General features: G+C 43.4%; 7 protein-coding genes across 8 annotated transcripts in view; all 7 read right to left on the bottom strand.

The window, feature by feature from the left end:
- Positions 1–26,067: 26,067 nt before the first annotated feature.
- LOC139368727 (interferon-related developmental regulator 2-like) lies at positions 26,068–42,209 on the bottom strand. The gene is made up of 12 exons (XM_071108020.1): positions 41,738–42,209; positions 30,286–30,402; positions 30,044–30,131; positions 29,690–29,814; positions 28,985–29,142; positions 28,809–28,862; positions 28,497–28,675; positions 28,153–28,261; positions 27,790–27,918; positions 27,495–27,623; positions 27,183–27,275; positions 26,068–26,866 (listed from the first exon to the last, which is right to left on the bottom strand). The coding sequence occupies exons 1-12, from the start codon at positions 41,775–41,777 to the stop codon at positions 26,786–26,788; spliced, it is 1,302 nt and encodes a 433-aa protein (XP_070964121.1). The 5' UTR covers positions 41,778–42,209; the 3' UTR covers positions 26,068–26,785.
- A 2,407-nt stretch (positions 42,210–44,616) lies between these two features.
- LOC139368725 (aminomethyltransferase, mitochondrial-like) lies at positions 44,617–54,407 on the bottom strand. The gene is made up of 9 exons (XM_071108017.1): positions 54,169–54,407; positions 49,681–49,848; positions 49,511–49,591; positions 49,292–49,423; positions 49,085–49,163; positions 46,801–46,946; positions 46,441–46,621; positions 46,170–46,325; positions 44,617–45,941 (listed from the first exon to the last, which is right to left on the bottom strand). The coding sequence occupies exons 1-9, from the start codon at positions 54,334–54,336 to the stop codon at positions 45,763–45,765; spliced, it is 1,290 nt and encodes a 429-aa protein (XP_070964118.1). The 5' UTR covers positions 54,337–54,407; the 3' UTR covers positions 44,617–45,762.
- Positions 54,408–57,144: 2,737 nt separating this feature from the next.
- LOC139368724 (hyaluronidase 3) lies at positions 57,145–66,691 on the bottom strand. The gene is made up of 4 exons (XM_071108016.1): positions 66,615–66,691; positions 61,704–62,681; positions 59,689–59,778; positions 57,145–57,903 (listed from the first exon to the last, which is right to left on the bottom strand). Exons 2-4 carry the CDS (start codon positions 62,649–62,651, stop codon positions 57,610–57,612), a joined length of 1,332 nt encoding a protein of 443 aa, XP_070964117.1. The 5' UTR covers positions 62,652–62,681; positions 66,615–66,691; the 3' UTR covers positions 57,145–57,609.
- Positions 63,051–68,420, bottom strand: LOC139368726 (N-alpha-acetyltransferase 80). The gene is made up of 2 exons (XM_071108018.1): positions 68,354–68,420; positions 63,051–64,311 (listed from the first exon to the last, which is right to left on the bottom strand). Coding segments are annotated over exons 1-2 (840 nt in total). The 5' UTR covers positions 68,356–68,420; the 3' UTR covers positions 63,051–63,473.
- A 923-nt stretch (positions 68,421–69,343) lies between these two features.
- Positions 69,344–88,216, bottom strand: LOC139368717 (cAMP-dependent protein kinase type II-alpha regulatory subunit-like). Its single transcript, XM_071108005.1, has 10 exons — positions 86,869–88,216; positions 77,719–77,754; positions 75,136–75,272; positions 74,716–74,822; positions 73,780–73,933; positions 72,764–72,865; positions 72,552–72,626; positions 72,392–72,457; positions 71,011–71,149; positions 69,344–70,307 (listed from the first exon to the last, which is right to left on the bottom strand). Exons 1-10 carry the CDS (start codon positions 87,116–87,118, stop codon positions 70,186–70,188), a joined length of 1,188 nt encoding a protein of 395 aa, XP_070964106.1. The 5' UTR covers positions 87,119–88,216; the 3' UTR covers positions 69,344–70,185.
- Positions 88,217–99,812: 11,596 nt separating this feature from the next.
- LOC139368716 (monoglyceride lipase-like) lies at positions 99,813–122,878 on the bottom strand. 2 transcript variants are annotated; one of them, XM_071108004.1, is made up of 8 exons: positions 122,780–122,878; positions 121,516–121,660; positions 118,461–118,567; positions 116,508–116,644; positions 111,211–111,321; positions 110,850–110,939; positions 109,939–110,154; positions 99,813–100,734 (listed from the first exon to the last, which is right to left on the bottom strand). In XM_071108004.1, the coding sequence occupies exons 2-8, from the start codon at positions 121,638–121,640 to the stop codon at positions 100,612–100,614; spliced, it is 909 nt and encodes a 302-aa protein (XP_070964105.1). In that variant the 5' UTR covers positions 121,641–121,660; positions 122,780–122,878; the 3' UTR covers positions 99,813–100,611. The 2 variants fall into 2 exon arrangements, with proteins under 2 accessions (XP_070964105.1, XP_070964104.1); XM_071108003.1 differs by lacking the exon at positions 122,780–122,878 and having other exon boundaries at positions 121,516–121,804.
- A 9,003-nt stretch (positions 122,879–131,881) lies between these two features.
- Positions 131,882–144,179, bottom strand: part of LOC139368720 (solute carrier family 26 member 6) — a 15,979-nt gene continuing 3,681 nt past the window's right edge. Inside the window, exons 6-19 of the mRNA XM_071108008.1 lie at positions 143,989–144,141; positions 143,469–143,551; positions 137,080–137,227; positions 136,824–136,937; positions 136,490–136,567; positions 136,311–136,406; positions 135,501–135,607; positions 135,129–135,198; positions 134,291–134,383; positions 133,938–134,096; positions 133,653–133,808; positions 133,376–133,430; positions 132,927–133,060; positions 131,882–132,158 (exon numbers count right to left, since the gene is read on the bottom strand). Coding sequence (XP_070964109.1) covers positions 132,135–132,158; positions 132,927–133,060; positions 133,376–133,430; positions 133,653–133,808; positions 133,938–134,096; positions 134,291–134,383; positions 135,129–135,198; positions 135,501–135,607; positions 136,311–136,406; positions 136,490–136,567; positions 136,824–136,937; positions 137,080–137,227; positions 143,469–143,551; positions 143,989–144,141 — 1,470 coding nt within the window. The 3' untranslated portion in view covers positions 131,882–132,134. The remainder of the gene's footprint in view (positions 132,159–132,926; positions 133,061–133,375; positions 133,431–133,652; positions 133,809–133,937; positions 134,097–134,290; positions 134,384–135,128; positions 135,199–135,500; positions 135,608–136,310; positions 136,407–136,489; positions 136,568–136,823; positions 136,938–137,079; positions 137,228–143,468; positions 143,552–143,988; positions 144,142–144,179) is intronic.

The raw sequence follows: 144,179 nt of genomic DNA, 5'->3' as shown, positions 1-144,179 counted from the left end.
CTAAGATAATTAAGTCTTTGCTTATAGACCAAGAAAAAGATGATGCATGTAAAAATCTAGGACGTTTAAGCACTCCAAATGTACCTGACTAAAAGCTTCAGGTCAGTACTGCTGTTTACTGCTGTTCAGCAGAGGTGTGTTGGTGAGGTGTGTTGGTGAGGTGGGTTGGTGAGGTGTGTTGGTGAGGTGGGTTGGTGAGGTGGGTTGGTGAGGTGTGTTGGTCAGGTGTGTTGGTGAGCTGTGTTGGTGAGGTGTGTTGGTGAGGTGAGGTGTGTTGGTAAGGTCTCCTGTGACTTGCTGAGACAGTTTGTCCTTCCTCAGATGTCAGGGCATAGAGGAGACTTAACTCTCAGGCAGCTCTCTCTAAAACACAGCGCTCACCTCTACTGACAGACAAACCAGGGACAAGCTCAATTAGCAACATGTCAGCATGAGACAGGGTGGGAAAGAACAAAGAGACAGGAGGGAAAGAACGAAAGAGGGAGAAAGAGTGAACAAAGCTAGAAATGTGTATGCACACTATATGCAAAATGACAACAGCATTATAAGCACAATCTATTGTTGTGTCTCCCCCCCTGCTCACCTGGGAAGGAGTTTCTGTGGAAGTAAGGCTCTCAGACAGAAAACATTACAGGGATAAACAAGCGCAAGAGGCCTTTCTCTTGAGCTGCTCTCGTCTTGGCTGTGAAGGTCTGGCAGTCTGACAACACGCAGAACGGAATTTCACATGTTGAGTTTGAACACCACCACTGAATGGTAACTCTCAACCCTCCCGGTTCTCTTCCGTGTTCAAAGGCCTAGGACTAGGAGACGCATGCAAGTGTCTGTGCATGGGGCTGGGTGGGCAATGATGAAAACAACAGTGAATGAAAGATGGAGGGAAGGGTGGAGGGAAACGGACATGGTATTGAAAGGAGTTGATGAGGACAAAGTAGCAACCAGCAGAGTAACAGATGTTGAACTGATTGCTCAGTGTGTCAGCACACACACACTTGTGAGGACTGCTGCTGTTTGAGTATTCAAGAGAAAGCATGGCAGGCCTCTTTAGAATGAAGATGTTTTAGAAAGAAAATAACTGTCAATTTAACAATTAGCAGCTTGAAAATGCAGGCCTGAGGACCAAGCTTATCACAACCCTGGAGAGCTGCTATACACAAAGGAGCCCTTTTCTTCGTCCTTTTCTCCCTTCTTTTCTCCTTTCTCTCCTCTGTTTCTGGTGGCGCTTGCTAATTGAGAACACATTCAGAGATTCTATAGCTGTCCTATTTTCTACTCTCCACAGATGTATTTTCATTAGGAGTTTCTTGTCGGGGCATTAAGTGTATTGCCGGGTGTTTGTGAGAGTTTTCTGAATGGAGGGAACGAGGGGAACAGTGGGGTGATGATGGCTGATTTGTAATAGAGGCCTCTGAATCATTCCTCCACTGAACCCTCCTGTTGCCGCTCCATCCCACCCCACCAATACGGCACTCTCCCCTGGGTAGCAGTCCTCAACTCTCCCCCTCTCTCTGGTGGGGCCCAGCCATCCTGTGTGGTTCTGGTTTAACCAGATGACCTGAACTAGAACGTGTCCCAGCACCACAGAGAGGTTGGAATGTGTGTGCCCAGAGGGGACAGAGTCTGGGATGTAAAGGAGAGGGTCAAGCCTCACATAAATACACACACACCACAATCACACACACTCCAACAAACACCCTGGCCTTTCTGGTCAAGTCCCGCTGGTGGGTGAGTGCCGAGGAGGAGAGTGGCACACCCCGAGCTAAAAGCGCTCTGCGGGCTAATTGAGCGTTTAATCATGCTTAATACCTCGTCTGACATAAACAGGAGTTACAGGCCCCTCAGGCCTTATCCAGAACACCCCAGAGACACACACACTGCCCTTTCCCACCTGCACAAAAGGAACACCTATGTGACAATGCTGTTCATTGACTAAAGCTCAGCGTTCAACACCATAGTACCCACAAAGCTCATCACTAAGCTAAGGACCCTGGGACGAAACACCTCCCTCTGCAGCTGGAATCTGGACTTCCTGACGGGCCGCCCCCAGATGGTAAGGGTAGGCAACAACACATCTGCCACGCTGATCCTCAACACTGAGGCCCCTCAGGGGTGCGTGCTTAGTCCCTTCCTGTGCTCGCTGTTCACCCACGGCTGTGTGGCCAAGCACGACTCCAACATCATCATTAAGTTTTCTGATAACACAACAGTGGTAGGCCTGATCACCGACAATGATGAGACTATAGGGAGGTGGTCAGAGACCTGGCAGTGTGGTGCCAGGACAACAAACTCTACCTTAGCGTGAGCAAGACAAAGGAGTTGATCATGGACTACAGGAAAAGGAGGGCCGAAGAGACCGCCATTAACATCGACGGGGCTGATGTGGAGCGGATTGAGAGCTTCAAATTCTTTGGTGTCCACATCACCAACGAACTATCATGGTCCAAACACACCAAGACAGTTGAAGAGGGCATTGACAACACCTTTTACCCCTCAAGACACTGAAAAGATTTGGCATGGGTCCCCAGATCCTCAAAAAGTTATACAGCTGCACCATCGAGAGCATCCTGACCGGTTGCATCACTGCCTGGTATGGCAACTGCTCAGCATCTGACGGTAAGGCACTACAGGCAGGTAGTGCATACGGCCAAGTACATCACTGGGGCCAAGCTTCCTGACATCCAGAACCTATATACTAGGCAGTGTCAGAGGAAGACCCAAAGAATTGTCAAAGATCCCAGTCACCCAAGTCATACACTGTTCTCACTTCTAACGCACGGCAAGCAGTACCCGGAGCGCCAAGTCTAGGACCAAAAGGCTCCTTACCAGCTTCTACTCTCAAGCCATAAGACTGCTGAACAATTAATCAAATGGCCAACCGGACTATTTACATTGAACCCCCCTTTGTTTTTACACTGCTGCTACTCGCTGTTTATTATCTATGCCTAGTCACTTTACAAATTACCTCGACTCACCTGTAGTCCCGCATATTGACTTGGTACCGGTACACCCTGTATATAGCCTCATTATTGTTATGTAATTTTCTTGTTACTTTTTTATTAAAAAATAAAAGCACTTGTTTATCTTGCACATATTTTCTTAACTATTTCTTGAACTGCATTGTTGGTTATTAAGGGCTTGTAAGTAAGCATTTCAAGGTAAGGGCTACTCTTGTTGTATTCAGCGCATGTAACAAATAAAATTTGATATGATTTACTAAAGAAAAGTTACATCTCAATAGGTGATCCAGGTATGTTCCTCAAGCAAGGTGACATCACAGATTCCCACCAGACCAACTACTTGACTGCCATACTGTTTGAAGTTGTGTAAAAAAAACAACACTATTTTGCTCAAAATATTTATTTTTACCCTGAGCACAGAGCAACAGAGGAACATGTCACATCTGCTCCTGCCACGCCCTCTAATGCTCATCCGGTGTCTCCTTGACCTGCCACCACTCCCCCAGTGCTCTCTCCCTCTCCCTATGTGTGTGTGATTGTGTGGGCGGAGACAGGTGTGCTGGAGTCAGAGCAGATTCCCACCAGCTGCAACCTGTTCCATAATCAAGACCTCTACAAATACTCAGTCCTGCCACTTCCACCCTGCCAGATCGTAATCTCTGCCCAGTCAGTCCATGTTTCTAGCCGTTTGTTCTGCTGTGCCCGTTTTCTCTTGCCTGACGCTGTTTTCCTCTCCACTACAGTTCTGCCCACTCTGACTCTGGTCCCTGTCTCCAGTCCGATTTCTCGTCAGTCCTGCATCTCTGTCCTGGATTCCCCACGCTACGCTCCCTTGGACCTGCTTACCCTGTCCCCACACCTCCCGCTCCAGCCTCAGCCTCCCCACCTGGCTTCCAGCAATCCGCCCGAGCTTCCCCGGGCCTGCAATCAATCCCCCCCCCCCCCGTGTTTCAATAAATACATTGGTTACCTCATCCCAGTCTCCTCATCTGAGTCTGCTCTTGGGTTTCCCTGTTCTGCTCTGCGTGACAGTACGATCTGGCCAAAGACATGAACCCAGCAGACTCAGATCCTCTCCACCAAACCCTCAATGGCCAAGGCGCCGTGAGCAACATGACCAAGCCCTGAAAACCCTTCTGGAGCACATCAAGGAGTTTTCACGGAGCCTGTCTGACCTGCAGGGCCGAACCTTCGCCGGAGCTTGCAACCAGCTCCTAGTTCGCCTCCTCTGCTCCGTGAGCCGTTCGTTCTGGCACCTGAGCGGTATGACGGCAACCTCGGAGCTTGCAGAGCCTTTTTGTTACAATGTTTGCTGGTATACGAGCAACAGCCCCACTCTTATTCTAGCAAACAGGCCAAGATATCCTTCCTGATTGGCAGCCTCTGTGGAGCAGCGCTTTCTCGGGCCACGGCTGTGTGGGAGAAACAGTACCCTGTCTGCTCCTCCTACTCCAGCTTCACGGAGAAGACGAGGAGAGTCTTTGACCACCCTGTCTGCGATAAGGATGCTGCCAACGACTCCTGTCCCTCCTTCAAGGCTCCCATAGTGTCATTGAGATGGCGATCAAGTTTTGCACCCTCAACGCTGAGAGCGGCTGGAATGAGGCCCTTCAGGGAGCATTCCAGAATGCTCTCACCGAAACCATCAAGGATGAGTTGGTGTCCAGGGATGAGCCTGATGGACATGGAACTCATCTCTTTCTCCATACGCATTGAGAACCATCAGAGAGGGCAGAACCCGAACCCACATGGCTCGACTGGGCCCATCTCTCTCCTGGGGAGAGGCAGCGGCGAGTCTGCGCTAGGAGCTGCCTGTACTGTGGCCAGGTTGGTCACTTTGTCTCCACTTGTTCACTGCGGCCAGCTAAAGGGGATGGCTCGGCTGTAGTGGGGTATATACTGTTGAGTCAAAGCACCGGTCCATCTTTCCCCAAACCCTTGCTAGATGGCACTCTTGTATGGCAAAGCCAGGCTTTTTCTCTACCTGCCCTCAACGACTCGGGTGCCGACGAGAGTTTACTGGACCGAAGTGTTGTTACCCAGTTGGGTCTGGACACTGTTTCACTCGATTCACCCCTTGATGCCAACGCTCTCAATGGACAGCTCCTTGCCCGTGTCAGTGAGAGAACGGTGCCGGTCATCCTGCGTCTCTCTGGGAATCAGTAGGAAAGGATCAGTCTCCACATAATCGACTGCCCTCGCTCTCCCCTGGTTCCTCGGTTAAAGCTGCACAACCTACAGATCGACTGGACCCTGGAAGGGTCACCACTTGGAGTAAATTTTGTCACTCTAATTGTCTACATTCTGCCTTTCCCCCTCCCTTTTCTGTGCCCCAGTCCATTCCAGAACCCCCGGACCTGTCATCAGTTCCTCCAGAGTATCACGATCTAGCTCCTGCGTTCAGCAAGCACCACACCCTGTCTCGGCCGCCTCACTGGCCGTACGACTGCGCTATTGACCTCCAGCCTGGAGCTCTTCTCCCCTGTAGCCGGTTGTATAACCTCTCTCCCAGAGCAAGAGGCTATGGAGGGGTATATCCAGGATTCCCTAGCTGCAGAACATGTCAGGCCTTCTTCCTCTCTGGTAGGGGCTGTTTTTTCTTTGTCAAGAAAAAAGGTCACTGAGGCCGTGCATAGACTGCCATGGGAAGGAATAGTGTCACTGTTAGGAACAAGTATCCCTTGCCACTCATCAGTTCTGCTTTTGCCTCCCTCCATTGTGCCACAGTGTTCACTAAACTCGACCTCCGGAATGCCTACCACCTTGTCTACATCAGAGGGGGGCGAGTGGATTAACGGCATTCAACACACCACTTGGACACTGAGTATTTGGTTATGCTGTTTGGTCTCACTAACGCTCCTGCTGTTTTCCAGAGCCTGGTTAATGATGTTCTGAGGGGTGAAGCGTGATTTGACGCTTTGTTTTGTGAACATTTCCATTTTTTTCAAGGACCCTGAGGCTCACCAGCAACATGTTCTCCAATGGCTGCTGGAGAATAATCTTTTTGTTAACTTCATTGGGATAGTGGGCAGCATTTTCACTTTTGGATGAAAAGCGTGCCCAGAGTAAACTGCCTCATACTCAGTCTCAGATGCTAATATATGCAAGTATTAGTATTATTGGATAGAAAACACTCTGAAGTTTCTAAAACTGTTTGAAGGATGTCTGTGAGTATAACAGAACTCATATGGCAGGCAAAAACCTGAGAAAAAATTCAAACAGGAAGTTGGAAATCTGAGGTTAGTAGTTTTTCAACTCAGCCCCTGTTGAAGATGCAGTGGGATATTGGTTATGTTGCACTTCCTAATACTTCCACTAGATGTCAACCGTCTTTAGAACGTTGTTTGATGCTTCTACTATGAAGGGGGGCTGAATGAGAGGGGAATGAGTCAGAGGTCTGCCAGCAGTCACAAGCTCAGTCACGCGCATTCACATGAGAGGTAGCTCTCGTTCCATTGCTTTTCTACAGACAATGGAATTCTCCGGTTGGAACATTATTGAACATTTATGATAAAAACATCCTAAAGATTGATTCTATACTTAGTTTGACATGTTTCTACGAACTGTAATATAACTTTTTGTAATTTTCGTCCGAACTTTCCGCTGGACGTTGCACCGCGTTTCGATTTGTTTACCAAACGCCATAACAAAAGGAGGTATATGGACATAAATGATGAACTTTATCGAACAAAACAAACATTTATTGTGGAACTGGGATTCCTGGGAGTGCATTTTGATGAAGATCATAAGGTAAGTGAATATTTATAATAGTATTTCTGACTAATGTTGACTGCGCAACATGGCAGATATTTCTTTTGGCTGGTTTGGGCTCCATACTCAGATTATTGTATGGTATGCTTTTTCCATAAAGTTTTTTAAAAATCTGACACAGCGTTTGCATTAAGGCTGAGAGATGTGAGTTTTATGCTTCCTGTGTCCTTCCTGTGTTACATAATTGCACAAGGACAGTTACGGATGGACCCTGCCAAAGTCAGGGAAGTCACAGAGTGTTGTAACAACTTTAATGTGTTACAGAGTTAATGTTTAAGTTAATTCATTGAGAGGTATCTAAAGATATTTCTTTACAGTTATTTACATATGTAATTATATTGGTTAGTATTGAATTACGCTTTTGACTGCAAGTTCCAGAATGCCTTGCAACAGGAATGAGAGAGAGAACGCGCCAGTTATGTGCAGGTGCAAAGTGATTAAGCTGATTTTCCACTAACATCTTGTTTACATTGCTCTGTAGAATCTAAATTTGTTAATTGTAACGTGAACAAGTATTATTACTAAAAGAAGCTTTCATATCAAACCCGACGTCCCGAGTCATTACTTTGAAGACAGTTAATCTAACACAGAGTGGCCTGTGCCCTCGAATCAAAAAGCAGCGACAGCGTTTCCTGGGGTTTGCCAATTTTTACAAACATTTCATCCGTGACTACAGCCGTTTGGCAGCCCCTCTCATCTCCACCTCCACTCCATTCCACTGGTCCCCTGGGGCAGAGGCAGAATTCCAGGAACTCTAGCGCCGCTTCACTTCACTTCACTCTCCAATCCTCACCCAGCCAGACCCAGAACTCCAGTTCGTATTTGAGCTTGACGCCTCCGATACCGGGGTAAATGCTGTTCTGTCTCAACGTTCCCCCTTTGATCAGAAGCTTCACCCATGTGTTGTCTTGTCCCGCAAGCTCTCACCTGCAGAAAAAAATTGAGGTAACCGGGAACTTCTGGCTGTGAAGCTGGCACTTGAGGAGTGGCATCACTGGTTGGAGGGCTCGGTTTTCCCCTTCATTGTGTGGACAGACCACAAAAATCTATCCTACATCCAGACCGCCAAGCGTCTGAACTCCCAGCAGTCCAGGTGGGCATTAATCTTTGGAAGATTCAACTTCACACTCACTTATCGCCCCGGATCTAAGAATACCAAGCCTGACTCCTTCTCCCGTCAGTTCACCGCCAACAACACCAGTTCCGAGCCAAAGGCCATTATGCCATCCACCTGCATCCACCGCTGTCTCCTGGGAGATCGAGTCCCATATTAGCCAGGCTCAGCAGAACCAGCCTGACCCAGGTAACGGTCCTAGAAAGCCTGTTTGTTCTTCAGTGGGCCCATTCTTCTCACCTGTCACTCTGGCATGAACTGGACTGTTTCCTTCCTGCATCAGCGCTTTTGGTGGCCTACCATGGAGAGAGACATCCGGGAGTTCATCTCAGCCTGCTCGGTCTGTGCCCGGAACAAAACTCCACTAAACCCACTTCCGGTCTGCTTCACCCTCTTCCCATACCCAGTCGCCTCTGGTCACACATAGCTCTGGACTTCATCACTGGCCTTCTAACAGTAACTTAGTCATCCTCACCATTAGACAGATTTTCCAAAGCGGCTCACAGTCATTCCCCTCTCCAAGCTTCCATCCTCCAGGGAGACTGCGGACCTGCTGGTATCCCATGTGTTTCGGCTGCATGGCATTCCCACTGACATTGTTTCCGACAGGGGACCCCAGTTTACATCCCATGAATGGAGATCCTTTCTTCTGTTCAGCACTAGCATCTAGTCTTTCATCTGGATATCACCCCCAGACCGACCGGGCCAACCAGGAGCTGGAGACTGCCCTACGCTTTGTGCGTTCGGCTAACCCTTCCTCCTCGAGTGCTCAGCTACCCTGGGTGGAATATGCCCACAACACCTTCCTCAATGCCTCGTCAGGTATGTCACCCTTTGAGTGTGCTCCTTTCTAAAATGTAGTTGCCCTCAGAACAGCCTCAATTCGTAGGGGCATGGACTCTACAAGGTGTCGAAAGCATCCCAAAGGGACGCTGGACCATATTGACTACAATGCTTCCCGAAGTTGTGTCAAGTTGGCTGGATGTCCTTTGAGTGGTGGACCATTCTTGATACACATTGGAAACTGTTGAGCAGCGTTGCAGTTCTTGACACAAACCGGTGCACCTGGCACCTACTACCATACCCCATTCAAAGGACACTTAAATCCTTTGTCTTGCCCATTCCCCCTCTGAATAACACACATACACAATCAATGCCTCAATTGTCAAGGCTTAAAAATCCTTCTTTAATCTGTCTCCTCCCCTTCATCTACACTGATTGAAGTGGATTTACCAAGTGACATCAATAAGGGATCATTGGATTCACCTTGTTGTTTATGTCATGTTTTGTACACTCAGTGTATATGCACAGTATATGCACAGCTTCTATCTCAAGGCCATCAGACTGTTAAACAGCCACCACTAACATTGAGTGGCTGCTGCCAACACACTGACACTGACACTGACTCAACTCCAGCCACTTTAATAATGGGAATTGATGGGAAATGATGTAAATATATCACTAGCCACTTTAAACAATGCTACCTTATATAATGTTACTTACCCTACATTATTCATCTCATATGCATACGTATATACTGTACTCTATATCATCGACTGCATCCTTATGTAATACATGTATCACTAGCCACTTTAACTATGCCACTTTGTTTACATACTCACCTCATGTATATACTGTACTCGATACCATCTACTGTATCCTGCCTATGCTGCTCTGTACCATCACTCATTCATATATCCTTATGTACATATTCTTTATCCCCTTACACTGTGTATAAGACAGTCGTTTTGGAATTGTTAGTTAGATTACTTGTTGGTTATTACTGCATTGTCGGAACTAGAAGCACAAGCATTTCGCTACACTCGCATTAACATCTGCTAACCATGTGTATGTGACAAATAAAATTTGATTTGATTTGAAATGAAACAGTTTAAACGGGTGAATGAAACATAATTTCAGCTCCTAATCGTCTCAAGCCTGACTGCCATCCTCCTCTCTCCAACCAAAACAACACATTAACTTCTATGAGCCAGCTCAAGACAGAACTCGGCTGCGTGTTTCCATTGACTCAGTGAGTATGACTCAGTGTGGTTACTCATCGATCCAGGTTTTTCTGATGCGGTGTGGCTGAATGGATGTGTTTATTATGAATCTCTACAACAGTGACTGATTCTTCATATTCTTCATAACCACTGAGGTATAAACTACCAATCACAGGATGGATGCTGCAACGTTACTGGGGGGGGTGCTTTCATTTATTTATCATATTGGGACCGAGGCGTTCTTAGACCCATAAACGTTCCCCATGATTCACGAGGAGATTCTGCTGATGATGACGCAATAATTTCCCAAAATGAACCCCTGACCGCTACAGTGGCAGGCAGTGTTTCAGTCTTCCTCAAGCAGAGTCACACCTCTGAGGCATGGTCCCATATAAACTCCTCTATCCTCTTCTTCTTGGTTCTGTTTCTTTTGATTTTTCTCCTTCATCTCTTACCTCACTCTCACCATCTTTAAACCCTTCACTCTCTCACTCTTCTTCCTAATATTTCCCTAATTTGTACGGTGATGGTACAGTAACAACCCTACCTTCTGTACAGACCCAATTCCTCCTGGCAATATACGTGCACAGGAAAATCCTCTCATCGCAAGCCAAACACATCTAATCCCAAATAACCATTAACAGCTGAAAAATGGTTAGGTACAGTAATTATGGAAAGAGAGAAAGTAATAAGACAGATTAAAAAGTGGAGGGCAAGTAAGACGAGTGAGAAGGAAGGAAAGAGAGAATTCTGGGCACCAGGCCATGGTTAAGGAGCCAGAGTAAAAACACAGCACATCTCACATCCAATCAAGCTGAGCCCTGCAGCCAGCCTGAATTAAGGTCCATTAATGACATCAATACAAATAATCCACTACTGCATATAATTAAACAGAGTCCTTTATTTTATAGTGCTGAACTGGCCTCCAACATAAAGAACAGTGGATCAGTGATCTAATTAAACATCCTCTGTTTGTTTTAACCCTGCGTGTGTTGGCTCATTAAGGCCTGATGCTGAGTGATGGCTAAGAGTTTGCTGTGTCAGTCAGACCCAGGATCACAAGGCTGCTCCTCAGATCTACTGACGGAAATCTGATAAGCAGCACAGGCATGACAGACTCATGGATGTGGTGAGGGAGCATCCTCAAGTGAGAGATGATCTACAGTGTGTGTGTTTGTGTGTGTGTGTATGCGTTCCAAATAACATTTTACTTGTCACATGCGCTGAATACAACTAGTGTAGACTTTACCATGAAATGCTTGCTTACGAGCCCTTCCCAACAATGCAGAGTTTAAAAAAAATCCTGGATGGCAGGGAGCTCAGCCACAGTGATGTATTGGGCTATCCGTAACGCCCTCTGTAGCACTTTGCGGTCAAGTGGATTTGTAATGCCAAGTGGTGATGCAGCTAGTCAAGATACTTTCGATGGTGCAGGTTTGATCATACACCTAACTTTGAGGATCCAAGGGGAAGAGGCGCTGCCGTGCACTCTTTACGACTGTGCGGGTGTACGTGGACCTTGTTAGGTCCTTAGTGATGTGGACGCCAAGGAACTTGAAGCTCTAGACCCTCTCTACAAGCGCCCCGTCAATGTGGATAGTGGCGTGCTCTCCCCTCTTTCTCCTATAGTCCACGATCAGCTCCTTGGTCTTACTGACGTTAAGGGAGAGGTTGTTGTCCTGGCACCACACTGCAACGACTCATCGCCGTCAGTGATCAGGCCTAACACCGTCGTATCATCAGCAAACTTGATGATGGTGTTGGAGTAGTGCGTGACCACGCAGTTGTGGTGAACAGGGAGTACAGGAGTGGCCTAAGTACACAGCCTTGAAGGGCACCCATGTTGAGGGTCGGCGTGGAAGAGTTGTTGTTGTCTACCCTCGCCACCTAGGGCCAGGCCGTTAAGAAGTCCAGGATCCAGTTACAGACGTAGGGGTTTAGTCCAAGGGGCACCTTGCTTGGTGATAAGCATGGTGGGGACTATTGTGTTAAATGCTCAGCATTCCCACATAGTTATTTCCCCTTTTGTCCAGGTGGGAAAGGGCAGTGTGAAATGCAATTGAGATTGCATCATCTGTGGATCTGTTGGGGTGGTATGTGAATTGGAGTGGGTCTAGGGGGCATGGGATGATGGTGTTGATATGTGTCATAGAGAACGCGCCCTGATATTCCGTCTGTTTGATTGGTAACCTGTTTAAACGTTTTGCTCACATTGGCCACAGAGAGCGAGATCACACAGTCAATCGGAAAATCAGTGAAAGGCATTTAGCTCGTTTGGGTGTTCTGCACCACTGGGAAACTTATAGCTGAGTTGTCCTTTGTATTCCGTTAACGTCTGCAAGCCGTGTCACAAATACCGAGTGTTGGCGCCGGTATAACAGGATTTCACCTTCCTCATATATTGTCCTTTTGCATGTTTGACGTCTCGCCGGAGGTCGTAGTGGGTTTTCTTGTATGCGTCCATGTCCTGCCCCTTGTAAGCAGTAGCACTAGCCTTTAGCCCAGCGTGGATATTGCCTGTAATCCATGGTTTTTGGTTTGGATAAGTTCTTATAGTCACTGTGGAGATGATATTGTCTATGCACTTGTTGATTAAGCCTGTGACTGTTGTGATAAACTCCTCAATACTAATCGGATGAATCCTGGAACATATCCCAATCTGTACTAGCAAAACAGTCTTGTAGCCTCGTGTCTGCTTCATCCGATCACTTCCGTACTGGTACTTCCCGTTTTGAGCTTTTGTTTGTAAACAGGAAGCAGGAGAATGGAGTCATGGTCATATTTGCCAAAGAGAGGCTGAGAGAGGGCCTTATATGCGTTTCTGTGGGTGTAATAAAAGTGGTCTAACGTTTTAGCGCCCCTAGGGGCGCGTGGGACTGGTTGATAGAAGTGAGGTAAGACTGTTTTAAGTCTCCACCCCCCAGAAATGCTACCTCTGGGTGAGTGGTTTCTTGTTTGTTTATGGCCGCATACAGTTCGAGTGCCAAAGTGGTGTTGGCTTGGTGCGGGACGTAGACAGCTGTGATACTTACAGATGAGAACTCTCTTGGTAGATAAAAGGGTCTCTAGATTACCATGAGGTATTCTATATCAGGCGAACAAAGCTCAAGATTTCCTTCACACTTCAAGCACCACCCCAGTTGTTATTTAAGAGAAAACACACTGCACCGACTTCTCCGAAGCCGCTGTACGATCCTGCCGTTAGATGGAAAATCCACGTGGTACTACATACATAGTTTCATCACCCAGCCACGTTTTAGTAAGACATAATATTGCAGTTTTTCAAGTCTCTCTGATAGGAGACTCTCGAACGAAGCTCATCCATCTTATTTTCGAGTGACCAGACATTTGCCAATAGAATGGAGGGGAGCAATGTTTAGTTTTCTCTTCACCTCAATTTCACCAGGACTCCACCTCGTCTTCAGCGTCTACACCTCTGCGTTTTGGTAGCACATGGAACAAAGGAATAAGGCCCGGTATGAACAGTGGAACAGCGGAATCGGAGTTTGAAGTCAAATTGGAGGTTGGTAGCTGTCTATCTGATGCCCAGGAGTGCTTGGCGGTCATATGTGATAATAATATGAATGTTCTGTACAAAAGACACACGATAAAAGTCATTATATAGCAAAGTTGGGTTGGAACTCGTAAGATTTCACCCTTCTCCGTCACGTTATATTTTCTCTCTCTCACACACACACAAAGAGCAGCTCCAAGTCTAAACTTGTCTGGGATACCTAGGGACCTGTCAATTTTTCAAACCTGATTCCCTAACCTGGAGAACTGGCGGTGGTGAGAGAGAACACACACAACAAACCAGACCTGCTTCACCCAGGGTTCTATTTAAGGTTCTGGCTCTGTACGGATGGGTGATCGCATTACCCAGGTTTGTTATTGTGGTTTCCTTTCAGCTTTCCAGACGGCACCACATGCCCAAGACCTGGCTCGCTCTCAGCACTACTTTTACCAACACTCCGCTGCTGAAAGGAAATGTGTGTTGACAAAATATGTCAGCTTATTTTCTTTATTTCTCTGGTAAGTACTTCCCTGAAAAGACAGAGAGAGAGAGATGGGTTGGGGGGTAGTGGGTCGCCTCGGCACATTCATCACGTGGAGTGATGATGCTCTTAGAGCCGTGGGGGGTGGGGGTCGGGAATCCCTCCTTACCTTGGGGTGGGTGTGAGCGATGGACTCCCCCACCTCGTACTGCTAATTGACTCATCCATTATGGTCCAGTGAAAACACTTCTCAAGTGGCGACACATTACCAATCAAAGAGCCTAGTCAAGTGCGTGTGAGTTTACTTGTGTGCGTGTTTTTGCATGTGTGTCTGGTGACCGACAGACACGTAAACGTTCCATGTGTAAGTAACGCAAATGTCCGCCACAGCATTTCAAACTAATAAGCACATCATCATAAACAAATTTGACAGGTCAAGGTTGAACCTCTGTTCTTATTTCCCCTCTTTTTCTACTTCCAAACATGTTGCTGCTCGTGGAGTACTCAGCCCTACCGCTGTACTGGTGGGACAAGTTTAATGTACATATAATTCGACAGGAAGAGAGAGTCAGGCAATATGTGCATTCCAGGTCAAAGTGTTGAACAGTTCCTTAAAGAACACTACTGACGTTACTGACATTAATCTGACAATCGTAGGTTGGCGGAGAACCAATGAGGTTAATGTACTGAGCATACATATGTGTGGTATGAGTGTTAGCGTGTGTGTGTGTTCATCACTGTAAGTTCACCTCCTCAGGAGGCCTGTCCTTTAAAATATTTATGTCTCAGCCTTGTTGATGTGGACCTGGAGAGGGTAAGACTGTGGACCTGGAGATGTGGACCTGGAGAGGGTAAGACTGTGGACCTGGAGATGTGGACCTGGAGAGGGTAAGACTGTGGACCTGGAGAGGGTAAGACTGTGGACCTGGAGATGTGGACCTGGAGAGGGTAAGACTGTGGAACTGGAGATGTGGACCTGGAGAGGGTAAGACTGTGGACCTGGAGATGTGGACCTGGAGAGGGTAAGACTGAAGAATACAGCTGGAGAGGAGGAGAGGGACTGCTCTCAAACTACAGCTGCAAGCAGCTCTCCCACACATTCTTAAAACCCCATCCATCTTGTATGTATCCATTCCCCTTGGCTACTAGTAGAGCCTTGGTTGACTCCCTCCATGAGCCATCCCTCCCAGTCACACAACCCAACACAGAGGGCTGAAGTGACCTAGCTGCTTGACCCCAGCTAGCACACACTCTAAATGGCCCCAGTGAGTGAGACAGAGATTGACAGAGACAGAGATAGACAGCAGTCTGTAGCCCATTACTTACCTATTGAACACAAAGCTGTGAATTTATCTTTTTCTCCTGGACCAAAGGCTGTGTGGGTTCACAGGCATCCTATTATGCATGACCTCTGACCTCACAGTGGGTTGGGCCTCAGATGTGTGGACGAGCTACAGGGAGCTGGTCAAAGGTCCAGTCTTCACAGAGCAGTAAACCTGAATCAGAGGAGGTAGCTGCTGTCCAGTTCCCACCACACTGATCTTCATGGTGAGAAGGGCCTTTGGAGTAGCCCACTCTCCCAGACACACTCCACAGACAGAGGCACACACAGAAGGAAGTGCAGAACATTCAGCAGACAATACCAACAGCGGATACAACCCTCACAAAACCCACCACAAAGAATACACAACCCTCAAACACCCACAGTCCACATCACATAACAAAAACACAGGGCCATATTTTTCCAGATCAGCCCACCTCTCTTGATCTGCGACACTGGGTCCACTCCTGTCCCCCTGCAGTGCTCGAGTTTCCTTCCGTCTGCCTCCTCTCTACTGGGTTCTGATCTTGTGTTTCAGCCACCAGAGTACTACTTCTGCCTCCCCTCTCTCAGCATTGGCACAACGTCAACAGCAGAGGTTCAGACATGATGATGACTTAGCCATGCTGCTGCCATGGTCAAAGACAGCATCGGCCGACAGCACCACCACTCACTAGTGGTCTCTGGTGGTGGATACCAGAACTGTACCACAGGATGGTAAATTGAACTCAAGTCGCCTAGCTCAGATGATTAACCAGAACCACATTTACAGACAACCATGAAAAATGGTTAAGCGATGGTGGCTCGGGTTCAACCCATCATAAATTATAAGAATCTGTAAGTATTGCTGTTTTACAGCTACAGTAACAGTAAATGTCATATTGAAATACAATTGTCATGAGAAAATTCTAACCAGGAGCACATTTTTTAAACTGAATTTTCCCCTCAGATTCTATCATACATTGTTTTGGGGTCTTTCAGTGTCCCAATAGGAGGGCTGAAGTATTGGATTCTACACCATCTGTAGCTGCCTGAAGCAGAGTGAGTGTCAGCTCTACCTTCGTACTGGGTGTGAATGGCATCGATGAAGGTCTACTGGCTGTGTCACCTGTGTATGTAGAGGTGCCCGTGTTCCCTTGTGGGAGTGAGTGTTGTCTGAACAACAGCAGGTATATTCTCCCTGCAGTTGTGGATCGACTGTATCAATGATATTACCTCAAGTTTCTTGAATGCTTTCCAGAATAGGACTTAATATCTGCAGTAAGTAAATCATCCACTCACTCTCTCCTAGAGCTCACAAAGGCTCCTAGTGCGTACGATTTATAATCAACACAAGAGGTCGTCATATATTCAGCAAAACATTTATTGCTAACATAACACGATGCAATCGCAGAAAAATTACACGCCAGAAGAACACTTATAATATAATAATGATAACGATAACTAATAAATCAGTAGAAAACAAGTCTACAAACAACTGAAATGCACAACTTGAGTTCAGTACACAAGTGTGCATGTCTTAATTCCACAGTTCACTTCTTTGTGTGCGTGTCTAGTCATACCAGTAGAGGCTCAGTGCAGGTGCTGTTGGAACCAGCACCACATTGAGTGTCAACATGGGCCAGAGAGTGACCGTCCCGTAACTTTTGCATTGGAAAACAAAAATGAGGTAGTCCCTCCTCCCTGTTTGTTAGTTTTGCATCCATTTAGTGCCAAATGAATACGGTCCAGAGTTAACACAAGTCCACGAACCATCTAAAAACATGGCTTTTGAATAGAAGTTAATTTCAGGATAGTAAAACATATGCCGTCTGTCTGTCTCTGTGTGTGTTAGGGATGAATAAGTTTTCAGGCCCCATGACTTTTTCAACATTTTGTTACGTTACAGCCTTATTCTAAAATGGATTAAAAATAAATAAATCCTCATGGATTAAAACTTGGAGTCCCCCTGTGATAAATTCAATTGATTGGACAAGGATTTAAATTTTAATACATTTGCAAAAATTTCAAAAAACCTGTTTTCTCTTTGTCATTATGGGGAATTGTGTGTAAATTGATGAGAATTAAAAAAATATTTAATACATTTTAGAATAAGGCTGTAACGTAACAAAATATAGAAAAAGTCAAGGGGTCTGAATACTTTCCGAAGGCAAGTACTAGTAAAACGTTTGGAGACACCAACTCATTCAAGAGTTTCTTTATTTTTACTATATTGTAGAATACTGAAGACATCAAAACTATGAAATAACATATGGAATCATGTAGTAACCAAAAAAGTGTTAAACAAATCAAAATATATTTTATATGTGAGATTCTTCAAAGTAGCCACCATTTGCCTTGACTGACAGCTTTGCACTCTCTTGGTACTCTCAACCAGCTTCATGAGGAAGTCACCTGGAATGCATTTCAATTAACAGGTTAAAAATGTTGTGGAATTTCTTTCCTTTTTAATGCGTTTGAGCCAATTAGTTGTGTTGTGACAAGGTAGTGGTGGTAAGAGACCAAGTCCATATCATGTCACGAACAGCTCAAATAAGCAAAGAGAAATGACAGTCCATCATTACTTTAAGACATTTTGCCACAAAAACCATCAAGCGCTATGATGAAACATGCTCTAATGAGGACAGCCACAGGAAAGGAAGACCCTCTGCTACAGAGGACAAGTTCATTAGATTTTTCTAATATATATTTTTTATTTTACCCCTTTTTCTCCCCAATTTCATGGTATCCAATTGTTGTAGTAGCTACTATCTTGTCTCATCACTACAACTCCCATACGGGCTCGGGAGAGACGAAGGTTGAAAGTCATGCGTCCTCCGATACACAACCCAACCAAGCCGCACTGCTTCTTAACACAGCGCGCAACCAACCCGGAAGCCAGCCGCACCAATGTGTCGGAGGAAACACTGTTCACCTGGCAACCTTGGTTAGCGTGCACTGCGCCCGGCCCGCCACAGGAGTCGCTGGTGCGCGATGAGACAAGGATCTCCCTACCGGCCAAACCCTCCCTAACCCGGACGACGCTAGGCCAATTGTGCGTCGCCCCACGGACCTCCCGGTCGTGGCCGGTTACGACAGAGCCTGGGCGCGAACCCAGGGTCTCTGGTGGCACACCCTTAACCACTGCGCCACCCGGGAGGCCCCTAGTTCATTAGATTTAACTGCAACTCAGATTGCAGCCCAAATAAATGCTTCAGAGTTCAAGTAGCAGACACATCTCAACATCAACTGTTCAGAGGAGACAGTGTGAATTAAGCCTTTATGGTCAAATTGCTGCAAAGAGAGAGAATTACAACAATGGAGCACAGAGAGAACAAAGAGGGAATGGGCCAGTCTTTCCAAATGTGTGAGTGTTCGTGTGTCTGTGCATTTACCCTCCAGTTCCTCCGGGCGCTACTGAAGACCAGCACTCCCCACTGTAGTCCAGACCATCCCGGCTACTTCTCCTTAATTGAGGGTCTGGGATAGGGGCTGGACAGGGGTCTGGAGGTCATGCTAAGGACTGGGGGCTTGACAGGGGTCTGGAGGGTCGAGGTGAGGAGGTGTATTATTTAAGATACTTTAAGACATAGGGTTTCAGGTGCTTCAGAAGATAAGAGACTCTGCTGACCTAGCCATCAGATTGTTAATCAGCCATCACTAGCACAGCGAGACGGCTGCCTACCTACAGACTTGATATCATTGGCCACTTTAATAAATGGAACACTCGTCACTTTAATAAATGTAACACTAGTCACTTTAATAAATGTAACACTAGTCACTTTAATAAATGTAACACTAGTCACTTTAATAAATGGAACACTAGTCACTTTAATAAATGGAACACTAGTCACTTTAATAAATGGAACACTAGTCACTTTAATAAATGGAACACTAGCCACTTTAATAAATGTAACACTAGTCACTTTAATAAATGGAACACTAGTCACTTTAATAAATGGAACACTAGTCACTTTAATAAATGGAACACTTGTCACTTTAATAAATGTAACACTAGACACTTTAATAAATGTAACACTAGTCACTTTAATAAATGGAACACTAGTCACTTTAATAAATGGAACACTAGTCACTTTAATAAATGTAACACTAGTCACTTTAATAAATGTAACACTAGTCACTTTAATAAATGTAACATTAGTCACTTTAATAAATGTAACACTAGTCACTTTAATAAATGTAACACTCGTCACTAATAAATGTAACACTAGTCACTTTAATAAATGTAACACTAGTCACTTTAATAAATGTAACACTAGTCACTTTAATAAATGTAACACTAGTCACTTTAATAAATGTAACACTCGTCACTTTAATAAATGTAACACTAGTTACTTTAATAAATGTAACACTAGTCACTTTAATAAATGTAACACTCGTCACTTTAATAAATGTAACACTAGTCACTTTAATAAATGTAACACTAGTCACTTTAATAAATGGAACACTAGTCACTTTAATAAATGGAACACTAGTCAATTTAATAAATGGAACACTCGTCACTAATAAATGTAACACTCGTCACTTTAATAAATGGAACACTAGTCACTTTAATAAATGTAACACTCGTCACTAATAAATGTAACACTAGTCACTTTAATAAATGTAACACTAGTCACTTTAATAAATGTAACACTAGTCACTTTAATAAATGTAACACTAGTCACTTTAATAAATGTAACACTCGTCACTTTAATAAATGTAACACTAGTTACTTTAATAAATGTAACACTAGTCACTTTAATAAATGTAACACTCGTCACTTTAATAAATGTAACACTAGTCACTTTAATAAATGTAACACTAGTCACTTTAATAAATGTAACACTAGTCACTTTAATAAATGGAACACTAGTCACTTTAATAAATGGAACACTAGTCAATTTAATAAATGGAACACTCGTCACTAATAAATGTAACACTCGTCACTTTAATACATGGAACACTAGTCACTTTAATAAATGTAACACTAGTCACTTTAATAAATGTAACACTCGTCACTTTAATAAATGTAACACTAGTTACTTTAATAAATGTAACACTAGTCACTTTAATAAATGTAACACTTGTCACTTTAATAAATGTAACACTAGTCACTTTAATAAATGTAACACTAGTCACTTTAATAAATGTAACACTAGTCACTTTAATAAATGGAACACTAGTCACTTTAATAAATGGAACACTAGTCAATTTAATAAATGGAACACTCGTCACTAATAAATGTAACACTCGTCACTTTAATAAATGTAACACTAGTCACTTTAATAAATGTAACACTCGTCACTAATAAATGTAACACTAGTCACTTTAATAAATGTAACACTAGTCACTTTAATAAATGTAACACTAGTCACTTTAATAAATGTAAAACTAGTCACTTTAATAAATGTAACACTCGTCACTTTAATAAATGTAACACTAGTTACTTTAATAAATGTAACACTAGTCACTTTAATAAATGTAACACTCGTCACTTTAATAAATGTAACACTAGTCACTTTAATAAATGTAACACTAGTCACTTTAATAAATGTAACACTAGTCACTTTAATAAATGGAACACTAGTCACTTTAATAAATGGAACACTAGTCAATTTAATAAATGGAACACTCGTCACTAATAAATGTAACACTCGTCACTTTAATAAATGGAACACTAGTCACTTTAATAAATGTAACACTAGTCACTTTAATAAATGTAACACTAGCCACTTTAATAAATGTAACACTAGCCACTTTAATAACTGGAACACTAGTCACTTTAATAAATGGAACACTAGTCACTTTAATAAATGTAACACTAGTTACTTTAATAAATGTAACACTAGTCACTTTAATAAATGTAACACTCGTCACTTTAATAAATGTAACACTAGTCACTTTAATAAATGTAACACTAGTCACTTTAATAAATGTAACACTAGTCACTTTAATAAATGTAACACTAGTGACTAGTCACTTTAATAAATGTAACACTAGTCACTTTAATAAATGTAACACTAGTCACTTTAATAAATGGAACACTAGTCACTTTAATAAATGTAACACTAGTCACTTTAATAAATGGAACACTAGTCACTTTAATAAATGGAACACTAGTCACTTTAATAAATGGAACACTAGTCACTTTAATAAATGTAACACTAGCCACTTTAATAAATGTAACACTAGCCACTTTAATAACTGGAACACTAGTCACTTTAATAAATGGAACACTAGTCACTTTAATAAATGGAACACTAGCCACTTTAATAAATGGAACACTAGTGACTAGTCACTTTAATAAATGTAACACTAGTCACTTTAATAAATGTAACACTAGTCACTTTAATAAATGGAACACTAGTCACTTTAATAAATGGAACACTAGTCACTTTAATAAATGGAACACTAGTCACTTTAATAAATGGAACACTAGTCACTTTAATAAATGGAACACTAGTCACTTTAATAAATGTAACACTAGTCACTTTAATAAATGGAACACTAGCCACTTTAATAAATGGAACACTAGTCACTTTAATAAATGGAACACTAGCCACTTTAATAAATGGAACACTAGCCACTTTAATAAATGGAACACTAGCCACTTTAATAAATGGAACACTAGCCACTTTAATAAATGGAACACTAGTCACTTTAATAAATGGAACACTCGTCACTTTAATAAATGGAACACTAGTCACTTTAATGAATGTAACACTAGTCACTTTAATAAATGGAACACTAGCCACTTTAATAAATGGAACACTCGTCACTTTAATAAATGGAACACTCGTCACTTTAATGATGCCACTGTAATAATGTTTACTCATCTCATATGTATCTACTGTATCCTACACTATCTATTCTATACTATCTACTGCATCTTAACCGCTCTGTCACTGCCCATCCATACATTTATATATTCTTATCCCATTCCTTTACTAGATTGTGTGTATTAGGTTTTGCTATGGAATTGTTAGATATTACCTTCAGTTGAAGTTGGAAGTTTACATACACGTTAGCCAAATAATTTAAATTTAAACTGTTTCACAATTCCTGACATTTAATAAAAATTCACTGTCTTTGATTAGTTAGGATCACCACTTTTATTTTAAATGCAATATCAGAATAATAGTAGAGAGTGATTTATTTCAGCTTTTATTTCTTTCATCACATTCCCAGTGGGTCAGAAGTTTACATACACTCAATTTGTATTTGGTAGCATTGCCTTTAAATTGGGTCAAACATTTCAGGTAGCATTCCACAAGCTTCCCACAATAACTTGGGTGAATTTTGTCCCATTCCTCCTGACAGAGCTGGTGTAACTGAGTCAGGTTTGTAGGCCTCCTTGCTCACACACGCCTTTTCAGTTCTGCCCACAAATGTTCAATAGGATTGAAATACATCCACAGGTACACCTCCAATTGACTCAAATTATGTCAATTACCCTATCCGAGCTTATAAAGCCATGACATCAACAGCGAGTTGCAGAAGTCCAGACAGGAGATGACAAGTTCCTGTATTAGGACCTGCACTGCTTCCTGTGTGAGGAAGGGTCGTAGTCTATGGATGTTGCAGAACACAAACCTGCAGGATCGAGTCACTGCTTTGATGTTTGCAGAGAACAACAGGGTGTTGTCCAGGATCACCCCAAGGTTCTTTGCACTCTGTGGGGTAGTCATTCAAATCACTCAAGGCCTTACCATCCTCATACGCTCTCCCATGTTTGTTGAGATCAGTGAGATTGATCATTTTTCTCATGCCATAGCTGCTCCATATCTGAAAACGAACAGACAATATAAAAGTAGAAGCAAACCTTTACGTATTGTATCAGGGTGGGTGAATGAAGTGAGACAAAAATGTGACTGACGCACCCAGGACACTCCAAGCCGCGTACGAACCATCCTGATCTCACGAGCTTACATTCTGTTTCGCTACACGGCTATCAGGATGGTTCGTACGAGGCTAGACCACTCCTTCCTTACCTAATTATTGTCCCACCCCGATTGCTGGAATTGCTCAAATGTACTTAAGTATCAAATGCCTTACATTATGCAAACCAGATAGCACAATGTATTTGTTATTTAATTTACAGATAGCCAGGGCCAGGCACACTACAACACTGACATTCATTTACAAATAAAATGTGTTTAGTGTGTCCGCCAGATCAGATGCAGTAGGGATGAACATGGATGTTGTCTTGATAACTGCGTGAAATGAACCATTTTCCTGTCAAAATGTACTTTTGGGTGTCAGGGAAAATGTATGGAGTAAAAAGTATATTATTTTCTTTAGGAATGTAGGTAAGTAAAAGTTGTCAAAAATATCAATAGTACACTAAAGTACGTATACCCCCAAAAAATACTTAAGTAGTACTTGAAAGGATTTTTACACACATACTATGTAACATCATCCAAAGGCATGACAGCACCAGGAAAGTGTGAGGTGGGGGCTTGTCTGTCCGCTACTTACTCATGGTGTAAGAGACTGCAGGGGTTTGGTGGTAAGATCTTTACTGTCCTCTTGAATCAGTGTCCACTGCTGGGTATTGTGCAGTCTGTTTCCATTGACTGTCTCACTTTGGCTCCACTCTGAGTGCAGTTTGTGGAGAAGTTTGAAAGTTGTATATTTTTTTTTTTTTAAGGTACATTTTAAAGCGAAGAGCATACACACAAAAAAAACTTTTTACGCACCAGCTTGTGCGCATATAACTTTTGTATGGTTTAAATCAGTGTGTGTGTGAGCTCACCTGTCGACAAATTAAAAACTAGTAATGCAGCATCCTTCTGGTTCGGTCGCAGTCACGAAGGCATAATAGGAATGGGATACCCACTATATTCCTTGTACAAAGTAATGACAGCATCGGGTCCCATTCGTGCCCATTCGTGCGGCTATCGACTGTATTTGGAAACACTTTACACTGCATGCACTAACCACATTTATCGATTCGTTTGAGCACAGGTGATATGAAACAACTCGTGCATGCAACGAACATGAATTATCTGCTTAAATGTATAACGTTTAGAGCTAACTTTAATATTAATGAAAATGGAACAAAATGGTCAAATTTTGTTTGAAATTATTACTTCTAAATCTGCAAAAAAATGCAATAATAATTTCTCATCTTTTACCAGGGGCTCCATGTTGACACGGCAGATGATACCATTTTGTGGAGAATGAGATTTAGCAGAACAGGGGTGATGGAGACCAAACGCAAGGGGGCAGCAGCAACACATGACCTTGCAGTCACTGATTTGTTGTCCAGTGTGGATTCACAAAATGAAAACGTTATCCTTCCCTATCAAATCCAACTAGATATAATAATACCGTGTCCGCAGCGATCCATAAATGGTTACTTTTCATCCCTTGCCTTTGATCTGTGCATTACAATGTCAACATTAAAACATTTAACATAAACACAGAGAAAATAATGAATGATTACATAGATACAACAGCCTTACTGCGTTATTACATTTATCCATAATCAATTTATTTGCCTCATCCTTTGGGTTACATAGCATTGTTCATCAAAATACGTGGCTATCTTGGAAAACAACATGATCAGTTATATGGCACTTTGTTGTTGGAGTCCACTCCTAGAATACATATGTATTTGTATAGACAATGAACAAAAATATTGAATATAGTCAATTGAAATACATGTATTAGCCCTTAATCTATGGATTTCACATGACTGGTAATACAGAAAAGCATCTGTTTGTCACTAATACCTTTTTTTAAGTAGGGGCATGGATCAGACAATAAGAAATAAAAGTATCTGGTGTGACCCCCATTTGCCTCATCCAGCACGACGTCTCCTTCACAGAGGTGATCAGGCTATTGATTTTGGCCTGTGGAATGTCTGTGGAATGTTGTCCCACTCCTCTTCAATGGCTGTGTGAAGTTGCTGGATATTGGAGGGAACTGGAACACGCTGTTGTACATGTCGAGCCAGAGCATCCCAAACATGCTCAATGGGTGACGTGTCTGGTGAGTATGCAGGCTGTGGAAGAACTGGGACATTTTCATCTTCCATAAATTGTGAACAGATCCATGCAACATGGGGCTGTGCATTATCATGCTGAAACATGAGGTGATGGAGGCAGATGAATGGTGTGACAACGGGCCTCAGGATCTCTTCACGTTATCTCTGTGCATTCAAATGGCCATCAATAAAATGCAATTGTGTTCATTGTCCATAGCTTATGCCTGCCCATACCATAACCCCAACGCCACCATGGGGTACTCTGTTCACAACATTGACATGAGCAAACCACTCGCCCACACAAGGCCATACACGCTGTCTGCTATCTGCCCAGTACAGTTGAAACCAGGATTGACCCGTGAAGAGCACACTTCTCCAGCGTGCCAGTGGCTATCAAAGGTGAGCATTTGCCTACTGAAGTTGGTTACAATGCTGAACTGCAGTCAGGTCAAGACCCTGGTGAGGACGACAAGCATGCAGATGAGATTCCAAGACAGTTCCTGAAAGTTTGAGCAGAAATTCTTCGGTTTTGCAAACCCACAGTTTCATTACCTGTCCAGGTGGCTGGTCTCAGACGATCCCGCAGGTGAAGCCGGATGTGGAGGTCCTGGGCTGGCATGGTTACACGTGGTCTGCGGTTGGACGTACCGCCAAATCCTCCAAATCGACATTGGAGGTAGTTTATTGTAGAGAAATGAACAGTTTCTGGCAACAGCTCTGGTGGATATTGCACGCTCCCTCAAAACTTGACATCTGTGACATTGTTGTGTGACAAACCTGCACATTTTAGAGTGGCCTTTTATTGTCCCCAGCACAAGGTGCACCTGTTTAATGATTATGCTGTAATCAGTTTTTGGATACTCCATCCACCTTATCTTGGCAAAGGAGAAATGCTCACTAACAGAGATGAAAAAAAAATTGTGCACAAAATTAGAGAAATAAGCCCTTTCTAGGATCTTTTATTTCAGCTCATGAAACACAGGACCAACATGTTGCATTTATATTTTTGTTCAGTTTACATGTATAGATTATATGCACAACCAACCAGCATAAAAATATACATGAAAACACCCAAACGTACATTCCTTGTCCTCTTCCCATATCTGAAGTCTGTAAACAGAACTTATTTTAAAAAATCAATGTACTGTTCTCCCACTTTCAATAAATTAGAAAATAAAATACTGTACATGACCAGAAATGGTTAAGATATTCTTCCGAAAATATTAATAAAAAGATACAATAAACCACCTTTCTGTTTGATTTTCAGGCGTCCCGTAGGTGTCATGATTTTATTATGTAGTGTTAAATTACAAATAAAAACATGCACGCACACGAGTTTGCATTGTCTGCAAAGTCCCTGGTTTGGCAGCAGCCATTGTGTCCTGTGAGATGAGTTTGGGCAAGGGGCCTATTCAAGAGGGTGTAACGTTACAGAACATTCCTATAGAAATGTACTGTGTAGAACAGATAGGATTGTTTGTCATTTGGAAAAGGAAATCATGTCAGCTCTATTCATTACATTTCTATCTGCAACGTTACAAACATTTCGCTTCAATAAATATACCCCAGTATTCTTCTCCTCAGGGTCTCCATCCTATGGGGCCAAGGCACGTTCCATCAATTCCTCTCCTCCAATCCTCTCTTTCATTCCTCACATCACATCTGCTCTCTTGTCCCTCACTTTGTTCCTTAGTTTAGTCCTGGCTTTGAAGGCCGCTGAGTTGAACAGATGCTGTGAAGGAAATAAATCAACAGGTTCGATTTACACCATTCAAAATGAAGAATACCAATATGGAGGGCAGGTTTCTATTGGGTCCTGTGAAGACTAGGCAAACCCATAACATGTCATAGTACCTGCTAAAGAAGCTAATGGGCAGGTACATTTTGTTTAACCGACATATTTCATTAGACAGTGGAGATCTCACATGATATGTGTGTGGTTGTTGAACAGTATTTTCTGGTTTTAGGGCAGTGGTTATGGTTTCAGGGCAGTGGTAATCTGCTGGTGGGTTTACAGACATTTTAAAGTTCATAGGACGTGGGGTCACCTTCTCGAAACGGGAGATCTTGCTGGCTTTGACAGAGGAGTCCAGAATCAGAGGGGGTCCCAGGCCAAAGATATCCCTCAGCAACGGATTAAACTACATAGACAAGACCAGGCACACCCTTAAATATCATAGAATGACAAGCTGACTATTAGCAATTACTAAATGATACATGAGAAAGCATAGGCAAACAAGCATCAAAACCCTTTCAGACATTTGATTAGAACATTGTTGGTTGCAGAGATACCAGATATCTCTGCTGTAAAAAAGTACATTTACCTCACAAACACTTCTAGACCTAGAATTTGTCCTAACCTGAAGGTGGTGTCTCACTCCAGACTCCAGCACCTCTTTGAAGGCATCGTAGACCCTCCTGCGCATCCAGCTGTCAATGTAGATGCCCTCCACACCAAAGCGGATCTTCTCTTCTGTGAAGTCCTCATTCTGCACAGGCGGGGGAGAGAATATTTCCATATTAAAATCAACATTATATAGTTATTTATTTCTCACCCTGACCTATGGTCTCCAGTTAGAGAGACTGGTCTGGGGTGAATTTTAAACCCATTAAGCACCGTTAGAAGTGTATGTGGAGGGACGGGTGGTTCCTCACCTCTATGTAGTGCAGCACCTCTCTGAATATGGAGCGCTGTTTCCTCCTGTCGTTCTTGGCACGGTGTTTGTTCCCGTCAGTGGCCAGACCTTTCAGGCACTCACACAGCATGTCGTTGTCTTCAAATTCCTACAGAGAAAAACACAAGGACAAGGAGGGATATTTCCTCACTTCCTCTCCATGGGATCTACATTGGATCCATATTGTGTTTGAGCCTGTGTGAATAAGACCAGGGACTGTATTCACAAAGTGTCTCAGAATAAGACTGCTGATCTAGGATCAGGTCCTCAATGTCTAATCTTATTCATTGTGATCTAAAAGGCTAAACCTACAGCCCCTGGTTGGTCACGAGGCAGAACATACCCTGTCTATATCTCTTCCCAGTTCAACCAGCAGGGCGATGGTTTCCCCTACAGCTATCCTGTAGCTCACATCGCTGCTCTCCAGGCAGGCCTGTAGCTTGAGTAGATGTCTGAGCACAATAGGAGACAGAGGAAGTGAGATGAGCAAACCAACAGGTTAAATTCACTTTTTATTTAAGGTGCCATCTTGCTGTTTTTCCCCTCATTGGCAAGATCCTGTCTGTATGTGAAATAGCAGCCTATTCCCCATTTATTCCACTAATTTGTCCAAATGTACTGCACCACTGTAGTACATGGGGAATGGTGTCATTTAAGACGCTGCCCTGTTCTGTGTGTTTCACTCACATGTCTAGCAGCACAGTGAGGCGGGAGGCGGGGCAGAGGGTGACGAGTAGAGCCCAAGCGTGCAGGGCGGCGCTGTGGAGCCCAGGGGTACCGGCCTTGGGGGTGGGCAGGGTGCCCTCAAAGTTGGGGTACGACGTGGTGAACACACTTTCCAGGTGACTCATGGATTTGACCAAGTCCTGCCAGAGCGAGAGAGAGCGATTAAGACAGAGAGTGAAGGAGAAACATTAAATTAAGTACGTGATTTGCCATATTACGTTTCTATTCCAGCTACAGAGAAATAGAATGAAAAGGATTTCTAGAGATTCTCACCTCTCCATCTTCCGCAGCAGAAACATAGCAGCACATACCCAGAGCACTGGCACACTGACAGGGAAAACAAAGAGGGGACACTTCAACTCTGAGTGGGCTTATAAGAATACATGCACTTTCAGTGGAAAACTGCAGTCGACAACAGGACTGTGGTGAAGGCCAATGGTGACACTCACGCTCTGGCGGGCGGCCACACTGGCACAGCCGTCAATCATGATGGCGCTGAGGACGGGTCGAAGGATCTTGAAGCCCTCCTCGCTCTCATCCCCCCCGCCCAGCTGCACACACAGCTGGGCACACACTGTGGCCGCTGCAGCCTGCTCCTCTCCACCACCTGAGAGGAGAATGGAGAGAATGATGGACAGAAAGAGAGGGAGAAAAAGGGTGGAGGGTAAGAAACCCTTTACAATCCTTAAGGTCAACAAGAGAAGTCAGGCTATTCAAATCAAATCAAATTTATTTATATAGCCCTTCGTACATCAGCTGATATCTCAAAGTGCTGTACAGAAACCCAGCCTAAAACCCCAAACAGCAAGCAATGCAGGTGTAGAAGCACGGTGGCTAGGAAAAACTCCCTAGAAAGGCCAAAACCTAGGAAGAAACCTAGAAAGGAAGGCTATTGCAGGACTTTGTCAAGAAAAACTCTGAATTCATAGAGCTTAAATTCAGGTATACTTGAAGACGATCCACTGGATCAGCAATGTTTATTTTCCAGCCAAATAAAGGCATGGTAGACCAAACAGTGTGTGCGGGTCGAATTCATCTCCTTGGCCTAGCACCACCTAAAGTCACCTGCGTTTGACTAGATTGAGTAGGTAAATTCAGCCTCTAGCTTCCTCCCTCCACCATCATCACAGACAGTCGCACGGTGTCAGTCTCACCCTTGCGCAGGCTCCTCTCCAGGCAGTCGCTGATGGTGAGGCGTCTCTCTGTCAGGAAGTCACAGAGCAGCCTGGATGAGAAGGCCCCTCTCAGAGACTCCAGGGCTGCCAGGCGTGTCTTTGCACTGCGAGGGACAGGAGGAAGGGGCACGTCAGTATGTCTCCACACAGCTCTGCCTAACGCTGTAGTTATATGAGAGGACACCTCTTACACCACACCATTATGTTGAAGCTGATCTTATGTTCCTCATGTCCATTTACCCAAGTACTAGCAACGTTGGTGGCTTTAGTTCTGAGAAGTTAGGTGTACAGTAAGTCCCTCTGTAAAAACATTTTAAATCCTGCGAGACCCACCTCTTGTCCATCAGGTTGTCTATGCATTGTTTCAGCTTGTCCTCGGTCTCCTCCTGGGCAGTCTGTTCATCTAGTGGCTCACCTGCTCCTGTGGTGGACACAGAGGAAACGACAGGTAAGCGCCAAAACAAAGAGCTTATATCAACTGCATGACGCTTCTTTGGATGATGCACCTGTGTTTAGTAGTGTGAGAGCACATGAATGTTGACTTAGCTTGTGTGTGTGTGTGTGTGTGTACCCACCTGGGCTGTCGTCCAGCACCGAGGCGTTCTCGCTGGCACTGCTGCAGTGACTGAGCACATCAGACGCCAGGTCATCATCACTGGCACCAGACCCACCCTTCACCCCATTCCTCCCCCCTATGAGAGAGAACGGAGGATAGAAAGAACAAGGAGAGTGGAGGATAGTAGGTGAGAGCAAGAGAAAAGGGGAAAGAGATGCAGAGAGATAGGAGTGTGAGTTTGAGGTGAACGTGGTCTCTGTCAGTGGCTCACTCAGCTGTCTGTCTCTGTCAGTAATGACATCCGAGGACCCTTGTAGAGACCAAAGTCTATTCTCTCCCCAGTGCTGACACACACGGGCACGTCACATGCAGCTAAACTGGGAAGGCTGGTTGCGGGCGGCCGCTGCCTGAAGTGTTAATCCCTCAGACACAGCCGAGCCAACTGACTGGCACTGCCCCTAGTACAGCTACCAGACTGTGGCCCTATCCTGACAGATGGCAGAGACAGTGAGGATATAGTCACACATGGCCACACTGCCTTACTCCAGTGATCAAGACCTAGCATACCAAGGCTCAAAGGAATTCATCCTTCAAGACAGACCTTTCTTAGTTTATCAGTGAAGTTGGATCCCCAGGTTGAACCGCCAAAATCAGCCTGCCCAGCCCCAGCAGAGAGCTTTACTGGGGGAAAGTTCACCGGGATGACAGACCTGATGCAGGGAATCAAGCTGTAAAATCACCTCCCTGTTGAATAGCTCTAGGGCTGGGGGAAGCCTGACCAGGCTCCACATTGTCATTTACTATGACGTCCTAGAATACACTGCGTGACCAAAAGTACTGTATCAACAATGGCCTCCAGGAAGCATGTCCATTCATTTAGTGTCATCAAGGCAAAGGGTGGCTACTTTGAAGAACCTCAAATATATTTTGATTTGTTGAACTTTTTTGGTTACTACATGATTCCATGTGTGTTATTTTATAGTTTTTACAATGTAGAAAATAGTAAAAATAAAGAAAAGCCCTTTAATGAGTAGGTGTCCAAACTTTTGACTGGTGCTGTAATTCATTCCCATAAGTCACCTTCTCTGTCTCTAGTGATCATACTGTACAGAGTGGGCCCTTATCAGTCACGTGACTTACTGGTACTCAACCTTGAACCTCAGGCAGAGTGTTCACAGCCAACACTATGCACGTGTCAGCCTATGGCAATCACTCAAGCTTTCCACAAGTGTCTGCACCTCAGTCATGACAAGGGGAGGCGCTTGAGAGTGTGACAGGGCTTTTCTTTTCCAGACACAGCCAGTGAGATGAAGGGGCTTCCTGTCCCCACAAGTCTCAAAACTTAGTCTTGGCCAATTGGGTCTTTAACTGAGCTTTTCAAAACATAAGCAACTTCCCTGCTGCCTAAGCTCGAAACCACAGATAAGAAAAAACAAACACAGGGTGTAAGAGATGGGAAAGCTGACAAATGGTAATGCCATGGTTTATGCAGCATTCTGAATGAAGCCTCTATGAGAGGAGTTAGGTCAGTGAGTTGGCCAACATGTGCAGAGGGGACGGCGGAGCTGGGGGTATCCAAGATGTGGATACAGTGTTAGTAGGACAGAGAGGGAGAGAGAAGGCTGGGAGTCCTGGGACCAGCCGGAGTGACATGAGGCAGGGTAAAACAACACTTCCGAGGACATTGTTTGGAATATTCAAACCTAGCTACTACACCTGTAAAGTCATGAGCCATGCAATATCATATGAACTGTAACAATGACGAACGGTAAAGATGAGTTAGTCAAGTGGGTGGAGAAGTACTGGGATGTGATGGTCAAGTGGGAATAGTTGACAGATGGCCATGGGCATCAAATTAGTCCAGGTGATGTAGGGACACATTAGTACGTGGGTCCAGGTTACATGAACGGTGAATAAGATTTGAAGCAGGCCAGGGGTTGGAGTCCTGCTGTGTTACCTTTGAGAGACGGGGCCCTTGGCCAACAGATACAACTGTATAACCCCCCGTCTGTGACAGCCAGTTAAGGGGTTCAGGTGCAGGGAGAAGGGATGAAAGGTTGGCCATGGATGGAGGAAGATACTATTAGAGAGTAAACCTCCTCTCCTTCTTCATGTTGCTCTCAGCAGTGCAGCTCTTGCTTTCACCAGACACTTCTCTGTGTAACCTGTCCCGTTTGATCATTCTCATCAATTGAACAGCAATAAGATTAATTCTACCATCTTTACTACGGGTCACATGGAGATATCTAATATAGATTACTCAGTGGTTGTTATAAACATGGATTTTACTTGGAGATAGCTAGCTAAAGTATTCCAGTTGAGCAAACATTCATTAGAATGTCATTTTACCGTTTCTACCACTATGCTGACATTTGGCCACCTGTACATGTGACAAAAAGGAGTTTGAGCATTCAGTAATCTGACCCCTAGTCTGAGTCCATTATCGTGGGGAGACGTGTTGAGTCCTCACGTTATGTGCACTTCCCAAATCAGACCACAATTGACCGGGGGCGGAGCTCCCTGCCAGCCTAGGGACTAGGGCTGGGCGATAGATCAAATCAATTCTACTTAATGTTTGAACGCAATGTTCCAAATGCCAGTACTGCAAGAATCAAGGTTTAATTTGTTTGTTTATATGAGCATTTGTCTTTTTGGTCTCGTCTCTTTCGCTCCTTCTGTGCAACTTCCCAGTCGCACACACCAAGCCCCCAGTCGCACACACCAAGCCCCTCGCCCTGCCACTCACAACAAAGATGGAAGATCACTTCTTCCTCTCTGACAGAAAGCAGTTTCAACTCGCTATTTGCATTTGAGGTTTGGTCCAACAGAATCGGTCATATGGACACAGAAACACATTGAGACATTGTCCTAAAGGCCTTAACCTTTCTATCCATACCATTTGTACCAACTGACCCTACTAAAATATGGAATATCAATGAACATGGTGGAAAATGTATAATCAGTTTCGGTTGCACACGGCCTTGGAGTTTCACGTACCGCTAGCTGCATTTTAGCCAGGTCTACGGGCTAGTTGTCTAGTTTGTGTTTTATGAATGTGCAATGAGCATAAAAACATTCCTTTATATATGGGCAGAAGTTCCTTAGGATCCGTAATTTGAATGTTTCTACCACTATGCTGACATTTGGCCACCTGCACACATGGCAAAAAGTCTCAGCATTCAGCAATGACAGTCTCATTCTGAGAAAGAAAAGCATCTTATCCAGGAAGGACACTTGATTTCAACATTAAACAAAGGCGGACAACTAAGTTTACACATGTAACCACGGTTATGTGAGCTATTGGATCACTCCAATATGGTAGCCTTCCGAGGCTCTGAGAAAGAATATGAGATTAGTCCCGTGTACCGGGTAGTTCTGCAACTGACCACCTTAAATAGCTGCCGCCATACTACTTCCACCTCGTGTCCTTTGAGGAGCCGTAGATCACAGAGAGGATTGGAGAGATCCAATAGCTCACATAACCGTGGTTACATAAGTAACCTTTGACATGTAGCACTATGTTGGATCACGCCAATATGGTATCACAATACCAGATTCAAATCGGTGAACTAGGTAAGGGCCAGACAGAGAACAAAGTCCCGTAGGACTGAGCTCAGGGCTATGTCCCTCAGTTCCCACTCAGGGTTTGGGCAAAACCCACCACAGCAGTTCCGACCTCATTGGCGGGGGCAACAATGACTCGATGTACCTAGAAAAAAGGTGCTAGACGATGCGCAACTGGCTGAGGCGCAAATGTCATTGAGAGGAACTCCTCAAAGCAGTGCCCACGATATACCTACTCCTCTAGTAGGTATAAGTATATACCTAACACCCAGCTCATCCGAAGGAGGAGCATATGCGGACAAACGTAAGGGTCAGTTCACATCTGTCAAACAGGACCTTCGGCAAGAATAAGAGGTTAAGACGGAGGGTGACACTCCTCGTCTGGACCCATTCGTAAACACATTCAGCGCACACTGAAAAAGCATGAAGTTCGCTCACCCTCTTAGTTGAGGTAATAGCCAACAGGAATGCCACCTTCATCGATAGATGCTTCAAAGTCCTCGACTCTAGGGGCTCAGCAAGCACTGACAGCACCACGTTAACGTTCCAGTTTGGCACCGAGTGGGCCATTGCTGGACACAGACGTCGAGCTCCATAAATTTGGAGAGCAATGAACTTCATCGTGGCATGCCGAGATAACGGCTATACTCTCAATGTGGAATGTCCCTCGGCCTGCATTGAGCAGTGACTAAAACCATTTGCACATATGGCTCTCACACCAGGTACAGAATATGCCCCACCACATTTGATATGACGCGTTGGTGGAAGAAACCATGGCGCTCCGCACTGTGTTCACCACATTGTCCTAAAGGCCTAGACAGGTCCACCAACGCCTCAGAGGCCAAGCCCGAAGATGGAGGCGGTGCAGATCCAAATTCCAACAGTTTAAGGCAATATTGTAGTTCCCAAGGTATGTCCAACCTGATTAGCCAATGGGCTTTCATGATTTTGCAGGAAAATCATTATTAGTTCAGCGCAAGACAACCCGCCTCCACTCTACTCTAAATTCAAAACCAAGGCGGCACTGACGATGATTTGTTTTCACATGGCTAGCAGCTAGCAAGCTTTCTTTTGATATTTAAAAAGTTAAGGGCGCAAAATGTCATCAGCAAAGAAAAATAAGGCAGATGTCCGCTCATCTTTTGCCTCTTGGACAAAGGAATATGGATTTGTTTAACTAAAGGGACGGGCTGTTTGCACTCTGTTGTAAAACTGTTGTTTGTCGGACATCAAGTGTACTGCGTCATTTTGAAATGAGACATGAGAAAAACTTCAAGGATGAGGCGGACAAGGCTTTAGGAATCAAGAGGGCCCTGTCCAGGTATGAAAAGCAAAGCAGTGTGTTTCAAATCTACATGCAGTCAAATCAAGCTACAAAGTTTGCTCAGTGCATTGCTAAACATGGAAACCAATTTACTGATGGGGGAAAATGTCAAGGAGGATTTCCTCAGTAGTTCACAGGCTTTACTTGATGGATTGCCTAACAAAAGACACAATCATCTCAAAGACATCAAATCAAACTCTGTCATCTGGCCCGAACACAACAGGTGTGGACCTTACCGTGAAATGCTTACTTATAAGCCCTTAACCAACAATGCAGTTCAAGAAAGAGTTAAGAATATATTTACCAAATAAGCTAAAGTTAAATTTTTTTTTAAAAACACAAAAAACAATAACGAAGCTATATACAGGGGGTACCGGTACCGAGTCAACATGAGGGGGTACAGGTTAGTCGAGGTAATTTGTACATAGGTAGGGGTAAAGTGACTATGCCTAGATAATAAACAGTGAGTAGCAGCAGTGTAAAAACTAGGGATGCACAATATAAATATTAAAAATTAAAAAAGACAAAAAAATTACAAAAAAAATAAAGTAGGTGAGCATACCGGAATCGGCCGATATTAACTAAAAATACCAACATTAGACCGATGTCTAGTTTAACGCCGATGTGCAAAACCGATGTCAAAGCTGACGTGCATACCTATATAAACGTAGGTAGATGACGTGCATACCTATATAAACGTAGGTAGATGAGGTAATGACGCCACGAAAAATACAGCGCTACACAGAACAAAAGCAGAAAAATACTAAGTGCACACTTCCAACAACTAAACAAGTTCAAGTCCAGCAGTCATTTGAAAAAGTTTGAACATTTCAGCGAGACAACTCAAAAGAGAAATACATTAATGACAAGATAATGGAATTCATTGCCCTTGACAAATCAACCGTTCTCTGTCGTGGATGATGTTGGCTTTCGCCGACTGATCGAGCCCCAGTACACACTATTTTTCAGATGTTGCCCTACTGGAGTTACACAGTATTGTTGAAACGCACATGTATGAGCTACTTGCTGTGGGCATCACTGCCCACACTGCCCACTGACGGATAAGTTTGCCTGCATTAAAGTCCCCCAGCCACTAGGAGCGCTTCTTCTGGATGAGCATTTTCTTGTTTGCTTTTGGCATTATACAGCTGGTTGAGTGAGGCCTTAGTGCCAGCATCGGTCTGTGGTGGTAAATAAACAGCTACGAATAATATAGATGAGAACTCTTGGTATACAGTGTGGTCTCCAGCTTATCATAAGTCTCTGAGCAATACCCAGAGACTTCTTTAATATTAGACATTGCGCACCAGTGAATGACATTCCACATATAGCAGTTGTCAGATACTGTGACTCAGAGCAGGTAGGTGAGGAGCTGCTTTGTCCAAAACCCATGCATAGTAACACTAAAGGGGAAGATGTAGCAAAAGCCTTCACAGATCATTTTGAGGAGAGTGGTGTCGATATTAAAAACGTTCGCCATTACAACTGACAGTGCCCCCACTAATGGTAGGGAAACAAACTATTCGCAAAGCTGATTGAAGATTAAATTGGCCACCCTGTGGTTAAATTTCACTGTCATTCACCAAGAGAATCTGTTCCAAGATTTCAAATTCCGATTTTAGGTACTGTGATAGCTTCTGTAGTTCAAATTGTGAATTTCCTTGTTGCTCACTTGTCTCTGAACAAATCCACTAAGACTTTCCTCTTCACTGCAGTGTCAGTAGAGGGAAGTTTCTGGAACAGTTTGTGGAGTGTTTGGATAAGGTTAAAGCCGTTCTGGCTGAAAAGGGCCAAAACTACCCAGAGCTTGAGGATTGGCTTGTAAAACTGATGTGTTACACTGACGTAACAGGTTACCTCAATGAGCTCAACCTGCGCCTGCAGGATTCAGGCCAAACAGTGCTGGATGTGTTCCATGCATGGAAGGCATTCATTGCCAAGCTAGAAGAAGTTTACTAGCGGGATATTCAAAGTGGAACGTTCCGCTACTTCAAGCAACTCAAAAGGGCTGTCAACGCAATAGTCAGTACTGACGCCATCGGAGTGTACATGGGGGAGCTAAAGTCGGAGTTCTCTGTCAGATTTAAAGACTTCAAGGAACATGGCCCAATGTTTTATTTTTTGATCAAGCCAGACAACTTTGAGGAGAGCGACTTGGATCGGTCTGTGTTTCATTGGATGGGAACCAAGGACTTTGAAATGCAGCTGATCGAGCTCAAGGCATCCTCCCTTTGGTCATCAAAATTCATGGAGCTGCGCAAAGAACTGGAAGGGACAGAGCGATCAAGGGGCCTCCATTATCCAATGTTGGGAGAGCCTGCCAGTGAAAGGACGGTCTGAAGAAGGTTGCATATGTGCAATGCTTTCAGCATTCAAATCCACGTATCTATGCGAACTTTTCACACATTAAGTCAATACTGAGCCCCTCACGCTGCCGGCTGACCACTCAGAGGCCTGTGTGCAGCTCAGTCTCCTAATATAGCCCAGATATTACGCGGCTCAGCAATGGAAAGCAGGGACAAGGATCGCATTAAAAAATCGGTAAGATGTGATCGGTAAGATGTGATTTTCAATACAAAATGATATAACCTTGTAATGTTCATGCCAGTAAATTTCAGCAATTAGTAATGTGAGAGTGTGTTGCAGGGGATATGGAATAAGACGGGGGAGACAAGAGACTGAGTAGGCTACGATTCTCAGCAGTAGTTATGGACATGATAACACATTATGTTTAGGGTTGTTGTTAGGCCTGTCGCCTGTCTTTTTTTATTGAACCTTGTATTTTTAAATAAATGTTAGTTTTTTTAATCACATATTATTTGGCCTTTGTAGTTCTGTAGCCTATATTGAAATGTGACTTCCACAAAAATGAATGGAGGAGCAATTTAAAACACATGATTTATTATTAACAAAGATGTATAAATCATATTTCCAAATGTTCTAACAACATTTCCATATAAACAATCAAAATGTCTGATAAATGCAATTGAAAACAGTGAAGTGTCTCACCACAATGAAATCTGGATTCTATCTGGATAAAACTCAAACTAATATTGTCCATCATTCAAAAACATAAATAAAACCAACATTTAGACAGCTTTACAAAATATACATAAAACCACTAACACAGCCCATCAAGTCACAATAAAGCACACTTCAAAATTAAAATGACCATCGCTTTAAATCTGCTAACCACAACTGCATGTCAGACAAATACACATAACGCAATGGAATAATAAACACAAAAGAAAAAACTTACAAACCCGACAAAACAATGCCAAAATCAGGAAGTAGAATACAAAGATCTATAGATGTGTTTTAAAAAGGAGCGAAGACAGCGGCCTTGGTGTGGTATCGCTCATCTGATGTAGCTCGGCCTATAGTGGAGCTCCGTGGTGCTAATGGACAGCGCCTTGGTGTGGCATCGCTCATCTGATGTAGCTCGGTCTATAGTGGAGCTCCGTGGTGCTAATGGACAGCGCCTTGGTGTGGCATCGCTCATCTGATGTAGCTAGGCCTATAGTGGAGCTCCGTGGTGCTAATGGACAGCGCCTTGGTGTGGCATCGCTCATCTGATGTAGCTCGGCCTATAGTGGAGCTCCGTGGTGCTAATGGACAGCGCCTTGGTATGGCATCGCTCATCTGATGTAGCTCGGCCTATAGTGGAGCTCCGCGGTGCTAATGGACAGCGCCTTGGTGTGGCTTCGCTCATCTGATGTAGCTCGGCCTATAGTGGAGCTCCGTGGTGCTAATGGACAGAGCCTTGGTGTGGCATCGCTCATCTGATGTAGCTCGGCCTATAGTGGAGCTCCGTGGTGCTAATGGACAGCGCCTTGGTGTGGCATCGCTCATCTGATGTAGCTCGGCCTATAGTGGAGCTCCGTGGTGCTAATGGACAGCGCCTTGGTGTGGCATCGCTCATCTGATGTAGCTCGGCCTATAGTGGAGCTCCGTGGTGCTAATGGACAGCGCCTTGGTGTGGCATCGCTCATCTGATGTAGCTCGGCCTATAGTGGAGCTCCGTGGTGCTAATGGACAGCGCCTTGGTGTGGCTTCGCTCATCTGATGTAGCTCGGCCTATAGTGGAGCTCCGTGGTGCTAATGGACAGCGCCTTGGTGTGGTATCGCTCATCTGATGTAGCTCGGCCTATAGTGGAGCTCCGTGGTGCTAATGGACAGCGCCTTGGTGTGGCATCGCTCATCTGATGTAGCTCGGTCTATAGTGGAGCTCCGTGGTGCTAATGGACAGCGCCTTGGTATGGCATCGCTCATCTGATGTAGCTCGGCCTATAGTGGAGCTCCGTGGTGCTAATGGACAGCGCCTTGGTGTGGTATCGCTCATCTGATGTAGCTCGGCCTATAGTGGAGCTCCGTGGTGCTAATGGACAGCGCCTTGGTGTGGCATCGCTCATCTGATGTAGCTCGGTCTATAGTGGAGCTCTGTGGTGCTAATGGACAGCGCCTTGGTATGGCATCGCTCATCTGATGTAGCTCGGCCTATAGTGGAGCTCCGCGGTGCTAATGGACAGCGCCTTGGTGTGGTATCGCTCATCTGATGTAGCTCGGCCTATAGTGGAGCTCCGTGGTGCTAATGGACAGCGCCTTGGTGTGGCATCGCTCATCTGATGTAGCTCGGTCTATAGTGGAGCTCCGTGGTGCTAATGGACAGTGCCTTGGTGTGGCATCGCTCATCTGATGTAGCTCGGCCTATAGTGGAGCTCCGTGGTGCTAATGGACAGCGCCTTGGTGTGGTATCGCTCATCTGATGTAGCTCGGCCTATAGTCGAGCTCCGTGGTGCTAATGGACAGCGCCTTGGTGTGGTATCGCTAATCTGATGTTGCTCGGCCTATAGTGGAGCTCCGCGGTGCTAATGGACAGCGCCTTGGTGTGGCATCGCTCATCTGATGTAGCTTGGCCTATAGTGGTGCTAATGGACAGCGCCTTGGTGTGGCATCGCTCATCTGATGTAGCTAGGCCTATAGTGGAGCTCCGTGGTGCTAATGGACAGCGCCTTGGTGTGGCATTGCTCATCTGATGTAGCTCGGCCTATAGTGGAGCTCCGTGGTGCTAATGGACAGCGCCTTGGTGTGGCATCGCTCATCTGATGTAGCTAGGCCTATAGTGGAGCTCCGTGGTGCTAATGAACAGCGCCTTGGTGTGGCATCGCTCATCTGATGTAGCTGGGCCTATAGTTGCGGTACTATGTTTTACCATCTTGGTGTGCTGTAGCCCTGGAGTGCTGCAACTTGACTAACAAAGACAGCTATAGGCTACGAGAGTATTAAGTTATTTTTAAATAAAGAGGTGAGTCTACTTACGAGTGCTTGATATGTTTCGTTCAGTTATGGAATTCTTCTGTTTGTGGGCAATTAAACATTCAATACACAATTAGCTGTAATGCACATATGAACATCATAACTGGCACGCAGATCGTTAGAAATGGTAGGATAAATTGTAAATTGGCACTCAACAGAAAAAAGGTTGCCAACCCGTGGTGTAGACTCCAGGCCCCCATCCGGCGGGACTGGGCCCACGGCAAGAGCTACCAAGCCATTGGATCAGGAAATGTTGTCCTACCAGATAGGGCTGGAACTGTTGAAGAGCTAGGCGAACCACCCTGAGCTCCAGCACATTGATGTCAGCCTACTCATTGATAGCCTCTAATTTAGTGAATTTACGAGCCATTGCAAGCCAAGAAACAGAGATACAGTATTGCGATATAGGCCTACATCTTTTGTTTACCGATACATGGTTCTGACTGTACTGCCTGGTGGCCCACCTGCCTAGTGACCCTGCCTTTTCTTGCTCTTTCAACTACTCATCTCCTCCATTGCAAAATACTGAATCTTAGTGGTAGTAGGAATAGAAGCTCGGATCGAAGGGCAAAGAATCAACTCCCCACCACAAATCACAGGCACATGCCATTAGGTCTCTTTTTCAGACTAACACCAGCCTTGCTAGGAATACTCCCAGTGCACAAGCTACTATGTTAGAGCTATGTGGCAATGTCACTTTGAATGCGTTTGCTTTTCATGTATTGTGTAATTGATGTGTATTTAGATAGTTATGTATACTGCAATTGTTGTTTATTGATGTTTGACAGGTCACTGTAAATAAGAATATGTCCTCAATCGACTTAACTGCATAAATAATGATGAAATAAAATGATCAAGTGGTCAATTATAACAAGCAAAGTTAGCTAGCTAAGGCAAAATTGCTTGCAAATAAATCTAGCTAGCTAGCTAACGTACTGAGCAAGATAAACAAATTGTCTAGCTCAGAATGCAAACAAAACACTGCATACTGTACAGATATATAGTGTGTTATAGCAGTTATATAAGGTGTTAGATAGCTAGCTATTATCAAACACCAGTTTGTCAATGCATTGCTACAAATAATGGTCATTCTATGAGAAAGTAGCTAACTACTGTAGTGTAGCAACTTTGTTCCATATGGAACCGATCAATTCAGGCAGTTGCACAGCATTTATGCCAGCTTAGATTGTGATACAAATAATATATATTAGCCCTTTGCTACACATAATCATATGTTAACAAATAAGACAGCAGTTAGCCAACTTACCCTTGTTTGAACTACGTTTCCCTTTTTTACTCCTTGGCATGTCGCCAATCAGGTTTCTTCACAAATTCACTTCCAAGTCTCAACAGGGCACCCCCGGAGCCGAAACTGAACAATTAATATTCAAGGCCTTGACAGTCTTTTGAAAACAACCTCGGAGGTCACGATGTATTCAAGATCTTAATTAGTGTGATGACACCATATATAAAAAAAATTAAAAAATAACGTTAGCTAGACTCGATCCCCCACTTGTTTTTAGTGGCACCACGTTTCACCACCGCAGATGATGTGGAGTTGGCTTTACAAGTCGAGGAATTTGTTTTTCTTCATTACCTGTGATTGTCCCCGGGTAACCGATATCTAATGCCAGATTGAGATACAACATGTTTTTTAAAGTGTTTGGAATGGAGTATCGAGCACGTTGCTGTTCCAAATTCACACATCTTCTTCTTTGGTATAAAGGCGTTCCACAAGCAAACGTTTAAGGTGTATGCCGCCACCTATTGCACTGGAGTGTGCGATCAATCATGGTTTGCCTAATTCTGTACTAAGAAAAAACAAATCCCATTAACTTCTATCAAACCCTCCCCAAAAACTCTATCCCTCTTCAAACTTTCTCTATCATGTTCAGACAATCTAACTATAGGATTAAGCAGCATTTAAAAATCATGTCAACAGAAACATATACTGTTATTCCTAATTACTGTTGCCGTATCCACAATCATTTTCAACCTGACATTTCTGCTTTTCACAATCCGAGTCGTGTTGATAACCTTCCCAAAGTCAATTTTATTTACCAACAAAGTGTCCTTTGACACAGCACATTTATGGGAGCAAGAATTCTGAAAAGGCCTCGAAACCATGTCAGGAACACTGGGCTATAATAAGAAGGTCGACCAGTAAAAGCACCAGTTCTAACAAATCCACCATCTTCTCCTGGGTAAGTGGTAACTGCTTTCAGACCCACCTCTTATTAGATATATTAGGCAAAGCTGTGTTTTGTAGTCATATGATGATTCTCATTTAAGTGCCCAAAGCATGAATTCGTCTTCGACTAAACTACAGTATCCATAATACCCCAAAACAAATCAGCTGTTGGGGTCGTCCGACAATTTGTGTGAATTTTACTGTGAAACGCTTACTTATGAGTCCTTTCGCAATGATGCAGAGTAAAAAATTAAGAAAAATTGTCCAATCAAATTGTATTTTTCACACGCTTTGTAAACAGTAGGTGTAATCTAACAGTGAAATGCTTACTTACGGATCCTTTTCCAACAATGCAGAGTTCAAGATAAAGATACAAAGATAAAATAAAAATAGAAATAGTGACATGAGGAATAAATACACAGTGAATAACAATAACAAGTAAAAAATAACATGGCTAAATATAGGGAGTACCATACCAAGTCGACTTGCTGGGGTATGGGGTAATTGATGTAGCTATGTACATATAGCTAGAGGTAAAGTGACTTGGCAATAAGATAGATAATAGACTGAGCTGTCGCAGCAGTGCATGTGGTGGGCCCATGCCAAATGCCTGAAGGGGCACTATGTTGAGGGTCAGTGTGGCAGATGTGTTGTTACCTACCCTCACCACCTGAGGGCTGGCCCATCAGAAAGTCCAGGATCCAGTTGCAGAGGGAGGTGTTCAGTCCCAGGGTCCAGAGCTGGGTGATTAGCTTGGAGGGACTATGGCATTGAACGCTGACCTGTAGTCAATGAACAGCATTCTCACATAGGTATTTCTCTTGTCCAGGTGGGAGAGAGCAGTGTGGAGTGCAATAGAGATTGTGTCATCTGTGGATCTGTTGGGGCGGCATGGGAATTGGAGTGGGTCCAGGGTGTCTGGGATGATGGTGTTGATATGTGCCGTGACCAGGCTTTCAAAGAATTTCATGGTTACAGATATGAGTGCTACAGGGCAATGGTCATTTAGGCAGGTTACCTTTGGGTTCTTAGAAACAGGTGGTCTGTTTGAAACATGTTGGGATTACAGACTGGGACAAGGAGATGTTGAAAATGAAGACGCTTGCCAGCTGGTCTACGCATGCTCTGAGAACACGCTCTAGTATGCAATTGTTAACCTGTTACTCACATTGAACACGGAGAGCGAGATCACAGTCATATGGGACAGCAGGGGCTCTCATGCCTGGTTCAGTGTTGTTTGCCTCGAAGCGAGAATAGAAGGCAATCAGCTCATCTGGGAGGTTTGCGTCACTGGACAACTCACAGCTGGGTTTCCCTTTGTAATCTGTAATAGCCTGCAAATCCTGCCACATCCGACGAGAGTCTGAGCCAGTGTGGTAGGATTCTATCTCAAATCAATCACATCAAATGTTATTTGTCACATACACATGTTTAGCAGATGTTATTGCGGGTGTAGCGAAATGCTTGTGTTTCTAGCTCCGACAGTGCAGTAATATCTAACAATTCACAACAATACACACAACCTAAAAGTAAAATAATTGAATTAAGGAATATATAAATATTAGGATGAGCAATGTCGGAGAGGCATAGACTAAATACAGTAGAATAGAATACAGTATATACATATGAGATGAATAAAGAAAAAATATGTCAACATTATTAAAGTGACTAGTGTTTCATTATAAAAGTGGCCAGTGATTTCAAGCCCTGCGGTTGCAGGTGGTGCAGTTGCCGTACCAAACGATGATTGTGCCTCTGTAAAAGTTTGTGAGGGTTTTAGGTGCCAAGCCACATTTTTTCAGCCTCCTGGGGTTGAAGAGGTGTTGTTCTGCCTTCTTCACCTCACTGTCTGTGTAGGTGGAACATTTCAGATTGTCAGTGATGTGTAAGCCAAGGAACTTCAAGCTTAATTATCCACTCAGTACACAAATAAGATACATGATAAAATAACCAAATAATGGGAAAATTGTGTTTAATAATTTGCAAACAACAAAATCTTGAATGTTAGAAATACAATATACAGGGCATTAATCAGCAGTAAATACAGTAGTCTATACATTTTGGCAATTGTCAAACAACATTAGTGACAGATGTTTAACTTACATCTAGTGGAGTCATGTGCAATGACAATTCTCCAAAGTTATGGCTTTCCCCAACAAAGAGAAAGGTATAATATATTATGAATTACCCTGAATTCTAATATTTAATTCTATGTGAATTATAACCTATATTACAAGGAAAATGAGGGTTTCAGATACAAACTACATCATTACCTTGCTATACAAATTAAGGCATTCACATGAACAAAAGTGAATATCAAAAACATTGAGACAATATTTCAATAGTAGAGGGGAGATGCAAGACCATGAACACCTCTATAAGATACTTCACAGTAGTTACAAGCAAGGTATTGGAGTTTTGCCACACATTACTGCATATATTGTTTAGTTTTAGTTTGTTGGGAATGTGACAACTAGGATCGTGGTACAAGCCTAAAGACAAAGTATCACAAAAGCAATTTGGAATCATATGAAGAGTTGTTTGTTCATGCTGACATTTAGTATTAAGTTAGCAATTAGTAAACATTAACACGTCATTGTGCCACTTAGCCTGTAAAATGCTAGATTAGATTCATACTATTAGACAGGAGAAAATGTTTTGCTCAGCAGTCCTGAGAACGTGACTTTTTCCTGTGTCTCTTGGTTTACATAGCACGTGTTGCTGCTTTTGCTGACTGGTCAGTGAGATCCCTGTCCTTCAAACCATATGGCTCATTCACACAACTCACTGTGGTCTAAAGACCATCAACAAGCTTCAGATAACAGGAGTGAAAAGCCTCATCCTCAAGAGTGTAGCTGTATTTGTGTAGTTGAGTGGAGATTTGGGTGTAGGCAAGGCCACACACTCTCATAACCCATTCTCTATCGCTAAAGAAAGCCTTACAGTCCTTCAGGTTTGAGTGTCACTGCTCAAGGTAAACACAAGGGGGCAGCATTTGTTCTGATAGACTGATCTCTTGTTGTCATTAGGAGGAAGTCTGTCCGATCAGGGTACTGTTCGCAGGCTGATCTCATAAGCCAGGTGTCCATTGAGGGACAGATCTAATGGCCAGAGTAGTAGTTTGTAGGCACGAAGGGCATCTTGGTGACCACTGCCTTCACTGCCTTCTTCCTCACTTCCACCTGAATGGGAGTTCCATTCTTGGCATACGCCACATCCACGTAACCCATGGCAATGTTCTGCTTCAGGCAGGGGGAGGGGCAACCACTGGTGACCTCACCTGAAAAAATAATAATAACTGATAAAAAGAAAGCTGAATCTAATCTCAACAGCAATCCACACACAGCTAAATTTCAGGCCTAAATTTGTAGGCCTAATAACAATGACAAACAATAACAGAAAATCATCAGGCCTGGTATCCTGATCCTAAGTAGGCATAATCAAACTCTTACGTATGATTATTCAGATATTATATCTTGTAATAGCTAGTAGAGATCCTCTAACTGACCTATGACCTTTCCCTCTGGGCTGAGAATGGGGGTGTGCTGTCTGACAGGGGGTCCCGTGGACACCAAGCCCACACGCTTCCTCGTCGTCTTTGCCTTTATCTGGGGGACAATTATCTCAGCACCGGGGAAATCCTTCGCCTGACGCCGCCGCTTTCCTGCAAGTCCATCAAACAACCCAATTAACACACACACACACACACACACACACACACACACACACACACACACACACACACACACACAAGGGAGTGTATAATAATGGGGAGTCACCTATGGTCCACACCAGTGTTGCCTCCACAGGGGTGGTGGTCTCATCGATGTCGTTACCATAGAGACAGAGGCCTGCCTCCAGTCTCAGACTGTCTCGCGCCCCCAGTCCAGCCAGCTTGACCTCACTGTTGGCCAACAGGCGCTCCGTCAGGGCCACCACACCAGATTTAGGCACTGAGATCTGAACAGGAGGATGAATAGGAAATTATGAACACAATTTTGCAACACAACGAAAGAAACACATTCTTTTTTACAAATGCCAATTGCTTTCAGACAAAGGATTCTTGAAAGAAATGCACACAGCACAGAAAAATATCCATCTCTACTGAAGTACAAAGAAAAAGAGAGTGAGAGGACCACCTCCACTCCGTCTTCTCCAGTGTAGCCACAGCGGGTCACCCTGCAGCCCTGGATCCCAAACACAGTGGCCAGAGTGCTGGTCATGAAGGTCAACTTGCTGAGGTCATCTGTCAATCCCGGCTGGAGCACCTTGGCCATGGAGGGACCTGAGGAGGACATTACAGGGTCATATTCTTTAGTGCACATAGTAGCAAAATGATTTGCAACGGGAAACAAAAATATCTTATGGGACAAGTTCAGGTAGTTCCTCTCTGTTTCAGTTGGCCAAATCAACATTTATTTGTCACATGCGCTGAATACTTACAAGCCCTTAACCAACAATGCTGTTGAAGAAATAGAGTAAAGAAAATATTTATTAAATAAACTAAAGGGGAAAAAGACTCAAATAAAATAATCAAATAGTAACAAGAAAATTACATAACAATAACAAGGCTTTATACAGGGGTTACCGGTACCGAGTCAATGTGCGGAGGTACAGTTTAGTCAAGGTCATTTGTAAAGTGACTAGAGGTCGACCGATTAATCGGCATGGCCAATTAATTAGGGCCAATTTCAAGTTTTAATAACATTCGGTAATCTGTATTTTTGGACGCCGAATGTGGCCGATTACATTGCATTCCACAAGGAAACTGCGTGGCAGGCTGACCACCTGTTACACGAGTGCAGCAAGGAGCCAAGTTAAGGTGCTAGCTAGCATTAAACTTATCTTATAAAAAACAATCAATCTTCACATAATCACTAGTTAACTACACATAGTTGATGATATTACTAGTTTATCTAGCTTGTCCTGCGTTGCATACAATCAATGCGGTGCCTGTTAATTTACGATCGAATCACAGCCTAGTTCGCCAAATGGGGGATGATTTAATAAAAGCGCATATGCGAAAAAAGCACATCGTTGCACGAATGTACCTAATTATAAACATCAATGCCTTTCTTAAAATCAATACACAGAAGTAGATTTTTTTTAAACCTGCATATTTCGTTAAAAGAAATTCATGTTAGCAGGCAATATTAACTAGGGAAATTGTGTCACTTCTCTTGCATTCATTGCATGCAGTCAGGGTATATGCAATAGTTTGGGCCACCTGGCTCGTTGCAAACTAATTTGCCAGAATTTTACATAATTATGACATAACATTGAAGGTTGTGCAATGTAACAGCAATATTTAGACTTAGGGATGCCGCCCGTTGAATAAAATACAGAACGGTTCCATATTTCATTGAAAGGATAAACAATTTGTTTTCAAAATTATAGTTTACAGACTTGACCATATTAATGACCAAAGGCTCGTATTTCTGTGTGTTATATTATAATTAAGTCTATGATTTGATATTTGATAAGAGCAGTCTGACTGAGCAGTGGTAGGCAGCAGCAGGCTTGTAAGCGTTCATTCAAACGTTACTGCATTTGCAAGCAGCTCTTAGCAATGCTTGAGTCACAGCGCTGTTTATGACTTCAAGCCTATCAACTCCTGAGATGAGGCTGACAATACTAAAGTGCCTATTAGAACATCCAATAGTCAAAGGTATATGAAATACAAATGGTATAGAGAGAAATAGTCAATGTGTAATAATTCTTATAATAACTACAACCTAAAACTTCTTAACTGGGAATATTGAAGAACTGGGAATATTGAACCACCAGCTTTCATATGTTCTCATGTTCTGAGCAAGGAACTTAAACGTTAGCTTTTTTAAATGGCACATATTGCACTTTTACTTTCTTCTCCAACACTGTGTTCTTGCATTATTTAAACCAAATTGAGCATGTTTCATTATTTATTTGAGACTAAATAGATTTTATTTATGTATTAAGTTAAAATAAAAGTGTTCATTGTTCATTCAGTATTGTTGTAATAGTCATTACAAATATATATATATATAAAAATCAGCCGATTAATCGGTATCGCCTTTTTTTGGTCCTCCAATAATCGGTGTCGGCGTTGAAAAATCATAATCGGTCGACCTCTAAAAGTGACCATGCATAGATAATAAACAGCGAGTAGCAGCAGTGAAAAAACAAAAAGGCGGGGGTACTTTCATCAAGGCAAACGGTGGCTACTTTGAAGGATCTCAAATATAAAATATATTTTCATTCGTTTAACACTTTTTTGGTTACTACATGATTCCATGAGTTATTTCATAGTTTTGATGTCTTCCCTATTATTCTACAATGTAGGAAATAGTAACAATAAAGAAACCCTTGACTGAGTAGGTGTGTCCAAGCTTTTGACTGGTACTGTAGGTCGAGTAGAACTGACGTTGCCATAAGAGAACTTACCTTGAACGGCAATCAAACATTCCTCCAGAAACTCCAGCTCCACATCGTGACCTTCTGCTTTGAACTTGGCTAGTCTAGCCTACATGAACACAGAAAGGATCAGATATATGAAACACAAACAGACATGACACTTCATCAAAGCGTTACAAATCCATCCAAAACGTTGAGTGATGGTCGTCAAACACATGAGGTCTGTGGACTACTGACCTTCATGTTGGCAGAGTCCTTGTCTGCACAGCCAGCATTGGACACCACGTAGAGGTAGCCTTGGTCTGTCTTGGTGACGATAAGATCATCATTTATTCCTCCCTTGTCATTGGTGAAGAGGGTGAGCGTGCCCTGGAGATAAGTGTGAGAAGAGTGTGTCGGTGTGTGGGAGAAACAAGTGTACGTGCGTGTCTTTTTGCTTGCAGGCATTTGTCTCACCTGGTTGTCCTTCAGCTCTGCTATGTCTCCAACGATCATAGACTCTATAAACTTGACTCTGTCTCTTCCGTGGACTTTGCTCTGTTTGAGACACACAATGGATGGTATAGCCCATAGAATGAGCACACAATATCGACCCATGCAAATTTGCTAAATGAAATGCCTCTCACCTGTAGCATGTGGCTGACGTCGAAGATGGAGCAGTGCTGGCGGGTGTGCATGTGGGAGTGGATGTGGCTGTCTTTGTACTGGACAGGCATGCTCCAGCCAGCAAACTCCACCATCTTACCCCCCTGGTCCCGATGGAAGTCAAACAGAGCGGTCTTCCTCATACAGGCCTGGCTCAGGAGGAAAACACTCGGTCATTATTGTTGTAACATATGCTGCTGTACCGCCATTACTGTAATGGTATTAGTAATGTAAAAGTCATAGCCTGGTCGCCAGTCTGTTTCTGCCCTCCTGCCAACTTCTTATGGTATTGTCGTGCCAATGACAATGGAGTAGACAAAAGCACAAACAGACCTGGGACCAGGCTAGTAAAGTCATGGAAGTTCATGTAATTCATGTAACTGATTCATACAACAGCCGCAGTGTACAGTATAAGTCTGGTGCGCAATATTAATAAAATACACTCAAGTTATTATGCAGACTTCTTCTACTACAACCATTGTCACCTTTAACCGTTAACCCAGCCACTGCTTGCTCTTATCAGTCAGCCATGCACTTTGGGGGCCGATGTTGGCCTGCTTACGGGTCCAGTATTTTGTGAAACAAGTCCAAAGTCATCTATCTCTCTCTGTGTAGTCTAAACGAACACTGCTAACTAATCCCTACTGCTTGATGGGTACGATGTGCTAAGTGTTCAGGGTGCCTCCCTGTTCTTATTCATCTACTGTAAGAGTGAACAATAGGCACACATACAGTGCCTTCGGAAAGTATTCAGACCCCTTGACTTATTCCACATTTTGTTACGTTACAGCTAGGGTTGCACATTTTGGGGAATATTCAGAGGTGGAAACGTTCAGTGGGAATTAAGGTAAATATATGCAAATGAATATTAATACCATTTAAATGTAGATGTTTTTGCATTGGATATATTTACCATATCATATAGAGACAGAAACATAAACCTTTTACCTTATCATAAGTAGACATAATTGCAAATGATAAAATCCTTCCAATAGAAATTTTTTAAAACTATTTAGTTACGAATTGAACTTTAATTAAATGAGTTGACTCTTCACATGGGATGATTTCACTGAACAACAAAAGAAAGGGAATATTGAATGATCCCCAATGATCCATCACATCTACCAAAAACGTTTTCAACATACATTTTTTAAATGATAATCAACGCTATATTTTCTAGACTGTCTTCCTCTCGGGCTTCCATGTCTTCTCCCTTGACCTCCTCAATGTCCACCTCTTGAACATCAGACTCTGAGGCCTCATCTTCACTGTCACTTTCCAACCTTGTTGAGGATGGCTCGTTGTCAGGCTCAAAAAGCCTCACATTTGCCCAGATGGCCCCCAATTTTTCAACCCTTGATTTGGTCAGCCTGTTACGTGCTTTGGTGTGTCTGTTCCCAAACAAGGACCAATTGTGCTCTGAGGTGGCTGATGTTGGTGGGATTTGGTGGATGATGGAGGCAACAGGGGAAAGAGCCTCAGATCCACAGTCCCTTCCACCAGGTGACTGAACATCAGACAGGATTGCATTGTCTCCCTCAATCCGTGCAATGGCTACTGCTATAAGTTTCAGGAGTTTCAGGCTGCTTACCACTCTCTCCCAAAATACATCATCCAGGAGGATCCTCTTGATGGGGCTGTCCATATTGGCAGACTGTGATATGGCCATTTCTTGGGGAGACTCCTTCCCCTCCAGGAGATTGTCAAACATGACAACACCACCCCAACGGGTGTTGCTGGGCAGCTTCAATGTGGTGCTCTAATTCTTCTCACTTTGCTTGGTGAGGTAGATTGCTGCTATAACTTGATGACCCTTCACATAACTAACCATTTTCTTGGCTCTCTTGTAGAGTGTATCCATTGTTTTCAGTGCCATGATGTCCTTGAGGAGCAGATTCAATGCATGAGCAGCACAGCCAATGGGTGTGATGTGAGGGTAGGACTCCTCCACTTTAGACCAAGCAGCCTTCATGTTCGCAGCATTGTCTGTCACCGGTGCAAATACCTTCTGTGGTCCAAGGTCATTGATGACTGCCTTCAGCTCATGTGCAATGTAGAGACCGGTGTGTCTATTGTCCCTTGTGTCTGTGCTCTTGTAGAATACTGGTTGAGGGGTGGAGATGATGTAGTTAATTATTCCTTGCCCACAAACATTCGACCACCTATCAGAGATGACAGCAATACAGTCTGCTTTCTCTATGATTTGCTTGACCTTCACTTGAACTCTACATCTGGCAAATGAGTAGATAAAGCATGTCTGGTTGGAGGGGTGTATACTGGGCAAAGAATTTTCACCTCGAATAGATGTAGGGGGACTTTTGTCAGAGGTTGCTTGTTGTGAGCGCTGAGGGAACTTTATGCACTTGGCCAGATGATTCTGCATCTTTGTTGCATTATTCACATATGATTTGGCACAGTATTCACAAATGTACACAGCTTTTCCTTCTACATTAGCTGCAGTGAAATTTCTCCACACATCAGATAGTGCCTGTGGCATTTTCCTGTAAAGATTAGAAAAAAAGAGAGAAAAAAAATAAAATATCATGTACAGATAAATAGTTAAACAGTTAGATTAAACAACTCCTTTGTAAGATATATATTTTTAAATGAAACATGTATGGCAACAGGTGATTTAACACTCCTCAGTTAGCAGGCTCAAGCAAGCTAAAACCCACATGGTAGCAAAAACTAACCAGCAGAAATGGTTAAGTTAGAAATTATTTAAACACACTTTGCTGTAGGCTACTATTTACTAGTTAACAAAAAAATCATGTGTCATAAAATATATTCACCCCACCCAGTACTGTACTCAAAACTTACCAGAAAGCATGTAAAATGTATTAAAATGTATTAAAATTAAAATAAATCTCTGCAATCTGCACACAATAATGACAAACCAAAAACAGGATTAATACCTTATTTACATAAGTATTCAGCCCCATTGCTATGAGACTCGAAATTGAGCTCAAGTGCTTCATGATTTCATTGATCATCCTTGAAATGTTTCTACAACTTGATTCAAGTCCAACTGTGGTAAATTATATTGATTGGACATGAGTTGGAAAGGGCACACACCTGTCTATATAAGGTCCCACAGTTGACAGTGCATGTCAGAACAAAAACCAAGCCATGAGGTCGAAGGAATTGTCCGTAGAGCGTCGAGACAGGATTGAGTCGGGGCACAGATCTGGGGAAGGGTACCAAAAAATGTCTGCAGCATTGAAGGTCTGCAAGAACACAGTGGCCTCCATAATTCTTAAATGGAAGAAGTTTGGAACCACCAAGACTCTTCCTAGAGCTGGTCGCCCGGTCAAACTGAGCAATCAGGGGAGAAGGGCCTTGGTCGGGGAGGTGAACAGTGCAAAGTACAGAGAGATCCTTGATGAAAACCTGTCCAGAGCGCTCAGGACCTCAGACTAGGGCGAAGGACAACAACCCTAAGCACACAGACAAGACAACGCAGGAGTGGCTGCGGGACAAGTCTCTGAATGTCCTTGAGTGGGCCAACCAGAGCCCAGACTTAAAACCGATCTAATATCTCTGGAGAGACTTGAAAATAACTGTGCAGCAACACTCCCCCATCCAACCTGACAGAGCTTGAGTGGATCTGCAGGGAAGAATGGGAGAAACTCCCCAAATACAGGTGTCAACCTGTATTGGCACACCTGTACGACAATGATTTAATCAATTTTAGAACAAGGCTGTAACCTACCAAAATGTAGAAAAAGTCAAGGGATATGAATACTTTCCTACGGTAAATGGCAGCACGAGGCGTAAACAAGCTCTTAATAAAATACTTTATCCCACTCAGAACTGATTAGCATCAACGCCGAACTCTTTCAACTGGATAGTAACAATCCAAGGTCCATTCCTGTAAAGAATCCTGACCTGCAGTGGGCCAAGACATTACACTACATTCATAATTTGACAGTAAATCAGGAAGTCTTCAGCAGCCTAAACTATTCAATGAAATCTCACTAGAACTGATTAGAGTATAAATGGAAGATAGTGTTCATTCAATAGACTAGTTCTAGAGATGGGGGATCTGAGGCAGACCTATCTATACCCTGACAAGCCACTATTATACTTTGAATAAAACCATAATCTGCAGCAGCCAGTCAAGCAAAGTGATCTGTGCGGGCTCGGGGGCATTCTGCGGGGACAGATGTAGATTTGATTTGCATGACCAAGCATGCCACAAATAAGAGGGGAAAAAACCATGGAGCAAATGGGCAAGCGCAATATGATCGCCGTTCTGTCATATTGCAATAGCTTATGCAACAAAATAATTTTTTTTAAAAATCAAGGTTTGACGACTAAATACATCTAAAACATATGAACAGATAAACAAATTACGTTCTGAAGGATCTGAAACAATTAATATTCAAAATTTCCCAGCACTAGGCCAACTGCATGGGTCAGTTTTAGTGAGCAGCAGAAATTTGTCCTCGAGGTTGATGGAACAGTACCTCTGAACTTGAAGCATGCCTCTTCTGCCTCCTCGCTATTCCGAGTCCAACGCCACGTAGACACTCCCTCGGAACTCGGAAACCGAATCCGAACCCGCGGCCGCCAGATAGAATCCGAGACCACATCGTATATTCGTTGCAGACGAGATCCAAAAGTTCACGTAACATAAACACCTCGCAGTTTGGACTCCGCACTCAGAATTGTGCTTTCTCTGCAAAACAGCGACCCTAGCCAGAGCAATGTATTTCGGGAAATGTAGTTGATGAAATTACACATTCTTCAAACATTTGGAGGAAAACTCACAACACAGGCCTGTTTGTTGCACATGTTCTGTGTCAATACTAAATGTTGCTGTCATATGAACAAATAAATATATTCTCAACTATTTGTTTCTACACTTTTCTTATATTTTTCTTTTGGTCTTTCTTTAATTCTTTATTTTTTCTTTCTATACATACATATTATGCATAGCCTATTGCAAGTATATTATGCATAGCCTATTGCAAGTGTTTATGATGTAATAACACAAGCAAAATGTTCACACCAATGCTCTGTAACATGTCTTATTGTCATTACTTATATTTGTAAATGTCCATAGGCCTACTGTCAGAGTACACTTTCAAAACACAACAATCTCTGTCATGGCACAGATAGTACACTGAAGTCTCGCTATGTGACAGTCTGACTGAGGGGAAATTCACAACACCCAGCACCATAACATAACGTATCCTATACTCAAGAAGAAATGTCATTACCACTGACCCAGAAAAACCAAGGAATTTCTGGATATGGGATGACAGTGGCTACATCTCAGAAAACCACTAACGATGTGATACACTAACAGTTAACCAGTAACTGTTATCACAGTCATCACTTGTTGTAAATTAATAAAATATGAACACACTAAAAAGCAGTCTTTTTTTATATTCGGGGACGTTTCACATTGCTCTGGGTCCTGTTGCTTACTATACCTCCTCTTCCTCTGTTGGATAATTGAATGATCCTGTGGCCCAGTAGCAGCTATTAATAGCACCCTCGTCCCAGCTTCTATTTTAGGGTAGGGGCTGTTGGGGTAGGGGCAAGCAGCAGGGAGCAAGGCAGGGATTGGGGGCACAGAGACACAGGCACAGAACACTGGGTCTGGACTCACTTATGTGCGATAAGGCAGTTATTCACCCTGGACTATATTCAGAAGGTTAATTAATACAGTTGTGAATGTATATTTTGTTTGATCCTATGACACTGGATAACCTTTTTCATCACTTGTTGTTGACACGTATTGGGAACGTATTGACAGCAGCTTTCCTTTCTTGAGGAGACGCACACGGAGACGTACTGTACGTGAATTCTCCTCAGATACACATACTATACGTGTATCTTTCAGAAGGTAAGAGCAGAGAGAGGGGAGAATTCAAGGTGGCTGATTTGGTGGAATGGCACTATCTGGACACTTGATTGATTGTGAGGAGAAAATTCATGGGTATTGTGTCCCTAAAGTTTTTGGGTGAAGCCCGGATACCTGAATAGAAAATGGGGTGGGAGTGTCTGGTTTGATGAATCATGCGTGTGTTTTTGTGTGTTAGAGAGTAGGACTATATCATGTCTCCCTTCTATCATTGAAATAATAGTGCTTGCCTGTCAATGCCACCATACCAATATGCCAATATACAACTTAGTGTGCTTAAAGCATTCTTGTACATTATATCAACTAGGCTGCATGACTGAAATGGCTTGTCATTTTGGCTAGACTTGTGGAAACATTCCCAGTCAGACAAAGGGCCTGTTCTCAATCACCTCTCCCCTGGCCCTGGCCCTGAGTCCAAATTCCAACTTCCTGATAACAGTTTTATTTTGATTATCAGTAATAATATTTAGAAACCTGGTGTCCTCTTCTCTCTCCCTCCTTCCCTCCAGGGATTATGGCGAAACAACCTCCATCCCCTACCACTCCAGTATTTTTTACCCGGATCAGTGATCGGGATCTGACTGAGATCGAGCTACATTCCGTGGAGTCCATCAACGACCTGCACCGCACCCACCCAGAGCACAACCACAAAGGTACCAGATGTTTCCAGGCTGTATTGTGTATAGTGATTGCATCCAAATCCACCATTGAAATGTGACTCTCATTACTCTCCCGTCACTAGAATCTCCACTGTCTCTATGGTCTCTATAGGCAGCAGACGACCTCCCCTTCCTCCTGCTCCCTCCACCAATGGGAACCTCCATCTCCGGGACAGACCAGTTGTCTATCAGACAGGGCATCCAATGAGAAGCCGATGGCAGAGCACGCTCCGAGACCTGTTGATGCCCACCTCGTTTCGATACACCATGGGGTGTGCAGTGACATCACTGACGCTGTTGACGCTACTTCTTATCTTCTATTTCTTAGGTAACGATATTCACCTACTCTTTCTCAATCTTGATCTGAAATCCAACCAGGCCTCAACATTTTGCCCATCCCTTTCTGTGACTGTGTTTCTGCGTTCCCCCTCCAGTGCAGCAGGGCAGCACTCTCCGGTCCCTAACGGAAGCAGTGAGGGAGAGACAGGCTGTGGGCCTAGAGGTCTCCCAGCTCATCCAGGAGCTGCAGGCGCTGCGCCACAACCTCACAGCCATCACGGGAGGATCCTGAGGAGCAGAGGTCACGGAGAGGAACACCCTTCACCCCTTGGCCCTGAAAGCCCCGTCCTAGTGGCCCCTGGACACTAATGTAACACCAACTGTTAACTACCTGCCACAACATCTCCACTCAAGTCAAATCCCTGCGCTGCACATGGTATTGGATCTTGGGCCCATCCAGAAACAACCCCTACTGCCATATGCACAACATTGCCCGGGTGTGCACAACAGAGCCCGGGAGTTGGAACCCACAGAGAATGTTTCCATATACTGTACTGTATATTTATGAGTTGTTTGATTTGCAAGACAAATAGGGGAAAGAAAGACACTCATTCAGTAAGATTGCAGGGTACTGAACACTTTATAGCATCTTTAGTGACATCACAGCTTAAAGGACCACACTCTTCAACTGACAATTCATGTATTTGAACAACTGCATGATGACAGAAATGATTCAGGTTCGAGACGTCCATGTGATCTGTGACTTAAACATACTGTACATACAAGCTACGCTGTAACTTTTAGAAGCGGTCCTCTTTTACATGTATGCATGAGACAGGCGATGTATGATGAAATGTCACAACCATTTAGTTACTGACAAAACACAGTGCAAATTTGTTCTGACTATCACAACTTAAACATGTCACAAGTGGAACTGAATTGTATAGAATGAATACGCTGAGAAAGTGCCTTAGCATGGCAACTGCCACAGTTTTCACTTTGAATTGCAATGATGCTACTGTATGCTGCGCATCAACCAAATAAACAAAAGAGGTGATATTATATATTGGTGATAGAGAATATATATTTTCCTGACACTAAGTGTTAGTGATTGAAGCTATCCTTTCCTGACACTTCTCACCCGCCCAGCCCTGATAGCACTGGCACAGGAAGTTAGTGCGGAGGTGGCTGAGGTCATGAGTGGGGTCAGGGAGGAAGTTGGAGAAGGAGTCAGAGAGTGGGATCATGTGGTCAGAGTAGGGGTCCCTTCTGGCACAGCGACCGTTGCCATGGCATCGCTCCTCGCTGCAACGCTGCACCCCTCTCTTCAGGGTGCTGATGTACACTCCCAGTTCAGAATGAATGTAGTCCCTCAGTATCTCACACTGATGCTGCCGAGAGAGGAAGGGAAAGAGATATTCATATACAAATACAGAACAAAAACAAACAATCTAACAGAAACTGAACTGCATACACACTGAAGGTTGTAGAGGTACGGTGCATTCGGAAAGTATTCAGGCCCCTTGACTTTTTCCACCTTTTGTTACATTACAGCCTTATTCTAAAATGGATTAAATAAATATCCTCAGCAATCTACACACAATACCCCATAATGACAAGTAAAAACAGGTTTTAGACATTTTTGAAAATGTATAAAAAATGAAAAACAGAAATACCTTCTTCACATAAGTATTCAGACCCTTTGCAATGAGACTCAAAATTTATCTCAGGTGCATCCTGTTTCCATTGATCATCCTTGAGATGTTTCTACAACTTGAATGGAGTCCACCTGTGGTAAATTCAATTGATTGAACATGATTTGGAAAGGCACATACCTGACCTGTCTATATAAGGTCCCACAGTTGACAGTGCATTTCAACCTTATAAGCCATGAGGTCGAAGGAATTGTCCGTAGAGCCCTGAGACAGGATCGTGTCGAGGCACAGATCTAGGGAAGGGTGCCAAAAAATGTCTGCAACATTGAAGGTCCCCGAGAACACATCATCACAAGGCCTTCATCATTCTTAAATGGAAGAAGTTTGGAACCACCAAGACTCTTCCTAGAGCTGGCCGCCCGGCCAAACTGAGCAACCAGAGCAGAAGGGCTTGGTCAGGGAAGTGACCAAGAACCTGATGGTCAATCTGACAGAGCTCTCCCAGAGTTCACCCATCTGTGGAGATGGGAGAACCTTCCAGAAGGACAACCATCACTGCAGCACTCCATCAATCAGGCCTTTGTGGTAGAGTGGCCAGACGGAAGCCACTCCTCAGTAAAAGGCACATGACAAAAGGTACCTTTGACAAAAGGTACCTAAAGGACTCTTAGACCATGAGAAACAAGATTGTTTGGAATGATGAAATCAAGACTGAACTCTCTGGCCTCTCTGGCCTGAATGCCAAGCGTCACGAGTAAAACTGGCACTATCCCTACAGTGAAGCATGGTGGTGGCAGCATCATGCCGTGGGGATGTTTTTCAGCGGCAGGGTCTGGGAGACTAGTCAGGATCTAGGCAAAGATAAATGGAGCAAAGTACAGACAGATCCTTGATGAAAACCTGCTCCAGAGCACTCAGGACCTCAGACTGGGGAGAAGGTTCCTCTTCCAACAGGACAACGACCCCTATGCCCACAGACAAGACAACGCATGAGTGGCTTCGGGACAAGTCTCTAAATGTCCTTGAGTGGCCCAGCCAGAGCCCGGACTTGTACCCGATCGAACATCTCTGGAGAGACTTGAAAATAGCTGTGCAGCAACGCTCCCCATCCAACCTGACAGAGCTTTAGAGGATCTGCAGAGAAGAATGTCAGAAACTCCCCAAATACAGGTGTACCAAGCTAGTAGCGTCATACCCAAGAAGACTCAATGCTGTAATTGCTGCCTGAGGTGCTTCAACAAAGTACTGAGCAAGGGTCTGAATACTTATGTAAATGTGATTTTTCAGTAATGTTTTCTTAATAATTAGCAAAAATGTCTAAAAACCTATTTTTGCTTTGTCATTATGGGGTATTTTGTGTAGATTGATGAGGGGGGGAAAAACACTTTAATCAATTTTAGAATAAGGCTTTAACATAACAAAATGTGGAGAAAGTCAAGTGGTTTGAATAATTTCCGAAGGCACTGTATGTATATTATAGTGGATGTATATGCACAAACTGTGAGGTCTCCAGGATCTGACCTTTGACTTAGCGAACGCCTGCTCCCCCCACAGCACCACTCCTGCCATCCCCAGCGCTGCACTCTCTCCCAGTGTGTGCTCCAGATCCGTCTGAAAACACACACAAAAATACATACACTTGAGGTGAGATGATTGAGTCTAATGGTTAAAGACCTGGAGAATAAACCCTGCTCCTCACAGCTGCCCATGTCCCTTAATGTTGATGATGTGGTTGTTACTGACAAGGAGCACATGGCTGATGGCACATGGCACATGGCTCTTTAATGGCACATGGCTCTTTAATCACCTCTTCATTAAGTCAGGATTCCTATTTGACTCAGCCATGCCGCCTTGCCCATCCAATTCCTGCTCTCCCACCCCTTCTAATGTGACTATCCCCGATGCTCCTCCCTATTTTTCCCCTGCCCCGCTACAAAGTTTCTCCCCGCAGGCGGTCACTGAGTCCGAGCTGCTGAAGGAGCTCCTTAAACTTGACCCCAACAAATACATCTGGTTCAGATGGTTTAGACCCTTTCTTCTTTAAGGTTGCTGACCCTTTTATCGCCAAGCCTATCTCTGACCTTTTTAACTCTCCTCTCTGGGGAGGTTCCCATGGCTTAGAAGGCAGCCATGGTGCGTCCTTAATTTAAAGGGGAGATCAAGCTCTGATGCTCTGTTATAGGCCAATTTCTATTTTCCCCTGTTTATCAAAAGTGTTGGAAAATCTTGTCAATAATCAACTGACGGACTTTCTTGATGTCTATAATATTCTCTCTGTATGCAATCTGGTTTCCACTCAGGTTATGGATGTGTCACTGCGACCTTAAAGGTCCTAAATTATGTCACCATTGCCCTTGATTCTAAGCAATATTGTGCTGCTGTTTTTATTGACTTGGCCAAAGCTTTTGATACGGTAGACCTTTCCATTCTTGTGGCCAGGCTAAGGAGTATTGGTGTCTCTGAAGGGTATTTGGCCTGATTTGCTAACTACCTCTCTCAAAGAGTGCAGTGTATGAAGTCAGAACATCTGCTATCTCAGCAACTGCCTGTCACCAAGGGAGTACAGCAAGGCCTGATCCTAGGCCCCACGCTCTTCCAATTTATATCAACATCATAGCTCAGGCAGTTGGAAGATCTCTCACCCATTTATATGCAGATGATACAGTCTTATATTCAGCTGGTCCCTAACCGGACTTTGTGTTAAATGCTCTACAACAAAGCTTTCTTAGTGTCCAACAAGCTTTCTCTGCCCTTAACCTTGACTGGAACAAGCTGCAACAAACACTGAAACTGGACAGTTTTATCTCAATCTCTTCATTCAAAGACTCAATCATGGACACTCTTACTGACAGTTGTGGCTGCTTTGTGTAATGTATTGTTGTCTCTACCTCCTTGCCCTTGGTGCTGTTTTGTGCTGTTGTTTGTGCCCAATAATGTTAGTACCATGTTTTGTGCTGCTACCATGTTGTGTTGCTACCATGTTGTTGTCATGTTGTGTTGCTACATGTTGTGTTTTCATGTGTTGTTTCCATGCTATGTTGTTGTCTTAGGTCTCTTCATGTGGTGTTGTGGTGTCTCTCTTGTCGTGATGTGTGTTTTGTCCTATATTTGTATTTTATTATTTATTTTAATCCCAGACCCCGTCCCCGCAGGTCTTTTGCCTTCTGGTAGGCCGTCATTGTAAATAAGAATTTGTTCTTAACTGACTCCAGTTAAATAAAGGTAAAATAAATAAATACAAATAATGCAGGAATAGAATATCTTTCCATTGCTTGCTAGCATCAACTGCCAGGTGTGCTCATATGTCACTGTCTGCATGGCAAGGTCAATGGGAGACTAGTTTGATTACTTGTATGCCACAAAGTGATATCAGCACAAATAATAGTACATTCTGCCAAATATCATATCAAAGAGTTTATAATATTCATAACATAAGTGCATCACTGTTAGTGTATGTTTTGAAGGACTGATTATAACTCTGTAATAACACAGTCATGGGATAGGAAACATTTTCCAACTTTACTGTTATACTTTACCTTGTTGAGGAAGTGGAGGGTGTGAGCGAATGCCACTCTGGCATAGGGCAGTACAGGAGTTGCATGGGTGCTAGTGGGGTACTGATTCGCCACCCTCAGGGCCTCCAGAAGCCTATGTCTGACCAGGAGGGTGGCATCAGAGGACCCTGCCAGACGTTTGGGTAGGTAGATACTAGGGTAGAGGGCAGTGGACTGGCGCCACAGCCAGGCTAGCTGGTCATTCTTTTGCCTGGTCTTGGAGTGGCAGTGACCCGTGTAGCTGTGGCCTTTCTGCTTCCTGTGGTAGTTGAAGCATTCAGGGAAGCTGTAGAAGCCCCAGAGTCCCCTCGGTCGCAGACACACTCCTAACTGCAGCGTCTCAGACATGAAGTCCCTGGCACCCCTCTCAAACTCCTTACGGGCCAGGGAGTTCACTTCCTGTTTGGTTAGCTCTGGATGCTCCCCTCTCACTAGTTTTTTAGACAGCCGGCGGTACTCCAGCTTAATGCCGAAGTCTCTCACCCACAAGGGGCGCCACTCCTCCCAGTCGATGACGGCCAGGCCCCTGAACCCTGTCCTGAGCAGGGCTGAGATCTGGGTCTGGGCCAGGGCCAGGTGGGCCTCCAGGTCTCCCCTCTGGGGAACCCCTCCATTAACCTGCAGACCCTCCTGGGTGATGTAAGGGTAGAGCCCTAGCTGATTGTGGTAGAAGATGCTCATGTTCTGGCCCTGGAAGCGCTGGTGGTGGTTCTCCACGATGTCGAAGGCCCCCAGGTCCAGGTGGATGCCATAGTGTTCCTGGCAGCTCGCTGTGGGCATGTTCCAGACCATGGTGAAGGGCCTGCCCTGGACCACTGGCCCTGCAGCAGCCACAGACCTTCCAGACTCATCACCCACTGCCCCCCACTGGTGAGTGACAGGGAAGGTGGAGAGGAGGAGGATGGTGAGAGGGAAGCTATGTAGCAGCATGGCTGTTCACTGGTTAATGTGTTGTCGTGCCTAAAGAGAACACACAGACAGACACATATCTGTTCAAACTAAATTCATTTTGGCTGATGTTAATATTTCAAGAGGATCTTAAGGACTTACAAATTCTTAACATATTGTACAAATTGGAATATTTTTCTGCAGGATGTAGCATATCACAGGAAATGGATGACATGTACTCAACTGTGCACAATTTTCAGGGAACCCTTTTAGCTTTCGAGCACTACTTTCCAAACTACTGGCTGAAATTATACACAACCTCGGTTGCATCCCTTTCAAGACAAGACCATTGGAGATTGTCTGCACAGATGCTTGGATGAAAGGGTATTTAAACATGTGCAATCTTAAACGGTGACCCATAGAAAACACATAACAACACACTTTAGTAAGCTGTCTTTTATTTCAACATCGAAATGATTGAAACATTAGGTCCAAAATATAGACCCAGTGATAAATATTTAGTTTGATCAGGTAAAATTAACCATTCATTAAATAAATGTTTTATTTTAGGACAAGAAAAAACAACTTACTTAAGGCACATGAGATCAAACATTTGGTATTCTTTGTTCAAGTGTTATCTCAGTCTACAGCACTAAGTATCTCTGTCAAGAACTCAAGGAGAGCCAGCCAGACCCCAAAAATATCCTTCCTTCTCAGTCTGTCAACCTCTTGTCAAAACCCTACAGGCTGTGGTACTAAATAGGCCAAAGGCAGCGTCCTTTTCCTCAATGTCCTGAGCATGTGTGTGTGTGTGAGGCTGAGTGACATGGGTGACATGGTCTGTGGTCAGCCAGGCCCTCAGACTCAGATGTCCTTGTGCATCCAGAAGATAGGAACTCCTTTAGCATCTCTGTAGGGCGTCTCCTCAAGAGTCTGAAACACTAGTCGGGCCGGACACTGAGGAGGAGGAGGAGGAGGAGGAATAGAGGGAGGAGGTGGAAGACCAGAGGGAGGAGAGGGAGGTGGATGACAAGATAGAGCAGAGGGAGGGAGGAGAAGAGGTGGAGGAGTAGGAAGACTAGAAGGATGAGTGGGTGGTGGAGGAGGAGGCAGAGGTGATGGAGCAGGCCCTATAAAGGAAGGAGGGATCTGGGGTGGTGATGGTGGTGGTGGGCCTCCCTGTACCTCACCCTGGGTGTCGTCTGTCCCTGGGAGCTTGGAGAACCTCTCCAGCACCTCCATAGGCATGAAGGAGGCCATGACACCAGCATTCTGTACCGGCATGGACAGAACATAGCCCAGGTGGGCATAGAAGTGCTGCTTGTCGTGGGTAGTCAGACACAGCCTCCGGAACCCTCGGGCCTTAGCGTAGCACTCCGTCTCCTGCATCAGTGTACGACCGTAGCCCTTCCCCCTCTGGGCCTTGGACACCACCACCGACTCCACAAACAGGCTCCCAGGGCGGGACACCACGCGGGACAGGCGGACATGCCCCAGGAGGGTCTCCCCATCCCCACCGTCCCTGTTCCCAGAGCCCTGCAGCAGCACCAGGGCTACGGGGAACTCCTGGCAGGATTTCTGGAGGGCGTGGACCCGGGCACCATGGCTCCGCTGCCACTCACTGTTCACCAAGTCGGCGCACGGCTCCAGCAGGTCCGGACGCTGATGCAGGGGGATTGCCCACACCCCCCCACTGTCATACCTGTGACCCCCCCCAGACAACACGGGACAGCCAGGGTCAGAACACACAGAGGGAGGGGATTCCATCTTCATGCACATGCCCCTGGTCACATCATCAGACAACTGCACTGGGAACTACTAAATTCCCCAGTGTGTCACAAAGTATAGTTATGACACAGCAGTTATTAGATAGGCACCAAATTTGACAACAAACAGTAGATAGGCATCATAGACAAATATTATAGAAGCAACCTCAGTGTAATTCAGGCAGTCTTGCAATGATCTTGGTTTTTACTGACAATCCATGGGCTCATTGGTGGTTGAAATAAGACCCACACCAGCCAGGATAACAGTAGAGACTTTTAATCTCGCTCTCTTCCTCCCCTCCCTCCCCTGTGACCTTCTCTGCTGGCCCCTTGTCCGGGACACCGAGGGTGAAATGATACCTTGTTTCACTGCACCTACTGTACAGCTAAAGTAGGATGCATGCCCAAGTGCATTGATGAGACTCAGTTAACATGCAGCCCCTGGACAGGAGAGAAGCTGTTAACATTTCAACAGTACATTTTTCAAAAGGTACTACAGTACATCAAGCATCATCATTTCCATTTCTCAGATGCTATACAAAGCAGGCCTCCAGTTTAGTACAGTGTTCCAGATAGGCCTAGTCTGTGTCACAGAGTGTGGCCAGAGCTGACAGGCTTAAGATGATCAAGAGATGTGCTGAGTGTCTATAACACCAGTTTCCACACTATCTCTCTCAGACATAAATGGGGAAGTTATTACTCCACAGCGTTTCTTGATAATATCAGCTTCAAGGAAGAGACACACTGAACCCACTCATTCTTGCGATACATGTAATGTACATCATGTTCTCCACAGAAAATGTACCGTTTAAAAAACAAGGGTGTGCATCATTACTACGGTATTCTTATTTACCACTGAGGAAAACATGTTTCTTCTCCTCCCCCTGGTGATTGGAAGAAATAAGCTGACTGGACTAGTTGAGAATATCTGACACAACAAGACCTGAGGTTGCCAGCTTGTCAACTTTGGACAAAAAACGTGTGTCGTGTTGTATGGCCAAAACCAATGCAGATACACAAATAAAAGTCAGAAAAATTGGTTTCATTGTTATATATTCCTTCAGTTTGTAATACTTATCTTGGAGCAATACATCAACTTAAATAGATACAATAATTGTCATTATAGAAAGCTCATAATGTAGCCTACTTATGAGTCTATGTATTTATGATTTTCCCACAAATATTTGTCTTAATATTAACAACATTTGAAATGTATATTTTCACAGACCAAAGTATCAGCTATCATCACACCATGTAAAGGAACAACCTCCTAATTCTTCAATTTCTTCATCAAATGCAACTAACTGGATGTATGTCAGACACCTTAAAATAAACATATTTGAACCAAAATGTATATCCTATCTTAATCTATCAGGGAGATGGAGTTGACAGTTTATGGTTGAGACCATGGTTATTTCAATATTGTTTGTTTAAATCTATCAAAAGTAGAGAACTTCCCAGACCATGAGCATTCTTGTTGCACCATAATGAAGACAAGAAGAAGGGATCCCTATGGAGTAGTTATCCCTGCTCATTCCTCATTCATTTAGGATTTCACACACATTTGACGGAGTTGACCAAATCTCTGGACACATTTTTTTAGCAACTACAGTTTTGAGAGAAATATTCAAAGAGGGCTATTGCAAGACACTGCATAATGACATTTTTCAGTTGATATTAATCATTGCCTGTTTTTGTAACATTTTCAACCTTCTTTGGTGGCATTTCCGAGCATAGCGCCGACATGGAAATGTTGCATTATTATTTTATTTTTCTACTATAAAATAAAGTTTCCCTGCTGGACAAGGTTTGTCCCGACTTTCAAGAATCCCCGATCTACATCTTAATATCATTGTCAGAATTTTCAACAAGAGTTTTATCATTTATGAGAGCAGCATCCTTTACAACTTTGCAAATGACTCTCAGACAAACTCATGAATTGATCTAAATCTATGACCTGGTATGTTATCAAAATCTGGGGCTCCTCGCACAACACTGGGTAGCAGTGAACAAGAGCCACCATTCCTTAAATGCAGAAAATATTTGCAGAGCATTATTTTGTATAATAAAGACAAAGAGAAAACTCATGCTGCTGCACTGTAAAATGTTCTATTTACTTACACATAGAAAAGCCTCCTAAAAGCAGTAGAGAAACACATATGATAAGAGTACAATACTAGGCCTATACCAAGCAAAATACAAAAGAAACAAATTGCCCTTGCAATTGCAGGCATCTTACCTCGTTCTATTGCAGAGTGGACTAGTGACTGGCAGGCAGAGAGGAGAGAGAATGCCAATAGTCTAATGACATCACACTGAACATGCTAATAGACGTTAAAAACCAGGAAATAACCTACATGACAGTTGTGACAGCAGCTCAACCACAAACTCTTTATCTAATTTAGTGTTAAATAACACACTTCCGATGTGACAAACATGACAAGGGCTGTTTATTCCAGTAAATTAAATTGTAAGTGTGTTCATGTTGGCTGATACATACATAATTTAGTTACAAATTAGATGTACTGCATATGCAAGCATTGGTCGTAGGCCTAGCATTTTCCAAATAGCATGTGGAATTTAGTGGGGAGATGTAATTATGATTTGTAGACTATATGGTATTTTACAATATAGCCAGTGCTGCAGCTATCTAAAACGTACAGTATGTGGATACAAATTGATTTGGTATAGAACCCCTAGATTACTGAATTACAGCATTATGAAGGGGAGCTTGCCATTGATCTTCTGTATGACACATGAGTTGTAAAATAGTATTTTCTTAGGAACACTGTTCTTATCTCAAGATATCACTCACTGGTTCCTCTTGTGTAAAGGATCTCACTACCACCAGAGCCTTATAAGACACTCGGGCTCCCGAGTGGCACAGCGGTCTAAGGCACTGCATCTCAGTGTAAGAGGCGTCACTACAGTCCCTGGTTCAAATGAAGGCTGTATCACATCTGGCCGTGCACAATTGGCCCAGCATCGCCCGGGTTTGGCCAGGGTAGGCCGACATTGTAAACAAGAATTTGTTCTTAACTGACTTGCCTAGTAAAATAAATGATAATCATTTAAAAAACATTTGTTTATATAACCACCAGGTCAAGTGATTTTAAAGCCCATCTTTCATGATTGGTTCAAATATTTTGTGTTTTTTAAACAGGCAATCTGCAATTGCTACATCCATTTTTGGACTTTAAATTAATGATATAAACCCATTGATTCCTGAAGAATATAACTAATGAATGCCTCATGAGCTTAGTTTAACTTTCAAACCCAAATATAAGCTTGTTTTTCTCCATTGTTTGTAAACAATGTATTTGTAAACAAACACTGTATAGCCTCAAAACATGGTTAAAACCATTTTTAATAAAATGGATGGTCAGTCCTTGCATCCATAGCTCTGTCTATTCATTTGAAAGTCTTGACATTGCTCCACCCCCCATACCTTTACCAAAATAGTGGCGGGGTCACGACTTTGTTAATGTTTGAACTGCAAATTTCCCCTTTAAGCTGCAGGTATGGAATTATTGTCTTTAAAACTAGGTGTTGGTTAAATAAAAAATACAACATAATACCGAGTGAAATAATAAGAAACACTGTCAAACATCTCAGCTACTGAAAAATGACAGGATAGGCTTTTCACTTCCACTGCCAAATAAGGGCAGGTCCAAAAATAAGTGACACCACATCAGAATGCGCCCTAACCATTTTGTCGTAAATGCATTGCGTTCACAGTACAGAATGCAAAAAATAATCTCTGTGAACGACATCATAGGCAACATAAATCGTGCTGGCTCGGGAAGTGCATTGAGTAATTCAAATGACGCCTCGACTTCGAGTACTTCCAGAAACCATTATTTAAATATCATATTCCAAATATCCAAGACCTAATAGCCTAAATTTGTATTTGGTTAAAGTGGAAAGCAATTGTGACAAATGTATGCTGTTAAAGCCTAAACCACAGCTAATACCTACATGTTCACGGTTTCACGCTTCTTCCACCGAAAATTGGCTCGAATCGGAGACACGCGCTGTTCCTGGATCGGTTTTGGTTTCCTAAACCAAACTAATCAGGGTAATGGTTCAGTAGCCTTCACTGGTCTGCGATCGGGATTTACCGCACTTGGTCAGGAAATATACTTAGCTAATCTTTGGCTGTGATCACTGGATCCACGTGGACAAGAAACGTAATGCGTCCACCCAGCGTATGGGAGGTATCATAGCATCTTTTAGAAAACGATGGGGATAGATCAATGTTTAACTTAATGGATATGTCAGTGGTATTGAAGACCAACTCGTGTCTCAATTTTTAACACGATTTACTTAAACTGCACATCTCAATAGGTGGTCCAGGCATGTAACGAGTCCCAAATTGGGGGGGGGGAGGGGGGCATAGCAGCAGAAAGTAGGGATACTGAGGTGCTGCAGCGCACCCTGAAAAATCAGCATACCAACAACAAAGTCCTGCATTAGCGGTCCGATAAAGCCTTCTGTAGTGCGGGCTAAAAAGGCAGCACCACCCACGACTATGTGGGGACGGGTTGTTCTCTAAGCAGGGGGGGGAAGACACTGATGACATACTGTATCAGACTAACTCCTTGAAGTTTGCCGTTGTGTCTACCCCCCCACTATTTTGCAAAACTTTTTTTTTTACCCTTTAGTCTGTACACACGCTTGGGATATCGTTTTTCAAAGGAAACGTTCAGAAATCATTGGAGGATGTATTTCATTGATATGACTTTCACTTATTCAGGGTTAAATAGGGGTTGATGCCCCCCGCCTTGCATTAAACAATAGCTCTTCCATAATCAGGAAACCATAACATTAATTAAATGTATATTTTCACCCCATCTTGAGTCAGGGATAGAGAATGAGAACTGGAAAGCCAGTGAGAAAACTGCCCGCAGCCTCGAACTATCCCTCAAAAACACCAACATAAACAGCAATATAATAAAGACAGGGCAGTTTAACAAAATGTTTGCTTTATTCTTATCCAGGACAACTCATTCAGAATGATCAAGGAGAAATAAGCACTATATTTTTGTTTTACATTGTCAGAGATGGTACTTTAGCTGAATAGGTCAAAGTAAAACAAAATGAATATATAATACATGAATCAATACAAGTGTGGAGTTAATGATAACAACAATAGCCCTGAAACATAGGGTATTCTGTGGTAATCACCGGCACTGAATCAATCAACAACAGTAGGAGAGCTTTCAGAAAGGACTCAACCCCAAAGAGGAAACACTTTTTATTGAAATAATATTTTATCAAAGCTTCTGTTCATCTTCATAAAATGTTTCTAAAACTTCTCTTTAAACCTTTATTTTTTGTGGGCATTTTAAACTTTTTAATTTGTTTCTTCTTTTTCACCAGGTGTCTGTGTGTGCATGTGTCCTTGGCTGAGGTTTGTGTGTGTGTGTGTGTGTGTGTGTGTGTGTGTGTGTGAGAAAGAAAAGGGCACGCCTGTATGTATGTATGCATGTATGTGTGTGTGTGTGTGAGAGAGAGAGAGAGAAGGGCAAGCCTGTGTGTGTGTATGATGTCCTTGCTGAGCTGTGGTGGCGTTAGAGTGGAAACAGCAGGGACGTTGCTTTTTAAATTGGCTGGAGCAGGTTCAAGCAACTAAGAATGTCTGTGTGTGATATTTATGGGTGAGTAGAAAGTGTGTGTACCTATGCGCAAGCTTACAAAGGAGTGTGTTAAGCTAGAAAATGTGTGTCAGGGTGTACTTCTGTAAGTGGTCTATGTATCTGTTCATCAATGTAAATGTGCGCGTGTGTGTAAGGCACGGAGAAGGGTGGTCATTTCAGGTCCATGCTGGAGCCAAACAGAGCCACTAGCTGTTCCTCGTAGTGGGTGATGTTCCTCTTCATGATCTCCTTACAGGAACCCAGCAGACGCTCAAACGCCTGAATGTCTATTACTGAAAAACACAGACAGAATCACTCACATAGCTGCACAACAGATAGATGGCGACATGGACCCGTATTCATAAGGTGTCACGGAAAAACAGCGCTGATCTAGGATCAGGTGCCCCCTGTCCATGTCATCTTATTCATTAGGATGTAAAGAGCAACACTGATCCTAGATCGACACTCCTACTCTGAGATGCTTTATGAATAGTGTGTCCTGGTAAAGGAATAGAAATACACTGTTGTAGCCTATGCTCCTGTATAGTTTATTTCCAACAGTTCTTTGCCATGCTTAGCTTAACCACCACACGGGTTGAGCCGGATATAGACCTTCCTGTCAAAACACTGAGATAAAACTACAGTAGAGCACACTGCTTTCAAATTAACATTTTTTGCACTCTACACCTGTAGAATTGTTAGATGTGTGTACACTTTGAAGTCATAAGAGAGATGACTATCACTATGAGAGAGAGAGCATCACGCAAACACCTGTTTGTCTGAGGGAATCATCTCTGCATTAGGTACTGAGAGACCGTGAAGGAGAGATACTCATCTAGAACACTTACAAGCCAGTAATCTGCAGTTAAGAGATTCAAGGAGACAAGGAGAAAATACCGCTCTCTGTCACACTGATGGACATCCACTCAGAGCCCAGGGCCTTTAAAATAAACTGACACACACGCACATATGTGTAGATGTATGAAGTGGCCTTACCCAAGCACTTGACCTCTCCCACAGCATACGCTGATGCAGCGCGGGGCTTGTTGGTGACCAGTGCCAGCTCCCCAAAGTACTGACCCCTGCTACAGCGGGTGATCTCCACCTCCGCATTATCCTCCTGGTTCACCTTCGTCTGGGGGAAAGAGGGGGAGTGAGAGCAGGGTACAGAAAAAAAAGAGGACAGGATGGGTTGTGGCTGATTTTGTTTACGATGACTTTAATATTTTTTTGCCGATTCAAATGACTGGTTGCCTATTTCAAAATTCACAAAATGTTTTGTCATGGCACACGAGCCACAGTGCCAAGGAAGCCCAAACATGTTGTTCACTAAGCAATAGGCCATGTCTGTTGCAGAGAGCTAATAACAAGCCAGATCTGGGTTCAAATACATGCGTATTTAAGTATGTTATTTAAATACTTGGTGTATTTTCAAATAATGTGGCCAGATCAGCTACTTCTATTTGAAGTATTTTCAAATAACTATCCTAAAACTATTCAAATACGTTTCTCCAAATACATTTTTTCAAATACCCCTAGGAACAAACAGACATGGGTTCAAATACATGGAGTATTAAATATTTGAAAATACACTTGTATGAGTATTTTCAAATACATTCCAATATTCAACTACTTGTATTTTCTGAGAAAAACTATCCAAACTACTTCAAAATATATTTTAAAGTAATTGAAATAACCTAAATATTATTTGAACCCAGGTCTGGATAGAGCCATGAGAAAATTAGTTTTGCTTTGTCATGGATATAAGATAGTACTTTTTAAAATCCATTTACTTGCACCAGCTAATACACAAGACGGCAAAAAATAACAAATGCACAAGAATGGAAATACAGACTTAAAGCAGCACATCAATGCATTAGAAAGATGAAAAAGCCTCAGTGTAAAACTTTGTCTTTCACTGTTCGGTTTTATAAACAAAGTGCTGCCACACCATTTACTAAGAAGAAATCAGATGGAGAAACTATCAGGATGAGAAGGAGTTCTGATGCAGGTACAGCCATCTAGTGCTAGCTAACATTAGGAACCATAGTTTGTTAGCTAGCTTAAATTATTTTTGGGGAGGGACATTTTGTGGATTGTAGATTTGACAAATATTCTGATTCGAATCACTAAATGTTGGCGATTTTTTTTTAAGGTACGCCGTGCTCAACTTTTATTATTACTATCTATTCATATTAATAATTATTATAATTCAGATCATTAGTCATACCATCTTTGTGTTTGGGTGCAGGGTTAAGCAGTACATATGAGAAAAAGAGGAGAGAAAAACAGGGTGACATGAACATAAAATAAAGCCACTTTTTCCACATTCTCTGGTGATGAGGCAGAAATGACAGGAGAAAACAAGTACTCTTACTTTGCTCTTCATCATTATCTTCACGTCTCCGGACTCCACAATGTAGAAACAATCTGCCCTGTCCCCCTATACAGCAACACAAACCGTTTACAATTGCCCATGGTCATCGTTACTAGTACGCTTTACAGTAATACCAAGAGAATCTTGGAGAACATCCTACCTGCATGATGATGCGTTCTTCATCAGAAAACGTCTTCATTCCTAATACATCCACAATCTTCATCCTCTCAGATAACTGAGAGAAACATCAGTTTGATAAGGAAAAGCAAAGGGAGACGTCCATATCAAATTAATATCAGTGCTACATTTTTCACTGTCGAGCTTCCTCAACTTCCTCCCATCCCACTCCCTTTCCCCCCCCCCCCCCCTCACCTCCAGAGACTTCAGTAGGGGCACAGACTCGACAAATTGCTCGTACAGCCTCCTCTTTTTGGCGTTGTTCTTCACAATGAGCCTACGGAACGTGGCCCGGTCCTGGTAGTGCACACAGACAGGATAACACAATCACACCGACAAACTGTTTCATTCTCCTGCTACAGGTTACATATCTAACAGACAAAAGGTATGGATAGATGACCTAATCTTCTATAATATTTACTATCATGATTAAAAATATTAATCATAAAGAATTTATTAAACTTCTATAGCACTTTTCATTACATAGAGTATTAAAGACCAAAGAATCTTAAAGCACAAAATCTAAGATCTATCTCCTACAAATGAAAGACCCACAACAGCCTCCCTGGCACCCAATTTATCACCCAAATGGGAAAAGTAAAGAAATAGCTGTAGACACTGAACAAAACAGGAAATCCAAAGACTGAACAGAATTAAGATGGGCTTCTGCTTCTCCAACAGAAATCGCAATCAGACTTGTCGGCGATGTCATGGCGACGTTGGCTAGCTAAGCTCATGAGTAGAAACACGTCGTCGGGTCTAACGGTCGTCTCGTGCCGAACTGAGCATGTGTAAGCAGTAAAACTAGTTTTATATCGATATGAAGTAGATTGACAAAAATGAAAAGGTGTCAGTTTGTCACTCTCATGAGGTTGGAGTACTAACATGTTCAACTACTCAAGACATTGGCTCAAATCTAGGTTGTGCCTTTAGATTGAGAAAATATACAAATAAGGAACTATTTTTCACTTCTCTCATTGACTTCTCAAACCCCAAACACTGGCCCGGTTTGTTTGGCAAGCGTTCCCAGAAATCTTGCGATGTCTGGGTTTAGAAACTCTGTGGTAAATCTTGTATCTGTAATGGCGTTATGTTTACCATTCTCCCTAGTGTCCACTGGGAGGTGCTGTGGCAGAGCACAGCAGTGAACTAGAGGTCAGAGGGTTAGGCCAGTGTGTGTGTGTATATGTGTGTGTGTGCATGATTCTCACCAGGCCCCAGAGCGCCCCCTCCTGGGTGGCAATGATGGTGGCAGCACGGGGGGTGTTGTACATCAGTGCCAACTCCCCGAAGCTTCCCTTGTTGTCATACTGGCCCACACACTTTCCTGCGCCATCAATCAGTACCACTATGTCATAGATTCCTCTGGAAGAAGAATAGGGGGAGGGAGACAGGGAAGGGAGAGAAATGAAGAATGTTCTAATAATATTTGAGCTCTCTACAAAATGCATTGTGTATAGTAATAACATAGGAGATATTTGCAGACTAATCTTCATCTATAATAAAGTTGATCAAAAAATAATTGGAGTATTGGGCTCTACTCTTGGGATTAACCAACCAGGGGTAGGGGGACTAACAGCAGGAGGAGCTCAGTTCTGGGAATTTATTTGGATGATACACCACCTGATTGGCTGCCAGGGTTGCATTGTGCTGTGGTAGCCAGTGAGCATTCACTTTGTTTGGGGGGATTAGTATGATGATCACTTGGCTATGTAGGTGACCAGGGGGTTTCCCATGAGGCTTTGCAAGGCAACACACAGGGAGGGAATAGGTTTTAACATGCTTATGACGTGCATCTAGCCCTAAGCCTCTCAGGGTGAGGCACTAGCATGACTGAGGAGGGAGCTTAAGGTGCAGAGAATAAGCCCACTCATACGCTGCGTCAAAATGGCACCCTATTCCCCATGTAGTGCACTTCTTTTGATCAGGGCCCACAGGGCTCTGTTCAAAAGTTGTTCACTATATAGGGAATAGGGTGCCATTTGGGAAATACCCATGAAGCCTAGGCCCAGGACACATGGCGGAAACAACAACTAGTAAAATAAGGCTCAAGGGGGACTTTTGTATTGTGTTTGGTATGAACGCTGCTTTCTAGCGAATGCCTTGATTGTAACGATTCTGAAGAAACCGTGCACGCACACACACACCTCTCAATCACATAGAAGTTGTCTCCATCGTCTCCCTGGTCGATGACATGCTCCTGGGGCTGGACACGCAGTTCAAACATGGCGTCCAGTACCTCTGAGAACTGTTCCTGTGAGGGAGGAGGGCAGCAGCAGGAGGGAAAGAGGATGATTGAGAACAAAGACCACACAATCACTGTCTGAAAAAACTACTCAACTTAATAATGGACGGAGTGAGTTGTGCCTGTCTGGCAGCTTGTGTATTACTGTGTGTTACTGAGTGTACCAGTAAGTAAAGACCAGGAAACCTTAACCTTTTGAGTCAATGTGATCTACAAGCTATTAGAACAGAAGTGCATACGACGGTGTGGCCCGTTATACTCTATTAGAGTGTTGGGGTTTCCTGTCACTGTGTGGTTAAAACCTCGGTCTCATCTTTTCTACCTGTTCCAGGGTCTTGAACAGTAGAATATCTTTGCAGGCGTCCTGCAGTCGACAGCGCTGCTCGTCTGTTTTAGGATGCACCACCCTGGGCTCCTCCACCTCGTCATCGTCGTCTGGGTTAAAGGCCTCCGCGCACACTGGCGTGAGAACACTTAGATTGTAACAAACACTTGGGGGGTAAACACAGATTGCCATCCTGTAGTCCTAAAAAACAGAGTTACCTCTGGTTTGTTCGGCCAGTCCTATGAGGTTAACACAGGCTTAGATGTTATATGTTTTGTTTTATGAGACAATATCAGTCAGTTAACATGACCTTTATGTGCTGTTTGTGCTTAAAGTTTTGATTAAATAAATGATTCAAACTGTAGAAAAAGTAAGATCTCCTAAGCCTGTGTTACCCGCAGACCTTATTTTCAGTGTTTATATAAAAACGCCATTCATTTCCCAATAGGCTTTGGCCAACGAGCCATGGCAGAGTTAGTGCCTACAAAAATATGCCATTACTATTGCCATCTATTACCACTTAGACTAACAGATGCTTGGGGGAGGGGGGGGGGGGGTCATCTTTAACACATAGAAGGCACAATATTACCGTAACACTTAAATCGTAACATGGTGGGGCAAAGAGTTCTAACTTATACTGTAACACATACGGGCCTGGGGGCACAATATTAGCACCACAATCAATACACCTAAAGACTCATTGTAAGGGATTACTCTGTGTGCTGGACACAACGAGGGAAAACATTGAAAACCACGCTCCAGGGGACTAATACCAGTGTGACACACACCTACTAGTTATCAGTGTTCAGTGGTACATTAAGACAACCAGTGACTTAGTGTTAACACCAAGCAGGCATAAAGAGGCCAGGTAAGACTACACCAGATCAAAGCACAAACACTGAACATGCAAACCAACATCGCTGCTGCAGATCACATTAGGCCAGTACTATTCAAAGTCAGGTGGGTGACCCCCGGAATTGCAGTGGGGTAGGCAAAAAAAGATATACACAGTGCCTTCAGAAAGTATTCATACCCCTTGACTTATTCCACTGTTACAGCCGGAATTCAAAATGGATTAAATAGATGTTTGTTCTCACCCATCTACACACTATAATGACAAAGTGAAAGCACGTTTGTAGAAATGTCAAATTTCTTGAACATGAAAATGCAGAAACATCTCATTTACATAAGCATTCACACCCTCGTCAATACTTTGAAGACCCACCTTTGGCTGTGATTAGAGCTGTGAGTGTTCTTGGGTAAGTCTAAGAGCTTTGCACATGTGAATTGTACAATATTTGCCCATTATTCTTTAAAAAAAATTCAAGCTGTCAAGTTGATTGTTGCTTAACAGCCATTTTTAAGTCTTGCCATAGATTTTCAAACTGATTTAAGTCAAAACTTTAACTAGGTCAATCAGGAACATCTAATGTCGTTTTGGTAAGCAACTCCAGTGTATATTTGTTCTTGTGTTTTATGGTATTGTCCTGCTGAAAAGGTGAATTAGTCTCAGTGTTTGGTAGGAAGCAGACAACCAGGTTTCCTCTAGGATTTTGCCTGTGCTTATAGCTGTATTCCATTTATTTTTATGTTAAAAACTCCCTAGTCGATGACAAGCACATACCATAACATGAAGCAGCCATCACCATGCTTGAAAATATGTTTTGCTGTATTACTTAAGAACTTTTTTTGCAAACAGGATGCACGTTGGATAATTTTTTTCTGTATAGACTTCTTTTCACTCAGTCATTTAGGTTAGTATTGTGGAGTAAATACAATGTTGTTGATCTATCCTCAGTTCTCCGAACACAGCCATTAAACTTGAACTGTTTTAAAGTCACCATTGGCCTCATGGTGAAATTCCTGAGCAGTTTCCTTCCTCTCTGGCAACTGAGAAGTGACTGGGTGTATTTATAATTGCAATAACTTCACCATGCTCAAAGGGATATTCAGCTTCTGCCTTATTTGCGAAGCATTGGAAAAACATCCCTTTCTTTGTGGTTGAAAATGTGCTTGAAACTCACTACTAGATTACAGATAATTGTATGTGTGGGGTACAAAGATGGGGAAGTGATTAATCATGTTAACTATTATTGAACACGGAATGAGTCCATGTGACTTGTGATTTGTTGTTGCCATAAAAAATAAAAAATGCATTGAATACTTAAAAAATATATTTTAATTTAAAAAAATCAAATTAATTTAAAAAATCATTTCTACAAACAAAATTCCACTGACATTATGGGGTATTGCGTGTAGATCAGTGACAAAATGTGGAAAACGTAAAGGGGTGTGAATATTTTTTACTGAGAAAGATAATTTGAAAAATAAAAATATTGAGTAAATGAATGTTTTTGTTCGAGAGAGATTAAAATGTAGCCTAATTAACTGAAGGTTATTTGTTGATGTGAAAATAACAATGTACATATTCTAAGGTTGTGCCATTAGAATTGAGGTGGAGACGCCAGCCTAACTGGCGAGAAAAATGGGGTCCCAAAAAAATTGGATAAAAAAAACTTGAAAAAAAAAAAAGTGTGAATAACACTGCATTAGTGAGTAGTGACATCAAACAGGACTTACCCGACACTCTCCGGTTATATCTGCTGGGAGGAGGGGCTGGAGAGAAGGAGGGAGAAAGGGAGGGAGAGGGTTGGTGAACACTCTCTCCTGTTCACAGATCGCTGCAACTGTAGAGCCTGTGGTTACGACCTCTGACATTGCTAGCACTCTTGAAACGGCAGAGAAAAACAACTCAAACACATGAAATGAGACCGTGCCGACACACACAATCTTCTACACTGCAATAAAGCCAGACAAAATAACACAAAAGTAGGATTTAACAGCTCTTTTATGTATTTTTAAGCTTATTAAATGACATGATCCGTACAGGTGCACCTTGTGCAGGGGACAATAAAAGGCCACTAAAATGTGCAGTTTTGTCAAACACCACAATGCCAAAGATACCTCCAGTTGAGGGAGCGTGCAATTGGCATGCTGACTGCAGGAATGTCCACCAGAGCTGTTGCCAGAGAATGAAATGTTAATTTCTCTACAATAAGCCACCTCCAATGTTGTTTTAGAGAATTTGGCAGTACATCCAACCGGCCTCACAACCGCAGACCACGTGTAACCACGCCAGCCTAGGACCTCCACATGAGGCTTCACCACCTACAGGGTCGTCCAAGACCAGCCACATGGACAGCTGATGAAACTGGAGTATTTCTGTCTGTAATAAAGCCCTTTTGTGGGGAAAAACTCATTCCGATTGGCTGGTCTTAGCTCCCCAGTGGCTACACCCCTGCCCAGTTGTGAAATTCATAGATTAAGGCCTAACGAAATTATTTTAATTGACTGATTTCCTTATATGAATTGAAACAGTCAAAACGTTGAAATTGTTCCATGTTGCATTTATATTTTTGTTCAGTATAGAAAAAGTGCATCATTGTCAAAATCTTTCACTATCGCTTTAAGATCAGAGTGACAAGTTACAACATATTTGTAGCCAACAGAGCGAGCATTGGTGCAAATGAGAGCCATGAGCACACAGCCACCGCTTGCTCCTCATCTCCCTACAGTGCAGTGGCAAGCATGTGTTACGTTTCAGATGGTGTTAACATAATTACATTTTTATGGATTTTTGGAGTAGAATATATTTTTTTTTAAGTCACCACAGTTGTTCTACAAATAAACATTTCCCAGGGGGCATGTGCACAGACCCCCGCAGCAAAGAGAACCCCCCCCCCAACCTTTGCCACCGCTGCTCAAACAGATCCTAGGGGAAACACTATATTAACATAATGATTGTTTCAGTGTCATTATACTAAAGTGCATTTGTGGTAAGCAGGGGATGAGTGTAGACTAAGTGTGTCATTGTGCAAGGACATGCGTGTTTGCATGTGCTGTGTAAGGAGAGTGTATGAAGTGCTCTTGCCCGTCATCATGTGTGGGGGATAGCAAGTGCCTGAAGTTGCCATGACAACAAAACACAAGGAAGACCTCATTGCCATAACAACCCCCCCCCCCCCCGAAACCACTTCTTCCTAAGTAAAAGGTCCCCCCTCTACCCAAACACCCACTCATAAACTCCCTTAAGGACGAGACGTTATCACTGTCTGCTGGCCTTACTAATTGCAGCTAGAGCTAAAGACAATCAAAGTGGTACTTGTTCGTTGAACAGACATCCCTCACCCCCCCGCCTGTTGCTCTCTCCGGCTTTCTCTCCTCTCAATCCCCACACCCACTCATTGTCTGTCAGTCTCTCACTATCTCTTAGTCCCTCCCTCTTTCCCTCCTTGTTCATGCCCACCCCTGTAAAAAAAAATAAATCAACCATGATAAAGTGGAAAAGGAAACAAATGCAAAAAGGAATGAAGTGTTGGTGCTCGCTGGTTACGTTCTTGCAGTCTTCGACAGCCCCCCCCGTGCAGATGATCAGACTTCAACGCCTGGAGAAGTGTTTCTCCTGGCCCCACATGAACATGACAGAGCATCATCTCATATGCACAGACAGAGTGACTGTTTATAAAGACAGGGCTGTGAAGCAGCAACCAGTGTCAATGGCCTATTGGGCAGAGCAGGAACACACAAGGACATTGAGAAGGGAAGTGTAGTTGTGTGGCTGGAGGGTGGGGGACTAGGGGGAGACTAGGGGTTAAATCAGCACATGCTCAGTGTTGGCATACTGTTCTGGTTAGAGCACCGCAGGGACAGGACAGGGGCGTCTGTGTCTCCAAACCAACACGGCTGACCTTGCCTCCGCGGCAGAGCCAGCCATGGAAGCAGCAAGGACAACAGAGGCGGTTAGCCTGGCAGGGAGCTCTCCCTTTTAGATACTGCCACAGCTGTATACACCTGACTCCCCATGAAAACAATCTTTATTGCAGTCAGGGCTGTCACACTGCTCAGATGATCAGATCTCACAATGCCTGGAAAAGTGGATCATCATAACTCAGGAAGCACATTAATAAATATATAGTCTGAGATATGAGATAGCACAGCGGCAAGAGATGAGCTGGAAGGCGAGCACATAGAAATGGAATGAATAGATAAAGGTCCACCCATTATGCCATCATTGACTTGAATGGGGACACCTGTTCTATTCATTTTAATTATTGGCGAGCCATTGGCTACTAATTCCTTGACGCAGCCATAGTGGACAGGGTGCCAACTCAGACGCAGCCATAGTGTCTGCTAGCTTGTTGTTGATGCTCCTCTGTGCTGATCCAGAACATCTCTTCTGCTAATCTAATTGTTTTGACACAGCCTCCTAACCAATAATCAGTGAGGCCCAAGCAGGGTTGGGTAGTAACGGATTACATGTAACTTTACGTCATCAGATTACAAAAATTTACTTTCTTAAAAACAGCTTATTACTTTCGGGATTACTTCATCTCATGTTAAGAGGTAATTTTATGAAATTGCCATTGCTGTCATTTTGCACACCATCAAGACTTATCACATGCTCTCAAAGATTCTATTGTTCGGTTGATCGTCCATCAAGTGTGGATGGCCTCTTATGGTAATAGGCTATATTTCGAGTTGGCGATCTAGCTAACTACTTCCTCAACTGGTGAATTAGCCACAAATTAATTAGCCTGTGTGATATTAGTGCCCAAAAATATGTAGAATAATGAATGTCTGTTGAACCCAAAAATATATCTAAAAATTCTGGAACCCTTATTGCCTAGTTATCATACACCAAATTCATGACAAACGCTGGTTCAGGTTGCACATCAAGATATCTGGTGTCATGCATTCGTGCCTGAACATGTTGTTAGAGTCAACTTTATTTCTTGAATCATACCGTTTTCGTAGTCTAGTACACTTCTGAATGAAACCCTTTGAAAGACTTTATAAGACTGAGGCTACAAATTTCTTCAATTGCGTGACCCCACTGCAATTGTGGCGCAACCAAGTCATGAGCTGGTGCCACCAATTGAAAATGCTAGTTTGGAGCCCTGTGACTATGTTCTTACACATCGAATAGAACGTGTGAATTATAGGATATACTCTCATGCTAGTCCCCATTTGGAAATGCTCATGTTACTAAATTTAAAAAATGCTATGTTAGATTCATGTTTTAAGTATGTCTGGGTTTTAAAAGTGAAAGTAATTCAAAAGTATTCCAAATGTAATAGGATTGCATGACTCATTCTGAGTAATTGAAAACGATTACGTTACTGATTACTTTATTTTTCAAGTAACAATGCCCAAACCACAGACAATGAAGTATGAACTAAGGCTAATATTGTCTAGGTTCCATTTTTACATTTTTATTTAAACACATGGATGTAGCCTACTCACTGCTTGTCTCAAGAGGGCCCATCTGTGTGTGTGTGTTTTTCCCCTGTATGTTTATAGGCTAGGCCTTTCATTTTTTTAATGATTTAGCCAGGATCGTCTAACAATTTAAAATGTTTTCCAGGGAGACCTGGCCTTGCTCACACACACGTATGTTAATGAAAACACGTTCCAAAAAGCCCTGATGGGTCAAGGAGCGTTGCCATGGTCTTCATTCACCCAGCAATGTGCATTTATATTCCTAGACGTCACCAGTCAATGTGGCACATCCCAAAGTGCAGTGCTCAGCACTCTTCGACAGCACTGTATAGACTAGTCACACGGCTTGTGTAATGAGTAAATCCACACACACAGTCCACCATTTTCCCTGAACATGAGGATGATGGTGTGGCAAGGTAGCATATACAAGTGTTCCTGCAGTGTTCTGCTTTAGAGACTTAATAACTTTGTCATGTTTTGGTAGCAGATTGTAGAGGCCCCAGCCACACACTACAACAAGACATGCTTAGCAAGGACCGCTGAAAATCATTTATCGTATGGTATGTCAGTGAAATTGCTAGGGCAGGCCAAACACTGGGAAAAACATGTACTTACGGGTCTAATTTTCCCACACCCACAAGTTTACCACTGTGTGATGGAGAACATCAACATTACACACATTGTGTTTCTGCTCTTTGCAAGAGGATTTCCACTACAAGCTGAGGTACAAGAGATTACTCTGAATTTTCAGCTTGACTTTCAACTGTCGTACTCATGGAAATTAACTACAGTATATTTTCTCCCCATGACTTTTCCAGCTTTCCCTCTCCCCTGTCAATCTGCCTCCTTTACTACACCCAACCCTCACTTGTCTCCATGTCCCCCCCCCCCCCCCCCCTCTATCATTCTCCAGGCTAGTCCTTAAAAGGAGAAGTGGCCTTGTCCTGTTTAGAGCTTGCGTTGTTAACCCCTTCTGGACTGTCAGTGATGGGTTAGCCCCTATATGTCAGAACGGTCTGGGTGCCAATTTAATGGCGGACGCGCTAGCTAGGACCTCGGCCAAAGACGTAACTCCCGCCCCATTGGAAGGCTATAGCCTAAGTCAAGAGAAAGACTTTAGGAGGAAGAGCCGTGGAAGGTTGTGTGGTCAGAGAGACAGTAGTGATGGTAACAAAGAGCACTGACTCACTATCTGGGCCCATTTAAAGTAACAAAGGCTTCCTGAACCCACATTATCAGGCTTATGTTTAAAATTTAACAATTGAAAGTGTGTAAACTATCAAAGAAATACTCGATGGGTAATGGGATTGGGCAGAATGCCTAGCAACCAAATATGAACATATTGGCCTTTACAGAGCTGTGTAGACCAGACTTGCTCCTGAAAATCAGAGTGTGGTGCTGGTGCCAGGCTGGTGGATGTCCTAATTTGACCAGCCACCCCGCTTCACCACTGTCCTGTTGAGATTCTCTCTTCCAGAGCTGACACACACAAATGTTGATTTTTGCATTGAGAGAAAAAAATGCTTGCAAATGCTCTGTGTGACCACCTGCCAATGTAGCTGGTAGCGATAGACATTCTACCAGCCATTTCCAAAATATACCAGCATTTGGTGTGTGTTAATTTCCCACCCTGGTGCCCTTTCAGATAATAAATTATTGAAGCTATGCAAAGATGCCTGTATCAAAGCCACTTGTGGATGGCTGAGGACTGAACTATTACTGAACCCCTGCACTTTATCTACTGTGTGATTAGGCAAGGTTGCTGTCTGTCCACTTTATTCCCACTCCAATGTGTTTGTGAGGACAGCGCCAAGGTTGCCGGCCCAGTCTGTATTCCCTCTGCACTGACAGGACAAGGTCACCACAAGCCAACACAAATTTTTTGTTCCATGTTCGTTCTGTGGGAGGTGTCAGACATCTTCCATGACCATTGTCATGTATTGCAGCCTATACGTCAAAAATGTAGTTGCTTGGGATAAAGGCGTCTGCTAGTAAAAGGTCATATAAAAAATGTAATTGTTTTTAAATATGTCATATATAAAATGCTATAATAAATACCAACAAATCTATTTGTTAGCAAGCCAGGCCCTGAAGGCCCCCCCCCCCCAGCATCTTTACAGCGACTGCCTGGTGCTCCCACTCTCGAAGCCCCTTTGTCCCGTTAAATCGTACAAATGACATCTTCTCCCTAAACCACCTTGTCTAATCAGATTGAGAAGCTATCCTGTTTGAGAGGGGAGAGAAAATGGAAAAGAGTCAGGGAAGGACAGCCATGGCGGTCTGTCTTCAACTTGATTTCAATTTCAACGTTGATATTACAGTGGACCGGTAGCATCATCAACTGAAAGGCTAATTGATGCACAACGACCGATGATTAACTATCTGAGATAGTTAATAAAAGCATGCAACAAGAGAAAATGTTTGCAGTCTTCCTGTTAGCCATATCAGAATTTATCAGAGGTTATTATGCATTGCATGACAATATGTTATTAGAATGATCCAAACGGATGGTTTCCACATCCTGCAGTGTAGGGAAGCCGCATAAGGTCCAAGTGAACCAAGTGAATAAACACGGTGACAGCCCGTCTTTCAACGTGGTGACTTCATACAGTAAAAATGGCATATGGGAGAGCGGGCCGTGTGAAATGCATATAAAAGAGAGGATGTGATTTTCCTTATTTTTCTGCCACAGGAAATGGGCAGGGAATGAGGAAGTGCCAAAGTTCAGATGCTTTTCAAAACGTGACTAATAAATGAAGCAGTAAACTGCATGCATGCCTAGTTTGCCTCCCCATTCACGCTCACAGGGAGAGACGGGGAGCGACTTTAAAGCCAGTGTGGAGTGTGGCTCTCAAGGGATGCTATCCATTAGATTAGCCTAAATGCACAGTCTGGACTGGTAATTAGGTCACCTGTTGCACAACTGACAGGGACCACATTTTCCCTAGTGATGGGCGGGAGGATTTCTATAGTAGAGTATCGCAATATGGGCCCAATCTCTGTCCATGCCACATAAGACTAACTGACATGTGTTATTTCTCTTCTCAATGGCACCCAAACGTGTTTTTCAAAGTTTGTATGTAATGCAGAAATACTAGGATATTTCCAAGAGTGTATTTTCAAACTGCTGTGACAGAAAATGTAATGTTTTGGCATGTTCCTGGCAATCATACAGCTGGGAGTTGTATGGCCAGTTCATGGGATCCAGAATCTGGTTACAGCAAACCTGAAGCAAAGTGACCTCACAATGGTCTGCTGTTTGTCATGTCTTCGTTCAGGTGACTCATCTATTCATAGGGCCTTATAATGCCCTATCAGACAAGCTATGAAGTGCCGGTGTAAACAATTCCTTCTCTGCTTATACAAACTCCCACTTTTAATTAGAGGTCGACCGATTAATCAGGGCCGATTTCAAGTTTTTCATAACAAAAATCGGTAATCGGCATTTTTGGACACCGATTATGGCCGATTACATTGCACTCCACGTGGAGACTGCGTGGCAGGCTGACTACTTGTTATGAGAGTGCAGCAAGGAGCCTAGGTAAGGTGCTAGCTAGCATTAAACGTATCTTATAAAAAACAATCAAACTACACATGGTTGATGATATTACTAGTTTATCTAGCTTGTCCTGCGTTGCATATAATCGATACGGTGCCTGTTAATTTATCATTGAATCACAGCCTAGTTCGCCAAACAGGTGATTTAACAAGCGCATTCGTGAAAAAGCAATGTCGTTGCACCAATGTCTACCTAACCATAAACATCAATGCCGGTCTTAAAATCAATACACAAGTATACATTTTTAAACCTGCATATTTACTTAATATTGCCTGCTAACATGAATTTCTTTTAACTAGGGAAATTGTGTCTCTTCTCTTGTGTTCCGTGCAAGCAGAGACAGGGTATATGCAGCAGTTTGGGCTTTTTTAGTCCGCCAATAATCGGTATCGCCGTTGAAAAATCATAATCAGTCGGCCTCTACTTTCAATACACCCCCCCCCCCCAGTTCTATTCTCCCCCTCTTTAGAGCTCATTTTTTCCTCTTCATCTCCCAGTCCAAGGTCACTGAGGAAAAAATGAAATGTGCAAAATATGTGCCATTTGGGCTCATTTGAACCAATAGCCTTTCTACCTCAAGGAAAATAGGATTTATGCAACAGTTTGTTTTCAAAACTATACCATAATTTATTTAAGTAGCTTAAAATGGGAAATCTGCAGTACAAAGAACAACAAAGCGGTCACACCTCCACTGAGTTGGTAAACAGCGAAGGGACAGGGCTGGAGAAATGTAAGCACAGACATAGCTATGAACACAAGGACTGACCATCCATGAGATCAAAATGACAGTTTTAACCATGTGCTGAGGCTACAGTATACAATGTTTGATTAAGATTACTTCGTTTACAAACAAAGGAGTAAAATAAGCTTATATTTTGGGTTCTGATGGGGTTACACAATTTAACTAATCTAATCAGACACTTATATGTTTTAGTCTTCAAGAATGTATGAATTTAAGTCAGAAAATTGATGTAGCAATCGCAGAACAGACCCTTTTAACTATGGAGCTGAATATTACTTCAGCTACGGTCACTTACACAAACATGCTACAAAACCTGATTATCCTCAGTACATCAAGTTTGACAATGGGAACCCTATCATGAGGACAAAAAGTCTGCTATAATACGCCAATAACATTAAGAAATGTCCTAGTGGGTCAGTGTCTGCCTCTCAGGGGTATGAGAGGAGTTGCGTTATGCATGAGATGATTTCCCCACTAAGAGAGGAATTCAAATAGATGCGATTGTCATTAGAGATCTGTTTACAGACACCCCACACATATAACCAATGAGGTAATTGCAATCAATCTCACAACCGCCAAATACAGCCAGAGATTAAACTGAATTCCAAGTCATTCATCAGCCAATGAAAACACATTTTGGAATTGCTGTGATCACAGACCGGAGCTCATTGACAAAAACAGAACGTCCATTCACAGCAGAACAGCCCCTGAAAAGCAATGCGATCTGGGTCACGTTGCTCTCTCAGCCTGCAGAGAGCAGCGGACTTCCTGGCATCTTATGTCCGGGAACAGCCTGGGCTGGCAGATGTTATGCTGGCCACATCTTGTTTCTGTAAATAGGGTTTTCATGGCCTGGGTGTGTGGTGAATGCACTTATGTCATCATTGAGGACATTAAACAGTAAGATCAGCAGACATCTGATATAACATGTCTAACCTATATAACGTCACAAACAGGATTGCAGCCATAAGTCTTACTAGTTTAGTTAGGGTTCTCCAACTCCAGTCCCGGAGTGCTACTGGTTGTGCAGACTTAGTCCAATCCATCTGTACTCATCTCTAACAAATCAGTTTCAAATAACCAACTAAGCATGACAGTATTCAGTTTGGGAAATGATTAAGTGAATCGGCCACATCAGGCTGCAACTTACGCTCGAAATCAGACTCGTCGGACCCGTCTTCATCGTCGCCATTTGACTCTGTTTGCATCGGCTCCCCATCGAACACCACTCCCTTCCCGAGCTTGACAGCAGCACCGCCCCCATCTTGGCTTCTGGTGTCCCGCAAGCGCGTGAAATATTGCACGGCGAATTCCACCAGGTCTGTTGGCCTTTGTCGAAGCACCTCCACAGTGTAGCCTTGCAGCAATTCCGTCAATCCCACCGGTATCTCGATACTCATGACTGTTTTTCGAGGGTGCTATCTAACTAGAAAGATGTTCAGGTATACTGTTTTTCGTACAAAAAAAAAATATATGAATTCAATATCCGTCCATGTGTTGCACGCTACAGCTCCTACTGGGGGGAGATAGCTGACACTTACAACAGCTTCACAAAACTGGGTTAGTTTGCTGACATTGATAACAGTTAGCGGTTGCAAATTTGCTTAGCTAGCTAACAAAAATGTCCAAGCAAGTAACGTAGTGACACTGTCGATGGAAGGCCGGTCTTGTTGTGTAAAGAAAGCAATATAACCCCAGTGACGTTAACGTTAGTTTATGATATCTGAGCTGTCAAGTTGGGTAACTAGATAGCTAGCTGCTGCTATACCAAGCTGACAAATGAGCTCGATGGCTAATAAATGGATGCCACAAATGATAACGAACGTTGTTAGTTAGCTACAGTAATGTTACTATAGTTTGTTCCCTCGCTGTCCTCCCTGTTCTTTATTTCGCCTCCTCTTTTTCGCTCGTTTCTTTGCCAGGGTAGCGACCAAACCCCGCCAGCTAGTGGTATATCCAATCAATACCCGATCAAAAACTTAACTGATTAGCGAACAGGCGATGTATAGTACACCACCAGCCAGCAAACGTTAGCCAATAATTAATGGGTGGGCACTGGGACTTGTTACGTTAGCTAGCTAGATTAGCTAACTACAGTACTAGCCAGTTGGTTTCGAGGAAAGAAGAAACATCTAATTAAATATCCGAAGTATTTCGCCTTCGCATTATACGGATAAAGTAATGGCGGCTAAAATCTACCAATAACGTCCCTTAAGCTAAATGCCGGTAGCTATAACTAACAGCTGACTTCTTATTGCTGAGTCCAGGCAGACAGTTCAGTTGCAGCAGACAATCCGAGCCCGGCTTAATTCCAAGCCCCTGTAGACAAGGAGCGGTAGGAACAACCCAAACGTTAGCTTGAATTACCCAGTGTTTCTCCAACGTTAAAATAAAAATGTGTGGCATAAATATTGGTAACGACGTTCCTCGTGATTTTCCGTAAATCTGTTTCTACCTCCAGATGAGGCTCTTCTTTTCGTTACTTCGGGGTGAGTGGTAGACACGGTTGATTGACATGCCAATGTACCAATCCAATCTAAGACTCATGACACGCAAGGATCAATTAGGGGATTCGATGAATTCCCCGGGTGAACCGAGTTAACATTGAATACATTCGATTTTGAACCGGGCTTCCTCCGGGCGTGAGCCGGGTGTCCCGTTCTGGCAGACGGGGAAGTCGGCTCTAAAGAAAAGTGACAGGTTAAAGCTGCAATATGTAATATTTACATAGAAATGTGAGTTATAGATCTGTCATTCTCATTGAAAGCAAGTCTAAGAAGATATGTTCTATGTGCGCAATCTTAAGTTTAGTTTTTGCATCTTTTACTTTCGGATTTGTACACCATCTTCAACTAGCTGAAAATACAGCATTGTTGGGTATTGAAAATATATTTCACAGCAGTTTAGGTGGTACCATGATTCTCTACATTATGCATAGTTTTTTTTTGTCACAAAATGAAATTAGTCGAAATATTCGATTTTTTGCAACCAGGAAATGGCTGAGCGATTTCTGCATATTGCACCATTAAGTACTTGGAGTAATGAGTTTGATTATTTCGATAAAGTGATTGCTTTAAATAAAACATCTTTATCTGCCTTCCCAATGAAAATAGATGTATGTTTCTGAACGATGCACTATGCTGTATTGTTGACAACAGGGCCTGCTCCAGGCATAAGTGATCGCTTATGGTTGTGCATCAGCATTTTTTCTCTTGTTATGTCAGTCACTGACAGTCACTCAATTAGCCATGTCAGCTAACAATGTTTTGATTGGTAAATTAGTCTAGCCAGCTATCTAAACTTATAGTAATCATGGCCGAATACCAGATAGGCATGCAGGGCACATGCCCAGGGGCCCTGGCCTCCAGGGGGCCCACATTGATTTTTTGTTAGTCACGCTCACTCAGATATCATTAACATGACATACGTCTAGGTAAAATGTGTAGTATTGCCAGAAATTAGGTTTAAAACTGAAATAATGTCTCTCTACCCCATTGCAAAATGGGTAGAATTGCAGGAAATTTTCTCTTTCGCTTAGGGTCTCCAAAAAGCCAGCACCGGCACTGGATAACAATATGACCGAGTGCTGCAGATTACTGTTCATTTTTAGCAAACCGTGGCAGCTTCAAACCGTGGCAGCTTTATTTGTATTTATTAAGGATCCCCATTAATTGGCGCCACAGCAGCAGCTACTCTTCCTGGGGTCCAGAAACATTAAGGCAGTGATATACAATTCCCTCTAAGCTTTACAGGAATGTGGTTCTGAAAATAAACAGCAACACCTCCACCATTGGCATTTCTGTCTTTTCTGTAGATGTTATAACCATGTATTGCTACCACCACTGTATCATCAAAAGTATTATCTAAGTGAGTTTCAGAGATTGTCAGAATATGAATGTCATCTGTTACTAGCAAATTAACATATGTAGCTTAAGAAACAAGGTTAATAAAATCAATAATTTGCTTAATTGAAACCCCTCAATCACATTGTTGCTCAAACAGTTCAGCAAGACCTAGCAATACAATATCGCTACACACATAATCCAAAAAGTAAAAAAATATCAGAAATATCTAAGCAATGTCAGAGTCCGGAATATATACCAGTCAAAAGCTTTAACACACCTAATCATTCAAGGATTTTTCTTTATTTGTACTATTTTCTACATTGTACTAGTAGTGAAGACATCAAAATTATGAAATAACACATATGAATCATATAGTAACCAAAAAAAGTGTTAAACAATGAAAATATATTTTATATTTGAGATTCTTCAAAGTAGTCATCCTTTGCCTTGATGACAGCTTTGCACACTCTGCATTTTCTCAACCAGCTTCATGAGGTAGTCACCTGGAATGCATTTCAATTAACAGGTGTGCCTTGTTAATTTGTGGAATTTCTTTCTTTATGCGTTTTAGCCAATCAATTGTGTCGTGACAAGGTAGGGATTATATACAGAAGATAGCTCTATTTGGTAAAATACCATATTATGGCAAGAACAGCTGAAATGAGCAAAGAGAAACGACAGTCCATCATTACTTTAAGACATGAAGGTCAGTCAATCCGGAAAATTTCAAGAACTTTCAAAGTTTCTTCAAGCGCAGTCGCAAAAACCATCACTACTGTCACAATCGTCTGAAGAAGTGGACCAAAGTGCAGCGTGGTGAGCATACAATTCTTTATTTATAATGTCGCCAACAAAAACAAGAAACCACTGCGAAGCTTACGAGGGCTATAGTGCCACTAACAAAGATAACTGCCCACAATAACAAAAGGGAAAAAGGCTGCCTAAATATGATTCCCAATCAGAGACAACGATAGACAGCTGTCCCTGATTGAGAACCATACCCGGCCAAAACATAGAAACACAAAACATAGAAATCAGAACATAGAATGTCCACCCAAATCACACCCTGACCAAACCAAAATAGAGACATAAAAAGCTCTCTAAGGTCAGGGCGTGACAACTACGATGAAACGTGCTCTCATGAGGACCGCCACAGGAAAGGAAGACTCAGAGTTCATTAGAGTTACCAGCCTCAGAAATTGCAGCCCAAATAAATGCTTCAGAGTTCAAGTAACGGACACATCTCAATATCAACTGTTCAGAGGAGACGTGAATCAGGCCTTCATGGTCGATTTTCTGCAAAGAAACCACTACTAAAGGACACCAATAACAATAAGAGACTTGTTTGGGCCATGAAACACATGCAATGGACATTAGACCGGTGGAAATCTATCCTTTGGTCTGATGAGTCCAAATTTGAGATCAAATCATCATTCATTGAACTTGAGAGTAGGTGAACGGATGATCTCTGCATGTGTGGTTCCCACTGTGAAGCATGGAGGAGGAGGTGTAATGGTGCTTTGCTGGTGACACTGTTGGTGATTTATTTAGAATTCAAGGCACAAAAACCAGAATGGCTAGCACAGCATTCTGCAGCGATACGCCATCCCACCTGCTTTGCGCTTCGTGGGACTATTTGGGTCTTCCTGTTTTACAACAGGACAATGAACCAACACACCTCCATGCTGTGTAGGGGCCATTTGACCAAGAAGGAGAGTGATGCATCAGATGACATGGCCTCCACAATCACCCGACCTCAACCCAATTGAGATGGTTTGGGAAGAGTTGGACCGCAGAGTGAAGGAGAAGCAGCCAACAAGTGCTCAGCATATGTGGAAACTCCTTTAAGACTGTTGCAAAATCATTCCAGGCGAAGCTGGGTGAGAGAATGCCAAGAGTGTGCAAAGCTGTCATCAATGTAAAGGGTGGCTACTTTGAAGAATCTAAAATCTAAAATATATTTTGATTTGTTTAACACTTTTTTTGGTTAGTACATGATTCCATATGTGTTATTTCATAGTTGTGATGTTTTCACTATTATTCTATAATGTTGAAAACAGTAAAAATAAAGAAAAACCCTTGAATGAGTAGGTGTGTCCAAACTTTTGACTGGGTCTGTATATACAGTGGGGCAAAAAAAAGTATTTAGTCAGCCACCAATTGTGCAAGTTCTCCCACTTAAAAAGATGAGAGAGGCCTGTAATTTTCATCATAGGTACACTTCAACTATGCCAGACAAAATGAGAAAAAAAATCCAGAAAATCACATTGTAGGATTTTTAATGAATTTATTTGCAAATTATGGTGGAAAATAAGTATTTGGTCACCTACAAACAAGCAAAAATTCTGGCTCTCACAGACCTGTAACTTCTTCTTTAAGAGGCTCCTCTGTCCCCCACTCGCTTCGGTGAGGGGGTACTGTCACGTGTGCTCCCTCTCCGGCCTCTAGGTCACCAGGCTGCTTGTTATGGCGCACACCTGTCACCATCGTTATGCGTACCTGCACGTCATCAGACTCACCAGGACTCCATCACCTCCCTGATTACCTTCCCTATATATGTCATGCAAAAGGAACTCATTTCGCAGAACGTCCCAGAAGCTGTTTTTCAGGCTCTTGGTCTGCTAGTTGGTAGCAGGGTGAACAGGCTGTGGCTCAGGTGGATGAAGTTCTTGGTGATCTTCTTGGCCTTCCTATGACACCGTGTACTGTAGATGTCCTGGGGGGCAGGCAGTGTGCCCCTGGTAATGCGTTGGGCTGACCGCACCACCCTCTGGAAAGCCATGTGGTTGCGGGCAGTGCAGTTGCCATACCAGGCTGTGATGCAGCCTGACAGAATGCTCTCGGTGGTGCATCTGTAGATGTTTGTGAGGATCTTATGGGCCCTGATTAATTTCTTCAGGCTCCTGGGGCACTAACATATTTTCTGTAGGCTGTCTCATCGTTGTTGGTGATCAGGCCTACCGCTGTTGTCGTGTGAAAATGTGATCGTTTCAGTTTAATCAGTGACCTCTGTCTGAATGAGTGGAGCACCAAGCAAATTGCAGATTGGAATCACACTTTTATTATAATCAATATACATTTGGTCAATGCATTTCAATAAGAATGCAGTGTATGGGGCCTCCCGGGTGGCGCAGTGGTTAAGGGCGCTGTACTGCAGCGCCAGCTGTGCCATCAGAGTCCTGGGTTCGCGCCCAGGCTCTGTCGTAACCGGCCGCGACCGGGAGGTCCGTGGGGCGACGCACAATTGGCCTAGCGTCGCCCGGGTTAGGGAGGGCTTGGTCGGTAGGGGTGTCCTTGTCTCATCGCGCACCAGCGACTCCTGTGGCGGGCTGGGCGCAGTGTACGCTAGCCAAGGTGGCCAGGTGCATGGTGTTTCCTCCGGCGCATTGGTGCGGCTGGCTTCCGGGTTGGATGTGCGCTGTGTTAAAGAAGCAGCGGCTTGGTTGGTTGTGTATCGGAGGACGCATGACTTTCAACCTTCGTCTCTCCCGAGCCCGTACGGGAGTTGTAGCGATGAGACAAGGTATTTACACCATATATATATATGGGCCAAATCAAACTGACTCTATTTGTGGCCATTCTCACAGCAAGGAGTATACGATTATGCTACAACAGTGCCAGTTCTGAACTATATTCCCCAGGGCCTGTAAAACGAGCTACATAATACTAGTGGTTAATCTCTATGGTAAAACAATGATTGACTCCTTGGGGAGGTTAATCTTTTGGTAGACACTGTTTGTTTCACTGGGTAAATGATGCAGGCCTGAGAAAGATTTACAGTGACAGATGGGAGATGTTTTGAACCCATTGCCTCCCATAAATTAACAGGGCCTTCCATCAGTCTGTGTATATGGGTCACTGACAAAATAATGGAAACACTTGCGTAAATTAAGAATACAAAGTATATTGAAAGGTGCTTCCACACAGGTGTGATTCCTGAGTTAATTAAACAATTAACATCCCATCATCCTTAGGGTCATGTATGAAAATGCTGGTGTCATGACGTTGGCCTGGGGGATAGGTTTATGACAGTCATAAATACCTCTTCCCCCCCTTTTCCTCTCTCTCCCCTACTAAGGTTACATTTGCAAAACCTTTGGTTAACATAGAGATTCTGGGAACGTCAGAAGGTGGGGGGAAATGAACGGTCCTATGTCAGAATGGTTCAGATAATAACTACAGAACGAAGCCAACATCAGCGTGAGCTTTGGTTGCGAATGGTATGAACTTTGAACTCTTATTCACTACAGAAGTGATACCTCCTAGCCGTTGAGTTAGCAAGAGCAGATGCAAACGAGGGTTAGGAAGGAACAGACAGAGTATCCCGTCTATCACCCAACAACATTACTACAACGTATCCAATTGACAATCAGAAACATTCTTCAGAAAGGACTCGGTTTGGCAACACGGCCTTCCATCTACCACCAACCTACCGAAGCGCAGCTCAGAGTAAATATTTATTGCATTTTCCTTTTCCAAATGGGCGGTAATTTAGAATGCATCAGATACTGTATTTACGATAGCACAGCTTCTCCCTGTGTCCCTCAGTCTTCCCGCTCTTTCACTCAAACCCAGCCCTTTTCCTTTGTGTAACAAGCTGTCATATCTGTTCCGCCCGCTAGGGACGTTTTCCTTTATGACGTAATTTGTAATCAAGTTATGATTTAATTATGTGTATGTGTAATTCTGTGTGATTAGTTAGGTATTTAGTCAATAAATAATTAAACCAATTTTGTATTGCTGATTCAAATTGTTAGCCAGGGTTCGTGCAGATAACCAAGAATTTACAACTTTCAGATGAGACTGAATTAAGATGACAATTGATATTGACTGCTATCGATGTAAAATATTACTAGGTTTTTAAGAGTTTATTCGGGAGCTCTATAAATATTATTTTGTGGTGCCCGACTCTCTAGTTAATTACATTTACATGATTAGCTCAATCAGGTGATATTAATTACGGAGAAATTATTTTATAGAATAGCATGTCATATCACATAATCCAGCATAGCCAAAGACACGACACTGGGAAGGCTATGTCTTTTGGCTGCAATGGTGTGATGAGCATGACAATTACAAACACACCAAGACAGTCATGAAGAGGGCACGACAACAGCTTTTTTTACCTCAGGAGACTGAAAAGATGTGGCATGGGTCCCCAGATCCTCAAAAAGTTCTACAGCTGCATCACCGCCTGGTATGGCAACTGCTCGGCATTCGACCGTAAAGGGGATACAGAGGGGAGTGCGTACGACCCAGTACATCACTGGGGCCAAGCTTCCTGCCATCCAGGATCTATATACAGGTAACGAGTGGAGGACAGAGGAGCCTCTTAAAGAAGAATTTACAGATCTGTGAGAGCCAGAAATCTTGCTTGTTTGTAGGTGACCAAATACTTATTTTCCACCATAATTTGCAAATAAATAAATTAAAAATCCTACAATGTGATTTTCTGGATAGTTTTTTCTCATTTTGTCTGTCATAGGTGAAGTGTACCTATGATGAAAATTACAGGCCTCTCTCATCTTTTTAAGTGGGAGAACTTGCACAATTGGTGGCTGACTAAATACTTTTTTGCCCCACTATAATTATATTGTGCTACGTTTTATTTTTTTATTTTGTAAATATTTTAACTCTATTTCTTGAACTACATTGTCGGTTAGTGGCTTGTAAGCATTTCACGGTAAGGTTTTATTTACCCGTTGTATTCGGCGCATGTGACAAGTATATTTGATTTGATTGTGCGCCCAATATGGCGTCAACCCCATATTATACAATTATAATTTTTATTTAACCTTTTATTTAACTTGGCAAGTCAGTTAAGAACACATTCTTATTTACAAAGACAGCCTACTGGGAAACAGTGGGTTAACTACTGCTTTGCTTTATCTTGGCCAGGTTGCAGTTCTCAACTGGCCTACCTGGTTAAATCAAGGTGAAATAAAAACATTTAAAAATGGCCTTTTTCAGGGGCAGAACAACATATTTTTTACCTTGTCAGCTCAGGGATTCGATCTAGCAACCTTTCAGTTACTGGCTCAACGCTTTAACCACTAGGCCACCTGCCGCCCCAAAATGACTGGACAATCTACAAAATCGGTTTATGGAACACTACAATTCTGTACGTTGATATGACATGTTACAATATGATTGATTTTATGTATGATAAGTATTTTCTCAATGTTTTAAATGTTCATTGTTTTAAATGCCAGAGCCCTTTATATGGCTGGGAGAAATGTTGCCTTATATTGCCATCTACAGGCCAATGTGTAATGTCACACTGCACCTTTATGTTAAATTGAGCAATTTATTAATAAATAATAGACAACTTTGTCAATCTAGTATGACGCCTGGATTATTATTGATGACAAACTCATAATCATTTCCCAACTATCAAACAGACAAGCATCTCCTGACTTTCCACCATCCATATAGTGACAGACAGACCTGATATTGATCACAGTCAACAGGTTGTTTAGGAAAGGAAACGAGGCAAGGAAATAGCTAAAGTCAGATTAGTTCAACAGTCAAGGTTTATTGGTAACATTGTTTGAATAGGTTTTAGCTTATTTAGTAAGTTTCTTGTTTCTCAGTGGTCACAAGTCATTTCAAAACATCATATGTTACAGCAGTTCGTGTTACAAAAATGTTCAGTTTGAGGAATACAAACGACAGATCATTAAACATTGTTCCATCATCTTCCATCAGTCTCTCATCAACATTTTGTACGTAACCAAAACCATCATAGCACCAGACCTAGGTCAAATACTGTATTTGATGTGCTTTGCACTTTTGGGACTATTTCATTGGTTCCATTGTACTGGGCATGCCAAATCAAGTGCAGCTCAACTATTTGAAAGTATGTATCTATTAGACCCAGAGAACACCTAGGGCTCTATTCAATCTGTAGTGCTGAAGCGTTACAGTTGCACGATAAAAACGTTTCTGATTGTTCCGACATCTGCAGCTTTTACCGTCAGCTAACATGGGAACTTTGTCTTTAAATTTTAATTTTAATGATACAGATTGAATGGAGCCCCTATTGGCCAAATTTGTCTCCAGTCTGATTTTATTTGGCCCCCCCCCTCTAGTTTTCTGAGCAGAAAATACAAGTTTAATTGTTAGACATAAAAAAAAAAAAGTGAAAACACCAGCAAATCTGTTCCAAGTATTCCCACACATAATAGAGAGATATATCTGATCATTTACAAATGTAAGCAATGTTTGAAAATATGATGTTTTAGTGAAATGTTATATATGTTTGGGTTTCTTGCTGTCAATTTGCAGTCTACAAATTATTTGCAATTATTTTCCGGCCCCCTGATCATCCGCTCAAGAAGAAAAAAAAATCAGCCGGAGGCTGAATCTAGTTGATGATACCTGTCTACTGTATGAGGTGATTCAGCAATAACTGTTGGATTGGCTCAAGCCCCTGTCTCTAGAGACTGACTGCTGTTTGGCATGGCTGATTTTAGTGCAGTGTTTCCCAACTCTGGTCCTCCAGTACCCCAACAGCACACATTTTAGTTGTAGCCCTGAACAAACACACCTCATTCAGCTCAATGAGGGCTTGATGATTAGTTGACAAGTAGAATCAGGTGTGCTTGTCCAGGCCCACAACAAAATGATATGGGGAAAGTTGGGTAAATTGAGCCGCCCTTGTTTCTAGGAAACCATACACAGAATGGACCAAATATTTAGAAAGAGATCCTAATTGCATGTAGTCTGGGAAGAAAGAAACCACATGGAAACAGTAGTAAACAAGTTCGGTCCAGAAAACAAATATTCACCAAGTCAAATTAATTTATTGATTGGTCAGTTGGGGTCAACCTTTGCATGAAAGTGCATCCTTGTAGCTGTGTAGGCTAATATAATCAAAATGTTTGCCTTGGGGTAAGTTTAGCCAATGGCTATGGGTTAAGTTTAGCCAATGGCTATGGGTTAAGTTGAGCCAATGGCTATGGATTAAGTTGAGCCAATGGCAAGTTGAGCAAATTGAAGCGTTTTCTTCCCAGGCGTGTCCTCAAAGTGTTTTTGAAAAGTGCAAAGTGTTTATCATGTGTTAAGACTGTGTTAAAATATGATTAATAGACTAATGTGATTGTGTTTGGGAAATAAAGACATGTTTTTAAAAAGGTAGGGGTAATAATTAATTCAGTACAGAAATGTGTAGGTGGCTTAACTTACTCTGTCCTGCGGGTCAACTTAACCCATACCTGAGGTAAGCTAGGTTTTCAAAACTAATGTTTGCATGAATTCTGATTATTTCCAGGGACACATAACATCCTGAAAAATGACTCAACTTACCCCACTCTTCCCTACTGTTGGGGGTACTAAAGGACCGGTGTTGGGAAACACTGTTCTAGTGGGTCACATGAGAATGTAGTTTAAGCCCTTCAGCAATTTTCAGTCAGTCTTTAAGTGACCAAGGAGCCCAAGTTATTTTCACACAGGTTCTGGGAATAAAGCACAAAGCAACACGAATCACATAGTAAAATAAATTACACTTCATAAAAAGGGCCATTCAGATTCTTACTGTATGTCCTTCTCAATTTCAGTTATCAGGTATTAGTTCTGAACGCTCAATAAAAAGTAAGTTGACTATAGTATAAAACCCTTATGTTCCACATCACGTTACTTTAAATTAAGAATGCATATCAATAGAGTAGACAAGATCAATAAAAGTAGTTATATAGATGCAAGCAGAATAATACTTATGTCCTTCACATATTATTCAATTTGTTATGAGCAATCTGACAGTTTATCAATAATTATTGATAAGAACATGTCTGGTTTCAGGAGTAACACATTTACAATTGGACAAATTCTGCCCTTTTAAAATATATGCCACCATATTGTTCTTAAATGTGTGTTATTTAAAAACGGGTCATTCAGTTCACACACACAATGCTGATTTACTTTGTCCAAGATGTCCGACTGTTGTGTTCAATGTAATCTACTCACATTCGCCGTTTCATGGAACGGCTACATCCGTTTACACAGCACAACTTCACATGTACATAGCAGACATTGGATGAATATAACATCTGAATTTCTTCGGCTGTGAGTGATGAAGGAAAGAAACGGCCTCAGCAACAATTTGAATAATTAAATGGATCTTTTGTGCATAAAGATGACTAACGTGTCTTTTATTAGGAATGTTCTAATCTGACTTCTCTTCTCCACAGAGGTGTCATAATACCCATAAAACCTAGTGGTCAAACAGGAAAATGGTTCCAATCATTTCTCCATCATTCATATCCATAGGTGATTTTAGAAACACTTAAAATAAGGGCTGTGTTTCGTGTAGGCTTACCCTGGTGTGACGTTTTAATAACTGTGTAAATCTCACTCGGGCAAGGTGACTTTTATCAATATGTTTGGCTCTATTACTCTGATTCAAAAATGCTATTTGGCATCAAAGTAGACATCATGCAAAACTACAAATCCCTGCAAGCTCCTGCACGTCATCTCTAGCTGACACCTTAGATAGTTAATCCAGATTCTTACCTTTGCCTTGATTCAGCTGTCTCATCCAGATCATCATGGCATTTGTAGTAGTTAATGATAGCCACATTAGCAGCTAATTAGCATTTGATTTTGGGGGGGTAAATACAGGAGAATATATATTGATATAAGTCACCTTGTCTGAGAGAGATTTACACGGTTATTAAAACATCATGCCAGGGGGGAACATTTATGGTGGAAAAACGATTGGAACCAGTTCCTTGCTTGACCGCTAGGTTTTATGGCTATTATGACTCATACTGTGGTATTCTATATGGCCAACTAAGGAAATTGAATTTCTGGGCCGGGTATCAGTTAAACTGCAGTACCAAAGCAAGACTGCCGGAGCAGTCAAAACCGTGCTTCTAGACAGAAACCCTGGCCCCTTGGTTGAGTTACTAACAATGGTCTATTGACAAATGTCTAGTCAATTGAATTTCACTTTATTAAATGCTCGACGCATCAGACAATTAGATTCACCAGTCTTCCCCTTACAAAACAACTTCCACCGTTTAAAAGAGGAATATCGGTAACATGGATATTTCACATTATACATTAAAATCTGTATTAGTCGTTTGCAATGCAAACTATGGAGAAACACAAATAAATGGTGAGGTTGTAGGTGATGAATTGAGGCCGTCATCTTTTTCAATATAAGAACTGCAGCGAAGTGACGCCTTTGTCTGTACACAGCATGTACTGTATAATGATTCACAGCATGTACTGTATAATGATTCACAGCATGTACTGTATAATGATTCACAGCATGTACTGTATAATGATTCACAGCATGCCTCACCTTACTGTGGTGCTCTAATGGATTCAGCCTTTTTTTCCATAGGGTTTTTCCTGAGGTGTTGCCATAGTAACGGGCAACTTCTCCATCTTGGGTTGCAGCCACCTATACCCTGCAGTTCTGATAGATGACCACTAGTGGCAGCAATCTGGGGAGCTGGGTGTTCAAACAAGTCCAAAATGTTTGACTCTATGAACAAAGGATCTGAGATACGGTGGGGATAACAAAGGCCAGTTGTCTCCATGGCAACACACAAAAGGGAACACCTCAGCCTGGGCAAATTCAATATGTTTCTGTTGGCCTATTGAACACTGTGGTTACAAAGGAGGAAAAAAATCCCTCTGTGAATTGTGCCTGGCCTAGCTCTCAGCATTGTTCTCTTTGAACTCAGTACAGGGAGACATGGCTGATATATGTACTATGAAATGCTGCCTGGCAGCTGTTGTCCCTAATGAAGAGCCTAGAAAATCTGCTCCTACATTGACCATGGGGGTCAAAGGTCACTGACAAGTTGACCTTAAGGAAACCTCCTGTGGGCCTCCTGACCTGTCACCCCCCACTTCTCCCCAGAGGACCAAGAGGTTTTAAGTCTGACTGACGTGCACAGGGCTGGGGTTGGGGTAAGGTGCAGTTAACTACATTTGTACTGCAAATGATCGCTACTGATGGGCTAGCAGTAGAGTATATGCTGTCAGTACAAATGTATTTAGGTCATACAGTGGGTTGGGGGGTGAAGAGGAGGGGACTAGGAGCCCTGAGAAGGAGACACAGCGAGACGCTCAGAGATCCAGCCAGTGACTTCCTTCAGCACCGCTGCCACCGTCTCTGGGAGTTCATGGTGCAGGACGTGGTATGCTCCTTCGTACACCTGACAGAGACAACACACACACCGTTTCCATTAGGGAAATGTGGAGCAGGAAATTTGACCAGCAACATTTTCATTTACCGGACATTTGAGAAACTTACCGGACCCATATGCATTTGGTGCATAATCTGGTTAAGGCGTCCACCCACGGCGCTCAGAATGACAAAACATGCAAGTGAGGATGCAACGATGTGTGGTCCTCCTTAACCGAATTCTGATGTGCACTTTGAACATGTTAGAATAACAGTCCACATGTCATTTTCCTCAGCCAACAAGCAAAATCACTAGCCTCAATCTACTACAGTAGAAAAGTTGAAGCTACCTATTCTATTGGTCAGTGTGTCGAGAACGAAATGGGACAGTTGTGGGATGATAGATCCCACATTAATACAACCAGTAGACCTAAGCTACATATATATTTTTAAAGCATTGAGTTTGATGCAACAGATCAGAACATTTCTTAACATTTTTTCTAAACCCCAATTTCTTCACATAAGCGCAGCAATGCACACAAGACAGTAGGCAATGTGCAAATGTTTGTTCTATAATGCAATTAGCGGAAAACAGTTTTCAAAAGGGCACTGCACATATTAGCGGTTCCATGTGACGGAGATGAAAATATCCGTTAGAAATGTAGAAAGAGAGATCTAATAGGCTACTTTGAAGCAAGGTAAGACATGTCTCAATATGTATTAAAAGGTTTCAAACAATTTAAGTATGTTTTCAAAATGCATATTGCCTCCAGCTCATTGCAAAGTGGTGTGTGACGCGCTGATGAAGCCTGCTCTCTGTTGCGGTTTTGACTCAGCTTTCAAAACAAATAGGAACTGGGAACTCGGAAATAGCCAACTTCTGACTTCAGTGCGTTCAAGACAACTGGAAACTGGGGAAAAAACAAGCTCCGACTGGGGAAAAATTGTTTTGAACGGTCATCCAAACTCGGAATTCCAACTTGAGAACTCGGGCCTCCTCGTAGAGCTCCGACTTTCTGACCAGAAGATCACTGAGTCATGATTTGACCTCGTATTTGTCTCGAAAAGACAAAAAGATGCTGCAGCAGCTCTCGCTGTCTGGCAGATTTTACACTCAAAACTCACTATCTGAATACATGTGATAAATAAGATACATAATGAATATACTGTACACATGCGCCAATTTAATTCCACAAAATGATGCATATAGACCGATAGACCGATAAGCATGACCAGTCAAATGTCATTTTCATTGACTGGTATTTCCATCAATGAAGAGGCTGAAAAGCATTATTTCACAAAGGGATATTTTTTTTCTTTTTTGGTCAATTGGCCAGCGGCAATTTTATTTCATCAGCTTTAGTCTTTTTTTTATATATATATTTTTTTAATCGGGCAAAAGTGGGCTATTAACCGGCTAAATGAAACCTGACACACGATTAGCTCACCCCTCATTCGCTCTTTATCTGTTACGCCACCTCTCTCTGTCCCCCATCCCTCACTTTGTTCCCCCCCACTCTCTCTCTGTCCCCCATCCCTCACTTTGTTCCCCCCCGCTCTCTCTCTGTCCCCCATCCCTCACTTTGTTCCCCCCCGCTCTCTATCTGTCCCCCATCCCTCACTTTGTTCCCCCCGCTCTCTATCTGTCCCCCATCCCTCACTTTGTTCCCCACGCTCTCTCTCTGTCCCCAATCCCTCACTTTGTTCCCCCCGCTCTCTCTCTGTCCCCCATCCCTCACTTTGTTCCCCCCCGCTCTCTCTCTGTCCCCTATCCCTCACTTTGTTCCCCCCCGCTCTCTATCTGTCCCCCATCCCTCACTTTGTTCCCCCCCGCTCTCTCTCTGTCCCCCATCCCTCACTTTGTTCCCCCCCGCTCTCTATCTGTCCTCCATCCCTCACTTTGTTCCCCCCCGCTCTCTCTCTGTCCCCCATCCCTCACTTTGTTCCCCCCCGCTCTCTCTCTGTCCCCCATCCCTCACTTTGTTCCCCCCCGCTCTCTCTCTGTCCCCCATCCCTCACTTTGTTCCCCCCCGCTCTCTATCTGTCCCCCATCCCTCACTTTGTTCCCCCCCGCTCTCTCTCTGTCCCCCATCCCTCACTTTGTTCCCCCCCGCTCTCTCTCTGTCCCCCATCCCTCACTTTGTTCCCCCCCGCTCTCTCTCTCTGTCCCCCATCCCTCACTTTGTTCCCCCCCGCTCTCTATCTGTCCCCCATCCCTCACTTTGTTCCCCCCCGCTCTCTCTCTGTCCCCCATCCCTCAATTTGTTCCCCCCCGCTCTCTCTCTCTGTTACTCCTCTCTGTTACTCCTCTCTATTCCGCTTCTCTCTCTCTCTCTCTATTTCAATTCAATCTCTTTATTGGCATGGGAAACACATGTTAACATTGCCAAAGCAAGTGAAGTAGATAATAAACAAAAGTGAAATAAACACAAATTTACAGTAAACATTACACTCACAAAAGTTCCAAAAGAATAGACATATCAAATGTCATATTTTGTGCAAATAGTACAAAAGGGAAAATAAATAAACTGAAATAGGGATTGTATTTACAATGGTAAATCTGTGTTCCCCCCCCGATCAATAAAATTCAAAGGACTTTATTGTCTCTCTCTCTCCCTCTTTCTGTTTTCTTTATTTCTCTCTCTCTCTCCGTCTCTGTGTGTGTTCCCCCCCTCTCTCTCTCTCTCTCTGTGTTTCCCCCTCCCTCTCTCTCTCTCTCTCTGTGTCCCCCCCCCTCTCTCTCTCTCTCTCTGTGTTTCCCCCTCCCTCTCTCTCTTTGTCCCCCTCTCTCTCTCTCTCTCTCTCTCTCTCTCTCTCTCTGTGTCCCCCTCTCTCTCTCTCTCTCTCTGTGTGTGTTTCCCCCTCCCTCTCTCTCTCTCTCTCTGTGTTTCCCCCTCCCTCTCTCTCTCTCTCTCTCTCTGTGTCCCCCCCTCTCTCTCTCTCTCTCTCTCTCTCTGTGTTCCCCCCCTCTCTCTCTCTCTCTCTCTCTCTCTGTGTGTTTCCCCCTCCCCCTCTCTCTCTGTGTGTTTCCCCCTCCCCCTCTCTCTCTGTGTGTTTCCCCATCTCTCTCTCTGTGTGTGTCCCCCCCTCTCTCTCTCTCTCTCTGTGGGTTTCCCCCTCTAACTTGCTCTCTCTGTGTCGCCCCCCCCCCTCTCTCTCTCTCTCTCTCACTCTCTGTGTGTGTTTCCCCCTCTCTCTCTGTGTGTGTCCCCCCCTCTCTCTCTCTCTCTCTCTCTGTGTTTCCCCATCTCTCTCTCTCTCTGTGTGTTTCCCCCTCTACCTCGCTCTCTCTGTGTCCCCACCCCCTCTCTCTCTCTCTCTCTCTGTGTGTGTCCCCTCTCTCTCGCTCTGTGTGTGTTTCCCCCCTCTCTCTCTGTCTGTGTGTATTCCCTCCCCCCTCCCTCTGTGTGTGTATTTCCCCTCTCTCTCTCTCTCTCTCTCTCTCTCTCTCTCTCTCTCTCTCTCTCTGTGTGTGTGTGTTCCCCCCCTCACTCTCTCTCTCTCTGTGTGTTTCCCCCTCTCTGTGTGTGTGTGTGTTTCCCCCCCTCTCTCTGTGTGTGTGTGTGTGTGTTTCCACCTCTCTCTGTGTGTGTGTACGTGTGTTTCCCTCTCTCTGTGTGTTTCCCCCTCTCTATCTCTCTCTGTGTGTGTTTCCCCCTCTCTCTCGCTCTCTGTGTGTATTTCCCCCTCTCTCTCTTTGTGTATTCCCCTCCTCTCTCTCTTTGTGTATTTCCCCTCCTCTCTCTCTCTCTGTGTGTGTTTACCCATCCATGTCTGTGTGTGTGTTTCCCCCTCTCTCTCTCTGTGTGTGTGTTTCCCCCTCTCTCTCTTTGTGTATTTCCCCCCCTCTCTCTCTCTGTGTGTGTGTGTTTTCCCCTCTCTCTCTCTCTGTGTGTGTTTCCCGCTCTCTCTCTCTGTGTGTGTGTGTTTCCACCTCTCTCTCTGTGTGTGTTTCCACCTCTGTGTGTGTGTGTGTGTGTGTTTCCCCCTCTCTCTCTCTGTGTGTGTGTTTCCCTCTCTCTCTCTCTGTGTTTCCCCCTCTCTCTCGCTCTCTCTGTGTATGTTTCCCTCTCTCTCTCTCTCTCTCTCTCTCTCTCTCTCTGTGTGTGTTTCCCCCTCTCTCTCTTTCTCTGTGTGTTTCCTCCTCCCTTTCTGTGTGTCCCCCCCCCCCTCTCTCTCTCTGTGTGTGTTCCCCCCTCTCTCTCTGTGTGTGTGTGTAAGTTCCCCCCTCTCTCTCTGTGTGTGTGTTTCCACCTCTCTCTGTGTATGTGTTTCCCCCTCTCTCTCACTCTCTGTGTGTGTTTCCCCCCCCCTCTGTGTGTGTGTGTATTCCCCCCCTCTCTCTCTCTGTGTGTGTGTTTCCCTCTCTCTCTCTCTGTGTTTCCCCCTCTCTCTCGCTCTCTCTGTGTATGTTTCCCTCTCTCTCTCTCTCTCTCTCTCTCTCTCTCTCTCTCTCTCTCTCTCTCTCTCTCTGTGTGTGTGTGTTTCCCCTCTCTCTCTCTCTCTCTGTGTGTGTTTCCTCCTCCCTTTCTGTGTGCCCCCCCCTCTCTCTCTCTCTCTCTCTGTGTGTGTTCCCCCCCTCTCTCTGTGTGTGTGTGTGTGTAAGTTCCCCCCTCTCTCTCTGTGTGTGTGTGTGTGTGTTTCCACCTCTCTCTGTGTGTGTGTTTCCCCCTCTCTCTCTCTCTGTGTGTGTTTCCCTCTCTCTGTGTGTGTGTGTGTGTTTCCCCCTCTCTCTCGCTCTCTCTTTGTATGTTTCCCTCTCTCTCTCTCTCTGTGTGTTTCCCCCTCTCTGTGTGTGTTTCCCCCTCTATGTGTGTGTTTCCCCCCCCTCTCTCTCTCTCTCTGTGTGTTCCCCCCTCTCTGTGTGTGTTTCCCCCTCCCTTTCTGTGTGTGTTTCCCCCCCTCTCTCTGTGTGTGTGTGTGTTCCCCCTCTCTGTGTGTGTGTGTGTGTGTTTCCACCTCTCTCTGTGTGTGTTTCCCTCTCTCTGCATGTTTTCCCCTCTCTCTCTCTCTCTGTGTTTGTTTCCCCCCCTCTCTCTCTCTCTGCGTGTGTTTCCCCCCCTCTCTCTCTCTGCGTGTTTCACCCTCTCTCTCTCTCTCTGTGTTCCCCCCCTCTCTCTCTCTCTCTCTCTCTCTCTCTCTCTCTCTCTCTCTGTGTGTTTCCCCTCCCCCTCTCTCTCTGTGTGTTTCCCCCTCCCCCTCTCTCTCTGTGTGTTTCCCCATCTTTCTCTCTCTGTGTGTCCCCCCCTCTCTCTCTCTCTCTCTGTGGGTTTCCCCCTCTAACTTGCTCTCTCTGTGTCGCCCCCCCCTCTCTCTCTCTCTCTCTCTCTCACTCTCTGTGTGTGTTTCCCCCTCTCTCTCTGTGTGTGTCCCCCCCCCTCTCTCTCTCTCTCTCTCTCTGTGTGTTTCCCCATCTCTCTCTCTCTCTCTGTGTTTCCCCCTCTACCTCGCTCTCTCTGTGTCCCCACCCCCCTCTCTCTCTCTCTCTCTCTGTGTGTCCCCTCTCTCTCGCTCTGTGTGTGTTTCCCCCCTCTCTCTCTGTCTGTGTGTATTCCCTCCCCCCTCTCTCTGTGTGTGTATCCCCCCCCCTCTCTCTCTCTCTCTCTCTCTGTGTGTGTGTGTGTGTGTTCCCCCCTCACTCTCTCTCTCTCTCTCTGTGTGTTTCCCCCTCTCTCTGTGTGTGTGTGTGTTTCCCCCCTCTCTCTGTGTGTGTGTGTGTTTCCACCTCTCTCTGTGTGTGTGTACGTGTGTTTCCCTCTCTCTCTCTGTGTGTGTTTCCCCCTCTCTCTCACTCTCTCTCTTTGTGTATTCCCCTCCTCTCTCTCTTTGTGTATTTCCCCTCCTCTCTGTCTCTCTGTCTCTCTGTGCGTGTTTACCCATCCATGTCTGTGTGTGTGTTTCCCCCTCTCTCGCTGTGTGTGTGTGTTTCCCCCTCTCTCTCTGTGTGCGTTCCCCCCCCCCTCTCTCTCTGTTTGTGTGTGTGTTTTCCCCTCTGTGTGTGTGCGTGTGTTTTCCCCTCTCTCTCTCTCTGTGTGTGTTTCCCGCTCTCTCTCTCTCTGTGTGTGTGTTTACACCTCTCTCTCTCTCTGTGTGTGTTTCCCTCTCTCTCTCTCTGTGTTTCCCCCTCTCTCGCTCTCTCTGTGTATGTTTCCCTCTCTCTCTCTCTCTCTCTCTGTGTGTGTGTGTTTCCCCCTCTCTCTCTCTCTCTCTGTGTGTTTCCTCCTCCCTTTCTGTGTGCCCCCCCCTCTCTCTCTCTCTCTCTCTCTGTGTGTTCCCCCCTCTCTCTGTGTGTGTGTGTGTAAGTTCCCCCCTCTCTCTCTCTGTGTGTGTGTGTTTCCACCTCTCTCTGTGTATGTGTTTCCCCCTCTCTCTCACTCTCTGTGTGTGTTTCCCCCCTCTGTGTGTGTGTATTCCCCCCCTCTCGCTCTCTCTCTGTGTGTGTGTTTCCCTCTCTCTCTCTCTGTGTTTCCCCCTCTCTCTCGCTCTCTCTGTGTATGTTTCCCTCTCTCTCTCTCTCTCTCTCTCTCTGTGTGTGTGTGTGTTTCCCCCTCTCTCTCTCTCTGTGTGTGTTTCCTCCTCCCTTTCTGTGTGTTCCCCCCCCTCTCTCTCTCTCTCTCTCTCTCTGTGTGTGTTCCCCCCTCTCTCTCTGTGTGTGTGTGTAAGTTTCCCCCTCTCTTTCTCTCTGTGTGTGTGTGTGTTTCCACCTCTCTCTGTGTGTGTGTTTCCCCCTCTCTCTCTCTCTCTGTGTGTGTTTCCCTCTCTCTCTGTGTGTGTGTGTGTGTTTCCCCCTCTCTCTCGCTCTCTCTTTGTATGTTTCCCTCTCTCTCTCTCTGTGTGTGTTTCCCCCTCTCTGTGTGTGTTTCCCCTCTCTCTCTCTCTCTCTCTCTCTGTGTGTTCCCCCCTCTCTGTGTGTGTTTCCCCCTCTCTGTGTGTGTTTCCCCCTCCCTTTCTGTGTGTGTTTCCCCCCCCCTCTCTCTCTGTGTGTGTGTGTTCCCCCCTCTCTCTGTGTGTGTGTGTGTGTTTCCACCTCTCTCTGTGTGTGTTTCCCTCTCTCTCTCTGCATGTTTCCCCTCTCTCTCTCTCTGTGTTTGTTTCCCCCCCTCTCTCTCTCTCTGCGTGTGTTTCCCCCCTCTCTCTCTCTCTGCGTGTTTCCCCCTCTCTCTCTCTCTGCGTGGTTCCCCCGCTCTCTCTCTCTCTCTGCGTGTTTCCCCCGCGCGCTCTCTCTGCGTGTTTCCCCCGCTCTCTCTCTGTATGTTTCCCTCTCTCTCCCTCTCTCTGTGTGTGTTTCCCCCTCTCTGTGTGTGTTTCCCCCTCTCTGTGTGTGTTTCCCTCCCCCCCTCTCTCTGTGTGTGTGTGTGTTCCCCCCCTCTCTCTCTGTGTGTGTGTTTCCACCTCTCTCTCTCTCTCTCTCTCTCTCTCTCTCTCTCTCTCTCTGCGTGTTTTCCCCTCTCTCTCTCTCTGCGTGTTTCCCCCGCTCTCTCTCTCTGCGTGTTTCCCCCGCTCTCTCTCTCTGCGTGTTTCCCCCGCTCTCTCTCTCTGCGTGTTTACCCCCCCTCTCTCTCTGCGTGTTTCCCCCCCTCTCTCTCTGCGTGTTTCCCCCCTCTCTCTCTCTCTACGTGTTTCCCCCCCTCTCTCTCTCTACGTGTTTCCCCCGCTCTCTCTCTCTGCGTGTTTCCCCCGCTCTCTCTCTCTGCGTGTTTACCCCCGCTCTCTGCGCGTTTCCCCCCCCTCTCTCTCTGCGTGTTTCCCCCCCCTCTCTTTCTCTGCGTGTTTCCACCCCCCTCTCTTTCTCTGCGTGTTTCCACCCCCCTCTCTCTCTCTCTGCGTGTTCCCCCCCTCTCTCTCTGCGTGTTTCCCCCCCTCTCTCTCTCTGCGTTTTTCCCCCTCTCTCTCTCCGTGTGTTTCTCGCTCTCTCTCTCTGCGTGTTTCAATTTCTCTCTGTGTGTTTCTCGCTCTCTCTCTCTGCGTGTTTCCCTTTCTCTCTGTGTGTTTCTCGCTCTCTCTCTCTCTGCGTGTTTCCCTTTCTCTCTGTGTGTTTCTCGCTCTCTCGATCTCAAATTCAAGCTGCTTTATTGGCATGAGACATTGTCAATATTGCCAAAGCAACAATGTATACAATATACATTAATACAATTATAAAAAATAATAATATAAAATGGTAGTAAATAATAATATAAAAATAATATAATGATAAGTCAATAGTAGAAATGTAATAAATGTAAAAATCTAAATATGGAAAATGAAACTAACTTATAAATAAAAACGGTCATCTTCACCATTACATCAGTACTACAACTACCATCACCATCATTAAACTGCTATCATTACCACCCATACCACTACTATTTGGAATGATTAACAATAATAGTAATAATAAGTAAGTTACTGTTTACTATGCAGATGTTATTATTCAGTGTCCCTCAGGCTGTGGCAGGCAAATACATATTTGGCTGCAAGAGGAGCCATTGCTCCTTCGCCCATGAGTATTTTTAGTTTTTCCTCTGGGTTTAATAAGTTAACATTTGGAGTAAATGTAGTCATTTCTGTGAATAATGAATCTCTTTGTGAGGAATATTTCTCACAGTAAAGGAAAAGTGCATCTCTGTCTCTACCTCCCCTGTCGTGCAGTGACCACATACACGCTCCTCTTTGGGTAGCCATGTCTTATGTCTGCCGGTTTCTATTGCCAATTGATGGTCACTCAGTTGATGGACTTGCGCTCTCTCTCTGTGTGTGTGTGTGTGTGTGTGTGTGTGTTTCTCTCTCTCTCTCTGTATGTGTGTGTGTGTGTGTGTGTGTTTCTCTCTCTCTCTCTCTCTCTCTCTCTCTCTCTATGTGATGATGTAGTAACTTGGAACAGCCAGTGAAACAAATACAGAATGTTCAAGAGCAGAAAAGATGGTGTCCTTTCTAAATATACTGGCTTGTCTATATCAGTTTGTATGACTTAGTGTCTGACCTATTCACATCTGTTGAGACATGTCTGGTTTTGGCCTGTCTGCAGTGCTAAGAATGTGCAAAGTTGGATTCAAATCAAAGGGTGGCTACTTTGTTCAACAATCCAAAATATATTTGAGATTCTTCACTTTTTTTTGGTTACTACATGAATCCATATGTGTTATAGTTGATGTCTTCACTATTATTCTACAATGTAGAAAAATAAAGAGAAACCCTTGAATGAGTCGGTGTGTCCACACTTTTGACTGGTACTGTATGTCTCTGGTGCTGGTCCCACCTTAATCTTCTTGTCCGTGCTCTGGGCCATGTCAAACATCATCTGGGACCCTCTAATGTCACACAGCTTGTCGTCATCACCATGGAGAAGCAGGAAGGGCCAGGTGATGGCAGGGACCTCTCTCTCGATCCGCGCCACCGCGCCCATCAGCTGCATGCCAAATGACACACGCAGCCCACCGTGATGGTTCAACTCGTCATTGTCATACGCCTCAACCTGCAGGGTAAAGGAAGGGACCGTTGAGTGACCACTGAGCATGTTTGATTTCCTTTAGACGTTCCCTGATAGTATCCCACAGGGTACTTGGCTTTCTCAATATTGACACGATGCAAATACTACTCTACAAGATCTGGCCTGAATACATTGTGTCCAGTATATAACACTCACTGCTGAAGTCTATCTCAGGCCATATTCTGGTGCTTTGAATAATAAAAAAATGGAGAACTGTAACACTCATTACCTATTTTCTGTCTAGAAGCTTGACACCAGACCTGCACCTGCCTTTGTTGTGATAAGTGCATTTCCTCAACATAACAGGTTGTGAAAGGAGGGAAGGGTGAGAGCCCGATACCCATTGTTGTCTGTTGCTTCCCTTGTTTAAGGGTAACTTTGGGTGTAAACAGAGAACTGGACGACGTGACAAATCCCTTGGCCTGGATCTCAGTCAAGACTCTATTGTGGAGCAGCCTTTGAAACGGCAAAACATACACAACACACAAACCCAGACATATGGGCTCCTATCCAGTCTTATCTCCAACTCTCTTTCTTCATTCAATCACGTTGTCCTTTGTGACTAAATAAACTCTTTAACTCTAACTTCTACATCCTAAACATCTGCTTCATGCATTTGTGCACGGATGTATGTACACACACGCAAGCATGCACACACACACTCCATAGATCAGTCTCACCTGTTTTTGGTCCCGTGAAATCCATTTAGAATCAATAGAGCCCAGAGAGAGACTAGGCACCATGTGATTTAGGACTTTAGCCAGGAACACCTGTAGACAACAAATAAGGAAATCCCCAGCGATTACAAAGGAATGTAGGGAACTAATACAGCTCTGGTCAGTGGTTAAGTACTTGTACAAACAAACGGTATGGTACTGAGTTGTATGGATCTGTAGACATTGGTGACCCGCTAAATGAGAAGGGACTGGGTGCAGGTGAAACCATAGAACTAGATATCCCAGAACGGACATCCTCATTCAAGTTATTGGGAGGATGGTGGGTGAGCAGTAAGTAAAGCATATTTGTATGGGAGAAACCCACCTTGAAGGGTGTGGCAGATTCTGGGTTCATCTTGACCATAGGAGCAATCAGAGCCACACCGGCAAAGTCATTAGGTCGTTCACACGCCGTCAGAATGGAAATGGCTCCACCCTGAATGAAAGGGGAAAAGGAAGAGAAGTTATGACATCTTCTGTGATTTAAATCAAATAAGCGAGGGTAAAGTAATTAGGAGATGCACAACCGCTTTCTAGAATTAATCAATTTGGCACAGATAATTCTTGATGTTTTTCTGGGAGACCAATTTGTTTGAACAGTGTTTGTCTGCCCAGACATTTGAATATTCATGAGTGGGGGCCTCTATCGAGTGAGCCTCTAAATAGATCACATATATAACACGAACATAGCTAGATCTATTTAGTGATAACCATACAATTTAGCTCAGTTGGTAGAGCATGGCACTTGTCATGCTGGGTAGTGGGTTTGATTCCCGGGACCACCCAGAGGTAAAAAGTATACACTCATGACCAAGTTGCTTTGGATAAAAGCATCTGCTAAATGGCATATACAATGCATTGGGAAAGTATTCAGACCCCTTGACTTTTTCCACATTTTGTTACGTTACAACCTTATTCTAAAATGGATGAAATAAAAACAATGTCCTCTTCTATCTACACACAATACCCCATAATGACAAAGCGAAAACAGGTTTTAGACATGTTTTTCAAATGAATTAAAAATAATATAAAGAAATACCTTATTTACATAAGTATTCAGACCCCTTTCTATGAGACTCAAAATTGAGCTCACGTACATCCTGTTAATAAATAGCCCATAGTAGCAAGTAATTACAATTTAGCTAAATTAACACCGGAGTGATAGATGTGCAAATAGAAATACTGGTGTGCAAAAGAGAAGAAAGGTAAATAAAAACAATATGGGGATGAGGTAGGTAGATTGGATGGGCTATTTACAGATGGGCTATGTACAGCTGCAGCGATCGGTTAGCTGCTCGGATAGCTGATGTTTAAAGTTAGTGAGGGAAATAAATATAAGTCTCCAGCTTCAGCGATTTTTGCAATTCGTTCCAGTCAGTCATTGGCAGCAGAGAACTGGAAGGAAAGGCAGCCAAAGAGGGTGTTGGCTTTGTGGATGACCAGTGAGATATACCTGCTGGAGCGCGTGCTACGGGTGGGTGTTGTTATCGTGACCATTGAGCTGAGATAAGGTGAAGCTTTACCTAGCAAAGACTTATAGATGACAGGTTGATAGAATTGTCCGGAGAGCTCCGAGACAGGATTGTGTCGAGGAACAGATCTGGGGAAAGGTACCAAAACATTTCTGCAGCATAGAAGGTCCCCAAGAACACAGTGGCCTCCATCATTCTTAAATGGAAGAAGTTTGGAACCACCAAGACTCTTCTTAGAGCTGGCCGCCTGGCCAAACTGAGCAATCGGGGGAAGAAGGGCCTTGGTCAGGGAGGTGACCAAGAACCGGATGGATGGTCACTCTGACAGAGCTCCTCTGTGGAGATGGGAGAAACTTCCAGAAGGACAACCATCTCTGCAGCCCTCCACCAATCAGGCCTTTATGGCCAGACGGAAGCCACTCCTCAGTAAAAGGCACATGACAGCCCGCTTGGAGTTTGACAAAAGGCACCTAAAGGACTCTCAGACCATGAGAAACAAGATTTTCTGGTCTGATGAAACCAAGATTGAACTCTTTGGCCTGATTGCCAAGTGTCACGTCTGGAGGAAACCTGGCACCATCCCTACAGTGAAGCATGGTGGTGGCAGCGTCATGCTGTGGGGATGTTTTTCAGCGGCAGGGGCTGGGAGACTGGTCAGGATCGAGGAAAAGATGAACAGAGCAAAGTACAGAGTGGTCCTTGATGAAAACCTGCTCCAGGAGCACTCAGGACCTCAGACTGGGGAGAAGGTTCACCTTCCAACAGGACAACAACCCTAAGCACACAGCTAAGACAACGCAGGAGTGGCTTCGGGGGCAAGTTAATGAATGTCCTTGAGTGGCCCAGCCAGAGCCCGGACTTGAATGCAACCGAACATCTCTGGGGAGACCTGAAAATAGCTCTGCAAAAATAGAAAATTGCTCCCTATCCAACCTGACAGAGCTTGAGAGGATCTGCAGAGAAGAATGGCAGAAACTCCCCAAATACAGGTGTGCCAAGCTTGTAGTGTCATACTCAAGAAGTCTCAAGGCTGCAATCGCTGCCAAAGGTGCTTCAACAAAGTACTGAGTAAAGGGTCTGAATACTTATAACAATATGTGATATTTCAGTTTTTCTTTAATGAAGAATTTGCTTTCTCATTATGATATTTTATGTGTAAAAAATTGTTTTAATCAATTTTAGAATAAGGCTGTAACATAACAAAATGTGGAAAAAGTCAAGGGGTATGAATACTTTCCGAATGCACTGTATAATGAATATATTCTTTGGATCTCTCTACTAACTAATCAAGAGAGACCACAAATGCAGACAGTATTTAGCACCTCTGAACAGTGTCTGCAGTCAATCTCTTTTGTGTTCACACAACAAAGACTTTGGAAGTCATCAACCAGTTAACACATTGTTAAAATACTCCAAACCCTAGGTGGCAGTAGCGATGTTTGGCATTGCATATCCGTGCGTATTGTTTATGGTCTAGATATCAAGCGATCTGCTCTAATGTTGCTATTTTGTAGAAAGCCATTATTGATACCAGCCGGATGGCCAGAGCTAGCAAGATGACAAAGAAACAATTTAATTCCCTCTCCTTTACCCCATACTACCAGTGCCAGCCCATAGCCAAATGTTTACCTAGCTAGCTAAAGTTAGCATATTTGCTAGTTAGTACAGCATAGCTAGCTAAGGACACTGCTAAGTATCAGCTAACACAGGCAGCTGTTTCATGGAAACTAGTTAATCTATAGTGATTTAATTATAATGTCAATGCTAGCTACAGTGGTTAGCTAGCTTGGAGGAACTATTTAGTGTTGTGTGCATTGCGTCTGTGCACTTAGCTAGCTACCACCCATAGCCTACATTGCATATGAAGTGTTACTGGCTCATCTGTGGATGTATAGAGAAAATGCCCAATTCTTTCCTTCTTTTGTTGGCTCCCCCACGTGGGGGTTTGTGTTCTCTGATTGTCTCAAAGTCAATTTGTTGGCCACTGACGAGCATTGCGATCAAGTAGAATCGGTAGGTTTGTCGCAACTCGGTCAGAACGCTGCAAGTACCGCTTTTGTTCTAGCAAGAGAAGGAACACATCCCACTGTGATAAGTACCTATCGGCAAGGAGATTCCCTGTGTGTTTCATGCTATAGAGAGACAGACAGAGAGAGAGAGAGGCCTTTGGGGGATTGAGCGGGAAGGGTGAGCGAGAAACAGAGAGGCTCTTTAAGGAACTGATGAGAGAGGCCTCCACTAGAAATACACACACAAACACACACACTAATCCCCGACTGCAATGAGGGGGAAAATACTTGCATAGTGTTGCGTCCCCTGACACTATGAATACTTGGATTGTGGTTATGTAAGGCCCTAACATACTGACATTACATAAAGGCCTGGTTCTGACGAAGTTGGAAATGGAAGAGGGCCAGATCTACAGAACCAGAGTGGGAGATGGGGAAGGAGGGAGGAATGAGTTAGGTGGTCAGTAAGTACAGAAAAAGAGGAGAAGGAGGGATGGAGGGAGAAATTGGTCAGTAAGGAGCAAGGGTCTGTATAGCTCACCAACCAGGACAGCAGTGAAAGATCAGTAGGAGAGTGGGCAGTGTAGCAAGGTTTAAGCTTGGATAAGAGGGTCTGTTTCTGAGGGCAGTGAGGGTCACTGGTCAATTCATCAGTGGTCAGTGCATGCACTGCAGTAAAGGATGCTTTGGGACTATGTGTATCTGGACTAGTCTGTATCTGGATTAAGATTCTCCTCTGTAATCTTAAACATGCCATTTGTGTTGACTGAGACCACAGGCTTCAGGTCTTTAAAAAACTTCTTAGGGATAGGAGTCCTGCTAGCGGAACAACTTCCGTTGAAACTGGCGAGCGAGCAATTCAAATAAATAATCAGAAATATTATGGATTTTAAACATTTATGTACATATAAGTGTTTTATATCGGCTGAAAGCTTAAATTCTTGTTAATCTAACTCCACTGTCTGATTTACAGTAGCTATTACTGCAAAAACATGCTGTGTGATTATTAGAGGACGGCACCCCACATCAAAATGTTTTTCCACCGGCACATGTTTCATACATTCACAAATAACGATTATATATTCACTTATTTTTGAAAATCTTCCTCTGATTTGTCAAGTTGACTGAGACCACAGGCTTCAGGGCTTTAATGCCAATAGTGGTGGTGGTATTTGACCGACACAAGAAGTGCACAATTTGACGCTGCTCGTACATTACAGTCTCAAGGCATCAGACATGGGTTCTAAGCATTGCTTTTTCATATTCATTTGGGGCTGGTTTCCCAGACACAGATTAAGCCTAGCCCTGGACTAAAAATGACTTTAAATGGAGCTGCTCCATTGAGCATACCTTTTAGTCCTAGACTATGCATCATCTGTGTCCGGGAAGCCGGCCCACATGCCTGTAAAATGCCAAGCCTTACCTCACTCCACAGGCTTTTCCATCACAATAACTTCCCATTAAAACGTCCTGTTTAAATGTTTACGTTCAGACGTTCTAAACATTTACTCTACTAAAATTGCCTACATTCCAGGCATAGTGAAACAAAGTACTCTAATTATAACAGCAGGTCAAACCCAGGGGAAGGCTGTCTATAGGTGCATGGCTGGTGGTACATGAGGGAATCTAAAGGATTGCTATAACAATGAGGATATTGACCAATAGGCTACAGGTGGTTTCCATTGTTCGTGGGCTTTACGTCACAGAAGCAGAGTTCAGTCATAGAACAGCAGAACAAGCAAACATAGACAGGAAAGAGCAGCACGGAAGGGAAACAAGGCCTCTAATGCTAAATACGGTAAATCCTTTTGAAAGCCTGACTTGGCACTATTGGTTCTTACAAAGCTAGACTTTCAAAGGACACCATCTCCCAAGAGTTTGTAGAATAAATGATGTCATACACGTCAGCTGTGATGTCAGAGCATATGTGGTCATTTGAGTCACACTGAGTGTAGGGGGTGATGAATGCAGGCCTTGTCTAATGTTTGTGTGATGGATATAGCCTTAAGGTAACCCTGGCCCTATGACCTCTGAGAAAACAGTTTGTCCTGTATTGTACTGAGAGGTAAACATACCATAGCCCCTGGCAATAATACAGTCTCAATGTTTGGTCAGGGAGGAGACTAAAGAGGGTACCGCACCATAGAATGTCCAATGATGAAGATTGGCAGGTCAGGGTGTCGTCCCTTCATCAGGTCAATGTGCTGGAGGGAGTCTCTGACAAACACCTGGAAGTCCTTAATATTCATCCTGTCTCCTTCACTCTGGCCATGGCCAACTGATGGAAGAAGAGAGAGACACGAGATGAGACGAGAGAAACTACTGAGTTACAGAGACAAGAGGGGAATAAATTGCCCACTCTCCCCCTCATTACTCTCTGTGCAGAAAAGAGGGAGAGCTAACACTTTGCTCTGAGCATGCCAATGAAGCCAGTGTTTCCCCTATATGCATTCAGCAGCGGCACACCACTGCTGCTAAATAGTGGCTACCATAACACACACACACACACACACACACACACACACACACACACACACACACACACACACACACACACACACACACACACACACACACACACACACACACACACACACACACACACACACACACACACAAAGTTTGGACACAGCTACTCATTCAAGGGTTTTTCTTTATTTTTACTATTTTCTAGTGATGACATCAAAACTATGAAATAACACACATGGAATCATGTAGTGAACAAAAAAGTTTAAACAAATCTAAATATATTTTAGATTCTTCAAAGTAGCCACCCTTTGCCTTGATGACAGCTTTGCATACTCTTGGAATTCACTCAACCAGCTTCACCTAGAATGCTTTTCCAACAGTCTTGAAGGAGTTCCCACATATGCTGAGCATTTGTTGGCTGCTTTTCCTTCACTCTGCGGTCCAACTCAACCAAAACCATCTCAATTGGGTTGAGGTCGGGTGATTATGGAGGCCAGGTCATCTGATGCAGCACTCCATCACTCTCTTTCTTGGTCAAATAGCCCTTACACAGCCTGAAGGTGTGTTTTGGGTCATTGTCCTGTTGTAAAACAAATGATAGTCCCACTAACCGCAAACCAGATGTGATGGCTATTGCTGCAGAATGCTGTGGTAGCCATGCTGGTTAAGTGTGCATTGAATAAAATAAAATAAATCACAGACAGTGTCACCAGCAAAGCACCCCCACACCATCACACCTCCTCCTCCATGGTACACGGTGGGAACCACACATGCAGAGATCATCCGTTCACCTACTCTGCGTCTCATAAAGACACGGCGGTTGGAACCAAAAATCTCAAATTTGGACTCATCAGACCAAAGGACAGATTTCCACCGGTCTAATGTCCATTGCTTGTGTTTCTTGGCCCAAGCAAGTCTCTTCTTCTTAGTGGTGTCCTTAGTAGTGTTTTTTTTGCAACAATTCGACCATGAAGGCCTGATTCAAGCAGTCTCCTCTGAACAGTTGATGTTGAGATGTGTCTCTGTGAAGCATTTATTTGGCTTCAATCTGAGGTGCAGTTAACTTATCCTCTGCAGCAAATGTTACTCTGGGTCTTCCTTTCCTGTGGAGGTCCTCATGAGAGCCAGTTTCATCATAGTGCTTGATGGTTTTGCGACTGCACTTGAAGAAACTTTCAAAGGTCTTGACATTTTCCAGATTGACTTCATATCTTAATTAATGATGGACTGTCGTTTCTCTTTGCTTATTTGAGCTGTTCTTGCCATAATACGGAGTTGGTCTTTTACCAAATAGGGCCATCTTCTGTATACCACCCCTACCTTGTCACAACACAACTGATTGGCTAAAACGCATTAAGAAGGAAAGAAATTCCACAAATTAACAGTGCCGGAAATAGCAGTGAAAGGTGCGTCTGTGTCAAACATCCCACTCTCCACTAGTGAGTCAATATTTTGGTTATTACTTTGAAACTCAATGGAAAAAGATTTGACTGTCGTAGACAAATGACATGTATTAACACCCTCCTCGTTACTGTATAATAACCTTAGAATAGGTCATTTCTGTAGCGTAAAATAAGTGCTACCTCTGTGGCTCTGTAAGAGGTGCTGCAGGCTGTTTAACTCACCATGGTCGTGTGCAAAGACAAGCAGAGACTGTTCCTTCAGGGTCTGGCCGATCTCATCATACGGCCCACAATGCTCCCCTGCCCCATGGGCCACGAACACCAGAGCCCTGCAAGAAATGGGGAAGGAGAAGTCAGTCACATTACATGCACATAGGCACATGGACACACATTAACAACACAAAAACAACATCCTTGTGATCACCATCAAGGGTTTCATCAGAGTTAAACATCTCACATCCTCCAGCGATAGCAGCTATCAGAACCACGGCACACCCTTGTTTGCCCACAGAGCAGCAGAGTTAAGTGGAAACAGACAGTGGACTAATCTCCAAAAACAGACACATAGCCAACAGAAAGAGCAGGGAGCCAACCCAGCTTGCCAATGCTGCTTTAGTTCCTGCTTATAACCAGTTTGCAAAACTGAGTGAAGCTCTCAGTCAATGGCAATTAGCCTGAATATGCTCAGAGAAGGAGATGCGAAAGGAAGAGTGAGAGTGGCTGTTCATTAAACTTCATTAGTATCTCTGTTCCAGTTTCTCTCTCTCATTCTTATTTGAGAGCCTCCGGCTGGCTAGAGCTTCACATGTACTTGTTGGCTAAGAAGGAGTTTCTTAAAGCGTGCCTTTGTGTGAACATAATGTTCCCAACACACATGGGACAGTAGGACTTCTATAGAGCTAATCTCAGTATATTCAGTCTTGAGAATGGTAGTAGGGAGTCAAAATTCTGTCCCTCCCTCAATCTCTCCAAGGAATTTGGACCCACTTGTCTCCCAGAATGTGGCTTTGAACCAGGCTTATCAAATGCTGCCTCTAGCCTGAGAGAACATCAAGTTTTCCTGCAGCATGAAACGAGCCAAGACGATAATCCTCTTTATGAGATGACGACTGAACTCTGCTTCATAGCACATGGACTGATATCCACCATGAATAGATTCATTCACTCAAACACAATAAGACTGGTCAATCTCTATGGCATATCAAGCTGCACGTGTGTAGTCGAGGTAGGGAGAGGTTGTAAAGGGGCCAGGGCCTGAACACTGGCATCTTAATCAGATCAAGGGCCTAAGCTGCTCAACACTACAGGGCCATAGCCCTGACTGCAGACTGTGTGAGACAGGGCTGGGGACACCACAGTGAATACAGCTACAACCAGAACAGCCAAATGAGCACGTCTTGGTAGGTGTGTGTCAGTGAGTAGTGAGAGAGACTAAAAGCAATAAGACAAACATTCAAGTCAGCCTTGTTTGGTAAGGAAATTATTGTAATCCTGATTCAATTGTGTAAAACATCAATAGTGGAATGACCCACTTAACTACATGCAGTGTGTGTGTGTGTGTGTGTGTGTGTGTGTGTGGACACGCTTTCATATACTTGTGAGTATATTAAATGCTTGTTGAAAAGTCCTCACAATAATAGCAAACCAACAAAAATTCAGAGAAGTGAGGACATTTTGCCGGTCCTCACTTGCAAAAAGGCTATTTTAGGCTTAGGGGTTAGGGTTATTATTAGGGATATTGGTTAGGTTAGGGAGTTAGGGTTAGGTTTAATGTTGGGGTAAGGTTTAGCAGTATTTCTCAAGTAAAAAAAAATTGCATGAAAACGAGTCATCTATCTTTGTATGATAACAAACACTTCATTGAAGAATCTCTACTGTTGACCAATGACCGACAAAGGGGCGTAGACTTCGGCTCCGAACTTCAGCTTTTCGAGAAAACAAAATGGTGTCCCCGTCCCCCCCCCCCCCCAAAAAAAAAAAAAACTTGCCAAAGACCAAAACCAACAAAAACTTCCCAGAATGTCATAATATATGCACGGACTGTTCCGGATGGGAAACACGCAGATGCCTTTACACTCTATATGCCCAGTCAGTGATGCCATCAATGGACATGTATGGCAGAAATGGCATGCACTTGATGTTACAACACATTTTTAAACAAGCATTTATTTTATTTTAATCCAACCTTTAAAACCTGAAGGGCTGGATCTCACAAAATCATAAAGGGGAGAATCCATAGCTTGTAGAGATTTACACCAAAACGGTCATTTTTATAAATGATGCCACCACATGAACAGAAAGCCCTAAAATATGTTTCTCTCTGATTTTCCCACCCCCATATGAGATGCCAAATATTAGCCTCCAGTCTAAAGAATCGCATGTGCTAAACAAACAGTGCTCTACTATAAACTGACCTACTGTCAGTAGAAATGATTCAATTAGCAGTATTCTAGGGACCTGATGGTAACCATAGTAACAGCACATCTGTAGTAAGACTGTTCTGCTGAGGAGGATGAATGGTTGCTGCAGTAACCGTTGCTAGACCGCAGAGCAGGCATGTAAATGGTTGTTGTTGTGTGAGATGTGGGTGTACTGTACTTACTGTTCTGTGCCATTGGACTAGCCTGCACCCTGTCTACACTGACTGTAATGTTGATTGAATTTGGTTCATACACTAGGAGTGACATTCTGTAGCCTGGCCTATATGACAGGAGCTGTGTGTGTGATCCGAGACAGATTCTCAATCCGCCCACAAACAAGGAACATGTTTACATGTTTATAGAGAAGTGAGACCACAAACACCCTGTCAGAGCTAGCATGAGTCAGTTGTAGGCTACTGCAAGCTCCATGGTTTGGTGTGACACTAGCTTGACTACAGTCCAGATGTTGTGTGCCTCTGTTTCTAGGCCCAACTCTCTGTCTCTGATGTATTGGAGTCTGTTCCATTTTAAATGGTGTAATGGGGTGAGGGGGCAGGGACCAAGGACAGGTGCATAATAACTTACTGTATTGAAAACGTTATGTTGTATCTTATTTGAGTCTGACAGTCTCTAACAGGCTGGTGTAGCCTCAAAAATATATTATCTCTGTGTACACATTGGATACATAGCAGTTGACGTTCTATTAAATAATGAATGCATTGTTAATCATTTAAAAAATACACGCACAACCTCCGGACATGACAGGTGACGAAAACAATGTCGTTGTCTTCGATCATCCACGCTCTTTTATGGATTATACCTCGTTTTACACATCACATCACATTTCTTCCACTGACCTTGGGGGGCCCTCCGGCTCCCAGTAGCGGCAGAACAAGTGCTGTCCGTCGGCGTTGACGATGTGCTGCAAGTCGGCGTAGGGGACACCTTGCGGAGTCCGCCGCGGAGCTCCTGGTTCGGGCATGGAGGCGCCGAGGACCCACTCTGCAACATAAACACGGAGCACAGATATTAGGTCGGTGCTATACAGGTAGGACAGACCGGCGAAAAACAAGCACGTGACCAAGACGTTCATTGTTCGCTATTTTTCATTAATTTGCTGGCTGGCTGGTGGTCAGCAGCAAGCGATTCCGCAGTTTAGAAATATTTTTTTTCAATTCAATACAGCGATCTACGTCACGGAAGCGTAAGCCTATGTTCACCTCGCCTCTCCCCGGGCGACTGTGGTCACGCTTCACCACAACCCCTCCCCTTCACGCTCAGCAGCTGACTTTTATGGCAAGTGCACATTAAATGGATAGCAATATAGTCTTATGTTACAGTAACAATAGGGAGTTCTTGACTTGGGCAGACGCTCACCTCAGCTGAGTACCAGCACCTCAAATGTTCTACTGCTTGAGCTCCTGTTCCTCTTATAGAATACTAACTCAAAAGTATTGTGGAGCTCCTGCACCTAAATATAAACAGTACCAGCACCCAAAATGAGTACCAGCACCTATTTCAGTCCAAGTCCAGCACTGACAATAGGCTACAGTGCAGTCAAGGTGACTGAATGTAGGCTACAGAATGAATGTCGTGCAAAAGAGGTTGTCTGTAAAAACCAAAAATATAAATGTTAACGAATGTGCGCCTTGGAATAGACTATGGGTCAATTAACTATTGATGATAGTGCTTCTGATAAGCTATAAATAGATTGGCCACAGTCTCAAGGGACATGAGGGGACACTGTCGACAACACTACTAGTTTTGGCACTGTCGAAAGTGGGGTCAAATAGCATACACAAGCGATACATATAGCCAGAATTTCTAGAAATACTTAATTTTTGATAGCCTGTGTCATATATGGGTCCACAGTCCAATGTTTCAACATATTACATTTGGCTACTTATAACAATGTAGCCAAACGTGACATTTTTGTGATTTAACTGGCATACCTGTCACATTTGTTACATTATTATTAGTAGCAACATTGTATCTGTTGAATAAAATTCAATATTCAGAGGTGGACAGTAAACTCTTGGCTGAGATAACAGCAAGAAATGGAAACCATGCTTGAGGTCTTGTTTTTATAATGATGATGACTGACAAAAAAAGTTGACCAACCTTATGTCCTGAAAGGTCTGTCAAGTTTCTGCCTCCTCTCACAAGGCTCTCTCTTTCTTTTCAGCTCTTTTGGGTGAAGTTGTGTGGCTGCTTGTAGGTAATGCGTGTGAGAGGAAACACCAAATACACACACTGACTGAAACCCATTTCCAGCAGGCGAATGGAGCTTCACATACTAGACCAAAATGCTCTCTCTCTCTCTCTCTCTCTCTCTCTCTCTCTCTCTCTCTCTCTCTCTCTCTCTCTCTCTCTCTCTCTCTCTCTCTCTCTCTCTCTCTCTCTCTCTCTCTCTCTCTCTCTCTCTCTCTCTCTCTCTCTCTCTCTCTCTCTCTCTCTCTCTCTCTCTCTCTCTCTCTCTCTCTCTCTCTCTCTCTCTCTCTCTCTCTCTCTCTGTCTCTCTGTGTGTGTGTGTGTGTGTGTGTGTGTGTGTGTGTGTGTGTTCTGCATGTCCAGAGCAAAACTGCTATTAGCTGGAGGTTCTGGGAACAGAGAATAGGTGATGATAATCTAATGGTCACTCTCTCTTTCTCACACACAAACCCACACACATGTACACAGAGAGAGAATGCCCTTGAAGTAATAACAGGTAAGTTACATACTAAGAATTTAAGAAAAACATTAAGGTACAGAAAGGATAAGTATTGTTACTGTGATGCCCTGGAATGTTGTACATGGATCTGGGTTTGGACATTGTAGACTAATGCATTATCATCCAGAAACATGATATCAAATCACATACAGTAACAGTCAAAACTTTGGACAAACCTACTCATTGAAGGGTTTTTCTTTCTTTTTGCTATTTTTTTCATTGCAAAATAATAGTGAAGACATCAAAACTATTAGATAACACATATGGAATCATGTAGTAACCAAAAAAGTGTTAAACAAACAAAATATATTTTAGATTTTTCAAAGGAGCCACCCTTTGCCTTGATGACAGCTTTGCACACTCTTGGCACTCTCTCAACCAGCTTCACCTGGAATGCTTTTCCAACAATCTTGAAGGACTTCCGACATATGCTGAGCACTTGTTGGCTTCTTTTCCTTCACTCTGCGTTTTTATTTTTTATTTAACCTTAAGTCAGATAAGAACAAATTCTTATTTAAAATGACGGCCTACCCCGGCCAAACCTGGACAAGGCCGAGGGTGTCCGGATTTGGGGTCGCCTTTCCGGACCCGTCATCTGGTCGTCATCCAGACTGGAAGATCTGGGCAGTAACTTAGGCAGATGTTAACAACGCACACACACTCATGAAATGTATATAATTACATTAATTCCCCAATTAGCGGCGTTGTGGCAGTAAGTGATGGTTGTATGGGGACTTTGTTTATGGCTCTATCACTTCCTAAGTGTCAAAGGAACTGAACCGAAAAGGAATGAAAGCATAAATAAAATGTATACAAAATATAGTTCTCACACAAAAATCAGCTAATTGGACTGTATTCTATATACGTCCAATGTTCTGGCAAAATGACTATCATGGCATTGTCTCTAATGCCATATCTAGGGTTTTCCTACTTGGTGTGTTGCTTAGGCATTATTCTAAGTTGATAACTATATGATAGGTTTACAGCTGTAAGGCACTAGTTTTGGGCAGTCTACAGGGATGACCTATGGACTTCTAGGAAGAAAACTGGTGAGTGCTGTAGCTGTAGAGTCAAAGGCCTAGCAGTAAATGTTCAACTTTACTAAGGCTGATATTTTGCTTGGACCCTTAAGTGATCCTAGCATAAATCCTAATTGGATGTTCCGTTGTTCATGTGTGTTTATGCTTACACAAGCGCGCATGTCATGGGAAGAAAACCAAGTATCCTGGCAGATTACAACTTGTTCAGAATGAGTCTGACGTAGTCAGGTAATTTTCAAGTCAATGCCTGGAGGTCAGTCAGAATTGGTGTCAAGGGAGTCTGTAGTAGTTTTTATTACAAGTCACTGTGTCTTCCACTATTGAAGTGGTGATAGGTATGAAGTCTGTTTCATAGCTATGTTATCCACGGAGGAGCTAACCTCACGACGGAAGTACTCTTTAAGTATTGGACCAGTCGTACGTGGTGTGATGATTCTAATCATTTTCCTCCTGAATGGAGGATTCTATTTATTAGTGACATGTGTGTTAACCATTGGAAGAGTGCACTGGAGATTCCCTTCCACGTGTTGCACTCTGAGTGACTCCTATGTCGCTATTGTCAAGGGTAATTTGATTTGTTAGGTCTCTAACCTTCTTACTGATTGTAGCTAGACTGACTGTTGCTGGTATTGGTACTGGTGCTCAAAGGGACCAGTTATCCTACCGATTTATTCTGAAATATTATACTACCGGAACACATGATTGGAGCGTTTTAGTAGTTGTATTGTAGTTGAACCTACACATGGCAAGGAATGATTATTGTTGTGTTATAGATGTGTTCTAATATAATCCCCGTCTAGGGGCCTGTCTGCTCCTCACTGTTCTCATAGGGGAGTTTACAACTAGATTTGATTTATGCTCTGGTGGCCTCGTACGATGTTGTCCGTAGTCTCGACCCCCCCACCGGCCTCGATGAGGCTCATCATGGGTCTGGGCTACTATTCCCCCCCTTTGTGTCTCCGTGTGCAAAGCTGTCATCAAGGCAAAGGGTGGCTCCTTTGAAAAATCTAAAATATATTTTGATTTGTTTACCACTTTTTTGGTTACTCCATGATTCCATGTGTTATTTCATCATTTTGATGTCTTCATTGTTATTCTACAATAAAAATAAGGAAAACCCTAGAATGAATAGGTGTGTCCAAACTTTTGACTGGTATAGTTGATGTTTGGGGCCACCCTGCACATAACATCAGCAGCCCCAGACTGAGTTTGATGGTTTGAGAGGAAGATCTTGTGAAGTTAATGGCACTTCCTGTTTCAACACAGCCACCACCCTCGGCAGTTTCATAACATAGTCTCTGCACAATGCTTCAGAGAGGCTTAGGTCAAGAGGCTTTGTATTCCAAACACCGCTTGACGCTTTCAGAGAAGGCTTTTCAGGATCTATCAGTATAACCTGCCTAATAACTGGTAAAACATTCCCTGACTGTACTGTGTGTTCCCTGACCAACTACCACAGACATGTACAATCTCCCTGTGGAGCTGTAGAATAGTCACGCTTGCAACTAAACATATCAAATCAAAGTTTGTTGGTCTCGTACACAGATTTGCGCGTTTTAAAGCAGGTACAGCAAAATGCTTATGTTACTAGCTCCATCACTGCAGTATAATGTCTTATGTTACTAGCTCCATCACTGCAGTATAATGTCTAGCAAATGCTATACAAATACACAAATAATCTAAAACAAAATCAAGAAATGGCAGAATGAGTCCAATTAACAATCCAAGGAGACACGTATATTAGAGTGAGTAGTGTCAGAATCCACAAGGAAAATATAAATATGTGATGTGTAATAGACAGTACAGTTGAAGTCAGAAGTTTACCTCCACTTAGGTTGGAGTCATTAAAACTCGTTTTTCAACCACTCCACAAATGTATTGTTAACAAACTATAGTTCATGACACAAGTCATTTTTCCTATAATTGTTTACAGACAGATTATTTCACTTATCATTCGCTGTATCACAATTCCAGTGGGTCAGAAGTTTACATACACTAAGTTGACTGTGCCTTTAAACAGCTTGGAAAATTCCAGAAAATTGTGTCATGGTGTTAGAAGCTTCTGATAGCCTAATTGGCATCATTTGAGTCAATTGGAGGTGTACCTGTGCCTCTTTGCTTGACCTTCAAGATCCTTTTTATTCTCTATGTTTGGTTAGGTCAGGGTGTGACTCTGGTGGGAAAGTTGTTTTGTTTTCTATTTCTTTGTTTTTGGCCGTGTGTGTGTGTGTGTGTGTGTGTGTGTGTGTGTGTGTGTGTGTGTGTGTGTGTGTGTGTGTGTGTGTGTGTGCGTGTGTGTGTGTGTGTGTGTGTGTGTGTGTGTGTGTGTGTGTGTGTGTGTGTGTGTGTGTGTGTGTGTGTGTGTGTGTGTGTGTGTGTGTGTGTGTGTGTGTGTGTGGTTCCCAATCAGAGGCAGCTGTCTATCGTTCTCTGATTGGGGATCACATATAAGTTGTCATTTTCCTTTTGGGTTTTGTGGGATCTTGTTTTCTATTTAGTGTCTGTACCTGACAGAACTGTGCGCTTTCGTTTTCACTTTGGTTATTTTGGTTGAGTGTTTTTTGAAAATAAAATATCATGAACACTTTCCACACTGCGCTTTGGTCCACTCCTTTCGTCGAGAGCCGTAACAACATCATGGGAAAATCAAAAGCAATCAAAAGAAAAAAATTGTAGACCTCCACAAGTCTGGTTCATCCTTGGGATTCATTTCCAAACACCTGAAGGTACCACATTTATCTGTACAAACAATAGTAGGCAAGTATAAACACCATGGGACCACGCAGCCGTCATACCACTCAGGAAGGAGACGCATTCTGTCTCCTAGAGATGAACAGTACTTGTAAGGGGTGCATACTGGTGGCAATGAACTCAGGCGCAGGAGAGCAAAAACAGTGTTACAACAGAGAAGTCAGACGCAGGAGAGCAAAAACAGTGTTACAACAGAGAAGTCAGACGCAGGAGAGCAAAAACAGTGTTACAACAGAGAAGTCAGACGCAGGAGAGCAAAAACAGTGTTACAACAGAGAAGTCAGACGCAGGAGAGCAAAAACAGTGTTACAACAGAGAAGTCAGACGCAGGAGAGCAAAAACAGTGTTACAACAGAGAAGTCAGACGCAGGAGAGCAAAAACAGTGTTACAACAGAGAAGTCAGGCGCAGGAGAGCAAAAACAGTGTTACAACAGAGAAGTCAGACGCAGGAGAGCAAAAACAGTGTTACAACAGAGAAGTCAGACGCAGGAGAGCAAAAACAGTGTTACAACAGAGAAGTCAGACGCAGGAGAGCAAAAACAGTGTTACAACAGAGAAGTCAGACGCAGGAGAGCAAAAACAGTGTTACAACAGAGAAGTCAGACGCAGGAGAGCAAAAACAGTGTTACAACAGAGAAGTCAGACGCAGGAGAGCAAAAACAGTGTTACAACAGAGAAGTCAGACGCAGGAGAGCAAAAACAGTGTTACAACAGAGAAGTCAGACGCAGGAGAGCAAAAACAGTGTTACAACAGAGAAGTCAGACGCAGGAGAGCAAAAACAGTGTTACAACAGAGAAGTCAGACGCAGGAGAGCAAAAACAGTGTTACAACAGAGAAGTCAGGCGCAGGAGAGCAAAAACAGTGTTACAACAGAGAAGTCAGGTACAGGAGAGCAAAAACAGTGTTACAAAAGAGAAGTCAGACGCAGGAGAGCAAAAACAGTGTTACAACAGAGTTTGCAACTGCACATGGGGACAAAGATCGTACTTTTTGGAGAAATGTCTTCTGGTCTGATGAAACAAAAATAGAACTGTTTGGCCATAATGACCATCGTTATGTTTGGAGGAGAAAGAGGGAGGCTTGCAAGTCGAAGAACACCATCCCAACCGTGAAGCACGGGGGTGGCAGCATTATGTTGTGGGGGTGCTTTGCTGCAGGAGGGACTGGTGCACTTCACAAAATAGATGGAATCATGATGAGGTAGGAAAATTATATGGATATATTGAAGCAACATCTCAAGACATCAGTCAGGAAGTTAAAGCTTGGTTGCAAATGGGTCTTCCAAATGGACAATGACCCCAAGTATACTTTCAAAGTTGTCGCAAAATGGTCTAAGGACAACAAAGACAAGATATTGGAACGGCCATCACAAAGCCATGAACTCAATCCCATAGAAAATTTGTGGGCAGAACTGAAAAAGCGTGTGCGTGCAAAGTGGCCTACAAACCTGACTCAGTTACACCAGCTCTGTCAGGAGGAATTGGCCAAAATGCACCCAATTTATTGTGGGAAGCTTGTGGAAAGCTACACAAAAGATTTGCCCCAAGTTAAACAATTTAAAAGCAATGCTACCATGTACTAATTGAGTATATGTACACTTCTGACCCACTGGGAATGTGATGACAGAAATAAAAGCTGAAATAAATCATTCTCTCTACTATTATTCTGACATTTCACATTCTTAAAATAAATTGGTGTTCCTAACTGACATAAAACAGGGAATTTTTACTAGGATTAAATGTCAGGAATTGTGGAAAACTGAGTTTAAATGTATTTGGCTAAGGTGTATGTAATCTTCCGACTTCAACTGTATATCATTTGGAAAAGAAAATGGTGTGTACAGTAGTAGGTATATTAGGATGAGTTATGTTTAGAATACAGTATATACAGTTGAAGTCGGAAGTTTACATACACCTTCACCAAATACATTTAAACTCATATTTTCACAATACCTGACATTTAATCCTAGTAAAAAGGCACAGCCAACTTTAGCATATGTAAACTTCTGACCCACTGTAATTGTGATACAGTGAATTATAAGTTAAATAATCTGTCTGTAAACAATTGTTGGAAAAATTACTTGTGTCATGCACAAAGTAGATGTCCTAACCGACTTGCCAAAACTATAGTTTGTTAACAAGAAATTTGTGGAGTGGTTGAAAGACGAGTTTTAATGACTCCAACCTAAGTGTAGGTAAACTTCCAACTTCAACTGTACATACACAGTGAGTAAACAATATATGAAGTGTATATGAAGTGGCCAGTGTTCAATATCTCTCTATACATGGGGCATTAGTCTTAAGGTGCAGGGCAGAGTACCGGGAAGGTACATTGCTAGTGATGGCTGTTTAACAGTCTAATGGCCTGGTGACAGAAGCTGTTTCTCAGTCTCTCGGTATCATATAGTCTTTTCTAACACTCTCTCCTGACTGTGCCTTTAAGAGATATAGGCAGCATATGTTGTTGACACTCTGAACACTGCCTTGGGTGGTAGAACATGAGATAACAGCATCCCCAACCGCGCCCTCAGAGCATGCGCAGACCAGCTGGCTGGTGTGTTTACGGACATATTCAATCAATCCCTATCCCATTCTGTTGTGCCCACATGCTTCAAGAGGGCCACCGTTGTTCCTGTTCCCAAGAAAGCTAAGGTAACTGAGCTAAATGACTACCGCCCCGTAGCACTCACTTCCGTCATCATGAAGTGCTTTGAGAGACTAGTCAAGGACCATATCACCTCCATCCTACCTGACACCCTAGACCCACTCCAATTTGCTTACCGCCCAAATAGGTCCACAGACGATGCAATCTCAACCACACTGCACACTGCCCTAACCCATCTGGACAAGAGGAATACCTATGTGAGAATGCTGTTCATCGACAACAGCTCGGCATTTAACACCATAGTGCCCTCCAAGCTCGTCATCAAGCTCGAGACCCAGGGTCTCGACCCCGCCCTGTGCAACTGGGTACTGGACTTCCTGACGGGCCGCCCCCAGGTGGTGAGGGTAGGCAACAACATCTCCACCCCGCTGATCCTCAACACTGGGGTCCCAATAGGGGGCGTTCTGAGCCCTCTCCTGTACTCCCTGTTCACCCACGACTGCGTGGCCACGCACGCCTCCAACTCAATCATCAAGTTTGCGGACGACACAACAGTGGTAGGCTTGATTACCAACAACGACGAGACGGCGTTGTGAGGGAGAAGGTGAGGGCCCTCGGAGTGTGGTGTCAGGAAAATAACCTCACACTCAACGTCAACAAAACTAAGGAGATGATTGTGGACTTCAGGAAACAGCAGAGGGAACACCCCCCTATCCACATCGATGGATCAGTAGTGGAGAGGGTAGTAAGTTTTAAGTTCCTCTGCGTACACATCACAGACAAACTGAATTGGTCCACCCACACAGACAGCATCGTGAAGAAGGCGCAGCAGCGCCTCTTCAACCTCAGGAAGCTGAAGAAATTCGGCTTGTCACCAAAAGCACTCACAAACTTCTACAGATGCACAATCGAGAGCATCCTGTCGGGCTGTATCACCGCCTGGTACGGCAACTGCTCCGCCCACAACCGTAAGGCTCTCCAGAGGGTAGTGAGCTCTGCACAACGCATCACCGGGGGCAAACTACCTGCCCTCCAGGACACCTACACCACCCGATGCCACGGGAAGGCCATAAAGATCATCAAGGACAACAACCACCCGAGCCACTGCCTGTTCACCCCGCTATCATCCAGAAGGCGAGGTCAGTACAGGTGCATCAAAGCTGGGACCGAGAGACTGAAAAACAGCTTCTATCTCAAGGCCATCAGACTGTTAAACAGCCACCACTAACATTAAGTGGCTGCTGCCAACACACTGACTCAACTCCAGCCACTTTAATAATGGGAATTGATGGGAAATGATGTAAAATATATCACTAGCCACTTTAAACAATGCTACCTAATATAATGTTTACATACCCTACATTATTCATCTCATATGTATACGTATATACTGTACTCTATATCATCTACTGCATCTTTATGTAATACATGTATCACTAGCCACTTTAACTATGCCACATCTCATATGTATATACTGCACTCAATACCATCTACTGTATCTTGCCTATGCCGCTCTGTACCATCACTCATTCATATATCTTTATGTACATATTCTTTATCCCCTTACACTTGTGTCTATAAGGTAGTAGTTTTGGAATTGTTAGCTAGATTACTTGTTGGTTATTACTGCATTGTCGGAACTAGAAGCACAAGCATTTCGCTACACTCGCATTAACATCTGCTAACCATGTGTATGTGACAAATAAAATTGGATTTGATTTGATTTTACCTATACATCATGCTCTGCATCCTGAGCACAAGCTTAGCTACATCAGTAAATGAAGATTATATGACACAGCACATGCAGATACTATTGAACATTAAGTCATTATTTTGATTGACATTGAACGTTTGACAATGAATTGATATAGACATGACTCTGAACACAATGCATCTCTGCAATATAGAATCAAACATGTATGGTGACAATCACAACAGATAACCAACACTATTCTTCCTACAACAAATATAAAGTTAGGTATGAAGAGAAACATGTTTTTAGATGTTTTTTTTATTTGTTAACAATTTAAACAATAAATATACAATAGTTTAATTAGCACAGAAAATGTAAATATCTTTCAATATAAAAGTTTCCCCAAAGGTGTATGTATTTGCTTATAGGAAGGTCACAGAATAATACTATTCTGTTTCAACATCCTTGGCACATTGTATGGAGTACAAGGCTGACATTCATCTGGGGTTGTCAAGGTTTGTGTCTCGTTGAAGTGTTTGTATCTGTGTCTCGTTTTGATACATTCTTTCTTTCTGTGTCAAAAAATATGTGGACATAATATGAATGTCAAGTATTCTGAACTTTTTAATAAGTACCCAAGTCCCATACAGTAAGATGCCTCCATTACCCTCAGTATTCAGAAATGAGTCGCTTGCATTTCCTAGAGAGCAGAGAGGGGGATAGAGAAAGACAGGCGAGGGAGAGCAAGAGAGAGAGAGAGAGAGAGAGAGAGAGTGGGGAGAAACGAGGAGAAGACAGAGTGTTATACCATGGCTGGTTTGGTTATAAATAGTTAACAACTACAATCTAAAACTAAAGGCAAAAGCTCCACTCAGGGTCACGTACATTGTGGACCACTCTTGTATAGTCACATAGATGTTTGGGGCCACCCTGCACATAATGTCAGCAGACTGAGTTTGTTGGTTTGAGAGGAAGATCTTGTGAAGTTAATGGCACTTCCTGTTTCAACACAGCCACCACCCTCGGCAGTTTCATAACATAGTCTCTGCACAATGCTTCAGAGAGGCTTAGGTCAGAGGCTTTGCATTCCAAACACCGCTTGACGCTTTCAGAGAAGGCTTTTCAGGATCTATCAGTATAACCTGCCTAATAACTGGTAAAACATTCCCTGACTGTACTGTGTGTTCCCTGACCAAGTACCACAGACACTCTCCATGTGGAGCTGTAGAAGAGTCACACTTGCAACTAAATGCTAAAACAGAGCTGCCAGCAACCAACACCTAAACCCCACAAAAACAAATGTTTGAAAATAACCATTTGTGTGCATAAACAATATAAACAGGTTCACATTATTTTAGTAAAATAATGTGAGTGTGTTTGTGTGTGTGTGTATATTTGTGTAGACATGCTTGTGTGTTCGTGCCCGTGTCGTGCCCGTGTGGTGCCCGTGTGTGTTAGTATGTTTCACCTCGTCATCTTTGTTCATCTTGGCCCTGTCTGTCTGACAGTGAAGTACTGCATCGTGGATTGAGGAGAAGAGACATGCTTTGCTGACTTTCTCACTGAAGAACCCTCCACTCTCCAGGTTCTCAATAACACCAGCTACAGAAAGAGAGAGAGCGAGAGAGAGAGAGAGAGAGAGAGAGAGGGAGGAATGGATGGGGAGAGAGTAGTGAGTGATGTGATCAAACATTATGGTTAATCAACATTCTTAACTACATAAACATTGGCCACTTTAGTGATTTTGCCTGTATAATCAGTAATGATAAGCAATTACATAAGAGAATGCAAGTAAACACAGAAACACAGAAACAACTACAGGAACACCCACTGCAGGAACATCCACTATTTTCAGCACTCAGGGTATGTATGTTACAGTGTTGTATGTTTAGCATTGGAGGAAAATGTAACACTCACTCTGACATCCACACAGGACTACCTCTACACCGATATCACCGTAGTCTCTTTGGATCTGAAGCAGCACCAGAGAGGTCAAAGGTCAGGTCAGAGAGAGCAAGAAAGAGACTGCTCCATTCATTTTGCTTGAATTGTGTCTCTCATTTTGGCAACATTGCATTTTTGCATTTTATCAGAGAACATAGAGAGAGATAGAGGGAGAGAAAGAGCGAGGTAAGCTGGCAGAACAGGTTAAAAGGTTGAGTAAGATGGATATCAGTGCATGCAGACGACTCACATTGCGTAGAGTCTTGACGCCCACAGTATCCAGGAAGTTGACTGGACTCAGTTCCAGGATGATGGCACGAGGAAGGGTGGAGTCAGGTTTACTCCCTTCCTCCACTGTGGCCACACCCTTCTCCACCTCATTCTCCGAACTGTCTGGCTCGCCTTCCTGGACAGGACAAGACATGGATGGATCATCCATAAGACACTCACCCAACACATTACCTGCATAGAAATCCAATACTCTCCGAACACATTGACCATATTAGTGGATTTCATTGGAGATATACAAACAGACTGGAATGATCTCTTCAGTGCCACTCCGCCTCCTCACCCATTCCTGTGCATTCTTCTTTGCGTCCTTCTTGGCTTTCCTGGCCTCTTTCTTTTCCTTCCTCAGTCTCTTGGCCTCTGCTTTCTTCTTTTGGGAGATGAGCTTGGTGATGTCAATCCCACTCTGGAGACACAATAGCAAGGGAGTGAGACATTCTATCATCTTGTATTATTCCTGCCTTGGAACATGACAGCATAATGGGGTTGTATGTCACGCTCTCCATACGCACACAGCAGAATGGAAGCATAACAGGTCAGGCGTTTTGACAATTTGTCAAAGTATGCTTGTGTAGTGCATAGTAATTCCTGTGACCTCACCTTCTCTGCCAGGGCGTCTTGGTACATCTCCGCGTTGGCAAAGTAGAGGGTCGCAGAGGAGCGGAAGATCACCACACCAGGGATCTCATTCACCTGAAAGACAATGGTCATTTTTTATCAATGCTCTTATTATAATAAAGACTAATGTGGGAGGGGTGCTGGAAAAATGTTTGCCCGTGCTACAGATGTCTGTATGGGTCCGCTAATACAGGACTTGTAAAGGCCCAGTGCAATACTTTTGGGAAAAAATATATATTTTTGTAAATCCTTTGTATTTATTTATGTTTTTTCAGTGGGTGCTGCATTCCCCTCAGCACCCCTATTTCCCGCGGCTATGATTGAAAGAAATGTATCTACTCTCAAATTCATAGACAGAGCAATGGATATCAAAAGTATAGTTTTAACCATGTTGAGGCTATACAGTGTTTACATTTACTTTGTTTACAAACATTGGAGTAAAACAAGCTAATATTTTGGGTTCTGATCGGTTACGACAGTTAAGGCATTTATAAATGATATTCTTCTAGAATCAATGGGTGTATATCATTAATTTATAAGTCCAAAAATGGATGTTGCAACTAATGATTCCAGTATTAAGGATATGATTGGGGAGGGGAAGCTGATCCTAGATCTGTAACTAGGGGAAACGTCACCCCAGCCCCTAGTTGAGGTACACCGTACAACTGATATACTGTAGAAAAGCAAAGTGAAACACCTCCACAGACATAGACCTGATACCTACACGTTGAAGACTCCCTCTTGGTTGAGTGGCAGTATGATTAGAGAGTAACTGAATACATACTGTATGTTTTTATATCCTGTTGCCATGGATGCATACCTGATTATAGTTCTCCACTGGTCTGTAGATGTCGGTCTCAGGGACTTGCCCTAGGAGGGAGTACTTCGGCCTTAAAGGGACAAATAGACAGGTGTAGCGATTTAACACACGATTTATAACACAATTTGGTATGTTTTTTCAAAGATAGTTTCACAAGTGTAGCGATATGACATCCAGTCCCTTTTAAATCTGTTAAAATGACTTTTAAGAGTGAATGGGTGGTTTAATGATGTGTGGGGTAGATCCAAATGAATAGTGTTGGATGTTTGTGGTTAGGTGGAGTCTGTCTGGGATAGATTTGTGTGTGTGTGTGTGTAGGCGTGTACACTCTAGTGTGTGTGTGTGTGTGTGTGAGAGCAGTTGTATACTCACAGCTGGGTCCTGAAGATGACGGTGAGCATGGAGAAGGCAATGGAGGCTGCCAGGCCAATGTCAGGGTTGAAGAGCACGGTCAGGATCAGAGTGGCCACCCACACCAGCTAGGAAGAGAGGGAGTGGGGCAGACAGAGGAAAGTTAACACACACCCTCACCAAACTTCTGTTTCTACTATGGGATCATATTACCTCTGTGAGGAAAAAACAATTAAATCAAATCTAACTCATCCTCCCCTTTTGCCCCTCTATTCTCTTTCTCCGCTCTCCTCCTTCATCTCTCCAATATATCCCTCTACCCCTTCTCCCCCCACCCTCTTTCTCCTCTCTCCTCCTTCATCTCTACAATATATCCTCCTCCCCCCACCCTCTTTCTCCTCTCTCCTCCTTCATCTCTCCAATATATCCCTCTACCCCTTCTCCCCCCACCCTCTTTCTCCTCTCTCCTCCTTCATCTCTACAATATATCCTCCTCCCCCCACCCTCTTTCTCCTCTCTCCTCCTTCATCTCTCCAATATATCCCTCTACCCCTTCTCCCCCCACCCTCTTTCTCCTCTCTCCTCCTTCATCTCTACAATATATCCTCCTCCCCCCACCCTCTTTCTCCTCTCTCCTCCTTCATTTCTCCAATATATCCCCCTCTACCCCTCCTCCCCCCGCCATCTTTCTCCACTCTCCTCCTTCATCTCTCCAATATATCCCCCTCCCCCTCCTCCCCCCGCCCTCTTTCTCCTCTCTCCTCCTTCATCTCCTCCTTCATCTCCCCCTGCTCTCTCTCTCCCCCTTCCATCTCTCTCTCACTCACTCACCATATCCACTTTATTGCTCTTCCACAGAGTTGGGATGTCCATGAACTGCTTCATCATGCCTTGTAGATTCACATAGATTATGGCTGCCAACACGGCCTGGTGGACAGAGAGACAGCCACCAATCACAATCACACAAAAAACCACTTCAGTCTATTAACAAACAGCCAATAGAATGGTACCTTTGGCAGCTCTTCAAAGAGAGCCCCAATCCACAGCATGATGACCAGAATCACCATGGCTGAAAGAGCACTCGCCACCTGGGAGGGAGAGAGAGATGGATCGGTGAGGGTTAAAACAGACAACAACCAGGCCCTCCTGTAATTGTGTAATGTTGTGAATATTGAGCCCTGTCTGTTTAAATGATGAGCTAGACAACTAATTATATGTGTTTTAATGAATCCATGTGGGTGTGTGATGTGGTTTTAATTAACGCTTCGAGTGTTTTTTAATGAACCCACTTATCAATGCAACAGAATAATGTATGACTACTGTCATAATGAGAGGAGTCGGTACCTGAGTCTTGCCCCCAGTGCTTTCCTGTACCATGGTGCGGGACATGGAGCAACTGATTGCAAAGCACTGAAACACCCCTCCAATGGTGTTGCTGAGACCCAGGGCTATCAATTCCTAAACCAGGTAGAGACCACTTTCTTCAGTAAATAGGGGAGTGAATAGCACAACCAGTCATTCACAAGCAGTGCATGCCACACATTACAACAACCACACTCAGAGAGATTTCCAATCACATAGTCATTGACAATGATTTTACCTGGTTGCTGTCAACTTTGTAGCCATATTTTAGGGCAAAGATCCGTCCGAGGGAGATGGCAATGCCGTAGCCAACCACAGACAGAGCGAAGGCATCACCTATCACCTGCCCAAATAGAGAGGCTGTAGGCATGACAGGGGGCTGTAGACTAGGGAAGAGAAACAAGGGTAACTGTTATTCTCCTTGACAAGGATATCTTTGTGTGATCATGTTGTGTACTGTAGTTTGGTGGTTGTATAGCTAGGTATAATGGCATCTGTAAGAGTGGTTGTGTAGTTAGACTATGTGACTGAGTATCTGGTATATGGGCTGTTATGGCTGTGTATGTACTGTATGTTGTTTTGTATCTATGTGGTTGTGTATCTATGTGGTTATGTATCTGTGGTTGTGTATCTATGTGGTTATGTATCTGTGGTTGTGCATCTATGTGGTTATGTATCTGTGGTTGTGTATCTATGTGGTTATGTATCTGTGGTTGTGTATCTATGTGGTTATGTATCTATGTGGTTATGTATCTATGTGGTTGTGTATCTATGTGGTTATGTATCTGTGGTTGTGTATCTATGTGGTTATGTATCTGTGGTTGTGTATCTATGTGGTTATGTATCTGTGGTTGTGTATCTATGTGGTTATGTATCTGTGGTTGTGTATCTATGTGGTTATGTATCTGTGGTTGTGTATCTATGTGGTTATGTATCTATGTGGTTATGTATCTGTGGTTGTGTATCTATGTGGTTATGTATCTGTGGTTGTGTATCTATGTGGTTGTGTATCTGTGGTTGTGTATCTATGTGGTTGTGTATCTATGTGGTTATGTATCTGTGGTTGTGTATCTATGTGGTTATGTATCTGTGGTTGTGTATCTATGTGGTTATGTATCTGTGGTTGTGTATCTGTGGTTGTGCATCTATGTGGTTATGAATATGTGGTTGTGTATCTATGTGGTTATGTATCTATGTGGTTATGTATCTGTGGTTGTGTATCTATGTGGTTGTGTATCTGTGGTTGTGTATCTATGTGGTTATGTATCTGTGGTTGTGTATCTGTGGTTGTGCATCTATGTGGTTATGAATATGTGGTTGTGTATCTATGTGGTTATGTATCTGTGGTTGTGCATCTATGTGGTTATGTATCTGTGGTTGTGTATCTATGTGGTTATGTATCTGTGGTTGTGTATCTATGTGGTTGTGTATCTGTGATTGTGTATCTATGTGTTTATGTATCTGTGATTGTGTATCTATGTGGTTATGTATCTGTGGTTGTGTATCTATGTGGTTGTGTATCTGTGATTGTGTATCTATGTGGTTATGTATCTGTGGTTGTGTATCTATGTGGTTGTGTATCTGTGATTGTGTATCTATGTGTTTGTGTATCTGTGGTTATGTATCTGTGGTTGTGCATCTATGTGGTTATGTACAGTGCCTTGCGAAAGTATTCGGCCCCCTTGAACTTTGCGACCTTTTGCCACATTTCAGGCTTCGAACATAAAGATATAAAACTGTATTTTTTTGTGAAGAATCAACAACAAGTGGGACACAATCATGAAGTGGAACGACATTTATTGGATATTTCAAACTTTTTTAACAAATCAAAAACTGAAAAATTGGGAGTGCAAAATTATTCAGCCCCTTTACTTTCAGTGCAGCAAACTCTCTCCAGAAGTTCAGTGAGGATCTCTGAATGATCCAATGTTGACCTAAATGACTAATGATGATAAATACAATCCACCTGTGTGTAATCAAGTCTCCGTATAAATGCACCTGCACTGTGATAGTCTCAGAGGTCCGTTAAAAGCGCAGAGAGCATCATGAAGAACAAGGAACACACCAGGCAGGTCCGAGATACTGTTGTGAAGAAGTTTAAAGCCAGATTTGGATACAAAAAGATTTCCCAAGCTTTAAACATCCCAAGGAGCACTGTGCAAGCAATAATATTGAAATGGAAGGAGTATCAGACCACTGCAAATCTACCAAGACCTCGCCGTCCCTCTAAACTTTCAGCTCATACAAGGAGAAGACTGATCAGAGATGCAGCCAAGAGGCCCATGATCACTCTGGATGAACTGCAGAGATCTACAGCTGAGGTGGGAGACTCTGTCCATAGGACAACAATCAGTCGTATATTGCACAAATCTGGCCTTTATGGAAGAGTGGCAAGAAGAAAGCCATTTCTTAAAGATATCCATAAAAAGTGTCGTTTAAAGTTTGCCACAAGCCACCTGGGAGACACACCAAACATGTGGAAGAAGGTGCTCTGGTCAGATGAAACCAAAGTTGAACTTTTTGGCAACAATGCAATGGCGTAAAAGCAACACAGCTCATCACCTTGAACACACCATCCCCACTGTCAAACATGGTGGTGGCAGCATCATGGTTTTGCCTGCTTTTCTTCAGCAGGGACAGGGAAGATGGTTAAAATTGATGGGAAGATGGATGGAGCCAAATACAGGACCATTCTGGAAGAAAACCTGATGGAGTCTGCAAAAGACCTGAGACTGGGACGGAGATTTGTCTTCCAACAAGACAATGATCCAAAACATAAAGCAAAATCTACAATGGAATGGTTCAAAAATAAACATATCCAGGTGTTAGAATGGCCAAGTCAAAGTCCAGACCTGAATCCAATCGAGAATCTGTGGAAAGAACTGAAAACTGCTGTTCACAAATGCTCTCCATCCAACCTCACTGAGCTCGAGCTGTTTTGCAAGGAGGAATGGAAAAAAATTTCAGTCTCTCGATGTGCAAAACTGATAGAGACATACCCCAAGCGACTTACAGCTGTAATCGCAGCAAAAGGTGGCGCTACAAAGTATTAACTTAAGGGGGCTGAATAATTTTGCACGCCCAATTTTTCAGTTTTTGATTTGTTAAAAAAGTTTGAAATATCCAATAAATGTCGTTCCACTTCATGATTGTGTCCCACTTGTTGTTGATTCTTCACAAAAAAATACAGTTTTATATCTTTATGTTTGAAGCCTGAAATGTGGCAAAAGGTCGCAAAGTTCAAGGGGGCCGAATACTTTCGCAAGGCACTGTATCTGTGGTTGTGTATCTATGTGGTTATGTATCGAATAGCCCCCGCAATGTGCAACTTTTCAGGAAAGTTAGGAACCAATATACACAGGCAGTTAGGAAAGCAAAGGCTAGCTTTTTCAAACAGAAATGTGCATCCTGTAGCACAAACTCCAAAATGTTCTGGGACACTAAAGAATAAGAGCACCTCCTCCCAGCTGCCCACTAAACTGAGGTTAGGAAACACTGTCACCACCGATAAATCTGCGATAATTGAGAATTTCAATAAGCATTTTTCTACAGCTGGCCATGCTTTCCACCTGGCTACCCCTACCCTGGTCAACAGCTCTGCGCCCCCCAAAGCAACTCGCCCAAGCCTCCCCCATTTCTACTTTCCAGATAGCTGATGTTCTGAAAGTGCTGCAAAATCTGGACCCCTACAAATCAGCCGGGCTAGACATTCTGGACCCTCTCTTTCAAAAATTATCTGCCAAATTTGTTCCAACCCCTATTACTAGCCTGTTCAACCTCTCTTTCATATCGTCTGAGATCCCCAAAGATTGGAAAGCTGCCGCGGTCATCCCCCTCTTCAAAAGGGGGTGACACTCTAGACCCAAACTGCTACAGACCTATATCTATCCTACCCTGCCTTTTTAAGGTCTTCGAAAGCCAAGTTAAAACGTCTTAGGGATAGGGGGCAGTATTTTCACGTCCAGAGGAAAACCGTGCCCAAAGTAAACTGCCTGTTACTCAGGCCCAGAAGCTAGGATATGCATAAAACTGTTCAAATAATGTCTGTGAGTATAACAGAACTGATTTGTCAGGGGGAAAAAAATTGAGGTCACTGTTTTCAGCCCTATTTAATAGGAACGTGGTTACAGTTCCTATGGCTTCCACTAGATGTCAACAGTCTTTAGAAATCGGTTGATGTTTTTCTTTTGAGCTATGAAGAAGTAGGGCTGTTCATTGTAAGTATCATTCCAAGTGGACTCTACTGTTTGATGTGCGTGAACTGGAACGCGCTTCATATTGTTTTTATCTGGTATTGAACACAGTATATCCCATCTTAAATTGTATCGATTATTTACGTTTTAGGATACCTTAGGTTGGATTAGGAACGTTGTTTGAAATGTTTGGACCAAGTTTACAGGTAGCTTATTAGATACTTTGTTGTCATGTTGGGCGAGTTTGAACCGGTGTATTTCTGAATCAAACGCACCAAATAAATTGACATTTTGTGGATATAAAGAAGGACATTATCGAACAAAAGGACAATTTGTGATGTTTCTGGGACATTTTGGAGTGCCAACAGAAGAAGATCTTCAAAGGTAAGGCATTTATTATATCGTTATTTCTGACTTTTGTGTCGCCACCTGCCTGGATGAAAATTATTTTCATGTGTTTGTATGCGGGCGCTGTCCTCAGATAATCGCATGGTCTGCTTTCGCCGTAAAGCCTTTTTGAAATCTGACACTGCGGCTGGATTAACAAAAAGTTAAGCTTTATTTTGATGTATTATACTTATATTTTCGTGAATCTTGAATATTGATATTTCTGTAGTTTGAATTTGGCGCTCTGCAATTTCATTGGATGTTGTCAAATCGATCCCGCTAAAGGGATTGGCGCGCGAAGGGATCCATAACAGGTTAACAAACAGATCACCGACCATTTGAAATCCCACCATACCTTCTCCGCTATGCAATCTGGTTTCAGAGCTGGTCATGGGTGCACCTCAGCCACGCTCAATGTCCTAAACGATGTCATAACCGCCATCGATAAGAGACAATACTGTGCAGCTGTATTTACCGACCTGGCCAAGGCTTTCAACTCTGTCAATTACCACATTCTTATCGGCAGACTCAACAGCCTTGGTTTCTCAAATGACTGCCTCGCCTGCCTCACCAACTACTTCTCAGACAGAGTTCAGTGTGTCAAATCGGAGGAACTGTTGTCCGGACCTCTGGCAGTCTCTATGGGAGTGCCACAGGGTTCAATCCTCGGGACGACTCTTTTCTCTATATACATCAATGATGTCGCTCGCTCTTGCTGCTGGTGATTCTCTGATCCACCTCAACACAGACAACATAATTCTGTATACTTCTGGCCCTTCTTTGGACACTGTGCTAACTAACCTCCAGACGAGCTTCATTGCCATACAACTCTCCTTCCGTGGCCTCCAACTGCTCTTAAATGCAAGTAAAACTAAATGCATGCTCTTCAATCGATTGCTGCCCACACCTGCCTGCCCATCCAGCATCACTACTCTGGACGGTTCTGACTTAGAATATGTGGACAAATACAGATACCTAGGTGTCTGGTTAGACTGTAAACTATCCTTCCAGACTCACATTAAGCATCTCCAATCCAAAATTAAATCTAGAATTGGCTTCCTATTTCGCAACAAAGCATCCTTCGCTCATGCTGCCAAACATATCCTCATAAAACTAACTATCTTACCGATCCTTGACTTTGGCGATGTAATTTACAAAATAACCTCCAACACTCTACTCAGCAAATTGGATGCAGTATATCACAGTGCCATCCGTTTTGTCACCAAAGCCCCATATACTACCCACCACTGAGACCTGAATGCTTTCGTTGGCTGGCCCTCGCTTCATATTCATCTCCAAACCCACTGGCTCCAGGTCATCTATAAGTATTTGCTAGGTAAAGCCCCGTATTATCTCAGCTCACTGGTCACCATAGCAGCACCCACCCATAGCATGCGCTCCAGCAGGTATATTTCACTGGTCATCCCCAAAGCCAATTCTTCCTTCCGCCGCCTTTCCTTACAGTTCTCTGCTGCCAGTGACTGGAACGAACTGCAAAAATCACTGAAGTTGGAGACACATCTCCCTCACTAGCTTTAAGCACCAGCTGTCAGAGCAGCTCACAGATCACTGCACCTGTACATAGCCCATCTGTAAATAGCCCATCCAACTACCTCATCCGCATCCTGTTATTTATTTTATTTATTTTGCTCCTTGCACCGAGGTATCTCTACTTGTACACTCATCTTCTGCACATTTATCACTCCAGTGTTAAATTGCTATTTTGTAATTATTTAGCCACTATGGCCTATTTATTGCCTTACCTCCCTTATCCTACTTCATTTGCACACACTGTATATATACTTTTTCTATTGTATTATTGACTGTATGTTTGTTTATTCCATGTGTAACTCTGTGTTGTTGTTTGTGTCACACTGCTTTGCTTTATCTTGGCCAGGTCCCAGTTGTAAATGAGAACTTGATCTCAACTAACCTACCTGGTAAAATAAAATGAAAAAAATTAAAAAATATGTATCTGTGGTTGTGTATCTATGTGGTTGTGTATCTATGTGGTATCTCTATGTGTGTATAATGCTCCTCTCCTCACCCAGAGGGGATCTCTCCCACCACTTCCACTTCATACTCCCCCTCCAGGTTGACCTGCCAGGAGACCACCGTGGCGATGATGATCTGACAACAGACAGACAGACAAAGAGATTAATTCAATGTTTGAATCCACATTCGGTATTAGTGGACATTATACATTATCTCTAGATAATCTTTTGTAAAAAAAAAATCAGCTATTAAAGTCAATGTTGTCAGAGAGAGATAGAGAGCAACTTTTTTCACAGTTGGAACTTAGATTGAATAAAATATACTCTATCCATAGATAGTTGTTACAGTACCTTGTTGTACTTTCATAAAAATAATGTTTGGCTGTTTATGTGGTCAAAATAAAGTTACTATATTTTTGTTCTACATTAACAGTGTTCCTCCTACTCCACTTCATTATCCATTGTTAATGCACAACAATTTTATCTCAATGCCATTAATTGGTCTAATATTCACGATGAGAACTAATCTGTTTATCCTCTGTTGGGTGTAGGAGGAGTGGGACTGTGACTCACCCCTAGCAGCTCTACAGGAATGGGTACTGGCAGCTTTTTGCCCAGGTAGGTGTTGAGCTCCTTGACCATGACGAGGCCAATGATGGACACCAGGCTCACCACTAGAGTGCCTATGTTGGTTTCTGGCACCAGATAGCACACCTCTATCACCGTCTACACACACAGAGAGACAGAGAGAGAGAGAGAGAGTG

Source organism: Oncorhynchus clarkii, chromosome 16 (genome assembly GCF_045791955.1).
Source record: "Oncorhynchus clarkii lewisi isolate Uvic-CL-2024 chromosome 16, UVic_Ocla_1.0, whole genome shotgun sequence".
Classification (NCBI taxonomy): Eukaryota; Metazoa; Chordata; class Actinopteri; order Salmoniformes; family Salmonidae; genus Oncorhynchus; species Oncorhynchus clarkii.
The sequence above is the reverse complement of the archived record's forward strand: the minus strand, read 5'-3'. Positions and strand labels throughout refer to the sequence as shown.

Excerpts from the sequence above, each read along its gene's own strand:
- LOC139368725 (XM_071108017.1), bottom strand. The coding sequence starts at position 54,336 with ATGTTACGTGAACTTTTGGATCTCGTCTGCAACGAATATACGATGTGG. Across the intron at positions 49,164-49,291 it reads AGGACTCTGCCAACATGAAG|GCTAGACTAGCCAAGTTCAA; the intron begins GTCAGTAGTCCA and ends GTGTTCATGTAG. Across the intron at positions 46,326-46,440 it reads AACACTGGTGTGGACCATAG|GAAAGCGGCGGCGTCAGGCG; the intron begins GTGACTCCCCAT and ends ATGGACTTGCAG.
- LOC139368716 (XM_071108003.1), bottom strand. The coding sequence starts at position 121,751 with ATGAACGTCTTGGTCACGTGCTTGTTTTTCGCCGGTCTGTCCTACCTG. Across the intron at positions 118,568-121,515 it reads GAGCCGGAGGGCCCCCCAAG|GGCTCTGGTGTTCGTGGCCC; the intron begins GTCAGTGGAAGA and ends CATTTCTTGCAG. Across the intron at positions 111,322-116,507 it reads TCATCATTGGACATTCTATG|GGTGGAGCCATTTCCATTCT; the intron begins GTGCGGTACCCT and ends CCTTTCATTCAG.
- LOC139368717 (XM_071108005.1), bottom strand. The coding sequence starts at position 87,118 with ATGAGTATCGAGATACCGGTGGGATTGACGGAATTGCTGCAAGGCTAC. Across the intron at positions 75,273-77,718 it reads ATATAACCGGAGAGTGTCGG|TGTGCGCGGAGGCCTTTAAC; the intron begins GTAAGTCCTGTT and ends TTCTCACGCCAG. Across the intron at positions 72,627-72,763 it reads CCCTACTGAAGTCTCTGGAG|TTATCTGAGAGGATGAAGAT; the intron begins GTGAGGGGGGGG and ends TGTTTCTCTCAG.
- LOC139368724 (XM_071108016.1), bottom strand. The coding sequence starts at position 62,651 with ATGCTGCTACATAGCTTCCCTCTCACCATCCTCCTCCTCTCCACCTTC. Across the intron at positions 59,779-61,703 it reads CCCTCCACTTCCTCAACAAG|ACGGATCTGGAGCACACACT; the intron begins GTAAAGTATAAC and ends GTGTGTTTTCAG. Across the intron at positions 57,904-59,688 it reads AGGCGTTCGCTAAGTCAAAG|CATCAGTGTGAGATACTGAG; the intron begins GTCAGATCCTGG and ends CTCTCTCGGCAG.
- LOC139368727 (XM_071108020.1), bottom strand. The coding sequence starts at position 41,777 with ATGCCAAGGAGTAAAAAAGGGAAACGTAGTTCAAACAAGG. Across the intron at positions 29,815-30,043 it reads GACAACCTGATGGACAAGAG|TGCAAAGACACGCCTGGCAG; the intron begins GTGGGTCTCGCA and ends TGTCCCTCGCAG. Across the intron at positions 26,867-27,182 it reads AGATCTCCCGTTTCGAGAAG|CATCTGTTCAACTCAGCGGC; the intron begins GTGACCCCACGT and ends TTTCCTTCACAG.